This window comes from Ammodytes marinus (genome assembly GCF_949987685.1).
Source record: "Ammodytes marinus genome assembly, chromosome: 16".
Lineage (NCBI taxonomy): Eukaryota > Metazoa > Chordata > Actinopteri > Uranoscopiformes > Ammodytidae > Ammodytes > Ammodytes marinus.
Window position 1 is genome coordinate 13,846,881 of NC_137220.1, and position 144,179 is coordinate 13,991,059.

Here is a 144,179-nt window from a genome sequence, read left to right on the forward strand (position 1 = left end):
TAAGCGTTTCTTTCACCTCCACCAAAGCAAATTCCTAAATTCCTTTCTGCACTGTCACTTCATAGACTGACATGTAGTTTATTTAACGAGACAAAATACTCACCCTCCTCCTCCTTCTCTCAGTGCCTTCTCAGGGTAAACAAACACATTGTGTGTGTCCATAATGCCAGGTGTGTGTTAGTTTCCTGGTACCTTACTTGTGTCTACCCAGACACTCAATATCATCTTCCACTGAAATTGATTCAGATGGATTTCCTGGAAGCCATACTGAGCCCTGAGCACGCACACCAAGACCTTATAAAAAGCTCTTCTAAATAATTCAATTGCTATTACGTGAATGTGATATATACTGTATCTTAAGTGAAGAAGCTTCATGAGCTTTTTAGAATAACCGAAATCCATTTGCTGCCTTTCAATAACAGCTGCATGTTAAAAACACTATACCGCTTTAGTCCAAAGGGGGAGCAAGAATTAACACCCTCTGAAAGTTCGTTGGAGCACTGTTAATGAGACAAATTTTTCTTACAGATTCATTGTGTGATTCAACAAAGAAAATGTATTACAAGTAGATATGTGTGTTTATGAGTGTGCATGTGCTGCGTTAACATTAATGTGTATTTCCCTTAGAAAGGCATTGACCTTTTACTGACAATTTTTCTCTGAATGACCCCAGAGTTAAAAAACTGTTGTGGTTTAAGTGTGCTCTTTTGCCTGTTTGACAACAACAATGGTTCCTTCACTGGATATTGAGGTTGATGAAACAAAAGCAGCATAACTGCAAACACCAGGTAACCATAAGCTACAGAGAGTGTTTTCTACTCCCACCTCCAGCCATAAAAAACAGGTTGTCAGTAAACAGACATGCAATAAGGGCTTCGACAGAAAGTAAAGTGCATAGAAAAATTAGGGACAACGGCTATAGGTTAAGGAGCAGAGAGAAAAAAAACTAGCAGGTGAAAAAGAAAATAATCAGGGCAAGAAGACACTTGTGGTACAGAGGTAAAATAATTTTAATTTCACAGACTTTGATGTGTTGAAAACTAATCCTAATGATATGAGGTGTGATAAGAGAACAATTCCATATCAAAATAACAACAATGGAGTCTGTGCTTGAAGCAAGTTAAACCGAAACTACATGCCAGAATCACCCTCCTTTTGGTTCTTTTTTTTTGGAGGAGGGTCTAGCTAATTCTACATAGAGTCTCATGGCTCTCATCGTGCAATACTAATTGCAGTTTTAAACGTCCAAAGCTTTGAAAGGACATTTTTGACCTCTACTTCTACTGTATCCTTACAACAAACCTACATGATACTGCTGCAGCTAAGCAAGGACACAGTGTCTTTCTTCTGCACAGAACCAGGACTCTGGAAATACAAAGTGTAACATATTTTTCATTAGCGAAGAATGATTTCACAACAATCACGGAGATAGGTACAGATTATAATGACCAAAAACTCTTTAAACATGTATATGACATTGTACTAAGATAGAGAATCCAAATGTATCCTTAGTTCAAACAATATGCACGTCATACTGTGGTTTTGACACAGTTGCCTTTATTTAAAGTAACATAGAAAGGGTTGCTAGATTATCCATCTTGGAAAAATACTAAACTAAACTAAACCCCACCACCATTAACAACAAATAAAAGTTCCGCTCACAGGGCAACAGTGAACTGCATCCCTTCATTTTGCTGACACCAGCTTTTCAGATTCAAATTTTTTTGTGGGAAGCCATTGTTTTTAAGATGCATCACATAATACATCCAAATCTGCTTTAATGACCAGCCCTGAGAGAAAAAACCTTGCCTTTCCCTTCTGCTTTTTCAATAACACTACAAGAATCATTTACAAATGAAACTAAATTGGTTTATGTTGAGAGACATAAACATTCAAGCGTAAAGCTGCAACTATTTTCTTTCAACCGAAAATAATGATAAAGTGCCTCAGTCTGAAACATAAACCTATACCATAATAGTGATAAATCACAGCAACTTTAAATATCAACTTTTTATTAATGGGTTACATGTATACTTTCAAACGTAGTTTAATGTCAGCAGCCTTACATTGCACTGTGTGTGGGATTAATACAACAGGATTTGTTGTTTATTAATATCTCCTTTTTTATATATTTCAGCATGTCAGGAACTGATCCCATATTCAAAATGACGTATTGTTTTAAAATTCACATTGTTTCTAACACAAATAATTCCCTTGTCTCCTGTAAGGAATGTGTCCACAGGTCCATCTGACTGGATAGTTTTTGAAAGGAGCTCAAACTTACTATAAACATTGTTAACATGGTCTTGCTTTAGTCAAGTTACAACTATCGAATACTAGAGAATTACTACAGAGTTGTCCAGCAACTTCCAAATAATGTTGGCATCACATGTCAAACTTAACAGTCCAGCAGCGAATGGCGCTTTTCCACCGCACATGTAGCTCGACTCGACTCAGTTCAACTTGGTTTGGTAGCAGCACGGGTCGTTTTCCACCGCAAATAGTACCTCCTGAACGTGGGCGGGGTTGTCGTAAGGGGCTGAAAGCCTACTCCGGAGCAAAGTAGCAAAGCAGAAATTACGAGCAGTTGTTGCACTATTAACTGAACCAACCGCCAAAAACACGGATGAAAAATGTTTGCTAAAAGAAGTAGAAGAATATTGCTACGGGCCATTAAAAGGGATGGTTGTTGTCCCGATGTGTGACTCTGCCACACAGTCAGCTGTAGGCTAGGGATGCGTCACGTACATCCCTATGCACGTAAACACGGGCATGATAAAGTTGACTGTTTAGTGCTTGTTTCAGGATACGTGTTTTCAAATGCAAGCCGTGTCTCAGCCTGAATATTTTATTGAGGTAATCAGTTCAGTCCGAGGCTTGTAATGTAATCGCTCGCTATCATGTCTGTCCCAGCTGGCTACTATCTATTTAGCCTAGCTGCCCTAAATGTCTCCTCTCGTATGTTAAAAGTAACTTCCCCAACAACCAACACTGGGTGAGCTTAGCGAATATATGGAGAAAAAAAAAACGGATCTGTGATGCTAATCAAATGAAAGAGAGCCAGAGAAGGCTGCACGCTGCGTAAATACACTCAAAAGTCCCGTAGAGTTGGGGAGAATAAACAACAGAATGAAGCCGGTAGTCTCTGGCCAATCAGAAGCGCCGGCAGACGGCCGGCCACTGATTGGCCAGACAATAGTCTCTGGCCAATCAGTGGCCGGCCATCTGCCGACGTCACCTTTTAGCATCGGCTCAGCTCGCTTGGAACCTAGAGCGAGGCGATACCAAAAAAGCAGCCGCTACCAGGTACCATGAAATTGCGGTGGAAACGCCAAAAATGCGAGTTGAGTCGAGTCGAGTTGAGCTGATACCATGCGGTGGAAAAGCGCCAAAAGGGTTAGTCAAGAGGTTGTTTGGGAAATGTGGAAGAGATAAATCCAGGAGGATAGCTGTTATTTCAAGGCATTTGTCATGTAACATTGAAGTCCAATATCACAAGAAGCCAATCAAAGCGAACAAGCCAAATTAAATATAATTGTAATTTTCATTAACCATAAAACAGTGGTAACTTGTAGTTATAGCAGTAAAAATCAATCAAATACTATAGATTGATTACAAACAAACAGTTGCAGTTTACATTTTCCCTCTTAAGTGAACCTACTTTTCTGTCAATACGCATTTCTCGCGCTGAAGTGGACGTCATAGGATCTTTTGCATCGCTGTTGCGAGGTATGTGATTGGATACTGCCCTTGAGTTCAAATAGTTGATGTTTTAACGAAAATTAAAAGAGAACTATTTTGATATATACATATACAGTAATACTTAATACAGAACACAGGATTACATGGAACTCAGCCTAGTCTGTGCAGTGTCCTGGCCAGGGCTCGCAAGGTTCTTTGTTAAATCTTTTAGACATTTAAATAAGCTAATTTCCAAAAATGTGGAATGTGGACACGTTTGGCACAGATGTCTCTTAGTGCTGTAAAATATACTTTATACTGAATTCTATGAAGGGAACAGGCAAACGCTGAGTTTTCATTAATAGCAAAAAACATCAACAGCAAAGAAAACAGAAGCAGATCAGAAAACAAGGTTACTTAATAAAACATCATCAAATATAAAATAGGAATTAAGGAAAAAAATGCCAGTCTCCAGTATAAGCATGTTTAAAAAATACAAGTCTGGTTTTCTCTGCAGTTGAGAGAAATAGTTAGAGAATGTACAGCATTTAAAGTATAATTACTTTTTTTGTTAATGTACTGAGATCTTAAATCATTACATAAACTATTTGTACAACATTTGTACAACACAGCCAACCCAGTAACAGTACAAAGAAGAAAAGAACCACCACAAAAGCAGAGCTCTGTGATAAATGCAGTTAGTTTTCTCTCCTATACATTGCTTCTTTGGCCTTCTACCCAAAATGTCTCAGTCAAAGAGGGAGGGTCAGCAATGAAGACAGGCAATACTAATGAATACAAAGTCAAGACGTGAAATCATTCTATTCCCCCTGTGGTAGCGCAGTAGTACAGCAGAAAGAGTACTAGTACTTTGCAGGTCAGCTTGAATACTCATAGCAATGGCTGGCCATTTGTCACCATTTCTGCAGTTAAAGGCTCCCTGTCAAGGTCCCCAATAACTTCCACCTGGACAGGCTGCTGAAACAATACACCAAAGACACAGAGATTAGAGATACAATCAAGACAGAAAAGAACGTCAAATTAAAGACATTAGGAAGACAATACACTGAGCGTTCACGGGAACACACGCAAGGCAATTTGACACATGGACGCAGCAGATTTGGTCTGGCCCTAGGTATGATGTCCAATTATAAATTACAAAATTACAAATTACAATACTAGGTTTTATTTAGGGCAGAATAATTAGTGTCTGTCCCCTTTCAATGCACTCTTCTTAAAATAAATATTAACATTTTATGGTTGTTTCACAGAAATATCAACAATTCAATGCATGAGTGTCCGGAACGTGATGTTCCTCAAGGTGCTGATCCTGCTGCTGGGAGTCGTAAGGGTCTAAAGTATTTTATCCTGGCGCTTTCTATCTCCCCTACCCCCTCTCTCTTTTAAACCCTACAAAACTTGCTTGATAAATCCTTTGGAATATTATCTTTGTGTGTCAAGTGTACAACTGTTGGTGTGACCTCATATAGTCTCAAGCATTAAAAGTATAGTATTTCTGTTCCCTTCAGGGAAAGTAGCGATAGTTTTCGATTGACGGTCAGAAAGTAAACATAGTACGATAGCGTTGTTGGATTTGATATTACGGTAACTGTTTTTCCAAGACCTCAAATCTTCTTTAGGATTAAACTATGCCGTCCTAATATACAGAGTATATACATATATTTTACACGGATCACATGAATACCGTTGTGCTATACCTGAAGGCTCTGGGATTTCCCGTTCTGTGCTGGACTTGCGGGTGGACGAATAGGACTGTGGATTTCCTTGAGGGCCTTCAGTCTACCTCCAATCTGGTCTGTGGTGGTAGTGCTGACTGTATTGGGTGTGTGGACGCAAAGCACTTTGGCAAAACTTTGCTTAAAGTTCTCTGAGAGGAAGCCGTAGAGGATGGGGTTGGCGCAGGAGTTGACGTAGGTGAGGATGACCAGGAAGAAGTAGATGGCGGCGGTGGTCTTGTTCTCGGGGATGATGTGAATCAGGTTGACGATGTTGGTGGTGAAGAAGGGCAGCCAGCACAGCACGAAGACCAGCACGATGACCACCACCATGCGCGTCACCTTACGCTCCGACTTACGCCACTTGGTCCGGCCTGCGCGCACACCTGCCGACCTCACCTGAAAGTGTTTGAATGTTGAAACGGTTTGTATAAGATTATGAGAGCACTATAAAAACTGACAAAAGGTAGAGTACTTTAACCTCCTACAAAAGGGAAATTTTTTATGATTGTAATTTGAAAGTGTATTTAAGGATAGTCCCTTGATGAACTTTCTCGTTTTCAAGGGGGGTCCAATATGAAAAACAATACAACAGACCCAATCACATACATTCAACTTACAGTAGATACACATAAGACTCTCATATACCAACTAACCCACCCGCACACATCCCACAAACCCCCATGAATAAACTTCTGTAATAAAGGGTTTCCCATTATACCTTGATGACAATGAGCAAGTAGCAGAGGCAGATGACGACCAGAGGGCCGAAGAAGCCCAGGATGGACGTGTAGAGGATGAAGACGATGGACCAAAGTTCGTGCGGATCAGGCCAGGAAATGTTGCAGGTGTTGAACTCCTCCTGCACATGCGAGTAGATGGTGACCGGCAGCACCACCACAAAGGACACCACCCACACCATGCCGTTGAAGAACTTGGCCAGCTGCGGCTTGCGCCACTTGGCACTGCGGATGGGGTGCACCACGGCCAGGTAGCGGTCTATGCTCATCACCGTCAGGCAGAAGGTCGAGGCGAACTGGCTCATGGCGTCTGCGGTCATGCACACCTTGCAGAAGAAGTCCCCATACGGCCAGTAGGAGAGCACACTGTTGGTGCCCAGGAAGGGAATGCCCAGGATATACAGTTCGTCGGCCAGGGCCAGGTTGAGGATGTACATGTTGGTCACCGTCTTCATCTTGGCGTAGCGCACCACCACGAAGATGGCCAACGTATTGCCCAGGAGACCCACTACGAAGACCACGGTGTAGACCACGGCGGTGACCACGTCGAAGGGCATGGGCGAATTGTTATTGGTGACAGTGTTGTTGTTGGGGTAGTGAGGGGAGGCCTGGGAGGGAAAGACGCTGGCATTCTCAGAGATGCACGTCCAGTTGCAGCCATCCATGTTTATAGGAGGGGGTGTCCGTTTGGATTACAGTAGGAAAATAGCTTATGAGAGAAAAGTCAATACACACATTTCCGATTGTTATTATTATGGGACATTTAGCAGCAAAAAAAAAACCTAGTAAGGTATTGTAGGGTACTGCGTATAGGTTCTGAGGAGGATCTCACATAGGCGCTCGATGGTTGCCCGTATTTACCAGGAGAGAAACTTTCCACTAAATTGTCTGGGCAGGCAGCCAACATGCCACTTCTCTTAATGGGAAGGTGCAATTTAGCAGAAAAGGACATTAGTTAAGCAGGTTTTAAGTACTTGTCACTGCTGTTGGATTGGATGTCCATGAGACAGCAGCCAACGTTGCAAGTAGACCTAACCCTTGATGAGCTGTGGCCATGCTAACCTAAATTCTTCTAAAGTGTTTTTTTCCCCCTGGCTAGGTATTGATTTTGTAAAACAGTTGACTAGTTTGTATTAATTGTAAAGTTTTAAGGATATCCTTTGCACTTATGTTCACCCTAAAAATATGATTTTACACATGCTGAGCTGAAAATTAGCTCTTTTGAACTCCATATACTGTTTGTGTTTTTTTTAGAGCAAAGCAGCTTTCGTAATATACAAGAAAACAAAACTAATAATAAATATCATATTAAGAGTGCACACAACTATCTATACCACGATATGTTAGTTTTTGGGATCGATTGTGACTGAAATGTATCCCTCAATGCATCATGTAGGCTACAACCTCGAATGCGCAATGACCAACTGGCATTGCGAACCTAATTAATCCATGCTGGTACTGTGTGTGTGTGTGTGTGTGTGTGTGTGTGTGTGTGGGGGGGGGGGGGGGGGGGGGGGGAGGGGGGGTGCTAGTTGCTACCTTCATGTCCTCACCTTGTGCCTCGCGGACGACCTAAAATAATAAACTTGTGACTGTCAGACGATGCAACCCGAGGCTGTGAAGATGTGTTGCACAAATAAATGGTGTGACGTGAGGATTTACTGAACCGCGCTGAAAAACACGGGAGTGACGCGCAGCCCGCAGCAGGTTGTTGAGAAAACAAACACTCGTTGCCCCTGTCCCCTTAAGGCTGCGCGTGCCTTGGCATTTTCTGTGTCCACCAAACTATTAAAGTTTGTAGCCCGCAGTCACTGGAGGCATTTAAAGCGTCCACACGCCAGTTATTTAAATGTGAGTTGAATAAATACTGCTTTTAAAGCGGCAAGCCTACAATTTATTTCCACCCAAATTCAGACATAATCAACCAATCCTCTGTTTGGGAAATAAATGGCTATAATTAAACTATGGTAAGACATATTTAATATCCTCATCCTTGTCAAAAACTGAAATTAAAATCTCATTTCATCAACACATTGTTTTCTTATAAATATCGTGACAGTCACTAGATGGGATTCAGCCTACCTGTGTGCGCTCCTGTGCGCCTTTATCCTCTCCACTGTCCGATGGCGTTGTGCGCGTCTTGTAAACGTGAGCTTTCTCGGAGGTCAACAAAAGCAACTCCCTCGCTCTTTACCCTCGCACTCGGCTTTTCATTGTGAGGCATTTTCCCCTGCAATCAGCACGCTCAGAATTCCACATTCCGCCGCGCGAAAAGCAACATTGTCTGGCTTTGCTTTTCAACCCGATGTTCTCACAGGTCAGTTCGGAGATCCTGCGCGCATTGGGGGGAGGGAGGGCGGGGTGCGTTACTGAAGCTGAAGAGGAGCAACTCACAGGTCCATATAGCGCCTCGTCGCACATCGCCTATTTATGTGGAGAACGTCAGCCCGCCTTTAGGATGAGAGTCCCACCCATCACCGCATCACCACCCTGACCACTTGTTGCTGCTTACAAAACTTATAAACATTGTGGCCCTCCTCTCCAGCAGATGCTTTTATAGCTATAGCCTTCCACTCAATCCTGAAGTGATAGAAACTTTCTTCCTTCTGTGAACGTGTAAGAGACGAAAGAGAGAGAGAGGGAGAGAGAGAGAGAGAGAGAGAGAGAGAACAATGCAGGCCCGATTCTAGACAGTTAGATTAGGGTGGGCCTGTAGAAATTTTAGGTGGGCACACTGGGCAGAGCGCGCGAGCAGAACTTTTTTGCCCTTGTAAGATCTCTGCGTCTGCTTTTTGGCACATTTACTGTGAATTGTGTAGAACACAATATGCAAATACACTTTGAGTGTTGCTGTGTGGGAGATTTGATTCTTGCATGTTTTTTTCCCTAAATGTTTATGAATAACATATAATATACATTATTAGAGCTGATAGAGCTGAGCTGATTGAAGAGAAAGCTTTGGGACTGGGCAACCTGGATGGTGGTAGTCCAGAGCTATATATACACACTATATAGATATATAGTCTTTCCACTATTGCCTCCGATGTCCAGCTGGGTGAAATTAGTAGCCAGCCAAGGTCACGACCCTGCTAGGAGGGTCCGGGGGAGATTTTTTTTTACCTTTTTAAAGTGAAATGCATTAATCTGGTGCACTTTGAGAGGAAAATTAAGAGGCTAAATCTGAGGAATTGTGTGTGAACAAATAATTTGGAGACACTGGGTCGGATGAATTAGAAGCTATTGAAGAAAGACACATGGATTTTCCATAGAAATATAAATTTGAAATAAAATATTATGCAGGGTCCTCTGGGATGGGCTTGGTGCTCTTTTTCTTTTACGGAACATATTTTTCTGTAATATAATGAATTAATTTAAATGCAGTGAGAGGAACGAAGCAGAAGAACTCTGTTATCCAGTTATCTTTTTTTCCACAGGCGAGGCTGAAATAGGCTATAGACTATACACAGTGCATGGGCAACTGAGGGCAGCCCCATTTTCAAATATTTTTAAATAAACTCAATACACACTGTGCATGCCATGGACTTGAACGTGACGTGATCCGTTAACCTCGGATTACCTCCCAGATGAACTGATTCAATTATTAAGATATTAACTATCTACCAAAACATTGTATTCCTTTTATTGTATGATAATTTACATTTACATAATATGATGTTGATATCAAACACACAAACTAAAAAAAAAAATAAATAAAAAAGAAATTGGGGGGGCCCCCCTGGCAGTCGGGACCCTAAGTAACCGCTCATTTCGCTTATGCCTCGGGCCGGTGTGAGTACCAGATATGCTCGGCTGCCAGATAAATTCGGGCAGCATTCGGCTATAGTTCGGAATTTGCAAGGGATTGTGGAATACGTAATTATTGTCCCCAAGATCACGCGGCGGTACAAGATATCTCGCGAGAGCGTTCAATACAGCCCGAACATGAAACTTTTTTCTCTGTTTTATTTAATAAAAGGCGAATGCCAATCTTGTAAGCTTAATGTTGGTTTTAATACAGTAAATACATTTTCGCTTCAGGAAAAGGTAGGGAAAACTGTTTTTTTAAAAGTTTATTTGAATATAATTTACAGGAAGTGCATCATCATTGTGCAACCCGAACATATCTGGCAGCCGAACATATCTGGTACTCACACCGGCTCTGCTGACCAGTGACCACTATAAACACAGGTGACAAAGATGACAGCTATGTCGTTGTAATACATCTGAACAGTGGCGGCTCGGCTCCTGACAATAATCTCAGGGGGGCAATTGTTGCCATGATGGCTAAAATGACCCATTCAATGGGTAAATTAACCTAAAACAGATAGCTAATATGACAATGTCATATTGCATTTAACAGTTTGTTTTTTCTGTTCATCTGGCATAACCACTCTGGCAACATCAGACAAGCATTGTACATAGGCTACTGTACAGTATTTGTGGACATTAAGTTAGTTAATTTCTTGAATACAATTATTTTAGCTCTAAAATGATTTAATTATCCAGCTGTGGCCATCACAGATAAATTGTCATCTACCAGTGTGCTCCTCAGATAGTCTACCTTTAAAAGTGAAGAGACCTGCTCTACAATTAATCACAATGATCTGATTGATTTCATCTGATAACATTTTATTTTAGGCGTAGCAGTTGTGTTCTGATTAAACAAATGGATGCTGGCATAGCATATGTGCAACATAACAGTGCTAATCATCACATTGGTTTGGGTTACTACTGTTTACAGCACTTGGTAGGCGGGTTTATGACGGACGGTGATAGCAGCTGTCAGAGAAAACAGTCTATGGATCAGTTGTTGAATGGCGCTGGCTCGTCCATAAGCAAGGCAAGGCAAGGCAAGGCAAGGCAAGTTTATTTATATAGCACAATTCAGACACAAGGCCACTCAAAGTGCTTTACAGGGGCAAGATTAGAATACATAAGACACATTATAAAACATTTAAAAGCAAATAAAATGAAAACTCGATTTAAAAACATTTAAAAGCAAATAAAATGAAAATTGCATGTTAAAATGGAAACAAAAAAGTCTTCAGACTCGATTTAAAAGAACTGAGAGTTAAGCAGATTGATGTTTAATGTTTGTTTGACCCTTTCAGAGAGATGATGCATAGGGGTGACAACCAGTACTCGAGTTGTAAAAAAAAATCAAGGGGGATGGTGGATTGGCTTTAACGTTTAAGGACAGATAATTTGTGCTGAGGACAGCGCATATGATGGGAGACCAATGGTGTACCCTTTTGATTATTATTTAAGCACAGATAGAGATACTTATTATATTATATTCAGTGCTTGAAATTGGGGGGGTGCCAATACTCCCTTATTCACATATTAGTTTGCAAATCAGTAAATCATTGTAATATTCTGAATCTTTAGAGTCAAGACGCAGAGATTGAACAGCCGCTCCATTCAGGTGGTGGGCTGGTGGAAATAGGCCTAATAGGTGGACAGAGATAATGTTTTGCCCTTGCAAGATCTTTGCGTTTGCTTTTTGACACAGTTAATGTAATGTGAGCTTTTAGACACATCAATGCTGTATGGGTGCTGTCAGAAAAAACTGATATTAAGGAATGATCCAGACAAAATTTGTAAAATTGCAAGGGGGAAAAATCTTATTTATGTAAAATAAATAAAAAAATAAAACCTGTAGAACACAATGCGCATTCGAGAAGGCTTTCGGGGAGCGCTTGCTGCAGGTGCGCCGAGATCGTTTTCCGGCATGTGGATATAAGTCACAGAAAATAAGATATAACGTAAAAGGTAACAAAGTGTGCAGGTGAGAAAAAAAAGGTGTCAAGGATATCTCTCCTCAAAGGTAATTTAATGTAAAATAATGAATAACATTAAAAGCAATTTAATCCACAAGATTATACAGAGGTTAAAAAGCAAGCAAAGTGATCTCTCCTGCAATTTTAACTGTAAAGTCCGCAATATCGAGTGATCAGCTTGCTCTAAATGGCTACCATGGATATATAAAGAAAGCTAAATACATTACATATGGTGAAACCGGAAGTGCCAACCGATTTTACTTTGTAATTTATCGCTTCACTTTCTGTCTGACCGTGGAGGATGACTGAGCTCTGCTCTCTTGATTGGCGTTCCTTGTGAAAAAGAAAATATAAAACGTTCATAACTGTCACGGGAGCTGTAAGCAGGCGACTCTGTAGACGTCATCCCTCCTATGAAATAAACATGTGTTTTTTAAATGAGAGAACAACAAATTAAGCATTTACAGCAAAGAAATAATAATAATTCAAACGCTTCCTGTTTCCGGTTTAAGGCAGCGCCACGAGCGTCATAGCAACAGCATTGCAACCAGTATATCAACCTGAAACAAATGTTGTATTTCCACATTTTCTTGGCGATGTCCAGAATAATATTCGTGATAACCATCAAACTACATCGTATATATTCACTGAGTGAAGATTGTGGGAGTAAGACACACATTTCTCACTAACAATGTTATCAAAAACCCATTTAATAGCTTATACATCTTAAGAATCTGCAGAATAAAAGCTGGGGCAATGGCGGTCACAGCTTGGGTTTCGTTTCGGCAGGGAGGATTTGAAAGTCACGTGACATGTACGCTGTCCATTAGAAATTAACAGGGGGAACAAATGTAGGTAATTCACAATTTCAAGGCCTTTATTGTGAAACCTCTACATTTTGCGCTGTGGACCAACGTAGATATTTCACATTTCACTGTGAGACTGGGTTGGTCAGTCACTGTAATTGGTTCATTGCTTACTGTACGTATGACACCAACACGTTGGGGCGAGCACCAGTGGTGTAGTCAGGTAGTGGGTGTACGCAGTATACCCACTAAGAAAGCTCCAGCATTTCCGTATGCCCACTAAGAAATGCGAAATGACACGTAACAATTTCGATAGTGACATAACTCAACTGTCCTACTTTCATTCATAAATTCAACTTGTGCGCTGTGTCCCTGTGGAAGTCGCAACCGACTTATAATAGATATGCGGGACCAGGCATAACCCCACGGCCCGTTTCATTGCGGACTGTTGGGTAAAAGAAAGGGCGATGTCTAACCCGAAAATACTGGCAGCGCGACGCAACATTCAGCTCAGTAGTCCCCTCGGGCGACGCGCACGGTGCTGTCGGAGCACACCAGCGCGCAGGGACCATATTAACTTTTGCGAGCACTTCAAGATCGGATCATCAGTGCAGTTTTCATAGGCTTAGGTGGCGATTGATTCACTCCGTCAACTCATGCACTGAGTAACATGAAAGAAAACCAGAGCCGGCCCGAGGTATAAGTGAACTAAGCGGTTGCTTAGGGCCCCTGACCCCCAACATTTTTTTTTCTTTTTCTTTTTTTTTTAGTTTGTGTGTTTGATATTAACATCATATTATGCAAATGAAATGTATCATACAAAAAAAATTGGAATACAATGTTTTGGTCTAGATAGTTAATAGCCTAATAATTTAATCAGTTCATCTGGGAGGTAATCCGAGGTTAACTGATCACGTCACGTTCAAGTCCATGCACAGTGTGTATTGAGTTTATTTCTAAACAAATTGGAAATGGGGCTGCCCTCAGTTGCCCATGCACTGTGTATAGTCTACAGCCTATTTCAGCCTCGTCTGTGGAAAAAAAGATAGCTGGACAACAGAGTTCTTCTGCTTCGTTCCTCTCACTGCATTTAAATGAATTCATTATATTACAGAGAAATATGTCCCACAAAAGAAAAAAGAGCACCAAGCCCATCCCAGAGGACCCTGCATCAATAATCATAACAATCAATAGCTTCTAATTCAACCGACCCAGTGTCTCCAAAATCTTTGTTCACACAATTCTTCAGATTAAGACTCTTAATTTTCCCCTCAAAGTGCACCAGATTCATGCATTTCACTTAAAAAATGTATACCCCCGGACCCTCTTAGATCGGGATCTAGAACAGACTTACTGATTTTTGTGTTTTTCTATTTTAATATAAAAACAATCTGGGGGAGACGTCCATACACCCCCCCTCCCCCCAATTTCATTTGGGGATAGAAATCCTAAACTCTGTGTTCCTAAAGGCAGGCTAAGGTGTAAAATGTTTTGCCTTTGCTGCACCTAATGCAGAAACAACAAAATTGTAAACTAACCACGGTGTAAGCCATATGTTTAATGTGTAAATGCTATGTTGCATATTCAAGAAGAGGCTAGGAGGGAATCATCACAGTATACACACTACAAAAAAATAGACTACACCACTGGCGAGCACCCCCGGAACCCATAGAGATTGCATTGCGAGGCCTGCAGTTTGAAAAAAAAAAAAGATTTACATTGAAGTCCATGAGAGCGCTCAGGGCGATTTTCAACCAGCCCGAAATCGCCCCAGAGTGACGGTACAGAGCACAGACGCTGATTGTACAATGATATTCAGACTTAGATGCAGGTAAAAACTGTATTGAAATCATAAATAATGATTATAAATAGAAAAAAATATATATTTTTCATCATTATTATTATCATTATTATATTTTTGTTTTTTGCTGGCATGGGTCCAGGAGGGCGGCGCCCTATCGCCCTCTATGGGTGAGCCGCCGCTACATCCGAACATAACCCACTGACAATGCGATAAATATGTCATGCAGGAGGTCCTGTTCCTCCCACACACAATATATTAGGGTGTATTCACACATGCCGTGTTTAGTTCAGTTGAAACGAACTCAGATGCACTTCCGCCTTCGGTGCGCATCTTTCAGACAGGTGTGAATACAGCAATCGCACTCGGGGCGGACCAAACAAACGCTCCGAGACCCAGTTGAAGAGGTGGTCTCGATGCGCTTCAAAACGTACTCTGCTGCAGTTCGTTTGTGGTGTGAATTTGGCCGGACTCGATCCGACCCAATTGCAGGAAGCACTGTGCCTTTTCTTTTTTAATAAATCGCTGTCAGCTTCACATTATAGGAAAGTGTTGTTGTCGCCATTGTTAGGAAGATTAGTTGTGGTTTGACCGGGAGCCCCGAGCGAATATATTACATTTGATAGACAGGACGCGTAAACATGCTGATGTGTTCAGCGATCAGATGAAGGAGAGGGGAGCGTCTCCCGCACAGTGACAACAGGTTCACGCTGCGCTTTGTATGAAGTGCGTGTTTTTACTTTGCATCCCATGTTACGGTACCGTCAATACTACCCCTGTGTCAGTTTGGAGCTGAGCCGCGCCGAACTCACACCCAGCTGACACACGGCTAATTCAGCTGTGTCAGCTTGAGCCTATTCCTCGCGAGCCGCGCGTCCAGCAGCAAAAATACAGTAAATATTATGTTTCACATCGTATAGGCTACAAGCCACACATTGACACAGGCCTACATATTATAACCATATGAAACAACACTAATTTGATGTTTTTTTAAATTTTATTTATAGGCTAGATGTTGGCCTATTTATTTATTTATTTATTTATTATTTTTAACCCCATATCGTATCAGTTATATATTTCGCAGTTTTTACTTCGTTTTACCTGCTTGTCTCCACCCCAGAATGTCTGTCCAATGAATGAATGACCTCAGATCACGTGTGGTTTTGCTTCGTGATGCTGGTTCACTTGCAAAAGGGGCCATATGAAAGTGGACCACACCAAACAAAAAAAATCTAAACTCTGTTTGGTCTGGACCAAAGCAAGTGAACTAGCGGACTTTCCCAGTGTGAATACACCCTTAGATCCACCAGCTGGGCCATGTTCTTTGTACTTGGATAACTGGTTTAGCTTGATTCCATTGGAAGTTTGACATCGGCCTGTTTTTTTTGTAAAGCTTTAAAAAACCTTTACATTTATGCATCAGGGAAGGAAGAGTTAAAGGTCATCATCATTAGAAAAAAAGCTTTGTTTTATGGAGATCACAAGATAACTAACTCGTTATCATGAGATAACAGCATTAAAAAAGAATTGCAAGCATGGGCATTCTCTACTACCGTATTTTCCGCACTATAAGCCGCACTGGACTATAAGCCGCAGGTGTTATAATGTTTAATTACCATGTAAGAGTTTGTGCACAGAGGGGATTGTCGGGAAAGAGATGGCTGCTTGAGGAAGCTCCCATTTATTAACATTTCAACAAACAAGTTGCATATTTGCATAACGTAGCCTACGTAAGTGTTACCATTTAGTGCAATAGTAGCTACTAGGGATGGGCACGAGTGTTTTTGCTACTCGTGTGATCGCTTGCATTCCTCGAGGATCAATCGATTCCTCGTTAAACTTTTTTCTATATTTAGAACGCAACGCATCTGTCTACAGAACAACGGTTGACCGCAATAAAGCGCTCAATGCTTATGTCAAACAGTCACAGTTGCCATATGATATTAAGGATTTTTTTCCACAAGTTTAAAACACATTTTCCTCACTGAAAGTAATTAAAAAGACGGGCCACAATTTAGACCGATCCAGTAGGTCTGCGATGGGGAGAAAAAAAGAGAAAAAAAGCATGGGCTGTAGTTGTAACAAAAAAAAAATTCCTAAGTCACCATTTAAAATAAGAAGGGCAGCAGATAATATAAAATGATTGTCCTACAATTTAAATACATATAAATAACTCACCAAAGCAGATAGTTGTGGGCAGGGGCGTAGCACCAAATTCTGGGCCCCTATACAAAAAGTCCTGATGGGCCCCCTGAAAAGCAGTCTTACATTACGCATGGCTCTCTGAGCTAGACAACTCCACAATATTTCATCTGATGAATGACCAAATCATTACTTTTACTGGTGTTTCCCCCATAATATGTCTTAGTCAAGGTGGTCACTGGCCAGGGTCACAGGAGGCGCGGCGCCGAGTGCCGCGGCGAAAATTTTGGGGGTATTTTGCTCAAAGATGCCAATGCGCACTATAGAAATAAACAACTGTTTATTTGAATACAGTTGTGCAATTTTGTTTGCTATGTGCAGGTATAATTTTACAGACAGTACAAAACACAATTAAAGAAAACTTCTACTGTTTTGGTGCGATACTATGCAGACACACTAAATACAAATAATAGACCATACACTTGTGTAGGCACATCAAGTGCAAATTCAACTTTTTAAAGTTCCTTTATGGATGGGGGGCTGTGATTATTGTGGACAATAGGCCTACTGTGATGCGATAGCCTGTAATTCATTAATGGTTATTATTAGCCTACTCGCTTGATTTCTTTTTAAATACAGGTCGTTTTGGAACATGTCTTTGCCAAATTAAAAAATAAAAATAAAGCAGCATTGAAAATTCTGAAAATAAATCTTGTTGGCCTACACTAGCATGCTGTTCTACAAATAACTCAATAGTTGAAATAATAAATACAATGTGTTTTCCCCTTAAAATGTCTAAATGCATTTCAAAGACAGCAGTGTGGCACTTCTTTAAACTTACTGAAACTTGCAGGGGCCAGCACTCTCATGTATTCATCAGACTTTTCTTTGCGCTGTCTGAGCTGATAGATAGGTTGTGTTTCCACAGTGATGTGGAGTCTTAAACTGTCCTAGCTTTGCCAGCACTTATTTCTGTACAGCTAAATATCCCCATAGAAACATCACTGCGTTTATTTTCGCCACCAGTTCAATTCAATGTCGGCTTGCTCCTGCTTACTCTCCTGCATACATGCCTCAGTCATGCGCAGGCCCCTGATCTCCTTGCAAGGGTCAGTGGCCTATCACGAGCCAGTAAATTTTTTTTTTTTTTGGAATGGCATTGTTCAGGGCCTTCGAAGATCGGGGCCCCACATTTAGCTTGTAAAAAAAAAAAATAATAAATTATGGGCCCCCCTCTGCCTTGGGCCCCCCCACGACTGTATCACTTTTACCCCCAGTCCGTCAGCCCTGGTTGTAGGCCTATATCCAACCGCGTAATGCTCACTCCGTGTCCGTGAATAATTACCGCAACTAATTCCTCATTAACGGAACGTTACACCGGTCGGTTTTTGAATCTTATCCCCATATTCCCTATTGAAGGCTTCTTAACTGTTGTTGGCTCGGAGCGAATGTGTCTGAAGTAAGCCTTGCTTCTTCTTTTCTTTCCAAGCGGAGAGCACCTTCATGCTCACCTGGAGTCTACTCATTACTAACTGAGAGTAACAGGTGTCATCTCCCCTTTTTATAAACGTAACTTTATCATCTGCTTTGAAATAATTGGACAGTTATATTCCTGAAAATGTTCTGGAGAAGAAAGGAGAGACCGTGTTCAGCTCCGCGGTGCTGTGGAGAACACAGGCTGCTTGGCAGTTATTTGCAGTTGATGTTTGACACAACGCTCAGTTTATTGCACTTGCATCAAAATATTCAATTTTGTTAAACTTTATTTTATCCGTTTTGTGCCGTTTTGTACACGTATATAACATTTTAAAATAGGGCCGGCCTCGGCCCGCCGGCCTAAAGGCTATACAGACACAAAAACAAAAAAAAACGATTTTCCTCATCCACCAATCCAGTTCATTTGAAACGAGGAGTACTCGAGTACTCGATTACTAACGCCCATCCCTAGTAGCTACAGAACATATACTGTGCTGTGTAATAACAGGGTCGAAAACTGGGGAAAAAGTTGCGGCTTATAGTCCGAAAAGTACGGTACCATAGTGTTAAAACTGGTGTGTGGTAAAGGACTGTATAGGTAGTTCACGGACTGCTGGTGTCGCCTTGGTGTGTTGGTAAGAACACCTCTTGAGTCAGAAATGCAGTTTAGGATTTTTACTGGAGGTTTTAGGCAGCACAGATGCAAAGAATGTGGTCTACAAGGAAAGGGAAACAAATATACATTGGTATTTGTAATTAAGGAATACAAACCATACAAATCCTCATATGCAAATAACATAAAAAAATGCACTCGCCACTTAATGGTAAATCTGGACTATTCTAATAACACATACAATACAGAAAAATAATCGGCCATTAATATATTAAGAATGTAAAACATATACAAGGCCGTTACATAACGTGACCAAACAATGGCGATCCAACCGTTTCTAAATCAACGGCAATTAAACATATAACTTCTACAAACAGATGAAAATACTCACAAATCGTCATTGACACACACACTTGCATCCATACAATGGTGTTCAGCTAAAACTTAACATGAAAAGGAGTCATTGACAAGCCACGTAACGGGCAAACTTATCCACGGTCGAAATAATGTGAGCGAGTGACAGTTACGAGGGACAGTTATAGGCAAGTGACAGCATGAGCATGAGCTGTCAATCAACGCTGGTCGCACGCGTCACAGTGATCAACGGCTGCGCGCATCACGGCAGCAGAGCATGCACTCTTGAGTTCGGAACAGCCATCGGACTTTCTAACACATAGATTTCACATTATTGTGGAAAAATAGATTTTTCACTTGTCTCATCCACATTTTTGTGTGGATGACACAGTTTAGAGTCCTTTCCTGGCTTTTTTGGACTATATAATTAGGGCCTAGCCTGGCTCCGCCCGCCCGCCTACTTCCGGACAAATTTCATTTTCCCTTCAGTAGTCAGTCTGGGTGTACAGCGCATTTCCCAGATTCTCCGGAGAATCTACAATCGTCCAATCAGCGAACAGAGTGAGTGGCTGAGAACGCTCCAGTTTCAGTTGAATGTTGCGTTCCTTCATACTCGGAAGAAGGAGATTTCCGACTTGGTAGTTCCGAGTTCCGACCTGTCTGTGTTCCAGTGCATCTGCTCGCGAAAGTATGGACGCCTAAAACCTTTCTCGTCCAAATAACTAAACGTTAGGCTCTAACAAGTTACTGTTGCCAGGTACTGGTAGATTCATAGACTACAATATGTAGTGAAGTCGGAAATTTCTGAGTTCACTGTCCAACTGGAAGGCACCATCAAAACGTGATGACCAAACGTGATGCGATTGGTTGGCTAATCCAGAGTGGCACTGGGCAGATCCAATAGTTTTAAACTTCGACAGACACCCGCCTCCAAGTGAGTGAACGTTTGCCAATTACAGCACTTCCAGACCTTCTGTACAAATGAAATGAAGTACGATGGTCTGGTTGGACCAGGCTAATAAGGGCCTGCATGCTCAATGAAATATTTATATGCAGATGAAGCTACCATGGTTAATTTTCAAAACAGTTTGAATATCTGAAGTGATGTAGGGGAGAACGGGGTTATATGTCACACGTGTTATATGTCACACGGGGTTATATGTCACACAATTTGAGGAGAGAGGACTGTTTGTGTTTTTCATGTCAAATTCTAGGCTTTTACACAATGGGTTTATAACAAAACACTTGTTACCCTTTAAAAGTGTGAAGGGTAAGCTATAGTTTAGATTGTTGTTAGCAAGCTAATTAGTTATCAGATGGTTGTTGGCCTTGATGCTAGCAAGAAATGCCAGTTGGGGTTGGTCGTCACATTTTTTGGGGGGTTGGTTGTCACATGTTATCCAAAGGCTGCAGCCAGAAAAGGAACCCAATAACAAAAGAAAATGTCAAGCTGTATCCTCACTGACACCCCGGAGAAGGAGAGAATAGAGCAGGAAAAGGCAGCTAGCATGCAAAACAGAAAAAGGGCAACAAAATCAAACCGACCCAGTGCATCCCAATCTAAACCAGTTGCCAAGGCTACTGCACCCCAGTGCATTCCACACCAGCTGGGGAAGAAGAAACAGAAGATGTGTGTAGCCTAGTTGAGTAGGCTATTATTGTTAGACCTATTTGTTTTGTTCTTTATGTTGTTACATACAGTAGGCTGGTCTTAATATGAATTTCCTATTTGTTTATTCCTTGCTCATTTTGTGTTAAGATGCATTAAGTTATGTAGGCCTATTTTTCAACTTGACAATTAAATTAAACTCTCAAATTTAGTTCTGCTTTCTTGCCTTCTTTTTAAGATTTTTCCCATTAAGATAACATTGTGACTAACAACCCCATAGTGTGTGACAACCGACCCCTAGATGGGGTTGGTTGTGACAATGTGTAAGGGTGTCTTTGATGATTAATTTCTTCTTTATTACAATAAGTTAGACAAAGTGAGGGGTACACATTTCAAACCAACACCTTAAGATTTAATTTAATCTAGGAATGACTATTGAAATATGTTTAGGTGATGAGCAATTCTCACTTGAGTAAAAAGTGTGCCTACTTACCCCGTTCTCCCCTACTGCTAGCAACATAAGCAATAAGGAGGGATGACTCACTCACTCACTCACTCACTCACTCACTCACTTACTCACTCACTCACTCACTCACTCACTCACTCACTCACTCACTCACTCACTCACTCACTCACTCACACTTTTCCAGTGTAAGGTAAGCTGATTTTGCTCCCTGTCCAACTTGAAATACTGCAAACCAATTAGCAATGATTAACTTTAACGATGTCCTCCGCACAGTTAAATCAAAGGCCACTAATCTGGGGAGAAGTTCGATAGAAGATAATGAGCACGAAAAAGGAATCAAGAGGTGTGAGTCCAGATGACTGTCGCTGTCACGATTACAACTATGGTTATATGTTGTGCTCACCATAGTGGGTCACAGCATGTGGCTAGAGAAAGGTGTGGTAAGGAATTAAGATTGCAGTGGCATGTATATCATTCAACCCTGGTCTACATTACCCACAGGATCATTGCCTGCACACACATACAACAACATACATGTACAATTACGTGAAGTATACTGTATATGGAGTAGTAATTCCGGTTCTTAAATCTAGAAGAAAATTATCGATAAAGGATGACGAAACGTGTAGAAAGACCTCGCTGCCACATTCTATATCCAATGTATGTGAATACATTTTTATTTGCATGTACTGTATAGTACATTTTGGCACTGCTTAGCCTGATGGGTTGTCCTTATTCGAGGACACATTTCAAAAATACCATCATAACACATCACAAGCCCAATTTCGCCGGAACCTGTGTGGTGATGCATCTTGTCAATTTTCCCTAAGGGTATCTAAATTATTTTTGGCGGTAGAGGATGAAATTCGCACTCTTTCTTGGTGACAGAAACCTCATAGATTGTTCAGTAACAAAGAGCATTAGGTAAATTAGGTTTGGTGCTGATAACTGAAGTATTTTATCCAGGTTTCTTCTTTGCATAAGATAGGCCACAAACCAAATGAGCTGAAATGAGTTTGTTACTATTCACTTTATTGGTGATGTCCTTGAAATAACTGAAAGTAGTCTAGTTTAAGTTAAGCTTGATCAAAAAGAGCTGTGTCATCATGACTGCCACACATTAATTAGCATTATTTTTATCAGCTTAAACGTCACTGAATGACACTTACATTTTCTAGCTTCCAAAACTGATACTAGTTTAATTTCCAAACAGGGTTTTACATCTTTAGCTCGTCTGATAACAGAGCAAGAGAATGTTGGAGTTGATTAACTCTTTCCACAAACCCCATTATGGTTTTAAATAATAAATAGAAAAGTGTCAGCGAATGAAAGTCAAAGGAGCCATGGAAAAATATGATGTTTTATATTTATAATTATTTGTAATGTATGTAAAATGTATTATTCATGCATTAATAATGTAGTAGTTATTTTTCTATTTAAAATTATTTTTTATGTTACATTTTTTGATCTGAAGTGGATGAGACAACTGGAACAGAGTGCATCTACTGTTAAATGCAGTGCAATCCAAATCAAAACTTGCTTTGGTGTCTGACATGTATAGTGTATTGACTTAAATGTGGTCCTTCTTTCCGACTGACATGGGAAGAAAAGCAGAATTTCTGCGCTTCATTTGCCCCATTTTACCCTGGTCACTCACACAGATTGCTGTGCCAGGTAGCACAATAGCGGTAGGATTACAAGTAAGACCTGGAGTCTGGACATTTCCTGCTGACTCCCTCCCCCTTCTCTGTCTCTACATCTAATCTCTCTCTTTTTGGTTTTCTCTGGTGCAACCGCTTAGCTTAGTTTAGGATAGCAGGCATAATGACTGAAAACATGGGGAAGCAGGCTCTGGATGAAGGTAACAATATCTTCTAGCACCTCTAAATCTCACTTATTAACAAGTTATATTCTGCAACAGATTTCTTAAACTAAAAACATGTTGTGGTTTAACATTAGCCAAACTGCTTTTTGCCCAGGCTGTAACTTACTGTCAAACTGTTGTTTATTGTTGGAACATGAATATAGTATACATTTCTTAATCTCTGCAAGAAATAAGAGCGATACTAAAAATGTATTTAAAAATAATTTCTTATTTTAATCAACAAGCTGCCACACCTATGAATGAAACGATGACGAGCATAACTGTCAGCGCATACATAGACCAACATGAGGCATGATTTAAATACCCAGTGTTATAAACTAAAGGAGAAAGGCTTAGTAGTATCACCTGCACTGTTTGATCACTCTTTGTGTATCAGGATCCAAAGTTCTATCAGGCTATTTTTATAAGTTTACAACAGTGATACTGCAGTTTTAATCATTAGCTAACCTTTTACATTCAACATATCTGTGAGAGCACTTGATGAACAGCATTAGCGATATACATATCATTCTGTCTACAACAGTAACAATCCCTCTTAAAAAAAGGGCTCAAAGTTTAGAGAGCGGCACAGAATCTGAATTATTTCAGTTCATATTGATTCAAACTGAGGGCACACATTGTTCTCAGCTTGTTAGCTTCACTCGTTGCTGATGACGCAGAACACAAGGCGAATAGAGTAGGCCGTGTCCAGGGTGTAAATAATAAAGTTGAGGATCGTCATGAAGGTGACCACCACCAGTTTGTCCCAGGGACAGAGGTTACCACAGTAACTGGGTCTACCAGTGGCGGGGAAACCGTACAGTGGCCAGACCACCATGGCTGTCATATACATCACTGCTGACAAAACATTATAGGCTATCGCCAGCTTGTCAAAGGAGAAAGGTAAACAAGAGGTCAGCTGTCCCATGGAGAGCAGGATTATGACGATGGCAAAGACGAAGCACAAGGAGTAAACCGCCACGCACCACTGCAGTGCTGGGTGCCCGGAGTACTGCTGTGTCTCCAGGGACGTAAAGATAAGACAGGCCAGGAACGTCTCCAGCATCTTCATGATACCCGGGAGTGTGGAGAGGAAGCCGCTGTTCTGCCCGCTGGGGCGCAGGCGAGTCAGGGCCACCTCGCCTGTGTACACCCCGAAACACACCCAGGACACCACCGATGCACCGATCTGCCGGTAGCAGGCGGCGCAGGTGAAGAAGGTGGGGTAGATGACAGAGGCGGCGAGGCACATGAGGCAGGCCAGCATAGCGAAGGCAGTGGTGAAGTCGTCCCAGGGGAAAGGCAGTTTGCTGCTGACGGTGGTGAACTCCAGGACCAGGATGAGAAGCGTGAAGAAGAAGCAGAAGCACCAGGTGAACATGCACCAGGCCCAGTAGGGAGACGAGCTCAGTCCCGCCGTTGCCACCAGGATAAAAGTCATACCAGTGAGGATGGCTGCAATCAGCCGCACGATGCCCACCGGCTGGATGAGCGACCGCACGTCCACTTTAGTCATGTCCAGACCGGATAAGTCTGTTTGGACCCGACAAAAAAATGGCGTCGCTTTGTTTCCAATGTCAGTTTATTCTACTGCGTTCCCCCTTGAAACAGAGATCCTATTGAAGAAATCCATGTAGGCACACAAGCCCGAGGTGTGTTCTTTGAAACTGAAACTCAAATGTGTAGTAAAACAGAGAATCCCAGGCTTATCTGTGCAGTTTATGACCCCTGTTTCACTGCATGGTTACGACACACAATGGACTCTGGAACTCAGTGCAAGCCTTGTTCAGGAGCTAATCTCCCACAGGATGATGGGGAGTTAGTCAAAATTGCTCTCACCGTGTCCTTGAATTCACTTCCTTTATTGCTCCCTGATAGCACAAAAGGGAACGCAAGATGGGAGGGATAGCTCAATTTTTTTTGATGGAATGGTGAGCATAATACTTTTTGAATGGAGCCCTCTTTTAAATCCTGCCTTCACACAAAACAGACAGAAACAACAGCATTGCACCAAAGAGCACTACTATATTGTAAATGACAATTAAAGCATTTAATCTAAAATTACTTTGTGATTTCATTATTCCTCTCCATCCTTCTCCATCTCTTCTTTAGCTGCTCCCCTGGTAATAACTCGACACAGTTGACCACAATATATTACTAGACTGACTTGCAAACTGGGTTGGACTTTCTCGAACTGTACTAAACTGGTTTGAATCATACTTAAAGGAAACAAGACTATTATGTATCGATTGGAAATTTCACATCTGAGCGAACAAATATTGCATGCGGGCCAAGGCTCTATTCTATTCTTCTGTTTAACATATACAGGCTCCCGCTAGCTCAGATTATGAATAAAAACAAATTATGTTACCGTAAACATGCAGATGACACACAAATTTACACTATAAACTAGGGCCACAACAAACCATTTTTTTTAATTATAAATTAAACTGCCAACTATTTTTTATATTAATCATTTAATTATGTGATGTATGAATTGCCAAAATAACAACAACCACCCCAGAGCCTCAAATGATCTGCGCATAAGTCTACTTTTTTTCCACAAGTATGTGTTTGGAAAGATACTTCCTGTGTTTGTTCTCTCTCTCAGATTGAAACTAAAATGTGTGTTTCATTGCATGCACAATTCAACACACCTTTGCAAACATCCTTTGAGAGGGACAGGGTGGGTCCTGTTAACCATTAAACACATTAGTCTGTCATTCGGTCATGATTGTAATTTGTTACTGAGGTGCTGAAACAACCACAGTAACACCCATGGTGATGTACGCTTGCACAATAACGCAACACTTTTATCAGATTTTATTACATATTTTGCATGCTGAGATCCACAAGAATGGCACGGTCATATCAATACTGTTATAAAAAAAGAAGAAGAAATGAGATACTGACATTTTGTTTCATATTCTCAGAAAATATCATCATTGTAAAAGTAACCCTCATACAGATCAAATCCACAACAAGCCAGAGCATGTTCGTCATACAAAAATTAAAAAAACATGTTTAAAGAAGTCACCATTCTCATACTGTACATGTTCAGATCTGAAATATGAGGCATACAGTATAATTTGCAACCTACGTTCTGCTGACGAAGAAGACCAGCCTAAAGGAATAAACAGTGTCCACAATGTAAGCCACAAGGTTGAAACAGGTCATGAAGGTGATAACCACTAAATTATCCCATGGACACCAAATCAGTCCTGTGCAGAAGCTGGGCCTGGGATTGTTCTTGAAGCTATACAACGGCCAGATGACCACAGCGGTGATGTACATCAACACTGCCATCACGTTGCAAAAGGTCAGGACTTTGTCAAACGGTGCGGGGAACAGGGACAGCAGGCGGCAGATGGTAAAGAGGATGACAACCACTGAATAAATGAAGCACACAGAGTACACAGCGACACACCACTGGAGGCCCGGGAACAAACTGTAGAAGCTGTGGTCCAAGCAGATGAAGATGATGCAGGCAACAAAGGCCTCCAGAACCTTGAGGAGGCCCGGCACAGTGGACAGGAACCCGCTCACCTCCCCGGGTCTAGCCCGGGTCATCCCCACCTCGGTGGAGTACAGGATGAAGGCCAGAAAGGAAGTGACACACGCGCCGATCTGTCTACTGCACACAGAACACGTGAAGAAGACGGCACAGATGATAGATGCTGCCAGCACCTGTATGAGAGTCAGAGATCAAAAGTCAAATGAATCCTTTTTTTAAAAATACTTAGATGCATTTTATGGTAGTAATTAGGGGAGAACAGGGTAATGTGAGACACTTTTTACATTTGCTCCCCTCTAAGCGAGCTAAATGATTCATCAGTCAAATGTACACATTTCCCATTAATTCAGGATGTTTTCTAGAAAAGGGAATTAGCAGAATTTATTCATGACGCAGGGCAGTGAAAATATGATTGCTTTAAAAAAAGTTGTCTTGTGTCTCAGTTTACCCCAGCTGTGGGGTAAACTGAGACAGACCAGAGAGATCAACGGGGTAAACTGATCCACTTACTTTTTCCCCTCTGAAACTACCATAACAACACAAATTGTAACCTGACAGCTAGCTTGAAAACCAAATATTCCAAAACTAATGTCGGACTAGTAACAGAATCATGGGGTTTGGTCAATTAAGAAAAACATTTTCTAAATACTTGAAAGTAACTCTGATCAAATACACCATATAATTCATATTCAATAATTAACATTCAAATGACAGATAGAACGAACCAGATAGATTAAAACACAGTCTGGGGGTCAGAACACAGGACCCTTAAGGTGCGAACACACTGCACGACCAGGGCGGCGCGGCGCGGCTAGGGTGGTGCGGCCGCCGCAGAAGTTGAAGATATTGAACTTTTTGCCGCCGGCCGCGCCGCGATAGCCAATCAGCGTTGAGCTCCTCCCGACGTCACTCGCTTCGGGACGACTGACAGAGGAAATTAAGATTTATGACAACATAATAGTCACAGTTTGCTCCCATAAGTTCTGTGAATAGCCTATGTGTCTGTTGCCTGCTGTGTACAGCTATCAGTTTTGCTTTATGAACCAAGTTAGCACCGGTTAGCTTGGGTAAAGCACCATCAGCACAGCAGACTGGTGCTCTCAGCACCAGCGCCAGCATATCCCCAGAGTAGGAGAAGGCTACTCTGGTCGGGCGGCGGACCCAATATGACCCAATATGATCAAGCGGCGCGGAACCTGCGATTCGCGCGGCCGACCGCCGCGCCGCGGAGTGCAGTGTGTTCGTACCTTTAGAGGGAGCTAGTGTCTGGGGGTCAGAGCAAAGAACAATCAGAACCAGAACAGTCTGGGACTCAGAACACAGGACTAGACCCAGCTGTCATTTTCTTTTGAGTCTTTGATTAATGTTTTTCTGCATTTGTTTTATTGGGATCATTCATTGAAAAAATACATATTACTTAGTCTATTGATGTTAAAGGTCACTCTCCTGTTCCCCACATACGTGCCAAACCATGCCCTTGCTGACACCCCTTCAACCATCAACCCCCACCTCCAGCCCACATTGTCTTTTGTCTTATTCAAACTAGTCTCCTTGCTACCTCAAATATAATGGATTCATTAAAAGAGGGCACAGACACTGTCTCACTTTACCCCACAGCATTTTTCTCACTGCCACAATTTGAGAAAAAACTACCTCTCTCAGCAAATCAAGCTCATTCACATGTTGGTAGTTCATCAACATGTATGATATCATTTTTTTCTAACTGAATCAATTTGCTTTGGCACAACAATCGATTAAGTTGACAGCAAGAAAATTTACTTTGACGTGCAAAAAAGAAATTTTTCTGAAAAAAATATGCTTACAACATCACCATGAGGTCCTCTCTGTCATGACCAAGGGGAAATGAGAGGGGCTTGAAAACATATATCTCACATGACCAAAAATGTGTTCCATTGCCTAGATACAGGGGGTGTCTCACATTACCCGATTGCTCATATTCCCCCGTTCTCCCCTACTATGCTTTTGAATCCAATTATTTTTAGAGTGCAAGAGCATGAACCCAATGCAACTTTGTACAATATCTCGAATATAGACATACAACTGCCATTTTCCCTCACAGTTAATCAAAGTTCACATGCTTTTGAAGTTCAAAATGTGTTCTGGTTTATTTGAAAAGGTGTCCAATTAAAATATAGACCCTAACATCCCCTCAGATGGCAATGATCAGAAACAGTGGCTAATAGTTATTAAACCCCTTCACAAGTTTTTCCTGAAAATATATCTGTCATCTATCTACAGTATCTAAGACACAATGATAAAACAGAGCAAAAAGACGACAACAATCACCCACCATTAGAGTAGCCAACATGGAGAAGGCTGTGGTGAAGTCATCCCATGAGATGGGCAACCTGGCATTGAGGCTGGTGACTTCCAGGACGAGGATGAGCAAGGTGACGCAGAAGCAGAAGCACCAGGTGAACATGCACCATATCCAGAAGGGGTGAGTGCTGTGGCCCACCGAGGCCACCAGGCTGAAGGAAATACATGTCAGGATCACCTCCAGTATCCGCACGATCAACACTGGCAACGACATCGTCCCCAACGTCACCATGGTGATAGTGATCCTTTCAGGTCAGTTCAGTTCAGTGTGGGTTTGGTATAGATAATCTGATTCGATTGTACCTCACCTCGTCACCAGCTTGTCTCTTCTGTCCCTTTTTGATTTAATGATTTTTTCTTGTCTGTCAATAGGTCTCTGGGGTACCGTGCTCTGAGCCGCTCGTTCTGTTAGCGCTGTCTCAATATGAATAATGGACCAAGAGAATGTGCATCATCCGCCTTCATCACCTCCACCTGCTTATCAGTTGTTTGCATGAGGCTTGGTCAATAAAGGATTATTGTTAATGGCAGTTTTGACTAATAGGAACCCCACCTTATGACGAGGAACGCTGACTTTACCCTTTAGTGCCAAGCCCAGCCATTAAAAGTTCAAATCAGTTAATGTATTACAGGCTTTAACTACGGTAGGAAATGTTGGAGAAAATATTTGAATTTCAGGAAATAAAAATGATAGGCCTGAATTGGGAAAATAAAGTGAACCAGAGCCAATTTTTTTCTATTTTACAATTTCTTTAAAATAAAGACTATCTACTAGGGAAGCTGTGGCTAAGCAGGCATAGGCGGTATTGATTGCAGGGTTAGTGGTTCGATCCTGCAACATGTTTAAGTGTCCCTGGGCAAGTTACTGAACCCTAAAATGATCATGATGGCTTTTGCCACTGATGTATGAGTATGAGAATGTGGGTTAGTGAGAGGCTAAACATTTAGTTAGATCAAAAAGCCTTAGAATATCTGATGGGCAGCAGCCTCTGCCATCAGTGAGTGAATGTGTGTGTGAATGGGGTGAATGCGACGGACATGTAAAGCGCTCTGAGTGGTCAAGTACAACTAGAAAAGCAATACATGGGAAAAGTCCATTCCCATTTACTTAGGACTGTATATGCTGGTAAATTAACTAAACTGCTGGTTGGATTACAACCTGTCTACTTCCAACTTTTTACACTGAAGAGCACAAGCACCTTTAACAACACTGTCCGAAAATGTTCTTGTCAAACCTTGACTGAGCTGTTTCTAAATGTGAGATAATCCATTAGGGCAGTGCTTCTCAAATGGGGGGGAGGGGGGGGGGGGGGGCACGGGCTGCCTTGATTTCCAACTTTTTTTTTTAGTGCTAGCAAGCGCGATGTGTGCTTGTGTATGGTCATATCTGCGCAAAAGGCTGCGATTTGCAGTAAATAAATGTCCACATGTGTCTCCAAGTGTCTCTGTAGGCTATTTAAAAAGAAATCAAGCAAGTAGACTAATAATAACATTAATGAATTATTGGTTATCGCATCACAGAAGGCCTATTGGCCTATAATAATAATAAAAAAACACCACATTAACTATGTTTACAGTTTAAAAATGTTTTGAATAAAATGCAAACCTCAGTGAATCATTTGCTCTTGTTTCTCTGTCCTGAGATTCACACGGACTGAGCAGTCTTGTTTAAATGTTACAAATTGAGCTAATAAACTGAACTTTGATTTTTTTTGCTGCAGAAGATATCTCAGCTAATTTGTTATCTAATTTGATAATAAGGTTATTGTATGCAGAATGCTCGTGCCAGAAACTCATACAGTGGTTTTGTACAGATAAATAAATAAATATTAGCAGGTTCTCAATAGTATTTAAATTTAGGGGGGGCGCGAAAAAATTTCTGCCCCTGGGGGGGGGGGGGGGGGGGGGCATGACAGAAAGTAATTGAGAACCACTGCATTAGGGTGTTCTGAATCAGGTTCTGATCTAATCTCAATAATTGTCTTGGGTTCTGTAGGTATACAATGGATACTTACAGATTAAACAAGACCAACTAAATATGGAGGTAAGAGAACTCAATTTAACTTGATAAATCAGAATCAGAATCAGAATCATAAAAAAACTTAATTTATCCCAAGAAGGGCAATTTAGTTCACAGTTCCAGTTCGCAGTAAAAAAAAACATTTAAATAAATACTATAAGAAAGCAGTACGAGGTAGAAATAACATAAATCACCAGCAGTCCAACATACAAATTCAACTCACATTCATTTCAACTCAACCTTTCAGAACAACCACCCATCTACACTGGTGCTCTCCACCTACTCCTGACTCTTGTGATCATTCAGTAACCTGATGGTTGCAGGAATAAAAGAGTGTGAGTACCTCACTCTTCTTGCCCTGATTGAATGATAGCGCCGCCTGGAGGGCAATAGTGTGAATTCCTCACTGAGGACATGGTCAGGCTGACTGATAATGCATTTGGCTTTCTGGACGGCATGTTAGTTCCACAATGAACGTATGCTCTTCAGCTGAATTCCAGTGATCTTTGAAGAGATCTTTACAATGTTATTTAAACTGTTCTGGTCCTTTACTGACAGACTGTTAAACCAGCATGTAAATTAAAAAGTTAAAAGACTCTCAATGAAAGACTGATAAAAAATTTGCAAAATAGCTTTGGAGACACTGAAAGAGTTGAGCATTCTCAACAGGTGAACTCTTTGTTGTCCCTTTTTAACAATGACCTCAGTATTTGCATGAAATTTAAGGTGGTTATCAAATACTGTGCCTATATATTTGTAGGTGTCTACAAGTTGGACTTCCTCCCCATGTATAACACTCGGTTCAGGCTCTCCCTTCTCTTTCCTAAAATCAATGACTGTCTTTTCTACATTCAGATCTAAGAAGTTGTCATCACACCATTTAACAAATTATGTCAAAGCAAGGCCATGGTTGCCGTATGGACCTTGGAAAAGGGACAGCAACGCAGTGTCATCTGAAAATTTAGCTAGATAACTTCCTGGTTGAGAGGACCTACAGTTATCTGTGTAAATGATGAACAACAGGGGTGACAGTACATACCCTTTGGGTGAACCAGTATTGGAAATAATGGCCTGGGACAAATGTCCATTTACAGAGTTCTGTCTGTTAAGAAATTTAAAAGCAACAACAGAATCTGATGGGGTAGCTCAAACTCAGCAGCTAGTCTCTCAATTAAAATATGCAGCTGCATCTTATTAAAAGCAGAGGAAAAGTCTGCAAATAACAGTCTAACATGAGATCCAGGCTTTTCTAAATGTTTATACATTGTATCTAAAATAAAGAGCTTTGCATCATCTACACTTTTTTTCCAGTTTGATAAGCAAACTGTAATGGGTCAAGTTTTCCACTGACCAGAGACATGATTTAATTCTTAATAATTTTCTCAAAAATTTTCATTATCAAGGATGTTAGTGCTACAGGTCTGAAATCTTTTAGATCTTTCGGATTTTTTGATAGTGGACCTTTTCCATATCTGAGGTATCTGGCCTATCTTTGCACACATATTAAAAAGTGAAGTGAATACCACACTAAGCTGGTCAGCACAATAATGCAACGTACGTCCACAAACAGCATCAGGGCCAGCAGCTTTGCTAATATTCACTTTCCTTAACAGAGTTGTTACTAGCTCCTGGGCTATCAAAATGACATTGTGAGGGACAAGAGATTCCCTCAACATAGAAATATTCTCAGAGAAATCAGATGATTCAAAACGTGAGTAAAACACATTAAAAACATTTGGCAAATCAGAGACATCAACACCTTTACCAGTTATTAGGTGCCTGGATTCACAAGAATTCAGATTTATGGATGCCATTGACTTAATTCCCTTCCAAGCAGCTCTGAGATCCCCCCCTATACAGTTTTTCAACCTTCTCTTCATATTTAATTTTGGCCTTCCTAATCTTCTTTTTCACTTCCTTGGAGACAGCTTCTTTCTCCCATAGGTCCCCAGTGTAAAATGTCCTCTTTTTCTTATTTATCAAGGATTTCACGGACCATGGGTTCTTTAGTAACCCATGGTTTGTTATTTGGGTAATGGACAGAGCTCCTGGTTGGGATGACTGAGTCGACACAGAATGTAATGTATGATGAAACAGTGTCTACTAATTCATCAATATTATCTGTGCTATCCTGTAAACAGTCCCAGTCAGTACACTCAAAACACGCTTGGAGAGAAGAGATACTATCCTCCGACCCAGGCCTGCCAAGACAAATGACTGGGCCCCTGAAAAGGTCCAGTCATTGGGCCCCCTTTACTCATACTGAACTTTTATCAATGTGCATGATGCGCTTATTCCTAAATAAACACATACCTGTACACAGGGCCGGTTCTAGCCAGTTAGGTTAGGGTGGGCTACTGAAAGAATAGTGGGCCGAGATACCGACGATGCGAGAGCGCGTGTAGCGCGCAAGCGGAATTTTTTTTCCCTTGCAAGATCTCTGTACCTGCTTTTTGGCACATTTACTGTAACATTTACTGTAATGTAAGCTTTTAGACACACCAATGCTGTGGGGGGGGGGGGGGGGGGGGGGTCTACCATGATAGCACTGCTACCAGAAGCTTTCCGCCTCAGTATAACAACTATCTGCCACCTTCGTTTAAAGGCTAAATATGTAATTTTCAAATTTTCCTAGAAAATAATAGATCAAATATACAGAATAATTTGCAGAACACCCTCACAAAGACACCTCAAAACTTGATGAAATATCACAGTATCTCCGAATTGAAAATCCACTTCTGCTGGCAGAAATACTGATATATTAAGGAATTTTCCGGGGGTCTAAAGCCCTTGAAAGTTCCCTATTTTTTTTCCTTTCTTTTCTGGTACCCTGATTTGTGTCCAGGTCCTGGCATCACTGAGCTTGCTAGGTTAGCTTACTCATCATCAATACATAGCTAACACTTGTTTGGTTGACCTGCTGCATGCAACAGTTTTGAGGGGGGAAAAACGACCCATGATATTTTTAGTTTTTTAATATAAAATGTGATATATTTTACCCAAGTAACAATGAATAAAATGTTTTCTTTTATTATAGAAAGTTCTCTTGCGAATATAGCGTTCATAATAAAGGTTGGCTAAGTTAGTTCATCTGCAAAAAAATAAAAACATTTTTAATTTAATTTCTTTTCTGTCTGGGCCCCCCCTGGTGGCTGGGCCCTAGAAAGCTTTCCCACTTTCTACCCACTGCTCCGCCTGAAGGACGGTTTATACACTGGCATGAGGTAAACACTGTTGTGATAAGAGACCCCTAGGGCAAGCATGGGTATGGAACGATAAGCTCCACCTATTGAACCATAGCAGAGATCAATGGTGGTATTTTTCTGTGTTGTGCTGCAAGTTACATATTGTTTATATGTTCTCAAAGTTTTACCCAAGTCACATTTATTAAAATCCCCAAGAATGAATTTGGGTGCGTCGGGGCAAATTTCGTCCAGTTTGTGTGCTGTGTCGGCGATCGACGCGTTGGCTCGCGGGTGAATGTAAACAATCGTGTAGAATAGTTGTTGAAACTCCCGAGGGAGGTAGAATGGGTGGAGTGAGATCGAAAGCAATTCTACATCAGCGGTACACAGTGGCGACTGGTCATTAGGAGCACGTGGGGCGAAGCCCCACCTACTCTCACAAAAAAAAAATATATATATATATATATATCAAAAAAAAGTTTGACGCTTTTAGTTCATTTTTAGCCGACCCTAGCTTGCTTCAGATTGCGTTTGTCTGATTTGTGTCTCTGCATGTCATGTGCCATGTCCATGGTCTCTGCAGTAAGACTAAGGCAGCCGTGTGAGCCAGTCAGATTTGGGCCGAAGGGCTAACGGGCTCGTTCGCCTTTTGCCCCTAAACGCAATGCAATGTGTATTGCACGTGAACAACTGCGAATGCGCGTGCTCGTGGTATTTCTCTGTTATAGTGGACGGAGATTATTTTACCCCAACGGGCGCTGTCCCTCCGGCACTGGAAAGGACATATATGGTCATTGGGTTCGTTCCACTACTGTGACAGTAGTGCCGCGAAAAGTCATGTAGCCGGAAGAAGAGAAGGACGGAGAAAGATAACTTTGCTAACACAAAGATGTCAGAGGCACACAAAGGAAAACGAGTCGACAACATGAATGAAGTAGATAAATTTGGAGCACAGGTTTGAGACCCTTAGTCTGGAAGAGAAATTGGTAGGCTAGTAAAACCGCTTGGTACGCATGATCCACCGGACAATAGCCTATAATGTGGAGTGGTAGCTATGCTAAAGAAGGCTAACGGCTATCGATCATAAGAAGGCACTCTTCCCTCGTTTGCTGTTCGGTGGAGAAGGTATTTTGTGGAGGACGGGATACAAGGATTTTAAAAACTTTTCTGAGAGGATGAGATGAGAGCAGCTGGATGCTGTCTATGCTGGACGAGTGAACGTCGCTGTATTGACGGGGCCGCCTTTCTCTTCAAATAGCCTAATAAGTGCTTTGGTGAGTGAAATAATGCTATTCTGTTTTGCTATCGATTGAAATTGATATTGAATATGGCGTTGAGTCGGAGTGTCAGTGTTTTCATGTGTCAGTAGCATTGCATTTGAAGGTGTGTGTGCTGCTGGTTGTGCTTATGTTATGGGTGATCATCAGCAATAGTTGTTGTTGTTGCTGCAGATGCCATCGGAGTGTATGTTGTGTAGAGTGAGAGCTTTTTTATATACAGTCATATGAAAAAGTTTGGGAACCCCTCTCAGCCGGCATTATAATTGACTCTGCTTTCACAAAAAAAATATAAAAGTGGTATGTCTTTAATTTACCAGGAACAGTTAAGTACTGGGATGTTTTCCAAACAAAGATTTTTTGAAAAGCAGTATTTGGTTGTATGAAATAAAATAAAATGTGAAAAACTGGCTGTGCAAAAATATGGGTACCCTTGTGGTTTTGTTGATTTTAATGCCTGTAACAGCATGTAAAACTGATGACTTTAAACACAAAGTTGGTTGGATTATGTTGTTAAGCCTTGAACCTCATATAATTGTCTGTTTAATCATGAGAACATTTATTTTAGGTGCCTAAATGCAAGTTGCACTTCTCTTTGACTCTCTGCTGAAGTGAGACAGAATGGGATCATCAAAACAGCTCCCAAAAGATCTGAAAAACAAAGATTGTTCATTGTCATGGTTTAGGGGAAGGCTACAAGAAGCTTTCCCAAAGGTTTCAACTGTCAATTTCGACTGTAGGGAACGTTGTCAGGAAATGGAAGAACACAGGCATAGTGGCAGTTAAACCCAGGCATGGCAGATCAAGAAAAAAACAGGAGCGGCATAGGTGGAGGATTGTGAGAATGGTTGCACACAACCCACAGATCACCTCCAAAGGCCTGCAAGATCATCTGGCTGCAGATGGTGCATCTGTACATCGTTCAACAATTCAGCGCAATTTTCACCAAAACATCTGCTTTTTATAAAGACCAAATAACTTAATTTTTGTCTCATCAGTCCAAAGCATTTTCTTCAAATATGAAGCTGGCTTGTCTAAATGAGCTTTTGCATACTCCATGCAACTGTATCTGTGGCGTGGGCGCAGAAAGGGCTTCCTTCTCATCACCCGGCCATACAGATGTTTTGGTGCAAATTGCACTGAATTGTAGAACCATGTACAGATACACAATCTGCAGCCAGATGTTCTTGCAGGTCTTTGGAGGTGATCTTTGGGTTGTGTGCAACCATTCTCACAATCCACCGCATATGCCGCTCTTGTACTTTTCTTGGTCTGCTAGACCTGGGTTTAACTGCAACTGTGCCTGTGTCCTTCCATTCCCTGACAACGTTCCTTACAGTAGAAATTGACAGTTGAAACCTTTGGGAAAGCTTCTTGTAGCCTTCCGCTAAACCATGACAATGAATAATCTTTGTTTTTAAGATCTTTTGGGAGCTGTTTTGATGATCCCATTCTGTCTCACTTCAGCAGAGAGTCAAAGAGAAGTGCAACTTGCATTTAGGCACCTAAAATACATTTTCTCATGATTAAACAGACAATTCTATGAGGTTCAAGGCTTAACAACATAATCCAACCAACTTTGTGTTTAAAATCATCAGTTTTACATGCTGTTACATGCATTAAAATCAACAAAACCACAAGGGTACCCATATTTTTGCACAGCCAGTTTTTCACATTTTATTTTATTTCATACAACCAAATACTGCTTTTCAAAAAATCTTTGTTTGGAAAACATCCCAGTACTTAGCTGTTCCTGGTAAATTAAAGACATACCACTTTTATATTTTTTTTGTGAAAGCAGAGTCAATTATAATGCCGGCTGAGAGGGGTTCCCAAACTTTTTCATATGACTGTATGTAACATATATTATTACTTTGAAAACTAAAGAGTTATCTGTGATTTTATTAGCCTGCCTTTATCTAACACCGCAGCATCCTGCAGCGCGCAACCTACCTACTGGACAATCGGTCTATTTAAAATCACGGCATTAAAAGGACGAAATGACTTGCTTTAACGAATTTCGTTAGAATATAACGTGAAGAATTTTAGAATATTAGGTAACACTTTACAATAAGGTACACAAAATTGTAGTAGCTACTACATACCTACCACATAGATATGTGTTACCTACTACATAGGTTTTTTTTTGTGCTACCTACTACATACATTTGGGGCGACTGTGGCTCAGGTGGTAGAGCGGGTCGGCCGATGATCATAGGGTTGGAGGTTCGATCCCCGCCCTGCAACCTGTGTCATAGTTGTTGTGTCCTTGGGCAAGACACTTCACCCACCTTGCCTCGTGTGAATGTCGATAGTTAGCCTGCTATCGGTGTATGAATGTGTGTGAATGGTAACGTGTAAATGGGAACAGGTCTCCCTTGCAAAAGAGTCTTGGGACTCAATGGGATTTACCTGTATAAATAAAGGTTAAAAAAAACAAAAAAAAAAAAAACATAGGTAGCACAAAAAAAACCTATGTAGTAGGTAACACACACAAAAAACCCTATGTAGTAGGTAACACAAAAGAAAACCCTATGTGTTAGGTAGCACAACAAAAAAAACCCTATGTAGTAGGTAACAAAAAAAAACCCTGTTAGGTAGCACAAAAAAAAACCTTATGTGTTAGGTAGCACAAAAAAAAACCCCTATGTAGTAGGTAACATAAAAAAAACCCTATGTAGTAGGTAACACAAAAAAAACCCTATGTGTTAGGTAGCACAAAAAAAACCCTTTGTAGTTGGTAACACAAAAAAACCCTGTTAGGTAGCACACAAAAAAAACCCTATGTGTTAGGTAGCACAAAAAAACCCTATGTAGTAGGTAACACAAAAAAAAAAACCCTATGTGTTAGGTAGCACAAAAAAAACCCCTATGTAGTAGGTAACAAAAAAAAACCCTGTGTTAGGTAACACAAAAAAAACCCTGTTAGGTAGCACAAAAAAAAACCTATGTAATACATAAGGTTTTTTTTTTGTGCTACATAACACATAGGTTTTTTTTGTGCTACCTATGTGTTAGGTAGCACACAAAAACCTATGTAGTAGGTAACACACAAAAAACCCTAGGTAACACAAAAAAAACCCTATGTAGTAGGTAGCACAAAAAAAAAACCTGTGTTAGGTAGCACAAAAAAAACCCTATGTAGTAGGTAACACAAAAAAAAACCCCTATGTAGTAGGTAACACAAAAAAAACCCTGTGTTAGGTAGCACAAAAAAAAACCCTATGTAGTAGGTAACACAAAAAAAAACCTATGTAGTAGGTAACACATATCTATGTAGTAGGTATGTAGTAGCTACTACAATTTTGTGTACCTTATTGTAAAGTGTTACCGAATATTATTTCCATGAAGCTGTTTAGTCAGAAAGTGAGCGATCACGAGTGGCTCATCCTCGCTGCTGTCCAAGGCATTTGAGAGGCAGCATTTATTTTATGCTCATAGTTAATCATATAGCAGTGCTGAAACGAAAGCTTCTCTCTTAAAATCGCGATCCGATTGTTTGTCCCTAACCTTGGATACACAGAGACATGTCCCCGAACTGACTGCGCGATAGTCTGTACAGTGAAACAGCCGCCTCCCTCGTAAGTTTCAGTCCACAGCCTACAATGCTAATATAACCACCACCTGCGCATGGAAAGCGTTTAATAAAGCCTCTTATTTTTATTAGGAATTGTTGAGCTGTTTTGTCGTCAGAAAATTACTTCGAATGCACAGTGCACATCAAAGCATAACGTTAATGCGCGTTCAGAAAGAGGAAGTCACGGCACTCATGTCTGTTAGCTTTTCAAAATAAGAATTTGAAAATAAAAGTCCCGCAAAACAAATGTTATTTTGGGGATTAATTTCTCCGCGTGAGAAATTTGAGGTGTGGCGTGTGAGAGTGTGAACGGGTTGATTTGCGTGTGTCTCACGGCCAAAGAGTGAGACTTGGCAGTTGATGTTCAAGGTTCAAGGTTCAAGGTTTTTATTAATGTCCCGCGAGGGCAACTTTGTGTACAGCAGGAGAAGTTTAAAGACACGACAAACAAGACATCAATGGACACAATAACACACCAATATATACACAAGTCTGAGGAGACACAAAGTGCATACAAATAAAGTGCCAAGAAATAAAAATAAATAAAAATAAAAGTCATCAACCGTGATGTGTAGCCACATTGAGTCCACTCAGTGACCATAACGTCACAAAGGCTGCGTGAATGAGGCTTTACTAAGTTAGTCCGATGCCGTGTTGTCACTTGACTCAGTTAGTTAAGATGCAGTTTGAGGTTCACGCTGCACACAGCTGCTGCTGGAGCCACCGGGAGTTTTTGCTCCACTTGAGAAAAATTTAATATTTGCAGTTTGCATAATCTATTTGAAATTGATATAAATGTTTTGATCGTTCAAGATCCAGTCCTCATTCAAGTGTACTGCGTAGGTTATGTCACGCAAGAGAAACGATAATGGTCAGCTATCACCTCAACATGAAGGAAAACTCCACCTTGAAATTTCTGTATCTGGCTGTCGGAGGCCAAAGACTGTAGCGGCACATTGAATTTTATCCTGTCTATTTTTTACTTAACTGTTGGTAAAGATGAAGGGAGCAATCCTTTCCTTCTTTGGCTAAAATGTGAAAGAGCACAATGATGTGAACAACTCATTTTGTGTTTATAAAATCGCCAGAATGCGAGAAACAGTGTCTTTGAAGCTCAAATGTTTCACATATCCTCCCCCTTATTTTAACGGTGTTACAGTACCTCTTGTTGATGTAAAAACACACTCCTCCTCCACGGCGTTTAGATAGATTATTGTGTGCTTCCTTGCCTGGAGCATGGCTTTTTAATGCATTTTCCATTCGGTGAAAAACCAACAACTTTGCCACGCAAGGACGAAATTTTGATTTCAGAAGTGGGGGGGACACACATTTTTAATAAAACTCTAATGAAAAACCAAGAAAATCTATCTATGAGCAACTTATAATTTAATTAATTACAATACTGTAGAAAATTATTGCCAAATAAACTAGTTTATGTCACTCCCTCCCTACTGTGAGTTGCTGACCCAGCTCATGAACTCACTACTGAGTCGCTACTATTTCTTACCAATAAAATAATACATTTAGACAACTTTTTAGTACGCTGGCCTCAATATAAAACTGTACCTGTCCAGTTTGCTTCTTCCATCTGACAAAATATATAGATGCACGTGTTTGAACTTTGAAAGCTCTGATACAGATTATCGTCACCCTAACATTTGTCACAATGCTTAATCTCATGACTTACATATGTTTATTCTTTCAACCTCACCTGTGAGCCTCCAGCTTCTCCTCCTCTACCTCCTCCAGCCTCTTCTCCTCCTCCTGCCTCTTCTCCTCCAGCTTCTCCTCCTCTACCTCCTCCAGCCTCTTCTCCTCCAGCTTCTCCTCCTCTACCTCCTCCATCTTCTCCTCCAGCTTCTCCTCCTCTACCTCCTCCAGCCTCTTCTCCTCCTCCTGCCTCTTCTCCTCCATCTCCTCCAGCTTCTCCTCCTCTACCTCCTCCTGCCTCTTCTCCTCCATCTTCTCCTCCTCTACCTCCTCCACCCTCTTGTCTTCCATCTCCTCCAGCCTCTCCTGCTCTCCCTCCTCTAGCCTCTCCTCCTGTATCTCCTTCTGTCACCTGACAAAAATATGTTGATGTATAACATGAACAGTGCGACAATTTGGGGTGCAACAATCATCAATTTTGATGATATGGTTATAGAGGAAAAAACTTCTAATTTCACAATTATCATGAGTTTTGATGTATAAAATCACATTTGTAATCTATTTCATTGTAATTTCCCTAATCTTTCATTGTTGGTGTTTTTTCATTTTTGCTGCCTTTCAACATAAAAATAATACATGAACATAAGTGTATCTCTTTGGCATTAAATATAAGCTTTTTAAAATATTTGCATTGTTGGGGCTCTACAGTTAAAATAATAATAATAATGATGATAATAATGCATTTTATTTATCAGCACTTTCAATAAAACTCAAAGACACTTGACAAGGTTATTGAGATCTTTGTAGCTAATTGATGAGGAGGATCTTGAAGTGGATATGCTGCTTTATTGGGAGCCAGTGAAGGTGTTGCAGGATGGGTGTAATGCATTTATTTGAGTAACTTACACTTTGACTTCTAAAGAAGTCTCTTATATCCACTTTTCTTCTTTTAGACATGTCGGCGCCTAATTACCAAACACACATACACGCACGCACGCACGCGCACACACGCACGCACGCATGGACACGATTCAAACATTAATGTAAATGAAACCTCTGATATTCATATCATGGGGTAAGAGCTATACACTGAGAGCAGCGGAAAATACTGATAAACCTTTCGTGATACTGAAAATGCTGGCTTTAGACTCACTCAACAGACCTCGCTCAGCCCTTAATCTCGCTTCGTAGTATACCCCTCTGGACAACTAGCAGACTGGTGTACTCATCATGGATGTATTGGGTGTACTGAGTGTGCACGCAAGATGGAGTGACAGCGGGGACGGCCAATCACACAAGAAACGGCAGAGCCAATCGAGGAGCTTGTGGGCGGTCTAAACTCAGGGAAACAGGCTTCAGCTTGAGCGGCGGTTTTCCGCTTGGTCCTAGTGCTTGACATGTCTCTGTTTACTATAGCGCAACATTATTTTTGGACGGTAAAAAGTGCAGGGGACCAAAACGGCCTTTTGAAAAAGTGCAGGGGACATGTCCCCTGTGTCCCCCCCCCAAATTACGTCCGTGTTGCCACGTTAATTTTAAAGGCCAAACTCAGAAAAGTAATAATAAACGATATTGTCTTTGAAAATACTTGAGTTACACATGTTTTCAATGTTGTGAAGACTGACGTACAATATGCTTTTACTCACATTGGGGCTGTGGATAAAATATTTTTTATTTGATGATCATATCAGTTTTGACAACATTTCTTTAAAACGGGGGCAGTGGATGACCGATAAAATATCACTCCCTGGAGACTGAAATCTGCATTCCATTAATGTGAAACACTCACAATGGGAACGTGGGTATAATATTTTGATATGATCATCTCAGTTTGGACTGAATTTCTTTACAACAGGGGCAGTGTTTGACCAATATAATACACCCCTCCACTCCCACCCCCTGCCCTACAAACACTGACAAGACCAACTGCATCCAAAAGTAAAATTACTTCCCCAATCATAAACACCAGAACTTTCTCAGTTGATTGTTCCTCATTTTTCAGTACACTTTACACTTTCACTTTACATAGGTTGCTTTAATGAATTCATGACTGAACAAACCAGCTCACACACTTAGCCTACAGTTTTTAGTGTTCGTTAAAACAGTAGGCTACATTCAAGCCTACTGTATCCATTGTATAACATAGTCTTTCTCAGGCATGGCACTGCAACTATGAAGGGAAAAACAATTATTCCATTGTCATAACTGATAGATTGCTGCTTTCCTTCAACTTTACACATTGGGAAAGACTGAATAGCATGCACAGGCATGAAACTGAGACCTGACTCTGGTTCTGATTGAAACCAAATAGTTGTTACACAACCTAGATCCTAAACCCAACCCACTGTTGTTATGATGAAGCTATTCCCGTTCTCTATCGTGTCAAGACTATCTCTCCACCCTACATATTCCATATGTACGGGGACTGACCCCCACGGGGGCAGTTGACGTGGATACTCTTTAGAGAGGACCTATTATACTACTTTTCTGGTCTTAATTTCTTGTTTTACACTGCTATAGAGCAACCTGACACGAATCACATCACAAAAAAACTATGTAGATTTTCGGGAAGCTCTTTCTCTTATTTTGGCGATCCAGCACGTCCTGTCAACACTTGAGTGTGTGTGCTTCGGCAATCTCCGCTCCCTCCGCCTGTGCATCGGCAATCTCCGCTCCCCTCCCCCCCACTCCGTTGTGATTGGTTACCTTCCTTCCGGAACACTTTCAGTGGCGGGAAGCACGAGCATGGACCTATAAGGGCGCGAGGCAGACGCGAACAGGGAAGTGACAGCATTACCATACAAGGAAACATCCGCGTGGTGACTTCACAAAGTTTTATGCGACGTCACAAATTATGAAAGGGTAGACCGCTTTGAAGACGTGACTTCTCGACTGGCTAGAATAGTGTTTAGTGCTCTGCACAGACACCCCAGACGGTCAGCAGGGAATACGTCGAAATGCATGTAAGTCATTATTTGATAATTTAGTATGGTAAAGCATGACTATGAATCATCATAACAACGTTTATAGGTCATAAAAGTCAAAAAGCATCATAGGTCCTCTTTAAGACACACCACTTGTGGCAGCCACGCATGATTGGCCAGCCGTGGCTATATAAGCCACACGCATGCGTGGCCTCTTCGATTCCTTGATTTCCACGGACAAGCAGTAGACGTGTGTGAGAAAAAAAGCAAAGCAAAGCAAAGCAAAGCAAAGCAAAGCAAAGAAGGAAAAGATTGAGTTGTGTGGGTTTAGCAAGTGTGGTGACATCAGCGTTGTCCGCTTACCTAGTGAGTAGGAGAGCAGGTCTACGGGCCCCTCTCTGGATCGCTGTATTGTCTTTACTGCACAGGCTGTTGGAAGCGTGGCTTGATCGGCTTGCCGATCTGTAGCCATTGTCTCCCGTGAAATCCGACCCAGTCGGAGGAAGCGAACGGGCGTACTTTGAGCCGCAGGTAAATCAAGAAGAGCAGGCTGTTGGAAGCGTGGCTTGATCGGCTTGCCGATCTGAGGCCATTGTCTCCCGTGAAATCCGACCCAGGCGGAGGAAGCGGCGGAGTGCTTCACAGCTGATCGCTGAACCAGCGAGAGGAAAGAGTGGCCAGAGTGTGGCTGTGTGTATTAACGGGTGCCGTTTAACGCCACAGCCATAGTCCCTGGTGAAGCCCGACCTTGTCGGAGGAAGCGAACGGGCGTACTTTAAGCCGCGGGTAAATTCCAGGAAACAAAAAGTAAATTGTTTCAGAGGGCACGTCCCCGCAGACAGCGGGAGTTTCGGTGTCAGCGGGGTGATTAGTGCCACGTGCATAAGCTACATCTCCCAAAGTTACAAAGCATTCAAAATGTTGGGTCCAGAGGAAATGTCTAGCCCAAGAGGCCACGCCTGCTCGGGCTGCGGGGTAAAAATGCCAATGGAGGACGGTCACGATCAATGTGTGCATTGTCTAGGGCGGGGCCATGCGCGCATGGCCAGCCAAGACCCCGCCTCCGGCATGAATTGTTTTTCCTGCCAGCTAGGGTGAGGGAGACTACGGCGTTAGCATTTTCTCTCAAAAATCCGGCCACACTCATTGGGCAGCCGCAGTGGGCGAAGCAGCCAAGGGTAGTGGTTTGGAATGATCACATGGGGGAGGAGCCTCACTCATTAATTCATACCCCAGGTGTGGCTGCTGGAGGGTTCAAGCCCCTCCTCTACAGCAGCAATGATGGTCCCATCCACAACCCAGCCCCCCACCTCTGCACTGGCAGAGCAGGGGGGGAGTTGGGGCAGGGGTACCCTGCGTCGGATGAAGAGGAAATTGACATCCTGGGGATGGACTCGGAGGGGGAAGACCTCCCCCTCGGCCAGATGGGTGTGGAGGCACAGCAAGAGGTAGAGGAGGAGCAGGAGCGCTCGACTCCTTTCTATCAGCAAGCTATCACCGGGGCTGCTCAGGCATTGGATGTCGAATTGCCAGCGGAGCAGGGCCGGACGGCCTCCCGTTTTGATGATGAAGAGACGGGGCAGACGCGCTCTTTTTCCGTACCGCTGCTTCCCGATCTAGAGGAACTGGTGCTGAAGCAATTTGAGAAACCAGCTGAAGCCCATCGCTGGTCGGGTCTATGCAGACGGCTAGCGTGTGTGCAAGGTCGGGAGAGGATAGGCTGTGGACCACCACCTCCCATGGATCAAACCTTGGGGGCCTTAGTGTCCCCCACCAGGTCGGTTCTGGGGAAGCCAGGCTGCCCAAGCAGAAACACTAAAACGATGGATGCCATGCTCACCAGAGTGCATGGAGCTATGGCAACCCAGGGACAGCTGGTCAATACAGGGGCTATGTTAGCCTTGGGTCAGCGCCAGTTGTCCAAACGTTTGGAGCAGGAAGGCTCCGCTCTAGCTGCTGAGATACAGCAGGTGTCCTCGCTCCTAGCTAAGCTAATGAAGGAGCAAGCAGTGGCAACAGGCAGGGCTATGGCCTCTCTCGGGATGGTGAGGCGCCACCTCTGGCTGAGTCAGTCACGCCTACAAGGGGAGGACCAGGCCGGTCTGCTCAGGCTGCCTGTGGTGCCACCTGCCTTGTTTGGCCGAATGCAGGTAAAATGCTCCAGCAGGGCCAAGAGGCTCGCCGTTGTGCTCGGGAGGTGACAGTAATGCTCCGGCAGGGCCGTGAACAGCATGCCCCAACAACTCCACGGGCCGGGCCACCCCTGCGGACTTTGGGGCTCCAGATGACCTAAGGGTCCACTTGGAGGCCAGCCGGCGGGGTAGGGCTAGACGGGGTCAGCCACGGTCCTGGCAGTGTGGGAACACAGCCCCCCCCCCCCCTTGCTGCCCTTCGGGACGGCTGCGGTCCTGGGGGTCCTTGGGGGGATCCCTGGGTGGTCTCCACCATGACTCAGGGTTATCGGTTGCAGTTTCGGCACCCACCCCCGCTGATGAGGTCAGCCACATTTACAGTGGTGGAAGACCCACAGCGCAGGGAGATTTTAGCCGCTGAGATCCGCACTCTCCTCGCCAAGAAGGCCATCAGAGAGGTGGAGCAAAACATTCGGCAGGCTGGGTTCTACTCACGGTACTTCCTCATCCCGAAGAAAGATGGGAGACTCAGACCAATTTTGGACTTAAGGGGGCTCAACAAGTGTTTGAGGCCCCTACAATGCAGGATGCTGACTGTGCCGAGGGTTCGACAGGCTATCCTCCAAGGCGACGGGTTCGCCACAGTCGACCTGGATGATGCTTATTTCCAGATCCTGATATGAGAGGGAGACGTTTTCTCGGGTTTGCCTTCAACGGCCAAATCTTCGAGTTCTGCGTTCTCCCATCCGGGATATCACTGGCCCCTCGCACGTTCAAGGTGCATGGAGGCAGTCCTGGGTCCTTTGCGGCAGGAAGGTCTTCGCATCCTGAATTACCTGGACGATTGGCTGGGCTGTGCTCGCTCAGAGGAACAGTGTCGCATCAATGTGACCCGGCTTCTGCAGCACCTGGAGCACCTGGGCCTGCGCCTCAACAAGAGGAAGAGCAGGCTGCAGCCTTCACAATCGACAGAGTTCCTGGGCATGTGTTTGGATGCCAAATCAGGAACTCTTTTTGACGTCGGCGAGACAGGCCGCCCTCAGGGCTTGCTTGTCCCAGTTTCGTTTTGGGGCCAGAGTGACCTGGAGATTCTGCCTCCGACTCTTGGGGTTAATGGCAGCCACGGTGCACATCGTGCCCCTGGCACTTCTGAACATGCACCCGGTGCAGCATTGCCTCCTGAGCCTGGGACTTTGTCCACAGAGAGATCCGCATGCCAGGTGTCACGCATACTGCGCATAGCTCTCCACAGGTGGGAGGAACCAGCCTATTTGGCACAGTGGCCAATGGCACAGACCCTGGTTGACACGGCACAGCAATCAGTCGGAATTGCAGGCTATCCATTTAGCTCTTTTGCACTTCCTGCCAGAGCTGGGAAACCGCCATGTACTGGTAAGGACAGGCAGTACAGCGGCAGCGGCATACATAAACAGGCAGGGGGGCCTGGGTTCCCCGCGCCTTTGCAGATTGGCTCAGATAATATGGGAGTGGGCGTATCCGGAAGAGCACGGTCCCCTCTTTTTTCTCGCAAGAGTGAAAAGGGACGATCCTCCCTTGGGCACGGATGCCATGGCACACCAGTGGCCACTGGGCCTCCTGTATGCCTTCCCTCCCTTTACCCTCCTTCATCCACTTCTACAGAGAGTTCAGGTGGAAGAGGTGAGCCTCATCCTGGTGGCCCCCAAAGAGGCTGGCCCCAGATGATCTGGTTCTCAGCGATTGGGAAAAAAGAAGAAGAGAGGCACGGAGGCCATGGCACACCAGTGGCCACAGGGCCTCCTGTATGCCTTCCCTCCCTTCACCCTCCTTCATCCACTTCTACAGAGAGTTCAGGTGGAAGAGGTGAGCCTCATCCTGGTGGCCCCCAAGAAGGCTGGCCCCAGATGATCTGGTTCTCAGCGATTGCACCCCTCCTTCAGGGACACCCGTGGGAGTGCCCCAGTCGGTGGTTAGCGCTCTACAAGGAGCCCGGGCTCCATCAACGAGGGCGGCATACGCTTATCGTTGGGGAGTGTTTCAATCATGGTGCAATTCGAGACAGGTGGATCCCCTCGCCTGCACGGCCCATAACATTTTCCAGTTCCTCCAGGAAATGTTGGAGGTGGGCAAATCTCCCTCGACATTGAGGGGAATAGGGGCAGCCATAAGGCAGCCCGTGTTGGACCTCGGGAGCTGGCAGAAGGCTGTTGCGACCTTATTGCTCAGTTTCTTAGAGGTGCTCGTAGGGTTACTCCACATCGCAGAAGGCCAGCTGTCCCCCCATGGGATTTGGAGGTGGTGCTGTTGGCCTTGCAGAATGAGCCATTCGAGCCCCTGGATACAGCTAGGCTACAATGGTTTTCTCTCAAGACAGCGTTTTTGAGCTCGCAATTGTGTCTGAGAATGGGAGAGCGGCATGCTCTTTCAGTGCATGAGGGCTGCAGCCGCTCTTGCCAGGTGGTACTGGGGGGGTGCTGCGCCCGAATCCTGCATTCCACCCTAAAGTCTGGTCTGAGTCCCACACCGGTCGATCTATTGAGCTGCACCCCTTCCACCCTCCTCAGGGAGGTGAAGCAGGGTGGAGTAGGCGGTCACTACTGTGCCCAGACAGGGCCCTAACAGTGTATCTGCATCGGACACGTGGCCGTAGGGCAACGGACCAGCTCTTTGTCTGTTACAAGCCTAACCGTCTTGGACAGCCAGTCTCCAAGGCCAGGCTTTCCCACTGGGAAGGATGCTATCCAGCAGGCATATGAGAGGGCAGGCCAGATACATGTGTTCCCCTCTAAGCGAGCTAAAATAATTTATCAGTCAAATTTACACATTTCCCATTAATTCAGTATGTTTCCTAGAAATGGGCATGAGCAGAATGTATTCAAGACAAAGGGCAGTGAAACTATGAAAAAAAAAAATTCCACTCTGAAACTACCATAACAACACATGTTGTAACAGTAAGAATCCTGACAGCTAGCTTGAAAACCAAATATTGCAAAACTAATGTCGGACTACTAGGGGAGAACGGGGTAAGTAGGCACACTTTTTACTCTAGTGAGAATTGCTCACCAAAACATCTTTCAATAGTCATTCCTACATTAAATTGAAGCTTAAGGTGTTGGCTTGAAATGTGTACCCTTCACTCATCTTATTGTAATAAAGAAGAAATTAATCATCAAAGACACCCTTACACATTGTGACAACCAACCCCATCAAGGGGTCGGTTGTCACACACTATGGGGTTGTTTGTCACAATGTTATCTTAATGGGAATAATCATAAAAAGTAGAACTAATCAAAGAAAGTAGAACTAAATTTGAACCTTTAATTGCATTGTCAAGTTGACAAATAGGCCTACATAACTTACTGTAGCCTTAGCAACTGGTCTAGTTTGGGATGCACTGGGTTGTTTTGATTTTGTTGCCCTTTTTTCTTTTGCATGCTAGCTGCCTTTTCCTGCTCTATTCTTTCCTTCTCTGGGGTGTCAGTGAGGATACAGCTTGACAATTTATTTCATTATTGGGTTCCTTTTCTGGCTGTAGCCTTTGGATAACATGTGACAACCAACCCCCCAAAAAATGTGACGACCAACCCCAACTTGAATTTCTTGCTAGCATCAAGGCCAACAACCATCTGACAACTAATTAGCTTGCTAACCACAATTTAAACTATAGTTTACCCTTCACACTTTTTATGGGTAACAACAGTTTTGTTATGAACCCATTGTGTAAAAGCCTAGAAGAAAAATACTGAGGAGCTAAATATTTTCAATTTGATATGAAAAACACAAACAGTCCTCTCACCTCAAATTTAGCAGTCTAACTCCAAGGAAGACTATGTAGGTGACCTCTGTTCCCAATTCTGGATATTTACATACCAACATTTCACAGACAGCGCCTTCTGGTTCCGAGATATAACGATTGTGACAACCAACCCGTGTGACAAATTACCCCGTTCTCCCCTAACAGAATCATGGGGTTTGGGCAGTTAAACAAAAATTTTTTGTAAACACTTGAAAATAACTCTGATCAAATACAACATATAATGCATATTCAATAATTAACATTCAAATGACAGATAGAAACAGTAAGATTAAAACACAGTCTGAGGGTCAGAACACAGGACCCTTAGAGCCAGCTAGTGTCTGGGGGAAAAGGACAATCAGAACCAGATAGAACAGCCTGGGACTCGGAACACAGGACTAGACCCAGCTTTCATTTTCCATCTTTTCAGTCTTTGATTAATATGTTTCTGCATTTGTTTTATTGGGATCATTCATTGAATAAATACATATTACTTAGAGTCTATTGATGTTAAAGGTCACTCTCCTGTCCCCCACATACATACTTGCCAAACCATGCCCTTGCTGACACCCCCTCAACCATCAACCCCCACCTCCATCCCACATTGTCTTTTGTCTTATTCAAAGTAGTCTCCTTGCTACCTAAATTATAATGGATTCATTAAAAGAGGGCACAGACACTGTCTCACTTTACCCCACAGCATTTGTCTCACTTTACCCCACTGCCACAATTTGAGAAAAAACTACCTCTCTCAGCAATTCAGGCTAATCTTCAGTTATCATCATCACATAGTTTCATATGTTGGTAGTTCATCAACATGTATGATAGAAGTTTTTCTACCTGAATCAATTTACTTTGGCACAACAATCGATTAAGTTGACAGCAAGAAAATTTACTTTTACATGCAAAAAAGATTTTATTTTGAAAAACACATGCTTACAACATCACCATGAGGTCCTCTCTTTCATGGCCGAGTGGAAATGAGAGGGGCTTGAAAACATATATCTCACATGACCAAAAATGTGTTCCATTGCCTAGATACAGGGGGTGTCTCACGTTACCCGACGACTCACATTACCCCGTTCTCCCCTACAGTATAATTTGAAACCTACGTTCTGCTGACGAAGAAGACCAGCCTAAAGGAATAAACAGTATCCACAATGTAAGCCACGAGGTTGAAACAGGTCATGAAGGTGATAACCACTAAATTATCCCAAGGACACAAAACACCTGCTGTGCAGAAGCTGGGCCTGGGATTGTTCTTGAAGCTATACAACGGCCAGATTACGACAGCGGTGATGTGCATCAACACTGCCATCACGTTGCAGAAGGTCAGGACTTTGTCGAACGGTGCGGGGAACAGGGACAGCAGGCGGCAGATGGTAAAGAGGATGACGACCACTGAATAAATGAAGCACACGGAGTACACAGCGACACACCACTGGAGGCCCGGGAACAAACTGTAGAAGCTGTGGTCCAAGCAGATGAAGATGATGCAGGTAACAAAGGCCTCCAGAACCTTGAGGAGGCCTGGCACAGTGGACAGGAACCCGCTCATCTCCCCGGGTCTAGCCCGGGTCATCCCCACCTCGGTGGAGTACAGGATGAAGGCCAGAAAGGAAGTGACACACGCGCCGATCTGTCTACTGCACACAGAACACGTGAAGAAGACGGCACAGATGATAGACGCTGCCAGCACCTGTATGAGAGTCATAGATCAAAAGTCAAATGAATAATTTTTTTATTTTCAAATAAAATACTTGGATGCGTGTTACGGTGGTAATTACTATGCTTTTGAATCAAATTGTTTTAGGCTGCAAGAGGTAGCATGGACCCAATGAAACTTCGTACAACATCTGGAATATAGACAACTGCCATTTGTCTTCGCAGTTTATCAAAGCTCACATGCTTTTGAACTTCAAAATGTTAATTAGTTATTAAACCCCTTCACAAGTTTTTCTTTTAAAGCCACTACGAGTAAGTCGGCACGTTGGCGACACCTTTGAACAAAAGCGGTAGTATTATTACGACGCCAGCTGTCGTGAAGCTGTTTTCTAGCTCGTGCAGGCAGCGTGCAGGGCGTGCAGATTCAAATAATCAGGAAGCAATATGGTGCGTGTCCGTGTGTTGAAAGCAAAGTGTGAGGGCACCGGACTCTTTTCGGCTCCGTGAGTCTATGGGTGACACACAACTAATGCCAGTAAGTGCTAAACACACCTGATTGCAATGAGTTGATGCATTGTCACCTCTCACGGAGCTGAACGAGTCCGTGTCCCCACACAAAGCGAATGAACGAGAGATGGCAGTTAGTTGGTATCACGATGAGGTAATGTGTTTATGTTGTAAATAATGACTATTTCAGATGAATAATGGTCATCTGATGATGCTGGTGAGGCAAAGTAAACTTTGTTTTAGTAGGCTACCGCTCATTCATTTAGGAGTAAACACTGCAGTCCATGCTGCAGTCTAGGTTCGCTGCGTGAAATTGTGTATACGTTGCTTGGCAACGCCCTCCCGCCCGACTATCACTCTCCCTTTTCGCTTTTCTTCATTGCATTTTCTTTTTTTTCTTTTATGGTTCAGCCCCGTTATCAGTCATTATGACGACAAACAACTGTCTCAAACAAGGCTCCCGCTCCCCTTCCCTCACCTGGAGGGATAGGCTTCTCAAATCGCGTAACTGCGCCACACTGAAATCTGTGACCAATACGGATATGTGACCATAGAGCATGCACGCGTGAACCGAAAATCGGACTGGGTGTACGACCAGATCAAATGCAGTAATAAAAACTATATAAAAACGTCTTTCTTTGCACTGATGGTCTCGTTTGCTGTTAAAGGTAATTTATGATTATGAGAGGAAACATGAGGCTGTTTAAAAGATATTTAAAAGTTACTCGTTGCCGCTTTAAATAGATCTGTCATCTATCTATCTAAGACACGATGATGAAACAATTAGTAAAAAGACGACAACAATCACCCACCATTAGAGTAGCCAACATGGAGAAGGCTGTGGTGAAGTCATCCCATGAGATGGGCAACCTGGCATTGAGGCCGGTGACTTCCAGGACGAGGATGAGCAAGGTGACGCAGAAGCAGAAGCACCAGGTGAACATGCACCATATCCAGAAGGGGTGAGTGCTGTGGCCCACCGAGGCCACCAGGCTGAAGGAAATACACGTCAGGATCACCTCCAGTATCCGCACGATCAACAATGGCACAGACAGCGTCACCATGGTGATAGTGATCCTTCTATCAAATCACAACAATCAAATCAAATCATGCTCTTCTGTCCCTTTTTGATTTAATGATTTTTTCTTGTCTGTCAATAGGTGTCTGGGGTACCGTGGTCTGAGCCGCTCATCCTGTTAGCGCTGTCTCAATATGAATAATGGACATTAGAATGTGTATCCTCCGCCTTCTCAAGACCTTCCTCCTCTAATGACCAGTGACCAAGTTGTTAAGCCTATGACACAGGGGCAGCCTGTTTTCTATTGTTCATAACCTCCACCTGCTTATCAGTTGTTTGCACGAGGCTTGGTCAATAAAAGATTATTTTTAACGGCAGTTTTGACTAATAGGAACCCCACCTTATGACTAGGAACTCTGACTTCTCTGTGATGTTTACCCTTTAGTGCCAAGCCCAGCCATTAAAAGTTCAAATCAGTTAATGTATTACAGGCTTTTACTACGGTAGGAAATGTTAGAGAAAATATTTGAATTTCATGGGGTAAAAATGATAGGCCTGAGATGGGAAAAGAGCCAAGATTTATAATAATAATAATAATAATAATAATAATAATAATTATTATTATTATAATAATAATTATAATAATAATAATAATAATAATAATAATTATTATTATTATTATTATTATTATTATTATTATTATTATTATTATTATTATTTTTTTTTTTTTTTTTTTTTTTTTACAATTTCTTTCAAATAAAGGCTAATCTACTAGGGCAGCTGTGGCTAAGCAGGTATAGGCGGTATACTACTGATTGCAGGGTTGGTGGTTTGATCCTGCCACATGAAGTGTCCCTGGGCAAGTCACGTTGAAGTGAATGCGACGGAAGTGTGAAGCGCTTTGAGTGGTCAAGAACAACTAGAAAAGCATTACATAGGTATAAGTCCATTTCCATTTACTTCTGACTATCAATGCTGGAAAATTAACTAAATTGCTGGTTAATTACAACCTGTCTTCTGCCAACTGTTTACACACAGACACAAACAACCTTTAACAACTCTGTCTGAAAATGTTCTTGTCAAAACTTGACTGAGCTGTTTCTAAATGTGAAATAATCCATTAAAGGTGTTCTGAATCAGGTTCTTATCTCTGACAGAATAATTGGCTGGTGTTGTGTATACAATGGTGTTGGGTATACAATATATACTTTCAGATTAGACCTATCAAACAAATGTTGCCTGATTTAAGTTTCTCAACTAAATGTGGAGGCAAGAGAACTCAACTTAACTTAATACATTGTAGTTTAGATAGATTAGTGTGTACTTTGTTGCCATTCACAACTGGAGCATGGCTTTTTAATGCATTTTCCATTTTGGGGAAAAAACAACAACTTTGCCGCGTGAAATTCATAAGGCCAAACTCAGAAAAGTAATAATAAACAATATTGTCTTTGAAAACACTTGAGTAACACATGTTTTAAATGTTTTGAAGACTGACGTACAATATGCTTTCATGTGAAACTTGCCTTGCCTTAAAATAGGGTCAGTGGATGACCAATAAAATATAACTCCCTGGAGACTGCAATGTGCATTCCATTCATGTGAAACACTCACAATGGGAACTTGGGTATAATATTTTGATATGATCATCTTAGTTTGGACTTAATTTCTTTAGAACAGGGGCAGTGGTTGACCAATATAATACACCCCTCCCCTCACACCCCCCTGCCCTACAAACACTGACAAGACCAACTATATCCAAAAGCAACTACTTCCCCAATCATAAACACCAGAACTTTCTCAGTTGATAGTTCCTCCTTTTTCAGTACACTTTACACTTTCACTTTACACAGGTTGCTTTAATGAATTCATGACTGAACAAAGCCACCTCACACACTTAGCCAGTTGTTAATGTTTGTTAAAATAGAAGGCTAAATTCAAGATATTTTCTAATCTGAAAATAGTGGCTTTCTTAGGCATGGCACTGCAACTATGAAGGGAAAACAAAATGTTCCATTGTTATAACTGATAGATTGCTACTTTCCTTCAACTTTACACATTGGGAAAGACTGAATAGCATGCACAGGCATGAAACTGAGACCTGACTCTGGTTTTAATTAAAACCAACTGGTTGTTACACAACCTAGATCCCAAACCTAACCCACTGTTGTTATGATGAAGCTATTCCTGTTTTAAAGAGAACTTGTTATACTTGCATAAAGGTACTGTTTATTTTTTCACACACTGACAAGACATACAGCCATGCCTCGGTGAGAATGTACTTTTTGCTTTGAAGTGCATATGTAAAATTGACCTCTTCTAAATATTGAGGGGGACATATCCCCCTATACATACAGAACTCAAAAGCTGTGGACAGTGTGCATGTGATAAACTGCACACAATTTAACCTAAAAGCTGTACAACTATTTTGTCACAGAATGAGCACAGAGCATCTGTGTGAAAGATCATAGCTACCACAATACCACAAGTTAATTTGACCTTCAATTTAACACACGCAGGACCCATAATTGTCGGTACAAGTATGCAGCACATCACACAATATTTTATGTGAAGCTATGCAGCAAAAGGTGTCTTCTCAAAAACAGATTTTTTCTTTAAAGAAAAAGGCTTTGAAATAGCCTCTCTCTCTTTGACAGTTTTTGTATGCTTATCTTTCCTCCGCTCTTTAGCTCCCCCTCAGCTGTGTGGAGGTTGATGTTAAAACCCCAGGCTCTTTCTCTGTTGACAGATGTGGATCTTAAAAGACAGAACAAAAAGATGACCTCATATGGACTTGATAGGTGACAGATATTTCAATATAAATTATCTATGAAAATATTGTAGATTTTTACACTCATTAACCGTTAACACCATCCAGCTTCTTTGCAGAACGGAGGGCAACATGAAGGGAATTAGTATATCGAAAATAAAAGACTATCAAGCTAACAAAAACACTCCCATTTTCGACAATATATTCCACCTGTAGCTGAACCGAAGCTCTGACTGCATTAGGATTGATGGCCCTGCCGTTCAGCCCTCCTCCCTGCCTCTCTACTTCCTTTATCTCTTCTTCATGCTCACTCCCAGATTATCTTTCACACCCGTGACACCATTTGTTTAAGGAAGGCGCACTGTTAAAATAAACTGCAATGAAAGATTTAGGGCATGAAAGGCACAAACTATGGTCATCAGGGTGTGTGGACTGAAGAGAAGTGGAGGCGATGATGCCGTCAACATTTGATTGGTCAGGCTTCTAAGAGGAAAACCCACCAAGAGATCAAATAATCACTGTTTTTTCGGGTGTGACTGTACTTACTGTAGATACAAAGCAAAAGTCAGTTACAAGGCCAAAGCCAAGATTATTTAAAAATTATGAGGTCAAAAATAGCCACCCCCCTAAAATTACTGCTCTCGTCTACACATACCTGATCCATAATTGATATTATTTGACAATATGTTAGGGTCATGCTTATGAAAAAGATAATATATCCATCACAACATTAATCATCTATCGAACATAACAAAAGTTGTCAGTTTAGCCTCATTAAAAGCTAGCATCTCATTATTGTCAGCAGGCCAGTAGCCCTACTTTATCTGTAGTCTCTACCCAAATGAACCATTTTAATTTCTCACCTTCCCTCTTCCTTTTTGCCTGTGTCTCAACCTCTGCTACCTTCACACATCTGCATTTTGTTTGCTTTTGACTGTTTGCCATCTTTATTTGGAGTCAGCAGTGTTTGCCCAGCTACTGCCCCTTTCATTAATTCGAATTTCCATCCAACATAACTGTGCTCTCATCTTGTTTAGAGAAATCAGATATATCAGAAACTACGTGTCAAGTGACGCTATGTTAATGCAGGGATTATTGTCCCGTGAGCTCTATTTTCACAATAGACTGTCAATAAAATATTTTCACCTGATAAATGAAATGAAACCAGAATAAAATAATTACATAGGAGGTCATGACCTTGGTGTCCCTGTTGTAGATAGTGGCATGGTCGGTTTGCATTGATCCTGTCAGTACAGGCAGAGTGAAAGCACACACCTTATGACCAACACCTTCTTGGTTTCTTGCCAAGCGATAGAAGATTTCCACATGGAGGAGGGTTGGGTAAAGCAGGCACAAAGAAAGTAGAAAAAAACATCTGCGTCTAAGTCTTCTAAAAACCATGCAAGGCATTCACACACACACACACACACACACACACACACACACACACACACACACACACACACACACACACACACACACACACACACACACACACACACACACACACACACACACACACACACACACACACACAAACGAAAGGTTCCTGTAAATCGTCGTGAACAACATCAGACCCGTCTGCATGTCTAAATTCTTTGGGTGCCTATGGCATAGTGACACTAGTATCATCACAACCAAAGTGTCTTCATACTGACCGCATGTGTTACAACTGACCTCTAGTGGCCATATAGGAAAAATAGGCGTAGATGTTAGAGCAGCCCATGGACCTATAAAGGAGCAGCCCTTTCCCATGTCTCCCAATAATTGTCAGTGTGGCTTGTGATAGTCCTGTGACCTCTCGTCCTCAGCTCTGTCCTCCCTCATCGGGTGAGTCAAAGTCATGTGTTCAGAGGGACGGACAATTACGCTCAGTTTGTGTGTGGGAGAGAATGTCTTAGTACAAACACTAGCATGTATCATTGTGAAATCGTGCTTTACTTCTCACTCATCAAATTGCCTCTCTGTTGCAATGTAACCAGTCCCCTCAGCCTTCGACTTTCTTTACAGTCATTCTCAAATACCGGCACACACACAAAGAATGTTGTTACAATAGAGAGAATACATGTAATTTCTTGTAGACACACCTACATTCCCCTGATATTGGTATAACAAAATTATTTATGAAGTGACATAACAAGCATGCATGGCAGAACTGCTAAAAAAGCCATCTTTTGCTATTACCTGTTGATTTATTTCTCAGATGTTAGGAATCTCCTGCGTACCCTCTCATAAAAACAATCATACCAGCCGGATGTTTACATGGTATTTTACAGCAAAGTAAGAGCTGGAAAACAAGGTTGTGAATAGGAAGAGGGATTTTTTTTCCTAACCTCACATGGTTTTCATTATGTGAGTCAGTCTGAGAGTTAAAAGGAAACCAGTGTGCAAGGCAGGCTGACAGGAAAACACATAAATAGCTGTGGGAACCATAGTGATTGGTCAGTGTTGTAAATCTAGAAAACAAAATGCTAACCAGAAAAACAGAATTTCTTTCAGTTTATCTTGAAAAATAGATTTTCAAAGTCACTTAACTTAAAGTGGTGTGCAATTAAATAAGAGCACTATAGTACCAGCTACAGCCCGAAAACAAACAACAAAAGCTGCAAGTGTTTACAAATCTGAATATGGCTTTAGAAATCCGAGTTTGAAAAAAGGCCAGCAGGGACCACTTGGTTCCCACAAAGCAAACTCTCCTCTCTTTTTTCTGCATTCGTCATATAAAAAATAAACTATGAAACACGTCTCCGCTTATTCCCTTCAGACCCACCCACTTACACACAAGAAGGAAGGGGGATGGGCATGATAACATTTTAGAGCTATACAGTCACTCCACTTCCTCCTCTCAAGAAAAAAAAACTTTCCTCTATTAGTCTTACAGTCATCCCCTTGGACTAGGCAGCTACAAGAGAAAGGAGAACCTAACTTTCTCTCTCTTTTTTATGGAAATTCACAGGTAGGTGAATTTGATTTGACACATTTGTAGTTAAAAATGTATCAGATGATGTCACCATTATACCAAATGTGATCAGTTTTGTGTTTTTGGATGATGTGAATATATGCCTGATTTAGCTGAGAGTCGTCCACCTCTGCATTGAAGAGCTGCTTTAAAGGTGGAGTCAGAGATTCTGGAGAACGCTTGTTGTCAAAATCACCTGTTAGTACTATGTGTTCGTACTGAAAAGAAAATCCAGTGTTAATACACAGTCTAGGCTCTCTAAACTGGTATGTAAACAAAGGAAACCCCAATATCAAGCAACATGCATGTTTATAGAGTCTAGAGAGCACAGTTTTTTTTGTATCTGTATACACACAGTAGGGACAAGTAGCAGATTGGGAGGAGAGATTCACGGATTTTGACAAAAAGCGATTTTAACAACAGGCATTCTTCAGAATTGCTGACTCTACCTGTTCTCTATGAACATATAGGGGAGAACGGGGTAATCTGAGCCACTTTTTACATTTGCTCCCCTCTAAGCGAGCTAAAATGATTTATCACTCAAATTTACACATTTCCCATTAATTCAGGATGTTTCCTAGAAATGGGCATTAGCAGAATTTTTTCAAGACAAAGGGCAGTGAAAATATGATTGTTAAAAAAAAAGTTGTCATGTGGCTCACTTTACCCCAGCTGTGGGGTAAACTGATCCACTTACTTTTTCCACTCTGAAACTACCATAACAACACATATTGTAACAGTAAGAATCCTGAAAGCTAGCCACACATTCCAGAACTAATGTCGGACTAGTAAAAGAATGATGGGGTTTGGTCAATTAAGCAAAGCAAATTTTCTAAACACTTGAAAGTAACTCTGAACAAAAAAATAGAACCAGTTAGATTAGAACACAGTCTGGGGGTCAGAACACAGGACACTTAGAGCCAGCTAGTGTCTGGGGGTCAAAGCATAGGAAAATCAGAACCAGCGAGAACAGCCTGGGACTCAGAACACAGGAGAAGACCCAACTGGATTATAACATCAGCCTGTCATACTCTACAACTAGGCCTACTCTACATTCCAGGGAAAGATGAGAAGGTGCTCTTTCCGTGTGGTTGCCCCAGGTCGTCTTCCTGGTGTATTTCCTTGGCATGATGGCTTTCCTACAATGTGTATGACATTAAAATAAAACGTATGTCATGTAATATTACATTAAAATATGTTTAAGACTAAACTTAACTTGTGCCTCATGGTGGGGGAAAGTGAGACAGTGGCTCACTTTCCCCCACAGCATTTGGCTCACTTTCCCCCACCACCACAATTTGAGAAAAAACTCTTAGCATTTCAGGCTAATCTTCAGTTATCAGCATCACATGGTTTCATATGTTGGTAGTTCATCAACACGTATGATAAAAGTTTTTCTACGTGAATGCATTTGCTTTGGCACAACCGTTGATTAAGTTGACAGCAAGAAAATTTACTTTTACATGCAAAATACCTATTTTGGTGAAAATAACATGCTTACCACAGCACCATGAGGTCCTCTCTTTCAGGGCCATGGGGAAATGAGAGGGGCTTGAAAACATATATCTCACATGACCACAAATGTTTTCCGTTGCCTAGATACAGGGGGTGGCTCACATTACCCAATGCCTCAGATTCCCCCGTTCTGCCCCATATTTGTTGCTGTCAGAAAAGTGCACTCAAATATTTATGGTGTTGTAGGCCTCTTAGCCAGCCACACTGACCAAACAAAACAGGGTGAGGCACACAAGCAGCACTGGTAAACTAAAGTGCCTCATCCGTATGAGGCTCATGTTGCTCTAATTGATTTAGGATGGATTTATGATGAAAAAACAGGAAGGCTAGCTGGAACTGACGGGGCCTGTTCACTATGACAGTGGCCAGCACTACCTTCTTCTACAGTATATATATATATATATATATATATATATATATATATATATATTATCCAAACACAGCAGTTTAGTCCACTGATACTGATTTAGTGCATGACAAAACGTCATGGCACGGGGCTATATGGTCAGAGCAAAGCGATTAGCATGTGCTTTATCTCCCAACGCATGACACACCTGATAATAAGCAATGACCACGAGTTACTGCGGTCATACTACAGTTTGAAATTTCAGTTCCCTCTGTAGGGAAAAGGGAAGAAACACAATTGTTCATGGGTTCAGTTAAGGTATTTTTAATGAATTTTAGTATTTCCATTTCATGTCATTTTATACTTCAGTGCTTTTACTAAAGTATACTTTTCAATCTAGGCCTTATAATGTAGCACCAATGGCAAACAGTCACTCACTGGTAGTGAGTAGCTGGTGAACACACTGGAGCATTTAGCGGCTAAAGAGCAAGATATTTCCCTCAGGAGTTTGTATAGACCAAAAACAGAGCTAATGGTGAGTGAATGTTGGATTCAGATTTGCTGGGAAAGTTGCATTGTAGATGCAAATGTAAATAAGCAGCATCTTGGTTGCATGGTTTGAAGAACTTGTTTAAGCTTGCCCCAGAGAGGTTTAAGTAAAGGATCTTTAGCAATTCCACTAACTTTGTTTCTATGAAAATCCTGACCAAGCGAGCAAAGAGTCATGTTTGGGCATGTTGGCAATCACATAAATCTTGAGATTTTACACATGCTGATTAATGTAGGCGAGCCACTGTCATTAGTGTCAGCAATTTGTCTGTCACATTACATTATCTATACCTAACAATAGCTTACTGTTGTGTGGATTGCAAAAGCAAAGTGAAATGTCAGTTGGGTAACACTACAATAAGGTACACAAAATTGTAGTACCTAATACTGTAGATACGGCTGTGTTACCTATAGGCTTTTTTTTGTTACCTACTACATAGGTTTCTTTTCTGTGTTACCTACCACATATTTTTTTTGTGTGCTACCTAACATATTTGTTTTTTTGTGTTACCTACTAACAAAAAAAAAACAACCTATGTAGTAGGTAACACATATGTAGTAGGAACTACAATTTTGTGTACCTTATTGTAAAGTGTTAATGTCAGTTGTTTACAATATAGGAGTCAGACTGTACAACTCTCCACCTACTGCTATTGTTGATGACTTATCCATTACATTGAGGAAATAGGGTTAATTGGTATGCACACAACCAGCATTTAAAGGTAATCAGGCTGGATGGAGGGGTCTTTGTGCTGTCAATGGGGATGTTGGCGGACGTTTCAGATTAAAAACGACATATTCTCAATCTATTAGATTGTATCAAACATAGTGTATAGTGTCACTTGGCTTAGGACAGTGTTTTTGATAGCTCTACAAAAAAGAGCTTTTTCTGTTACGACAGACAATAAAGTTTTCTGAATCTGAATCTGAAAAGGTCAACAAATGCATATGTGTTGATTGACACCCATGCATTGATTGACATTGAGCATGGCTTGTAATCCCGTTGATAAAACAGGTATAGCAATGCCCGCAGCAGGAAAATTGACCATATGTTACTTGCACATTTCTCATGTTCAGTGAACATTTCTGAAGATGGAAAAAGGATACCCACCACAGGAATCTGCCCCACCATACCCGGGGCCACCTATGGGCTATGGGGGTGCCATGCCTCAGCCCGGGATGTACCCTCAGCCAGGCTTCTCCCCTATGGCACCTCCACCGGCTGCATACCAAGGAGGTCTGTGTCTGCTTGGCTCAAAAGACCATACTGTTACTTTGACATGTCATCGTTATTGTTGGGACTTTGGAGTCATTCTTGCCTTTCTCATACAACTTTACTTCACACCATTTTCTATGACAAAAAACTGACCTTCGATTTCAGGCAGAAATACGATCCACAGGGTTGATTATGAAATAACACTGGATTTATTGACGTGAACTCAGCCATCCTTCCTGGCGTTGGTAAACTCTGTGTTTCATTCGCCAGGTGTTCCTTATCCTGCTGTGGGCGTCGCTGTACCTGCCACAACTGGTGAGGCAATACACCTGACCCGAGACCATGCTGTTCCACGTGAAACACACACACACGCACACACACACACACACACACACACACACACACACACACACACACACACACACACACACACACACACACACACACACACACACACACACACACACACACACACACACACCTGGCACATACAGTTAACACATATGGGCAGATGCAGTGTTTCCGTTTCAAATGGTCCAGTGTCTCACAAAGTCAGTGGGTGAAGTCTTCAGTCTCCCACAAAAGAAATCTGATGAATAACCTAATGTGTAGCCTTTGCACGGAACAAAAAAGCGATTGTTCACGGCTTCTCCTACAACCACAGTAAAAGTATTGAGTATTGCTCGTAATCCAGTTCCTATATGATGAAAATGAATCACTTCTTCATTTAAACAATAGCCTACATGTAAAAAAAAAAAAAAAAGAAAAAAAGTACATATCATAATACCACTACAGCTCATTTGACTGTGGATGTCTTTCACATGAAGGATGAGTCTTAATTCTCGAAATCACATTGATATCAATTTTGCAGTATTCTTTGTGTTAATTTCAGACAGTTTCACACAACACAATAACATTCTGAGCTGTTCCTTAAAACCCTCTAAAACTTAAATGACAGGACAGGGACGGACGGACAGCGCACTTATTGCAAAACAGAGCACTATCTCCTAGTCAGATTGTCTTATATTTGGCATCCCCTACTGGACTTGCTGAGTCAGTGCAGTCAGTACATTTTATCCACACATCTGGTTATGGCTATGGGTTATGGTGTCTCAAAGTGAAAATCTACAGTAACAGAAGGGTCTAGCTAGCTAGCTGGCCTCAAAAGTTACATATATTATTTATACATTATTATATACTATATTATCAGAAAGAAAACAATGTAATACCTATAAAGGTGCATGCAGCTTTTTTTCTTAATACAATGCACAATATAATTGAACCATTAACATGTTTTGTTATGATGAAAATTAGTTACCTCTGCGGAGAAAAAATCCATTACTTTACTAGAGTTTGTGCTGTGCGTTTCTCTCCACAGTGACTCACATGATAGTAACCCCTGCCCTACATGACGTCCCTGGACAAACTGTGTGTCCCCACTGCCAGCAGTCAGTGGTCACCAAGACAGAACACACAGCAGGCCTGATGACCTGGCTCATATGTGCTGGCCTCGGCATCTTTGGGTAAAAAAAACCTTAGTTTCTATCTTGTGGAAATAAAAAGTACAAAACAGTCATGTCTTACGAACTGTATTCGCTCAAGGAACAACATGGGAAATATATAATTCACTTTGCTTCCTCCTGTAGATGTTTTCTTTGCTGTTGTATCCCGTTCTGTGTTGATTCCTGCCAGGATGTAGAGCATCGCTGTCCCTCCTGCCACCGAGTCGTCTACATATACAAGCGAATGTAAAACTACCCTGACTGTGAATGGGGCAAAAGATCCCCATGCTCATCTGTATCCTAGCTATGCTCCTATTTGCTCTACAACATTCTTTTGATACTAGGGATGTAACGATGCATGGCGAGGCAGTTCAAAATCCATTTATATTGTGAAGAGTTAAATTGATGAAATGAGAAATCAATCTTGATATTCTTTTTAAACAGCAAAAGGCGTGTTCTGCTTTTCTTTTTTTAACGTCCTGTCACCTGTGAGCGCTGACTACCTGCAGAGAGGAGATCAGAGGATATCAAGTTACAACAGGGGAGGGAGGATGCAGCGCATGGCCAAGGCCAATGTTTGTGTAGCGGTAGCATGTAGCCAGGGCTGCCTTTACCTGCCACTAGGCCCTGGGGCTGAGAGGTTTCGTAGGCCCCCCCCGGGCGGCGGTCTTACAATACAGATGCGTTAAAGCCATGTTTGTCTACACCACAATATCTCTATTGATGAAATACAAAATCACTTAAGGTAACATGTACTTAAACTCCTTCCTGGTCTAATGAGTTTTAATAACGAAACACACATGGTTGGTTACAGTGTTTTTCCAAGTTATTGTGGAGACAGCGGTGGGGACCCAGGACCTTCTAGGGGGGTCCGGGGGCATGCCCCCCCGGAAGAAAAAATGTAACCTTTTAAAGTAAAATGCATCAAACAAAAATATACAGGTTTAAAAAATCCAGTCAGTCAGCATTCCATTTTTTTTAAAATAATCCCTTATCCCAAAGCTACTTCTGTCTTTGAACTCTTTGTTTTGTTTTTAATGGCTCAACTCAATATAGGCCCTTGATCTGCGTTGCCCTGAACAATGTTATTTAAACAAAAATAACAAATTTACTGGTGAATGATAGGCCCCTTGATCTTCATAGGCCAAAAATAATGTGATTTTTTTTTTCCTTTTTCTTTAATGGTTCATGATGGGCCCCTGATCTACGTACGCCCCCCCCCCCCCCCCCCCCCCCCCCCCCACGAAGATTAGGGGCCTATCATGAGCCAGACAATAATCTATTGTTTTAAATGACAATGTTTGGGGCTTCAGCCCAGGTAAGCCCGTGCATTAAGGCGGCCCTGCATGTAGCCTAGGCACAGGTTCTTCATCTTCTCCAACACAACTTAAAAAAAGTAGGCGCCTCCTAGTAGATCCCTGTTTAACAGACTGACTGTTACGTGTTTACATTTCCGGTGTTTTGGGCTCTGGGGTGAAGAGGAGACATATGGCAGAGTTCTTAATTAAATAGTAATTAATTCACTTAATTAGATATGCAATTGATATTAATGCATAGATTGTCTTTTGTACTTGAAATAATTAAGAAATTGAAAATTTTATTGTGAACCCAGAAGCGTGAATCATATTGAATTGTGAGTTAAGTGAATCGTTACATCCCTATTAGATAGTAGATACTGGTCAAAAATTATGTGAAATGGACCAATTCCAATCTTAGTACAGTGCAGTGGGGACCATATATTCAGCTATCAGTGGAAAAGTTGTAAATCATTTAAAGAAACAAATGTAAAACAAGAAATACACCAATAAAGATATATTAAAATGCTTTTTTTCAGCTGTGCTGCAGTTATGGATTGTTTCTTTAAGGCGGTTGGCCGCGCGAATCGCAGGTTCCGCACCGCGTGATCATATTGGGTCATATTGTGTCCGCCGCCCGCCGCCCGACCAGAGTAGCCTTCTCCTACTCTGGGGATATGCTGGCGCTGGTGCTAACCGGTGCTGAGAGCACCAGTCTGCTGTGCTGATGGTGCTTTACCCAAGCTAACCGGTGCTAACTTGGTTCATAAAGCAAAACTGATAGCTGTACACAGCAGGCAACAGACTCATAGGCTATTCACAGAACTTATGGGAGCAAACTGTGACTATTATGTTTTCATCCATCTTAATTTCCTCTGTCCGACGTCCCGAAGCGAGTGACGTCGGGAGGAGCTCAACGCTGATTGGCTATCGCGGCGCAGCCGGCGGCAAAAAGTTCAATATTTTCAACTTCTGCGGCGGCCGCGCGAAATACATTGACTTTCTATGTAAACTCGCCGCGCGGCGGTGTGCAGTGTGTTCGAACCTTTAGTCCATTGGTGAATACAGTTGGTTACTACATTTTTTGCTGCAAATCTTTATGTCTCCTTTCTTACAGTTTGCCTTAAATTTTCTTCTTGTCTTCTCTCAATTCGTAACATTGTTTGTAATTTTATATTGTTTGACATATTGTGTGTATCATATTCTTCAGTCTTTTAACTAACTTTTATTTTTTTACTTTTTGAAGAAATGCATTTTAGGTGCAGCCTAAGCCTTAGTGCAGGTGTTTGATCAGAAACCAAAGTATTGGGCAACATATAAAGATTGACATGATGATTTTCCTAAATGAAAGGTCACCGAACAGAAGCTCAAAGTATATGGCCTTCTTGGAGACCTTGAACATAGTAGCTAAACACAAAACTTGGACCAGGAGTGACAAAATATACTATTGACTAATGTTTCGTCAAAACCTGCTTCACGGTGGAAAGAGCCACAACACTGACACTCCAAACCTGCAGGGGGCAAACAACCCCAGGCAAGAGGAAGGAAGTGCCTGAGGGAGCACAATCACCGGTGCACCCATGCAGGAAGCATGGTGATAAATGTTTGGAGCTAGCTCCATACATAGGTTGCGTTCCGAATCGCATACTTTCTACTATATAGTATGTAGAAAAAAGATTTAGGATGTCCCGATTCTTATGGCCAGATTTAGGATGGTTAGAAGTACCCGGATGTCCTACTCAGGGTTCGTACAGATGCTTGAAAGTCTGGAAAATGCTTGATTTTCAATCGAGTGTTTTCAAGGTTTGAAATGTGCTTGAAATCTGAACACTATGCTGGAAAATGCTGGATTTTCTCTTTATTGACCAGTGTCGTAATTCAACTAATTTTTTTATTATGCAAATAAAAAAAAAATCTGTCGCAATGTTTTCTTCGCCAACGTCTTGTATGCACGAGTGCAGTTGCTCCCCGTGTTTTCTTTCCTGGCGCACGCGCCACACCTGGCGATCGCTCCAAGAATTATCCAGAACCACGAGTCGCTGCTCATGGACCTATTGTTTGCTCCCGATTACCATACCAGATATCCGTTTCCATTTGGTTATGACGAGGCCCTAATAACCGGCAGGCATAGGCTACTGTACGGCTGCAAAAAGTACCTCCAGCTGTAGCAGGCTACACAATGGGGGAATCGGCACTTAGAAGTCATGCCAAAGGTAAATCAGTTTAGATTTTTTTTTCGTTAAAATTTATCGGACAATGTCACTCTGGATGACAGTTCATTCGTGTTCTTTTTTGTAAGTTGCACCAAATCCCGAGTTTGTATGTGTTATTGACTTGTTGATACAAATAAATAGCATGCTAAATTGATGCTCAACACCGTTAGCAATTAGCTGACCAGCTAGTTCTCAATAGTGTATTGCTCCAAATCCATGTTGTTAGCTAGATAACGTAAGCTTGGGGGTTACTTCATTGTAACGTGATGTTACACTCAGCGGGGTTAGCTCGATGCAGCTCCCATAACAAGTTGTAGGCCTATAACCTAATCCATTAGTCACACTGTAGTGAGATTAGTTACAGAACCAAGATCCAACATTTTAATTTTGTGAAGTTGTCGAAGTCGAGAACGGTCTTTGCTGTCAAGTGATTTCAGTCCACAGTCTCAGCATGTTAACGCTATGTCGCCATATTTGTACTGATGCTTTATTGGACCAGAGCCCACTTAGTCCCATTTACGTTCTGAAATCATGGACATATATTGGCTTAAATACCTTTTTTTATTTGACTGAAAGCCCTTTTTGGGAGGATCACTTTTTGGCAACACACCATACACAAACTGTAATCTGGAAACCTAGCAATATTGAAAATGTCTGGTCATACACAAGCTCAAGAATGTATTTAAATATATAATATCTAGGCATACATTTATACATATTGTTATAATTCAGCCCGGGGAAAAAAAGGGGTGCAAAGGCTGTATTTGCCCTTTGTTATTCTTACATGTAGTGTGTGTGTGTGTGTGTGCAGGGCCGCCCATAAGGGGTAGAAAGTGGGAAAGCTTTCTAGGGCCCAGCCCTTGGGGGGCCCATGGTCTTCAGAGGCCAAGAACCTAACTGAGCCTAACATTATTTTTAACAGAAATATTCACTATAACCATTTAAAACTTGCACAACCATAACAAAACAAACATTTTAAATATTGTAACTTGGGTAAAATGCCAATATCTCCTCCTCTGCTACCCTCCGCTTCATGTCCGTCCTGTGTGCACGGCACGCTGAAAAAAAGTCGCTAACACCAATTTTAAAAAGCCTGGCTCAGAGCCATTAGCTGTTTATATTTACGATTTTGACATTTCGGGGAACGGGCTAGGCGGGGCACTGGCTCTGAGAGACAAATATTAACGTGGTTAGTAAACATAAACAAACATTCGCCAAGTGTTCGCTAAAGATTAGCTTTGCCTTTTAGACATCATAACATACTCCCCCACCCTTACCCAGGGCAGGTGGACTGGGTACCACAAAACTGAGCTGAGGGGGAATGGAGGCTGGCCAGGGAACTTTTATAATTTGACCCCTTATACAGTAAGCCTTGCTGGCTTCCCACCTAGTTGTAGTAATGTGTTAATCAAAAAATAAATATCAATTTGTTCTCCCAGGAATTTTAGAATCTTTCAGCCCAGCCTCCATTTAATTTGAACTCTCAAAAAATAATCTAGTCTTGAAGAGCTTTTTAAGTTTGAGTTACAGTAAAATTATTTCCTTGATTAATTCAGGTGTCTCCATATCAGATAAATGTAGTTCTTTAATGTATTCATTTCCTTTACTTTTTTGTGCCATATGGTTACAAAATTTGGTTTTGATATATTGTTGTACAGTTTTGGCTGGATTATTTTACCTGAGTCGTCCTGCTACTTGTGTCTGGGTGTTATTCTATGAATTGTGAAAAGTATTTGGACCCCTCCAGGTAAAACAGAAAACATTCTTATAAAGTTGACAAGGTAATTACTCTGTTGTTTTCATGTGTCTACAAACAGGTTTAAATTTCTTAACGTACATTTTTGTGTTAAAGAATTTCCCTTTGGGGACAATAAGGTCCAAAGTCTTTGATCTATGTCTTCAGGTTGACACCAGCAGCCAGGTACAATTTGAAAAATGTTCCATGAGTTTCATGTCACATACTGAACATACTGCATAGACAACCAGACCCAGGTGTCACACCATAAGGATGTCTGACCAGTTCTTTACTGCACCTCAGGGGCGACCCGCAGCATAGGCAATGTCTGTAATAGTGTCCTTTGTTGTTGCCTGCTCCTGTGATAAACCTAGTGAATACTCAAGAAAACCAATGTTATTTTGTAAAAATCTGTTGAATATTAAGCAATTGCGTGAGTTTTAGGGTATTACAATAAATTGGTAAGTAAGTCAGAAATGTGCTACTATTTTTAAAAACATATACAGTATAATAATCACAAAAGAAAGAGTCCTTTTTCTCACTTGAGCTCCTGTTCCCCAAACTCTCTCTGCATGTCCCTGGTTGATAAGATAGTTAGTCTATCTACAAATACATGTATGTGTTTATTTAGGGATGAGCGCACACACACACACACACACACACACACACACACACACACACACACACACACACACACACACACACACACACACATTGATACAAGTGAAGTATGAGTAAGGGGGGCCCATTGACAGGAGGTTTTCAGGGGCCCAGCCATTTGTGTCGGCGGGCCTGTGTGTGTGTGTGTGTGTGTGTGTGTGTGTGAAATAAGTTATTAATTAGTAACCATTTCCTACATATAGACCTATTGATTATCATTATGGCATTTTCAACTGAATCACAGCAGCACTGATATAGTGACAATATGCTCCATCTCATGTGATATTGCTCAAGTAGGCCTACAGATGAAACTCGAAAAATTAGAATATCGTGCAAAAGTTAATTTATTTCAGTAATTCAACTTAAAAGGTGAAACTAAAATATTATATACTCATTACATGTAAAGTGAGATATTTCAAGCCTTCATTTGTTATACTTGTATCTATTATGGTTTACAGCTTATGAAAACCCCAAGTTCAAAATCTCTGAACATTTTAATATTACATAAAAATCAATAAAAAAGGGATTTTAAATACAGAAATGTCGGCCCTATATAAAGTATAATCATCGATATGTACTCAGTACGTGGTTTGGGCCCCTTTTGAATGAATTCTGGCCTCAATTCCAATTCATTTTCCATGATATTCTAATAATATGAGTATCACCTGTATAGTCATGTTGTTATTAACCTGATTGATGGTCATTTTGGGCATATGAACTAAACTGATAAAGGTCTCCTTAGGGCCATACTGCAAATTGGTGATTGTCCATATACATTATATGAACACTCCCATTTTACAGATAAGGCAATGTATGAAATCATAAGCATTTATTTATATACTGTATATTTAAAGCTTCGTCTTCCTTGAAAAAGTTGACATCTTGATAGTGCTGGAAAAGTGCTTGAATTTTACTCTTAAAAAGCTGTACGAACCCTGCCTACTTCATGCGGCCAAGATTGTTAGTGTTGAAAAGTGCATCCTATTTGGGCGATTCTGACCCACAATCCAGTGCGCACGTGAAGTGACGTAACATCGACGAAGCCTCCATATGAAAACAAACGGGGATGCGACGGATATAAAAACAAGAGGCAAGATCAAGGCGCAATGTTATGATGAAATAAGAGAGTAAAGTATGTCCCAATAGTATGCCTACTGCATCCTAACTAGATTCTTTTTATCGTCGGATGTAGTATGTAGAATAGAAAAAAGAAAGAGTATGAGATTCGGAACGCAACCATAGACATTATAAAGGATAGACGCCGCATTGGACGTTGAGCGCGAGAAATGCGGGCGCCATCTTGGACCGGTCACACGTTCCACTCGGTGTAGTCTGTTTGGCAGGTGGAATGAACTGTCAGCGCATGTAATTAATCATATCTCATTAAATACCAAACTGATTTTCACGCGGTTTTCTTTGCTGCAAAGATCATACATGTAGCTAAGATACAGGGCACAAGTTTCGACGTGTTTTAATATTCATAGTGGGCTTAACAGTCATAGAAGATTCTGATATGATATAAGTAACCAGACGTCCGAGTCACACACTTCGTCCGGGAGGAGATTGAAACGGAGGATGTGTTTCTGCTTGGGGAACATATTGAGGAGACACAGTTTGGCATCGACAACCACCATTCCGACTTGTTGTCATTGGTTGTGTCTGTCTTTCACAAATTAAGGCTGCACCACATTGCCAAACTTGCCTCGCTTGAATTTCTCTTCGGAGTAAAATGCGATTGTAAGGATGGTTAACTTTATTTTATGCATTTGAGTATTATTGTTTGCTGTTGTTGTTTGATTTTCCCTTAATTTAATACTTTTGATTGCTGTGGTTTTGTATTGAATGTGTTTTTAAATGTACCGCGCTGCAAGGCACGCATTGATTTCCTGTCTGTGTCTGAGGAACCAACTCGAGACTAGACTGAACTTGGTATTCCCCCCCTAGTATAGCACATTGGACAACCAAGAAGACTTTGATTTTAAATAATCCCGTCCTCTTTTAAGAGGCAATTGCCTAACAAGCTTGTGTTTTAAATTAGAGAAATAAAACATATTTTTACATGAACACTCATGTTGTCCTTCTCTTTTAATGAGATATCACCCTCATACTATATACACTGGTTTTTATTTATATTTAATGCCTTCATGGGAAACAACCACCCTTCATATGTACCATGCTCGACTAGCCTACTCCTCCTAAATTGCCCCGAGCTAACTCCAGTTTAGGAATAACTGCCTTTTCATGCAGTGCCCCTAATTCATGGAATGCTCTGCAGAGCAATTTAAAAATGACTGCTCTTCCTACTCTTGGTTTATTTGAATCTATGATTTCTGAATTTTACACATCTGACTGTAACTGTTTTAGCTGAATTCATTGTTCATTTAGTATTTTATTTTTGCTCTTGTTTTGTATTTTGTATAGGCCTACTTTATTTAAATTAATATATTTTATCCTATTTTATTTCTGTTCTCTGTTTATGTTATCCCTGTGATTGTCTTTATTGTGTATGCTCGTCACTGTAAATGAATAAATATATTTATATATAGCCTAATCATATATTGTTAACTTATTAAAATAGCTGACTTTACTGCCCCTATCTGTTTCTGCTTCCCTTTTCGGGGGATGTTCCTCGTTTTGATCTCGGACGTCTGGTTACTTATATCATATCAGAATCTTCTATGACTGTTAAGCCCACTATGAATATTAAAACACGTCGAAACTTGTGCCCTGTATCTTAGCTACATGTATGATCTTTGCAGCAAAGAAAACCGCGTGAAAATCAGTTTGGTATTTAATGAGATATGATTAATTACATGCGCTGACAGTTCTCTATCGTGTCAAGACTATCTCTCCACCCTACATATTCCATATGTACGGGGACTGACCCCCACGGGGGCAGTTGACGTGGATACTCTTTAAGACACACCACTTGTGGCGGCCACGCATGATTGGCCAGCCTGGCTATATAAGCCACGCGCATGCGTGGCCTCTTCGATTCCTTGATTTCCACGGACAAGCAGTAGACGTGTGTGAGAAAAGAAGCAAAGCAAAGCAAAGCAAAGCAAAACAAAGCAAAGCAAAGCAAAGCAAAGCAAAGAAGGAAAAGATTGAGTTGTGTGGGTTTAGCAAGTGTGGTGACATCAGCGTTGTCCGCTTACCTAGTGAGTAGGAGAGCAGGTCTACGGGCCCCTCTCTGGATCGCTGTATTGTCTTCACTGCACAGGCTGTTGGAAGCGTGGCTTGATCGGCTTGCCGATCTGTAGCCATTGTCTCCCGTGAAATCCGACCCAGTCGGAGGAAGCGGCGGAGTGCTTCACAGCTGATCGCTGAACCACCGTGAGAAAAGAGTGGCCATAGTGTGGCTGTGTGTATTAACGGACGCCGTTTAACGCCACAGCTGTAGTCCCTCGTGAAACCCGACCTATCGGAGGAAGCGAACGGGCGTACTTTGAGCCGCAGGTAAATTAAGAAGAGCAGGCTGTTGGAAGCGTGGCTTGATCGGCTTGCCGATCTGTAGCCATTGTCTCCCGTGAAATCCGACCCAGTCGGAGGAAGCGGCGGAGTGCTTCACAGCTGATCGCTGAACCAGCGAGAGGAAAGAGTGGCCAGAGTGTGGCTGTGTGTATTAACGGGTGCCGTTTAACGCCACAGCCATAGTCCCTCATGAAGCCCGACCTTGTCGGAGGAAGCGAACGGGCGTACATTAAGCCGCGGGTAAATTCCAGGAAACAGAAAGTAAATTCTTTCAGAGGGCACGTCCCCGCAGACAGCGGGAGTTTCGGTGTCAGCGGGGTGATTAGTGCCACGTGCATAAGCTACATCTCCCAAAGTTCACAAAGCATTCAAAATGTTGGGTCCAGAGGAAATGTCTAGCCCAAGAGGCCACGCCTGCTCGGGCTGCGGGGTAAAAATGCCAATGGAGGACGGTCACGGTGTGTGAGTGCATTGTCTAGGGCGGGGCCATGCGCGCATGGCCAGCCAAGACCCCGCCTCCGGCATGAATTGTTTTTCCTGCCAGCTAGGGTGAGGGAGGCTGCGGCGTTAGCATTTTCTCTCAAAAATCCGGCCACACTCATTGGGCAGCCGCAGTGGGCGAAGCAGCCAAGGGTAGTGGTTTGGAATGATCACATGGGGGAGGAGCCTCACTCATTAATTCATACCCCAGGTGGGGCTGCTGGAGGGTTCAAGCCCCTCCTCTACAGCAGCAATGATGGTCCCATCCACAACCCAGCCCCCCACCTCTGCACTGGCAGAGCAGGGGGGGGTTGGGGCAGGGGTACCCTGCGTCGGATGAAGAGGAAATTGACATCCTGGGGATGGACTCGGAGGGGGAAGACCTCCCCCTCGGCCAGATGGGTGTGGAGGCACAGCAAGAGGTAGAGGAGGAGCAGGAACGCTCGACTCCTTTCTATCAGCAAGCTATCACCGGGGCCTCCCGTTTTGAGGATGAAGAGACGGGGCAGACGCGCTCTTTTTTCGTACCGCTGCTTCCCGATCTAGAGGAACTGGTGCTGAAGCAATTTGAGAAACCAGCTGAAGCCCATCGCTGGTCGGGTCTATGCAGACGGCTAGCGTGTGTGCAAGGTCGGGAGAGGATAGGCTGTGGACCACCACCTCCCATGGATCAAACCTTGGGGGCCTTAGTGTCCCCCACCAGGTCGGTTCTGGGGAAGCCAGGCTGCCCAAGCAGAAACACTAAAACGAGGGATGCCATACTCACCAGAGTGCACGGAGCTATGGCAACCCAGGGACAGCTGGTCAATACAGGGGCTATGTTAGCCTTTTGTCAGCGCCAGTTGTCCAAACGTTTGGAGCAGGAAGGCTCCGCTCTAGCTGCTGAGATACAGCAGGTGTCCTCGCTCCTAGCTAAGCTAATGAAGGAGCAAGCAGTGGCAACAGGCAGGGCTATGGCCTCTCTCGGGATGGTGAGGTGACACCTCTGGCTGAGTCAGTCACGCCTACAAGGGGAGGACCAGGCCGGTCTGCTCAGGCTGCCTGTGGTGCCACCTGCCTTGTTTGGCCGAATGCAGGTAAAATGCTCCAGCAGGGCCAAGAGGCTCGCCGTTGTGCTCGGGAGGCGACGGTAATGCTCCGGCAGGGCCGTGAACAGCATGCCCCAACAACTCCACGGGCCGGGCCACCCCTGCGGTCTGGGGCTCCAGATGACCTAAGGGTCCACTTGGAGGCCAGCCGGCGGGGTAGGGCTAGACGGGGTCAGCCACGGTCCTGGCAGCCCCCCCTCCCCCCTTGCCGCCCTTCGGGACGGCTGCGGTCCGGGGAGACCATTGGGGGGGATCCCTGGGTGGTCTCCACCGTGACTCAGGGTTATCGGTGGCACCCACCCCCGCTGATGAGGTCAGCCACTTTTACAGTGGTGGAAGACCCACAGCGCAGGGAGATTTTGACCGCTGAGATCCGCACTCTCCTCGCCAAGAAGGCCATCAGAGAGGTGGAGCAAAACATTCGGCAGGCTGGGTTCTACTCACAGTACTTCCTCATCCCGAAGAAAGATGGGAGACTCAGACCAATTTTGGACTTAAGGGGGCTCAACAAGTGTTTGAGGCCCCTACAATGCAGGATGCTGACTGTGCCGAGGGTTTGACAGGCTATCCTCCAAGGCGACGGGTTCGCCACAGTCGACCTGGATGATGCTTATTTCCAGATCCAGATATGAGAGGGAGACGTTTTCTCGGGTTTGCCTTCAACGGCCAAATCTTCGGGTTCTGCGTCCTCCCATCCGGGATATCACTGGCCCCTCGCACGTTCAAGGTGCATGGAGGCAGTCCTGGGTCCTTTGCGGCAGGAAGGTCTTCGCATCCTGAATTACCTGGACGATTGGCTGGGCTGTGCTCGCTCAGAGGAACAGTGTCGCATCAATGTGACCCGGCTTCTGCAGCACCTGGAGCACCTGGGCCTGCGCCTCAACAAGAGGAAGAGCAGGCTGCAGCCTTCACAATCGACAGAGTTCCTGGGCATAGGTTTGGATGCCAAATCAGGAACTCTTTTTGACGTCGGCGAGACAGGCCGCCCTCAGGGCTTGCTTGTCCGCTTGTTTCGTTTGGGGGCCAGAGTGACCTGGAGATTCTGCCTCCGACTCTTGGGGTTAATGGCAGCCACGGTGCACATCGTGCCCCTGGCCCTTCTGAACAGGCACCCGGTGCAGCGTTGCCTCCTGAGCCTGGGACTTTGTCCACAGAGAGATCTGCATGCCAGGTGTCACGCATACTGCGCATAGCTCTCCACAGGCGGGAGGAACCAGCCTATTTGGCACAGTGGCCAATGGCACGGACCCTGGTTGACACGGCACAGCAATCAGTCGGAATTGCAGGCTATCCATTTAGCTCTTTTGCACTTCCTGCCAGAGCTGGGAAACCGCCATGTACTGGTAAGGACAGACAGTACAGCGGCAGCGGCATACATAAGCAGGCAGGGGGGCCTGGGTTCCCCGCGCCTTTGCAGATTGGCTCAGATAATAGAGGAAGAGCACGGTCCCCTCTTTTTCTCGCAACAGTGAAAAGGGACGATCCTCCCTTGGGCACGGATGCCATGGCACACCAGTGGCCACTGGGCCTCCTGTATGCCTTCCCTCCCTTCACCCTCCTTCATCCACTCCTACAGAGAGTTCAGGTGGAAGAGGTGAGCCTCATCCTGGTGGCCCCCAAAGAGGCTGGCCCCAGATGATCTGGTTCTCAGCGATTGGGAAAAAGAAGAAGAGAGGCACGGATGCCATGGCACACCAGTGGCCACAGGGCCTCCTGTATGCCTTCCCTCCCTTCACCCTCCTTCATCCACTTCTACAGAGAGTTCAGGTGGAAGAGGTGAGCCTCATCCTGGTGGCCCCCAAGAAGGCTGGCCCCAGATGATCTGGTTCTCAGCGAATGCACCCCTCCTTCAGGGACACCCGTGGGAGTGCCCCAGTCGGGGGTTAGCGCTCTACAAGAAGCCCGGGCTCCATCAACGAGGGCGGCATACGCTTATCGTTGGGGAGTGTTTCAATCATGGTGCAATTCGAGACAGGTGGATCCCCTCGCCTGCACGGCCCATAACATTTTCCAGTTCCTCCAGGAAATGTTGGAGGTGGGCAAATCTCCCTCGACATTGAGGGGAATAGGGGCAGCCATAAGGCAGCCCGTGTTGGACCTCGGGAGCTGGCAGAAAGCTGTTGCTACCTTATTGCTCAGTTTCTTAGAGGTGCTCGTAGGGTTACTCCACATCGCAGAAGGCCAGCTGTCCCCCCATGGGTTTTGGAGGTGGTGCTGTTGGCCTTGCAGAATGAGCCATTCGAGCCCCTGGATACAGCTAGGCTACAATGGTTTTCTCTCAAGACAGCGTTTTTGAGCTCGCAATTGTGTCTGAGAATGGGAGAGCGGCATGCTCTTTCAGTGCATGAGGGCTGCAGCCGCTCTTGCCAGGTGGTACTGGGGGGGGGGGTGTTGCGCCCGAACCCTGCATTCCACCCTAAAGTCTGGTCTGAGTCCCACACCGGTCGATCTATTGAGCTGCACCCCTTCCACCCTCCTCAGGGAGGTGAAGCAGGGTGGAGTAGGCGGTCACTACTGTGCCCAGACAGGGCCCTAACAGTGTATCTGCATCGGACACGTGGCCGTAGGGCAACGGACCAGCTCTTTGTCTGTTACAAGCCTAACCGTCTTGGACAGCCAGTCTCCAAGGCCAGGCTTTCCCACTGGGAAGGATGCTATCCAGCAGGCATATGAGAGGGCAGGCAAGCCAACCCTAGTAGGGGTGCGGGCGCACTCCACACAGGCATGGCTACGTCATGGGCCCTATGGCGAGGTGCCCCTCTATCGGAGATTTGTACGGCGGCCTCTTGGTCGATCCCGTCCATTTTTATCCGGTTCTACTGCATGAATGTGGCAGCCAGCACCCCATTCTCGGAGCGAGTGCGGGGCTCAATGCAGCAGGACGGTGCGCGTTTGGGCTAGGCCATCTACCCATTCAGGGCTGGCCTTGGCATCTTGCAGGGCCAGCTTAGCCTTGGTAGCGTCTGGCGCCTGGCGATAAGTGTGTACATAATGTATAATTGTAAATAGTTCCTTTATACTGGGCACATGGGTGAACACTCTGGTGGTGGTGACGTTTCATTCGAACTCAACTGCCTTTTTTTATTTAGGCTCCCGCAGGAGCAGCTACGTCTGCTTGGTTTCCTCGCGGTGTGTCTTACAGAAGTCCCCGTACATATGGAATATGTAGGGTGGAGAGATAGTCTTGACACGATAGAGAACGGTTGGTTACGTTGTAACCTAGGTTCTCTGAGTGGAGAGACTATCTCTCCAGCCAAGATGCCGCTCAGAAACGCGTTCCAATCAAGGTTAACCGAAGAGGCCACGCATGCGCGTGGCTTATATAGCCAGGCTGGCCAATCATGCGTGGCCGCCACAAGTGGTGTGTCTTAAAGAGTATCCACGTCAACTGCCCCCGTGGGGGTCAGTCCCCGTACATATGGAATATGTAGGGTGGAGAGATAGTCTCTCCACTCAGAGAACCTAGGTTACAACGTAACCAACCGTTCATTGCACCTGCCAAACAGACTACACTGAGTGGAACGTGTGACCGGTTCAAGATGGCGGCCGCATTTCTCGTCAGCGCCAATAGGCAGTAGCGGCCAACGCGGCGTCTATCCTTTATAATGTCTATGGCTCCATAGACTATCCCTGCATTCCAATAGTAGTTGCACTTCCCCTTGTTCATTTACCCTTAGCCCTTGGCATGACGTAACAGCATACGTTGCACGGAGGGAACTTGGAGAGCGGAGGGAGACTGGGCGGGGGAGGAGCGGAGGATTTAAATGGAACCCACTTGCCCACGTAGTCGCAATGGACCGTCAGTTACATAGGTAAATCTGAATGCAAATAATACAGAATTATAACATTCTGCTAAGGTAGCCTATGTTGCAGAAAGCCATTTCCATAGCATAACAAACATTGAATTTCGACACGGTAACTCAGATTATCAAGATATTGTTACTTACACATGTAAATAGTTTGCTCCGACATATTTTCTTATTTATACTTTCAACCAAAAACATTTGTTTTAAATAGTCCTCTAATTGGCAGCCATCGGTGTTATAGCAGCAATGTGTAAACTGCAATACATTCACTGGATTGTTCGTATGGAAATAGGATAGCCTAATTGAGGCGTTTTGGAATATATTTATATATATATATTTGTCCTGCGGGTGGCCGCGATGTCCCTAAAAGCATACAGTCTACCGGAAAATAAAAGGAGAAGAAGAAGAAGACGAACTGCAATGCACTGTGGGTGATATCCACCTCGGAGTGACCATCCATGTTGACTTGATCACTCAGCCCTCCGAGGGTCTATCTCACGAAGTTCACTTCAGTTTCCAGACTATTGGAACGACACTTAAGATGGCAGCGGGGATTCCCCCGAGGGCAAGTGCCTAGGGCAAGTGAACGAGGGCCTGTTGAACGGGTATTGGAACGTACCCATAATAAAGGATAGACGCCGCATTGGCCGCTACTGCCTATACATCAGGTCGGCAATACGTCATCTGGACGGAACTCTCGTGACCACGCCCCCTTTGGGGGGAAAACAATACACAGCGCTCCATTCACTTTGTATTGAATGACACCCGTATTCGGCAAACAAACTTAATAAAAACGTAATACGACATGCCTTTCACAAATACACGTTACTTTCTTTAAAGCCACGGCTCTTGTCTGTCTATACGGGCTGTTTTGGTGAAAAAGTATTGAGTAATTTTCAATATCGAGACAAAACTCTTAACTAATGTATGCTGAATGCTAGGCTAATGTTAGCCTTCTGCTGTAGGCTAACCATAGGCTAACCCTCACGGACGGGAAAAAACACCTCAATATTGAAAATTACTCAATAATTTTTCACAAAAACAGCTCGTATGGGCAGACAAGAGTCGTGGCTTTAAAGAAAGTAACGTTTTCTTGTTAAATGGATGTTCGATTACGTTTTAATTAAGTTTGTTTGCAGAAGACAGGTCTTTTCAATACAAAGTGAATGGAACGGTTTTCAACGGTTTCCCCCACGATGGGTCCGACCCGGTCCGACCGGACAAAAACACCTCAATATTGAAAACTACTCAATTATTTTTCACAAAAACAGCTCATATAGACAAACAAGAGTCGTGGCTTTTAAGAAAGTAACGTTTTTTTCTTAAATGGATGTTTGATTAAATTTTAATTAAGTTTGTTTGCAGAAGACAGGTCTCCTTCAATACAAAGTGGATGGAGCGCTGTTCAATGTTTTCCCCCCAAAGGGGGCGTGGCCTGATTGCCGACCTGATGTATTGGCGCTGACGAGAAATGCGGCCGCCATCTTCAACCGGTCACACGTTCCACTCAGTGTAGTCTGTTTGGCAGGTGCAATGAACTGTCAGCGCATGTAATTAATCATATCTCATTAAATACCAAACTGATTTTCACGCGGTTTTCTTTGCTGCAAAGATCAGACATGTAGCTAAGATACAGGGCACAAGTTTCGACGTCTTTTAATATTCATAGTGGGCTTAACAGTCATAGAAGATTCTGATATGATATAAGTAACCAGACGTCCGAGATCAAAACGAGGAACATCCCCCGAAAAGGGGGAAAACGAAGACATTTCCAGTTTGACTAGCAATCTGATTGAAAAACCTAATGAGGTGTCAACAAAACGGGAACAGGTAGTTGTTTCTGTTTAGCCAGGGACAGGCAACCAACAATGGGGACGTCTGGTCACCTTTATGATATGTGATGTAGGCTATGATAGGTATTTTGCAAATCACACACTTTAGACTAAATATGATAGAGAAGCAGAAACAGTGGCAGTAAAGTCAGCTATTTTAATAAGTTAACAATATATGATTAGGCTATATATAAATATATTCATTTAAATTTTACAGTGACGAGCATACACAATAAAGACAATCACAGGGATAACATAAACAGAGAACAGAAATAAAATAGGATAAAATATATTAATTTAAATAAAGTAGGCCTATACAAAATACAAAACAAGAGCAAAAATAAAATACTAAATGAACAATGAATTCAGCTAAAACAGTTACAGTCAGATGTGTAAAATTCAGAAATCATAGATTCAAATAAACCAAGAGTAGGAAGAGCAGTCATTTTTAAATTGCTCTGCAGAGCATTCCATGAATTAGGGGCACTGCATGAAAAGGCAGTTATTCCTAAACTGGAGTTAGCTCGGGGCAATTTAGGAGGAGTAGGCTAGTCGAGCATGGTACATATGAAGGGTGGTTGTTTCCCATGAAGGCATTAAATATAAATAAAAACCAGTGTATATAGTATGAGGGTGATATCTCATTAAAAGAGAAGGACAACATGAGTGTTCATGTAAAAATATGTTTTATTTCTCTAATTTAAAACACAAGCTTGTTAGGCAATTGCCTCTTAAAAGAGGACGGGATTATTTAAAAGCAAAGTCTTCTTGGTTGTCCAATGTTCTATACTAGGGGGGGAATACCAAATTCAGTCTAGTCTCGAGTTGGTTCCTCAGACACAGACAGGAAATCAATGCGTGCCTTGCAGCGCGGTACATTTAAAAACACATTAAATACAAAACCACAGCAATCAAAAGGGAAATTAAGGGAAAATCAAACAACAACAGCAAACAATAATACTCAAATGCATAAAATAAAGTTAACCATCCTTACAATCGCATTTTACTCCGAAGAGAAATTCAAGCGAGGCAAGTTTGGCAATGTGGTGCAGCCTTAATTTGTGAAAGACAGACACAACCAATGACAACAAGTCGGAATGGTGGTTGTCGATGCCAAACTGTGTCTCCTCAATATGTTCCCCAAGCAGAAACACATCCTCCGTTTCAATCTCCTCCCGGACGAAGTGTGTGACTCGGATGTCTGGTTACTTATATCATATCAGAATCTTCTATGACTGTTAAGCCCACTATGAATATTAAAAGACGTCGAAACTTGTGCCCTGTATCTTAGCTACATGTATGATCCTTTATAATGTCTATGGCTAGCTCAGTCAGCCCTCTTGCCTGCTCCTGTAGACACCTCACAGCCACAGCTCATGAACAATGACTGAAGACACCACTGGTAAAGTAGAAGTTTCCACCATATCATGGACTTGACAGCTAAATAACCAGTTTGGAAGCCATGCTTCCCAAATGTTTGATTGTGTGTAGTTGGAGATGCAATGTTGGAATATTATTATTATATATATATATTATTTGATATAAGTAGCCTACTTGGTACTCATGTTTTGTTAATGGCACTCTATCATAATGATGATGATGAGAATGATGATAACATGACCCTTGGTGTAACTTTGTTTAATTATTAACCCTTTTGGGTTGATTTGAGTTACATTAATCTGAATAAGTTTATTTATCAAGTAAAATTAACAGTATTATTATAATTTATTCTTTACATTAAGACATGTGTACTGGAATGATCTGTAATTAATACTTTGTTTTCTGTGTACCCTAGGTTAATAACCTATTCGGTCACTATTCTGTCACCTATTGGGTCACCTATTCGGTCAGACCCCATTCATCTCCATTTGCCTAAAATAAAATAAACTGAAGATGAAGAGAATTGAGTTGTCCATCGTGTCCTTCAAGAGTTGTTCAGCCCTTGTCAAGTTTGGGCACAGCTGTGGTCTACACTAACACAGCGCATAACTTGACAACTAACTTATTATACTGTATATATTCTAAGTAAAAAGTTATAATGATTAACTTTTAATGATAAATATAAAGATTGACATGATAATTTCCCTGGATAAAAGGTCACCGAACAGAAGCTCAGAGTATTGGAGTGAAAAGTACAAAAACAAGTTCCTCCCTGACAACAGGGTCACTCTGTCCTGCGCCACACAAGTAACGTTAAGGACTATGTCTCTCCCCAGATGTTTATTTGACATGTATCTAAGTGTAGTGTGCTCTGACATTCCTAAACTGTAATTCTTTGTAGAAAAACACTTCTACAACACGGAAATGCTTAGTATAAATATTATAGGGGAGAGTGGCCTAAGTTGTGCAACTTTTCACTCAAAGTGACTTTAAAGTATGGCCTTGACAGTAAAGTCTCCAACTCAAATATGTACATATATTTCAGGGTGTTGTGCATCCCTGGCAATAAAAACTTTGGATCTGGAATAAACTGTTGAAGAAATATAGCTTTTGGAAAAAAAGATGTCTTGTTGCACAACTTGCCCCCGGTGTGGTGTAAATTGTGCGGTTGGAGAGAATACCATGGGGTAAGTTGTGCTATTGCTATATATCTCATAAACTGATATGCAAGACAAATCCATTAGACAATCACTTATTTAAGGTGTATTTAAAGTAAATAAAGTAAATAGTTGACAAAGATTGAAGGACAATTTTCTTAAACAAGACCTAGCAGATCTAATGGTTTTACCTGCAAAGTTCACAATGACAAGTCACCATCATCATCTTTCTGGCCATCTGAACTCTCATCAGTGGTGTCGTTAAGTGGAATTGAGATGTCACTCTCTTCTGAGCTACTGTAGACAATCACTTTCTTTTGGTGACCAGTGTATACAGCCATGCCACAGGCACAACTCTCAGAAATGTACTTTGCACTAGTTGCTCCGTGCTTGTGGAAACAACTGCCACCTGACAGATGTGATTCCCCCTACATTTCTGCCTTTAAATCAAGGCTCAAAACCCATATGTACACCCTGGTGTTTCCTCCCCATTAACTATCTTACCTCTGCACTACTATCTGTGTTTATGTGGATGTATGGGCTTTACGTCTTTTATTTTGGTTATTGTTATTTTACCTTCATTGTTTATCTACTGAATGCACTATGTACAGCACTTTGGACAGTGCAAACTGTCATAAATGTGCTTTTAAAAATACATTTTACTTACTTACTTACTTATAACTCACCTAGGCCCTTTGGCACAAATCACCCCAATCCCAGAAATTTGGATAATAAGCATGATGCAGCAATTTAGGGCTGACATCGTGCTAACTGTATAGACTCAAAATGTAGCATACCAAAGCACTAAAACATGTGTCAAATGTTTTCAAACTTGTCTATAATTGTTCAGACACAATAATCTAAAAACCTTGATCATGGAAATTTTACTTTTAGTTTTTTGAGCTTAAATGTGCTTATATCTTATTCCTTGTGTCTCCCTTCTTTACAGGATGAGTCAAATGGATGGTTCTTCTTAAATATGTGGTCACATTTCCAATTTCTTCCACGGTTTTCTAGAAACAAGAGGTGGCACAACTTCCAAAATGCACAACTTAGGCCACTCTCCCCTACTGTTAGTCACGCGATCAATTTTTTTTCTGAAGCACAAGGACTTTCACCCACATAAAGTCATCTCAATTTAACGAAAGCAAATCTCTGGCAGATACCTGCTTGCACTTTTTCTTTTAGGTTTTTAGTTTTCTTACGGATATTAGAAAAGCCACATTACAAAACATACTCTCCAGTCAAATCAGTGTTTTTATTTTGAATAAACATAACTAATATCATATTTTTTTCCACAATACTATATGTAGATTTTTCTGATGACAATCCTGTACTTCAGTAATATTATGATAGAACCCTTCCCTGTAATGGAGGATTGTTATATTGTTGTATATAGGTATGGAACTCAAATACTTCCACTTCCACCTCTGAAGTAAATGTCTCTTACTTTACAGCTATGGGAGGAGGTACGTTACACTTTCACCTTAATGTAAGATCTCACAAATATTCTTTGAGAATAAATGCAATATGCCGATGATGTTGTTTAGAAATACAGCTTAGACATTTCTATTATGTTATTGTTAATATATGTGATTTGCCCTTCAGTGCTTTTGAGCAGGCCATGGAGGACTATGCCATTGTGAGTATGAGTAAACTTAAAGTCAGTGTGGTGTTAGTGTGTCTTTAGTCATAGATTCTGCTCCTTAACAGACAAGTCAAATGGTTGGTTATGTTCAGAGCCGGCCCAAGCCTTCAGGGGGCCCTAAGCGAAATATGATGGTAATGGTAAATGGACTTGTATAGCGCTATATCTCCATTTATCACAGACACAAAGCGCTTTATATTGTTTTTGTACACATTCACCCAGTCACACACATTCATACACCGATAGCAGCAGCTACCACGCAGGGTAAGCTTAGCTAACTAGCTAACTAAGCTAACTATCGGGAGCAATTCGGGGTTCAGTGTCTTGCCCAGGGACACTTCGACATGTGGCGGGGAGACGGGGGATCGAACCTCCGACCCTGCACACCAGAGGCGAACTCCCTACCCACTTCGCCACTGCCGCCCCACCAACTTAGGGGGCCCCTCTCCAATCTTAGCGCTGCTGAAACTATAGATCTTAGTTAAATATCATTCACACACCCAGTGTTTTCCGCTAGTGCCTCCACTGTGCAGCTGTGCGAAAATATTAGACAGCCGAGATTCAGACCCTCTTAGGGGGGTCCGGGAGATTTTTTTAACCTTTTTAAAGTGAAATGCATGAATCTGATGCACTTGGAGAGGAAAATTAAGAGGCTAAATCTGAGAAATTTTGTGTGAACAAATAATTTGGCGACACTGGGTCAGATTAATTAGAAGATATTGTAGAAGGATACATGGATTTTCCATAAAAATATTAATATAAAATAAAATATTATGGAGGGTCCTCTGGGCTTGGGGCTCTTTTTCTTTTAGGGGACATATTTCTCTGTAATATAATGAATGCATTTGAATGCAGTGATAGGAACGAAGCAGCAGAACTCTGTTGTCCAGCTACTGTATCTTTTTTTCCACAGACAAGGCTGAAATAGGCTATAGACTATACACAGTGCATGGGCAACTGAGGGCAGCCCCATTTCCAATTGTTTTTAAATAAACTCAATACACACTGTGCATGGATGTGAACGTGACATGATCAGATAATTTCGGGTTACCTCTCAGATGAACTGATTAAATTTTTAGGCTATTAATTATCTAGACCAAAACATTTGATTCCTTTTTTTGTATAACTCACATTTGCATAATATGATGTTAATATCAAACACACAAACTAAAAAAAATAAATAAATAAAAAAAATCTTTCGGTCGGGGGCCCTAAGCGACCGCTTAGTTCGCTTATGCCTCGGGCTGGCTCTGGTTATGTTGGATGGGGTTGGTGTTTACAACAACAGAGCAGCATGTATTTTTCTTTGATTAAAAGCATAGAGGAAAATCTGGATTTTGTGAAATCTTACAAAACCCAAACCAAAGACACTGAACATCTCAGAATCCTGCTTCATGGACCGGTCGGTGCTGGCAAGTCCAGTTTCATCAACTCTGTGGACTGTGTCCTTCAAGGCAGATTGGCTGGCCTGGCTTTGCCAGATGCAACCTCTGGGAGCAGCTTTAACACATGTAGTGGAAACAATGTGATCATTACCGTGGCCGAGTGGCCCCATTGCTCCACGACATTTGATATTACTAGAGAGAAAGGAGACATCTCGACAAGCTTCAAGGTAGACACGGAGGAGTAGGAGATCGGTCTAACAGGATTCTTTATTCAAGGGTTTACATCAATTAACAAGCTAGTAGACAGCTTCTACTTATTCAACACAAATGTACTTATTCATTACAAAGGTACTTATTCATTACAACAATCCAGATCTTATCTCACCCTATCCCAGGGATCTAGTCTCAACTTTGGGGGTACGGAGTTCCCCTCAGCAGTCTCCATTCCTCGGGCATAGAAGCCCCGATTCTAGTGAAAGGCCTCGGCTTTATACTATCTGTGTGTGTGTGTGTGTGTGTGTCTGTGTGTGTGTGTGTGTGTGTGTGTATGTGTGTGTGTGTGTGTGTGTGTGTGTGTAAGAGTGTATGTGGGTGTGTGCGTGTGTGTGTGTGTGTGTGGGGGTGTGTGTGTGTGAGTGTGTGGGTGTGTGTGTGTGAGTGGGTGGGTGTGTGTGTGTGTGTGGGTGGGTGTGTGTGTGCATGTTCTTTCTAAATGTCAGATCTGTGGCTATTCGTGGCACGATGTGGCAAGATATTGCAATATGGTGTTCAGTGTCTGTTTACTGCTCTGTTTGCAACTTGCAAGCTGTGTGCTTGTGGCCTAAAAGCAGTCTGACCTGTATGTGTTGTCAACAAGGTTAAACCTAAAGGTTGCCCTGTTTTCTGATCAACTCAAACCTTACTAACTTATTTTAATATAACATAAATATGTTGCAAATTCCTACACTGCCCTCCTTCGTTGCTTCATAGCAACGCTCAAAAGAGAATTTCAACATTCAAACCTAGGGCATGGTAAATGCAAAACCTTCAAACTCAACAAAAATCAATAATAAAAAACTTTGACAAAACAAAACTACAGTGGCCACTGTTAACTATATAGTATGAAACTTAATAAATCCTATTAGACCCTTTTAAAATTCAACAACAATAACAATAATTGAACAGCATATAATGACTTTCACAATTGTCTTTCATTCTTCGTTCTTCGGACTGATTTGGCCAGTCCCGCAAAACACCCGCGCCTTTGCGAGAAACGACACGAGCATATTTTTAGAATTGCTCCAACAGGCAATTCTTTCCGTGCGGAAAGGCACAAACGCAACAGCCCCCCCCCATTTCAACTATGGGGAGGCCGTGGGGAAGCCCAGAGGTGCACCCAGGCCTTGGTGCATATGGGCATTGATGACTTTGCAACTGGATCCGTTGAGTTGGGGAGACGAGAGCGACCCCCTCTCGATTTCCAGATGACGACATTGACGACTGCAACTCGATTCTCTGTTGTTGGCGACGCTGCCGGCGGTGGAAAGGACTTCTCGTCGACCGGTTTCAGGTGGCACCCTCCTGCTGGCTGTGTAGCTGTCTGGGTAGAGTTGGGCTGTATGGAGACGATAGCCGACCCTCGGTTCTGGCTGTCTAGCTGTCTGGGTGGTGTTGGGTTGGGCTGGGCTGACGAAAGACGACCCTCGGTTCTGGCTGTCAGCTGTCCTGTGACATCACGACTTGGACATGTCAGTGACATCACACTGATAGCTCGAGTTGAGAGCGTAGCTTAGCATCAGATTTCAGCACGATATTTCCCCAATCGTCCACAGCAGGAATCAGGTTCTGCACCTTGTTCTTTATCGAGGCCATCGGAGAAATAGATATAGACAGAGAAAAGACAGATAGGGAAAGAATCCTACCTGACACAAACTTCTAAATAACTTCTTAGTTCTGGGGAGTTTGTGTTTGTCTTACTTAATTTTGTAACCTAGGTTTACTGTATCAATACACATACGTGTAATCTAATCACACTTGATGTAAAGCTTTTTTTGGAAAAGCTAACTGTAACCTCAACAACAAACAATAGTTTCTGTTCTTACTCTATTTAATAAGATTGATGAACCCTAAATAAATCACTTATAACTCATTATCTTTTTCAATGAATATTAAGTCTTTTGATCATTTTACTTTTTAACATTGCTTTGCTTGTAGTGCTTTCTCTATGTGGCATTATCATTAATATTGTACTTATTACCTTTCTTTAACATGTACTTATATTATTTCTAATTAATGTGCTTTCTTAAAACTACTCCTCCCCTCCTTTTCAAATTCTTTATTTGAAACACAAAGAAGGAGCATATTTAATTAAAAATTCAGCTAAAAATAGGATACTCACTTTGTGTGAGCAATTGTACTTAAACAGGAACAAACAAACGTGGCTTTCTCCCAGCCCTCTTATCAACAAAACCCAAAGCGGTTTATAAATTTAGAACACTAAACCCTTTTTCAAAAAATCCAATTCCCTTGAATCAGTAATTTGTAAAGAGCAACCCCTTAAAAAAACAAACAGGTATTCTGGAAGTGTGAGAATGTGATTGGTTCAAAATCCTACTAAATCAACAATTATATCTCAATATTTTTAATACCTCTTCACATGGGAATATCTATTCTTTATTAACCTTATTATCTTTACACTTCCGTAGGCTACTTGGGAATATTTAAAACACTAATCTCTTTCTGAACAAAAACATTAAAGTGTTAAACCTCTGGTCATGCTTTCTTTCTTTTTGGCTGAGAAAGCAACAACACAATCTTTTATTGATTTGAAAACGGTAAACACTAGTTGTATTTTTTATTTGGAAACAACCCTAAACATGCTTTTCTTTAATGCCTAAAAGGGGAAAACTATTAGTTATCAAAACGTTCCTACATACTTTTAAATCCTACATCTCTTTTCTTTACAAAATCTTATGTTGTCTTAAAGGCATAACTAGATTAGTTTATGTCCAAAACAGACCTATCCATTTGCTTGCTTGCACACAATTCCTAAATTTAGGGGAAAACACCCGAATCTGAAAATTGTCACAATTTAAGTACTTGCACTTTTTTAAGTGGAGCAGTTGATTCCACCCTCCTTTTACAGATGGAATGTCCACTTTTTCAGTTCAGAAGCAAAGGAGCCCATCTCATCGGCTCCTTCAGTGTCTCTTTTTCTTTCCTAGAACACAAGTCAGAGTCAGGAAATGTCATTACGGCACATGTTACTTGCCATCCTTGTAGTTCTTCCATCCTGTAGTCCACACACAGGGCATTGAATGTCACTTTTGGCACGGTGTTACTTAGCCACGTGCATACACGCCTCCATCTTTGTAGTTTACTCTGGCATTGGCAGAGCGATCCCTGCCGGTATGCGTTGGCTCCAGTCAGACTGTTGGCTCCAGGACCATACTGCAACTGGAAACTGTTCTGAGCCGAGCAGGCTTCAGGCTAAGTGTCTTTTTTCATCTCAGTCCATTTGTTTTTATTATATATTTTTTGTAAATTGTCTTTTCCAGGCAATTCGTTTTCTTCTTTTTATACTTTTTTTCTTTTTTTCTTGATATTATATACATTTTTATTTTATTTTCTTCTTTGGTCAGAGAAAAAGTACTTTAAACCCTGTGACAACATCCAATTTTTAGTGCCCCAAAACCAATTGCAAGCATAATAATTTCTCTTAGAATAGACTTTAGATAATCTTTAGATAGTGAATACTTTCTAAAAAGGGGATTTATTTGTTTATCTAACTCTTCAACCCAAATGCTAAACCTTTACTTTCAGTGCACTGTAGTCGTTTCTTCCAGTGCACTCTCAGTTAAACAGCTTCTGGAAGAGAAAAAAGAAAATGTCACACATTTAAAATAGAACCAAGGGATTCTCAAACCTTCAAAATGTTGCTCACAAAATCTCTTACTCTTAAATTAATCACGATGTTATTCAAAAGATTTTATTACTTACCCCTAAAACCACAGGATTTACTGTTTTTTACTGTAATTGAGAGCATACTTTCTAGCCTACTCAGATGTAAAACTTAATTAAAATCACTTATTAACTTAATTCTTTTTAGTTAATCTCAACAGGTCTAACCCTTTTCTAACAACATCAACCTAGCTCTTCATTAGACCTTCAAAATCAATGATTCTGTTTTGGTTTCTTTTAGAAATAAATGTGGCCAATCACACTTCAATGATTTTTACTAGAATTAAGAGATACTTTTTACTTAAACACTGAACATTTTTACAAACAAAACAGACATTTTCATCCTCTTTCAATCACATGAACAACGTACACTCACGTTTCCACACATGTTTCAGAGAACTATGTTTCAAATATCAGGTGACAATGCAATTTAACGCTTCTATACAGCTTTCAAATCCCAATTGAGAAACAAATAGTTACACATTAGTGGAAAGAACTTCACTGTTGCTTCTTCTGTCTAAAAACTGAAAAACCTCTGTAAGGTTTTTTTTTTAACATAGTTTCAAGAATACTTATGCATACTTAGTCTAAATAATGCATGTCCTCACAGCTTAATAAACCCATATTCTTACTTAGTTTAATTCTTACTAAACACACATGTCACCTTTTCTCCATTTTATCATAACTTTAGTGTCTTATAGGGCACAGACAATCTAACTTAGATGTTTCATTTTATCATATCTCCAGTGTCTTAACAGCACAGGCAATTTAACTTAGATGCTTTATTTTCAGTACAACCCAATTCTTATGTTACGCCAAATCAACAGAATGTACCCTTACATTTTACTTCCTAATCAATTTATTTACTTTAATGCTCTGTTACAGATTTTAAGATGAAAATCAGAGCAAAAACTGTTCAGTCTCTCCCCCAGGTTGCAGACGGCTATTATTAGCCTGCCTGCACTGTGAATTTGACACTCAGGCTTAGAGCAAGGGGGGAGGGGGGGATTCTTTAACGAGGAGAAGACTGGAGGCGGCCTCGGTTTCCTACAACAACCTAGACGTAAACAACCTTTTTGACTGCTCTTTCCTTTAATCTGGCAACCAGCCACAGAAATAAACAGGCCTGCACACAACTTCAGAAACCACTTCTTGCTCAACAATATAGCAACACAAACAGCTGTATCATGATACACAACGCAACAAACAACATTAGTTTTACTTGTTTTTTCTTTCTTTAATTATCCAATTCTCTTTCTTTAATTATCATATTCTCTTTCTTTATTTATCTTTAAACATCCTGTCGGGAAAACTACGTCATTGACCCTGTTCCCCGTCGTACTTTCATTAAGCATAAAATTTGATCAGTTTTAAACGCTATTTCGGACGGGGCAGGTTTTCATGCTTATATGAAAGAAAATCTCCCAAGGAGTCTTTTTCCATACAACGCCGTCATTTTGAGCAATGAATGTCCTTCTCCAAATTATTTGTTAAACTCAGCCAGCTGGGAATAAAATATCTGACGTACTATGAAACACCGTGGGAACATGAAATGTTTCCAGCCACCGCATGTGTGCGCGTGTTCAACCCGGGCAAAACATCCGACAGGGAAACTCATTTTTTCTTTTTTTTCAACAAATATGGAATGTCAAAACAGGAAAAAAAAAAACAGCAAGAGTGGCCAACCAACTAAAACAACACAACCATTTTTTTCAACAAAACAAGTTTCTTAACAACTCATGGAAAGACAATTTCAGTTAATAACGACTTGGCAGACATTTTTATACATACCAGTCTGCTGATTCTGCTTTCCGTCGTGAACTATGCGCTCACGCAACACCATTCAGGCTTTTTCTTAACACAAGCACGCAAGGTTTTAACAGATTTCGAGGAAAACAAAACAGACAGGTACAGTATTTATGGGCAAGGCAATACATTACCCAGGCTGCCGTCTGTCCGCTGCTTTCTTCTTGAAATCTTCCGTTACGACAACGCCATTTATGTAGTGGAAACAATGCGATATTACTGTGGCCGAGGGGCCCATTGTTCCACGACATTTGATACTACCAAAGGAAGGAGACATCTCGACAAGCTTCAAGGTAGACACGGAGGAGTAGGAGATCGGTCTAACAGGATTCTTTATTCAAGGGTTTACATCAATTATAAGCTAGTAGACAGCTTCTACTTATTCAACACAAATGTACTTATTCATTACAAAGGTACTTATTCATTACAACAATCCAGATCTTATCTCACCCTATCCCAGGGATCTAGTCTCAACTTTGGGGGTACGGAGTTCCCCTCAGCAGTCTCCATTCCTCGGGCATAGAAGCCCCGATTCTAGTGAAAGGCCTCGGCTTTATACTACCTGTGTGTGTGTGTGTCTGTGTGTCTGTGTGTGTGTGTGTGTGTGTGTGTGTGTGTGTGTGTGTGTGTGTAAGAGTGTATGTGGGTGTGTGCGTGTGTGTGTGTGAGTGTGTGGGTGTGTGTGTGTGAGTGGGTGGGTGTGTGTGTGTGTGTGGGTGGGTGTGTGTGTGCATGTTCTTTCTAAATGTCAGATCTGTGGCTATTCGTGGCACGATGTGGCAAGATATTGCAATATGGTGTTCAGTGTCTGTTTACTGCTCTGTTTGCAACTTGCAAGCTGTGTGCTTGTGGCCTAAAAGCAGTCTGACCTGTATGTGTTGTCAACAAGGTTAAACCTAAAGGTTGCCCTGTTTTCTGATCAACTCAAACCTTACTAACTTATTTTAATATAACATAAATATGTTGCAAATTCCTACACACACAAGTAAGATCAACTGTTGATTGTGGAGATTCTAAGCAAAGAACATTGATAAGTCTATCATGATTAAATGTAGTTTAAAAAATGTCAAACACGTTATGGAGGTAGCTAAAGTAGTCTACAGTCTACTATATTCACATCAAATTGTTGCACATTTGTCCATTGATCCTCTGATCACTTTTGTTTTAATTTTTTTTTAACAATTATACATCCAATAGAATATTAAGTTATTGTGTAGACAGAAAGCATCCCATACCATCATGGATGTCTTAAAAGAACTGGATACCAGACTCGATAGATTGATAGAAAATTGCAGGCTCAGGAAGGGGAACTTATTCTTTAGCTGGAAGCAGTGTCAGTCGAATCACAGGCGAAAAAACCTTGATGGTAATGGAAGAGGAGGTTACATTTGACAGGTTTTGGAGTAAGATACAGTACATATTGGACGGAAACTGCTGAGTCCGTTCTTAATATGCAAATCATCGCAGATGTGCTTGTCAGTAGGTCAACAATATGTATTGTATTTGTCCTAACAGGCACACAGGATCATTTAGTGATGTTCTAAAGTTTGTCTCCTGACTGTTGGTGTAGGCAGGCTAATATTTCCCATTGACTACCAGTATTTACGAACGTCCGTTGACCATTTCTTCTTCATAGATGCATGCACAGTTAAAGGAATGGCTTGTGTTGCCTTGCCTTGAACCCAGGCAACACGCTAAAATGAAAATTGTTGAACTGTTCCTTTAGAATTGCACATTGATTTGGGACGTTCTAAAATTGTGTGAGTAATTGCACATTCTGTTTTACAGTACAAAACGTACAAAATCCACAAAGATTCGGGGAGCTTCTACTCTTTCCTTTTCAATGACATCATGGGCTTTGAGCCAAAGACTTACGGCCCCTGCACACATCCTGCGTCTACCTCTGGAGCGCGTCGCCTTACCTTACTGCTGCGTCTCTCGGACTTTTCTCGGACACACATGGAACGTCTCAGCAGCTGCTGCAGCGCTGCTTCTAAAAGCCCTATCTTTCTACATAGAGTTTTCATAGATAATTCCCATTAAAAATGAAGTACTTTCCTGTCATTTATGATGCATATGATTTATACTGAGTCTAATATTGAGTCTGGACAGTAATCCGTGCGCCCCATTTCCTTTTTTTATTTTTTATTTTTTTGTCACATTTTCGCTTGTTGGAAGTTTTATTTTGAAAGGGACACACCAGGAAATGGTGAAACTACAGCGAAAGCTGCCGTTATGAAGTCAATATGACTCTGAGCAGAGTATTTCTCTATCAGTTAAAGCAGAGAGACCCGAGAGAGACGCGCGGCTCTCAGAAAAAAATAGGCGAGCCTCCTGAGGTAAAGGGGAGCGTCGCTGCAGACGTGCCTCCGACGCACATCAGCAGTGCGTCTGAGGTTGGATGTGTGCCCGCTCTAGGTTGATTACACGGTCAGTGACAAAAAGTCAGACGCAGACGCGAGGTAGAGGCGCAGTAGAGGTAGGATGTGTGCAGAGGCCGTAATACTGGAGTTCAAGTGGAAGACATCAAACTGGCCCTGGGAGGACATGTGACAGAAGGTTACGAGGTACAACCCTTTGAACTCTGACCTTCTTTTGAAGGGAGCCTGTGGAGTTTTCCTGCAAACAAACATGTGATAAAGGCTTTTCCTTACTCATAAAACACTATCCACTTTTCATCAAAGTTTGAGTCATTTGTTGTTTACATCCATCATGTTAACGACTTATGCAAGCTGTCTTCTCCTTTCCCCTGAATTTGCATTGCTGCGTAATTGGGATATTACAGACTCCGGTAGGTCAATGGAATATTGTAATACTATTGGCAGGAGTATTGGTCACCTGCGTGCATGTGCACGCCCACATGCATCCTTTTATAAGTTCAGAACTCAAAAGCTGCTCTTCAGCACTACTCAAGTTAAACAACTCCACAGGGAAACTTTAATGTATCAACTTCTGACTAAAAATTTATTTTCACCGGGTAAACATTATTATTATTATTATTATTTTAAGCTATAATTGATTGTTTTTCTAGTTCAAACCTGAACACACACTGAAAGGGTGTGATGAAACATACATCTCATATCCCAATCTGGATGACAGAGTTCATGTTCTGGTTTCTGTCATTCCCGTCGACTCAGTGTCTTTAATCAGTGAAGAAGTTTGGAAAAAGATGAGAGAAGTCAGAGTATTTGCCAGTAAGATGGATAAGAGCAGACATCACTATGTGTATTAACCCTGTGTGGATTTATGATTCAGTTTCCGTATTGTGACAGCTCCTGGCACCTCCGGATTGGCAGGCTTCCAGGAGCTGATTGCTAATTACTAACACCCATGCTGGCTGATCTCCTGAGCTATAAAAGCTGCAGGAATCAGCCACTTGGGGCTCCCTCCCATGATGTATGGTTTGTTTTGGTTTGGGTTTGGGTTTGGGTTTGGGTTTGGGTTTGGGTTTGGGTTTGGGTTTGGGTTTGGGTTGGTTTGGTTTGGTTTAGTTAGTGCTGTTTTACACATACCATACACTCTTGACAGACACCGCACCCATTACTGATTACTGACATTCACGCACCATTTATTAGATTACTTCTAACTTTGTTTAAATAAATTATTATTTGGTTAAACTAATTCTCTTGTGTGGTTTCCTCTTTGTCCTTCCCTTGAGCCGGGATGGGACATGGGGGCTCGTCAATAAGTGGTTGGATTGAGTAGTTGAACAGTTTGGAGGAATATCACATAGGACAGGTTAGTAATTGGTTTGGGAGCAGGTTCCTTTCATAGTGGGTAATCGGCTGAGGCTAGGCTAACAGAGTTGATTGTCTGGTGAGCACATGTCTGAATTTGAACTTTCCCTGTTAGGCTTCAGTTGTGCTTCCCCTTTGGGTTGCGTGATTTTTTTTTCTTTTGTTGTTTTTCCCTTTTGGTAGTGCTGTGGGGCGTGGTTAGTGTCAATTGTTCAATGCCAATTGTCTCGGGGGCACATCCGAAGGCTATTGGGGGTTGTCTGCTTGCAGGTTGCCTTTCAAACCAGCTGGTTTACAGTGCATAAATGCCCACCGCAAGCTGCATGAACACTAGGGTCAAGATTATTCAGGTTTGGATAGGCAGTTAGGGGGGAAGTTCTAATTCTATTTGCATCCCAGTGATCAAAGCTGTTTTGGCATGGCTTCTTTAGTAGAAGCGTTTATTCAGTCTCCTTCTGAAACCTTGCTGGACAGCTGTACAAAGGACCAACTGTTGAATTGCTGATCATTTCAAAGTTGAAATTGCAGCCACACGTCTGAAGGACACAATCAAACGCAGTGGCGGCTCCTGACAATAATCTCGGGGGGGGGCAATTGTTGCCATGATGGGTAAAATGACCCAAAATGAACCTAAATCAGATAGCTAATATGACAATGTCATATTGCATTTAAGAGTTCGTTTTTCCTGTTCATCTGGCATAACCACTCTGGCAACATTAGACAAGCATTGTACTGTACAGTATTTTTGTACATTAAGTTAGTTAATTTCTTGAATAACATTATTTTAGCTCTAAAATGAATTAATTATCCGGCTGTGGCCATCACAGATAACTCGTCATCTACCAGTGTGCTCCTCAGATAGGCTTCCTTTAAAAGTGAAGAGACCAGGGGCCGGTTTCCCAAAGCCTTCGTAGAGCCTTCTTAACGCTACGTCATTCGTAACCCCTACGTAGAGTTCCTACTTAACATTTCGCCTGTTTCCCGAAACGTTCTTTGCTACGAATCTCTTTCGTACGTCCTACGTTGGTAAGGTTGGTCTGGAGCGCCCGCAGAGCCTTCTTAGCTCTACCGTAGGGATGTTTCAGCTCTCATTTGTGTCATTTAACTAATAAATCTGACTGTATTTCATATCAAACGGACACAGCGATGACTGTATTAAATAACAAACTGTTAAAAACGATAACTGTATATAGCGTACATATCACATTTAAAGTAAGCTATATATGTTAGCAGAATACTATTCACTCTGATTCACAAAGTGTTCAAACTATAGCCTACATAGTCATCTAACTGACTTGACAATCAGCATTAACTGATTGGATGCGATGTCCGTCAATATGAAAATAGGCTACTTTATACTTGATACACTACAGCCTACAGTCGGATCGTTTTTATCAGTTTGATATTTAATACAGTCATCGCTGTGTCCCTTTGATATGAAATACAGTCAGATTTATAAGTTTAATGACAAGTGAAGTCCCTGCGATCGCTGTGGCATCGCCAGAGATAGGCTTGGCTACTACAGACCCCCACATTTCCTTCCGTAAGCACCATGCGTAAAACGGACACGAGTGACATCCCTGTTGCGCATGGAACTGCCACAAGTCATTCATGAAGAAAATAATTGCTGGAAACAATCTTAATCTCCTCCGCTGTTTCTATATTTTTCTATAGCCTAGGCTACCTTTTTAAAATCAGTAGGCCTATAGGCTATGGTAATACGTTCGACCAAGGTTAACACTAGAACCATCGCATTGTGTTCCACACACTGCGGAGCTGTCAGCTGAGCCGGAGCTGTCAGCTGAGCCGGCTCAGCTGACAGCTCCGCAGTGTGCGTCGGATTCTCCGCCTCAAAACATGTAAACGTGTGAAAAAATTAATGAATAATCAATTAAAGCTTACCTTAAAATAAGTGTGCCATGTTACTGTTTATTGTATTTAGGATTTTAGCTCATTTGGACGCTGTTTGGGCCGTCTGTTTTTATTGATAGGCCATTGGCGATATTCTACTTTCAGTTTCCTTACTGAACCCACCACGAAACGTGATTATTGTTCTTAAAGATACTTAGATTATAAAGCAAGAGGTGTTAAATAAATGTTTCGGCTTAGAAGGATTTCTAGTAATCTTTTATTCGCAAAGACTTGTCATGCAGCTTCGCATGAAATAAGCAGGAAATGGAAAATCGAACTCTGAGCCATCGATTTCAGCACTGGACAGCGCCGTGTACGAGCCACGTAGGGACTGCTTCTTAAGAAGACTCCTAAGAGACCGTTCGGGAACCACGACTACAGAGGTAAACAACTTTGGTAAGTCATAACGTAGGAGTCTTCGTAGCGCGCTAAGAGATGATGTTATCGGGAAACCGGCCCCTGCTCTACAATTAATCACAATAATCTGATTGACTTGACAGTTGTGTTCTGATTAAACAAAAATGGATGCTGGCATAGCATATGTGCAATCATCACATTGGTTTGCGTTACTACTGTCTACCTTTCTTTATATGTCCATGCTGTCTACAGCACCGTAACTTGGTAGGCGGGTTTATGCCGCGGATGGACAGCAGCTGTCAGAGTAAACAAACAGTCTATGGATCAGCTGTTGAACGGCGCAGGCTCGTCCATATGCAGATTGATGTTTAATGTTTGTTTTACCTTTTCTGAGAGATGATACATAGGGGCTGTGCTGCCATCAGGATGGATTAAAAGCCAGTATACAGTCCATAATCATCATGCAGCGGCAGCAGGACATAGCGTTAGCTCCTTAGCATCCTGCTAGCCTCGTTAGCCGTTCAAACGAGCCCTGTGAAAATCCGCGTTTATACGATCCCCCAATCCATCTTGGTAGATACTTGCTTGATGGTTACAGTTTGTCTGGAAAGGACCTAGTCCTTTTAATGACATGATCAAGTAGCTTGCCAGCCTAGCCTGAGTTGATATTAGTTATGTTGGTCTTGAATCTGACCGCTTTGGGAAGCAGACCGAACATGTGACTGTATCAGTCACTGTAATTGGTTCATTGTTTACTGTACGTATGACGACAACACGTTAGGGCGAGCACCCCCGGAACCCATAGAGATTGCATTGCGAAGCCTGCAGTTTGAAAAAAATAAGTTTTACATTGAAGTCTATGAGAGCGCTCAGGGCGATTTTCAGCCAGCCCGAAATCGCCCCAGAGTGAAGGTACAGAACACAGACGCTGATTGTACAATGATATTCAGACTTGGATTCAGGTACAAAATGTATTGAAATAATAATTTATGATTATAAGTACAAAAAATATATATTTTTTTCCTCATTATTATTATCCTTATTATATTTTAGTTTTTTGCTGGTCTGGCTCAAGGAGGGCGTCACCCTATCGCCCTCTATGGGCGAGCCGCCGCTGATCAAACGTATCCTGAAGGCGACTTTGATGGAAGAAGGGGTTTTGGCTTCTGATGAAGGTAAGGGTTTACCAAGTACGATGGTTTCACCAGGGGGGAGTCTCACCTTTGATCAACAAAAGGAACTGATGTTAATACAAATGGAACATGAAAAAATGAGGATAAAGAATTGGCTCTTGAAAAAACAAATGTAGATAAAGAATTGGCTCTTGAACATACAAAAATGGATAAGGAGTTAGCGCTTGAAGCAATGAAACAAAAAACAGAGCAGGCAAAACTGGACATTGAACAATGTAAACTGGATCTAGTTAGAGAAGGTAAAATGGCAGTAACTGATATAACTAGGTTTGCTGGTTCACCTAGGGTAGATTGTACTAAGAATCTCAGATTGCTGCCTAAATTTGATGAGGAAGACCCAGATACGTTTTTTCCTTGTTTGAACGTCTCGCTGATTCACAGGAGTGGCCTGATAGTGAACGTACGTTGTCTTCAATGCGTGTTTAGAGGTAAAGCCCAAAAGGCATATGCAGCATTAACAGCAGAACAGTGCAAAGAGTATAATATACTGGTATAAGAAGCCGTTTTAAAAGCTTATGAATTAGTTCCTGAAGCCTACAGGCAGCTCTTCAGAAATTGGAAAAAAGGGGAAAAGCAAACGCATGTGGATTTTGAAAGGGAGTTGGATATACATTTTGATCGGTGGTGTTCTGCGTCCAGTGTTGGGTCATTTGAAAAACTGCATAACCTGGTTGTGCTGGAACAATTTAAGCAGTCTGTGCCTGACTTCATATCTACTTATATCAATGAGCGAAAAGTTAAAACTCCAAAAGAAGCCGCTGTACTCGCTGACGAATACGGTTTAACACACAAACCTATCTTTGGGGAGCAAAGTCAACAACAGTTTGGACTTAAAGACAGCGGAGAGAAAGGTGGTTCAGATTTCAGTCGGGGCTCTTTAAAGGGAGGGCGAAGCACTAGTGATGGGTAGATGAGGCCTCGTGAAGCGTTGCGACACATTACCAAACTGTATTAACTGTGTCGGTACTGTGTCACTGTGCTGCTCAATACTGACACCTGCTGGATCTTAAAAATCATTACCGGCAACCCAATGACAGACTCAACTGACATACTGATTTAAGACTTGCTATACAATAATATAATTTAACTTATTGTATTTTATATTGTAATATTTCATATCTTAATCAAAGTTTGAATATCTTTGATATTGTAGTGAAAGTTGGGGTGTTGAGTTCTGATAGATCAAGTGGGAACTGGGAAGAACCATATGAGATTACAAGGAAATAAAAACAAATACCTTATTTGCGGATATAAGATCAAAATGGTCCCACACGGCAGAAACTTTTCTTTTTCTCTCTGGCTCCATTATGGCAGTGATTTTCAACCAGTGTGCCTTGAGAGATCGTCAGGTGTGCCGTGGGAAATTATCTAATATCAGCTAATTAACCATTGTCGGGTGTCTGTGCTGTAATAAAGTGGCAGATAATGTAATAGGCTACTCTTCTATCCGAATATAAGAGGGTTTTTTTCCCCTGGAAATAGGTCGTAAAAAGTCAGGTCGTCTTATATTCGGGGTCTAGTATTCGTCGTCCAGTAATGGACTGCCCGTTACCAGAGCGACCATTCAGCTTAATAATAATAATAATAGGCTATATTTAATATATACGGCGCATTTCTCGCAGTCAAAGTGTTTTACATAGCTTCAGGGCCTGTGTCCAAGTTGTTTATTTTATTTTTTAACGGTTGGAACCAACACTGTCTGTGCTCTCGGAAGCGGCTGGGGCATGTGTGTGTGCAATGGGAGAGAGAATGCTTTGTGTGGAGAGAAAACAAGAGGCACGGGAAATCGCCAATGCAAAGCCTCAAATCATTATGTTGCGAGTCAACGTGTCGAGTAGGAATCGGCTGTGCGATCGACCTTTACTGTGGCTTTTTAGCCACAGCAGTTGCAGTGCTAAGGAGAGATTGCCAACTGCGCTTTCCTTTTTTACGCACACCAAAGCCGCCGTAATGTTTAGATTTTATCATTTGCATCAAAGCCCTAATGATAATAAGAATAAGAGGCTTTATTTAAACGCTGTCCATGCGGTCGTTGTGATTGTAACTTCATCAGCTGTAAACTGAAACTAACGGAGATCTGTAACGTGCCCCGGTTATCATTTCAGCCTTAAACCACAGCGTTGATAGCTTTCGTTTCAGCACTAGATTATGTGATTAACTATGAGCATTAAATAAATGTTGCGTCTCAGATGCCGAGGACAGCAGCGAGGATGACCCGCTATGCCACGACCGAACCAGAGCATAGAGAGATGACAGCGAGAGCCATCACAGCGGGGCAGAGGAATAAAGTCTGTGGTAAACACATCGGTTCGGCCTATTTGCACTACTGTTCATTTGCAATGAAGGAAAGTGTTTTATTCAATGCATTTTTATTTTCGTATATTATTTTAATAAATAAAATTAATTTCCTTTTAAAAACAAGATCTGGTCTTCAAATCTTTTTTCCAAATATGAGTTTTGAAAAACGGGGTCTTATAATCGGGGTCGTCTTATATTCGGACCAATACGGTATATGTATATGTACTGTGTTAGAGTGTCATTTTGGTTGGTGGTGTGCCCCAGGATTTTGTAAATGTAAAAAATGTGCCGCAGCTCAAAAAAGGTTGAAAATCACTGCATTATGGCTTGCAGATAAGATTTTTGTTTGAAATGATGAGTGATTGTTTTGGCAGAGAAGCATCCCGTTTACAGATGCACTTCCTTTTTAAACACAGTTTGGCGCGCCCGCCGAGCCGCATCGACAGGCGATACTGCAGCTGTATCGGTCACGTGACTTTCTTAAAGCGATACGCGCACCGACACGGGGCTTCGCTCTATGAGCTCGACACATGTGCCGACGCATCGGTGTTGCCCGACCCATCACTACTAGGCACAGTTGGGAACAATGATCCTAATACAACTTGTAATTATTGTCAGCGACAAGGGCACTGGAAGAAGGAGTGCCCTTTGCTAAAATCAAAAAAGGGTTTTAGTACAGGGCCTGTTCAGTCTGTTGGGTTAGCTGTTCCGCATAGTAGCTCAGAGCTAAGTATTGACAAAATTGTCCCTCCTTTTCAGATGCAACCTAGAGTGTTGAGTGCAGCTGATATTGCTTTAAGATATGCTCCATTTATATCAGAAGGTTTTGTATCCTTAGTTGACAATAGCAAGAAGGTGCCTGTCAAAATTTTTAGAGATTCTGGGGCTCTAACTAGCTTCATTAGGGAGTCAGCCTTACATTTTTCACCAGACTCTGACACAGGAAGGTGTGTTCGAATCAGAGGAATGGGTTTAAACACCATTGTGGTGCCTGTCCATACTGTGCATTTGTCTTGGGGCATGATACAGGGGGATGTAGAGGTGGGTGTGCGTCCAGATTTGTCAATGAAAGGGGTTGACATAATTCTGGGCAATGATTTGGCAGGAGCGTGTATGTGGCCTGATGTGTCCACCTCTGATGGGTGGTGTGTATTGTCTCCTGCTAAAGCGAGATCTGAGGTCCCTGAATGCAGCATCAGAGGGAGGAGGAGGAGGCGCCGAGCTCGCTGTTGTTGCATGAACACACCGCTCACACCCTGTCGCCAGAGAGAGCTACTCGGTGTGAACGGGCGCAAGATAAACATGTCGGGGAAGAGTTTTCGAGTCAGCGACGGGGACTGGATTTGTCCTGATAAAAAGTGCGGAAACGTGAACTTTGCCAGAAGAACAAGTTGTAACAGATGTAACGGGGACAAAACCACAGAGTCAAAGATGATGAAAGCTGGAGGAACCGAAATCGGGAAAACGCTGGCCGAGAAGAGTCGAGGTCTCTTCAGTGCAAATGATTGGCAATGCAAAATGTATTAACTATTGTTGTCTTGCAGGTTACGTGGTGAACCTCGTTTATATGGAGGGGGGTGTGACAGCTCCTGGCACCTCCGGATTGGCAGGCTTCCAGGAGCTGATTGCTAATTACTAACACCCATGCTGGCTGATCTTCTGAGCTATAAAAGCTGCAGGAATCAGCCACTTGGGGCTCCCTCCCATGATGTATGGTTTGTTTTGCTTTGGTTTGGTTTGGGTTTGGGTTTGGTTTAGGTTTACTTAGTGCTGTTTTACACATACCATACACTCTTCACTCACACAGACACCGCACCCATTACTGATATTCACGCACCATTTATTAGATTACTTCTAACTTTGTTTAAATAAATTATTATTAGGTTAAACTAATACTCTTGTGTGGTTTCCTCTTTGTCCTTCCCTTGAGCCGGGATGTGACAGTATCGACAGGGATTCCCCAGCTGGCAATTCTCACCAAAGTGGATGAAGCCTGTCCTGAGGTGAACAAAGATGTAAAGGTCATCTACAGGAGCAACTATCTGAAAGAACAGGTACGTTTCAATGGGTGATTATTTAAAAATAAGAAAATTACATTTGTAATCTTGTAATGTAATTTAAGTTACATTTTTTTTAGAATTTCAAGAACAAATATCTCCTTTGGCCACCACTTGGCATATAACTGATCAAATACAATGCTGTTACTCCGAAACTTAGGTTCAGCAATTCCACTTGATGCTGGGTATTCCACTGAACTGCATCTTTCTGGTGAAGAACTATGATTAAGAACTCAACACGAGTGATGCCATTAATGCGCCAATTCTGAGTGCACTGAGACAGATGCTTACCTTTGGAGAATACTTTCTCAACAACCTGTAGACCTACATGGATGTGCACAGAGTATGCTTGTTTGTACGAACAATTTAATTGTAAAATGGCAAGTGAGTGCATACGTATGTATTTATTTGCTTTCTTATTTTTTATTTTCCTAAGAAGAAGAGCAAATGTGCAGTTTCTTAAGTCATCCTTCATGCTTACATACTGTATACAATAAAACAAAACACAATGCCATGATCTACACACAACATTTTCCCCTCTACTTTACTTGTTTATGTATTCTATGCTATGGTAGTGATGTTTTGGTAACTGGCAATATCTTCTCTGAACATTTTGTTTTATTATTTTGGTAAACTCTGTAAACATGCCTTATGTTAATTAATTGCATTGTACAATATGCAGCCTATGCGGATATTGTTAAGTCAGTGCAATCAGTAGCCTAAATTTTACAATGTAATTAGATATAACTGTGTTTATCAATACCTAAAGGCTATTGTTTTTATTGAACGTGCCTTCTTTTTCTACAATACACAGTAGTTGAGAGAAGCGCTTACAAATAATCAGATCAGATTGATTTGTGTAAACATAAATGATACAGTGCAACATGGTTTGCCTGTTCTTCATAAATGTGTCAGCACTTACCCACAAGAGGTCAGCATATGTCCCTCTGCTGGAATCAAATGTTTGAACGATAACTGTATTCAATTTGTTATCATCGTTTGTTAATACACTGTGTTGATACACTGATGTTATGGTGCAGGATGATATGTTGACCACTGCCATGTGTGTAGTCTAGTATGGTTTTATAATAATGTAATGATTTCTGTAAAGACGCAGAGCACTGTGGCCCCTCATGCCAAAATGATATGAAACCATCCTGACTGAGGGAGGTGACTAGGCCTAAAACTAGACTGCCAAAGCATTTAGTTTTACATAATTCCTTTGATAATCAAAATGTTTTGGGTTTTATTTAGCAAAAATGCAGCTTTTACTCGTTCAGTTCATTCAGTGACTTGGTATTCTTTTTGCCATTCGTCTCGAAAGTATAATTTAAATTTTGCAATAATGCTGTAATATGAATTGAAGCCACTAACTACTTTATTGGAAATATCTTTGATAATACTATCCTGTCTATGTTGTCTTGTTTGACTGTGTGTTTTTATTTCATTTATTGGTTAATCCTCTCTCAGGAGAAGATATCCCACAGATATCCCACAGGATACTCACTGGTGGCATGTTTTCCCATGCTCAGTTATACAAAGGGTTAAGTTGTCTAGGAAAGGAGAGAACATGCTATATGTTCAGATGGGGATTTGCTGGCCTGGTACTGCTGAAGGTATAACAAAAAACCTGCACAATTGATGGTGCCCTCTGCATCACCAATGCAGGTGTTCTTTGTGAGGAGCTATAAAATAACTGTTTATGAGGGGGAAGAAGATAACAGTTTAAGGCCCAGTTTACTGGAAACCGAAACCGTGCATCGGCAAAAATACTTTTGCAAATGCAACCTATCATTCACATGACAACAGAAAATGCAGTCTTGAAAACACAAACTTTTGAAACCATCTCCCTGGGTGGAATCTTTTGAAAGAGCAACTGTGTTGGAACCTTGTAAACTGGCGAAACCGGTTTCTCTGGTAACGCTGAAGTCACTGCTCCAATCCGCACATGCGTAGTCTTTTACATTTCACTCTCATATCTAAGAAAAAATACCACGTACTACCGCACACTTAGTCCAGGCATTATATGACCTGACCTTAAAACAATTGCAACAGAAACCATTCCAACTGTTTTTGACTCATGAATATGTAATAAATAACATACTAAAAGTCTTAAGGAATCCATGTGGTGGAAAGTTATTTTCTAAGGGTTTTCTTAACCATACCTTTATGCCAATTTTCGGCATCCTAAAGTACTGTTTTATTGTGCCAAATTGTTAACCTTTTCAGAAAAGCATGAAACTTGGTACACTTAAACAGTTTGGGGCCCTGAACATTTTCAGATATTTAGCCATTGCAAAATGTAATCATGGTTGCCGTGGCGACCATTTTACTTTCCACCATAGCCACATTATTCATTTTTCATCATAACTCCTGAACCAAACATAATAACACATAACTAGTGATGTCTACCCCTATGTTTTCATCGTCAGGGATTGCAATTATACAACATCAGAAACAGTTAAGGTCAATAGTTAAGGGTGAATCTAATGTGTTTACGAAAATGAAAGCCCATATCCGAAAACATCGCTGTGACTTTATAATGTGGGCCTATGTTGCATAAACATTGTGTAGTTTTAATTTTGTTTTCTAACAAAGACATAGGATTAAATGTTTGTAAAATACTATAACAATATAAAAAAACACAAATATTTGTGAATGCTAAACTGGCACAAATTGATACATTTTTGAACTGATGAACATATATTTTATTATGAAAATATTTTTGGTGCACAATTCAAAGTGCAGCCAGAGCAGTACTAATGCAATGTGAAAGGGCTACATCAATGCATACCATGAGTATGCATTACCCTATGACCCCCTCTGGGGTTTGGTAACTTGAGAGGGGAGATGAGAAAAGACAAATTTCAAAGTAGGCTTGTGTAATTGACTAATAAAAAAAAAACTCAACTTAGTATTCAGATCGACTTTTACGTTTATTTAATAGTTGTATGAAGCATTGGAGCGAGTTCTCTTAAACATAGTGTGGTTTTCCTCATCGTCTTCCTCATCATCATCTCCAACCTGAGATGATTTTGCACCCCCAGATTATTTTCAGGTACCACATGCAACAGAGCACTCAATGGCATGCTTCTTGCATGTGCACTTTCAGTTGTTACAGTCCGTCTTGCATGTGCATCAGAGACCCATAAGAGTATCTGTGGAGCTGTTGGTAAGGCAGTTTTGATATGGACAAGCACCCCATCATCACTCTTTCGATCCCCATTTGTGAGGCGGCATGGTACGTCTGACAGTTCCTTTTCTGTTGGTGACCACTGATTATGTTGATGAACTCTGCTTTATGTTGTTTGAATGGAACTTGTTTTTCTTCAAGGCAACCAGCATGTTCTCACCTATGACGGCGGCTGCTTTGGTCCTCCCACCTGCTCACCTACATTGTGCCATGTCTTTGGTCGATCTGCCCTGTTGAACATGAAAACTTCCTAGCCATACTTCCTTTTGACATTTTCGCTGTACAGTTTACTAATGTCTTCGTATGTATACGTGTCCGATCGATGCGCTGAACAAGTTCCACCATCCAGCACATATTAAATATGACCTGTCCCTTCCGGAAGGTCAGGTGTGTGGAGCGTCAAAATGGCATCTGTTAATACTTGCTTATGTGGCTGTCGAAGCAGCAAGAAGGTCTCAAACAGAGCTGGAGGCAGACTGCACAGTTCATACTTAACATGGACCCCAGTTCGTGTGAACCTTTTGCAGCAATTATGTGTCACTTGAAAAGTAGATGAGGATTCACCTGCACTGCTTCACAATCGATCTTCACTGAGGATCTTTGTACTGATGGTGATCACTCGATCCCTCTTCTTGAATGTGTTCTCAGCAGTAGTTTGTCCATCCATGCTAACCAAAATGGTGTTTCCGATGGCCTTTGATCTAGCAACATTTGAGGATAGGTGCGAGACACTGCACAAGCTTGGATCCAAGCAGTAATTGTGTCTAAGATTTTTTCCATTAGATTTGGAGAGACAGAGTAGAAATGGGGCAAATAGGGGAAAGACATGCAGAGAACTGAACCAGGCCGTATTCTAACCTGGGTCCTCTGTGGGGCCTGCGCCTCTAGGGGGACACTCTAACCACTGTGCCACGAGCGCCCCCTGTAATTGTGTCTTTCTTGGAGATTGTTCAGAACTGTGCACGTTGTTAACTTCAGCACAAGCTGACATGGAGTGAAGCCATGTCAGATGTTGCAGCTATGTCATCCCCTGCACTCTTGTGAGGCCACCAATGGTTTTCATACTGTCATTACATCTCTGCATCACAATACTTTGTATCTCCTTGCAGCTGAAGGGGAGTCGCAACAAGTGCATCACACAGAATCAGGCCATTGAGGACTCCATCAATGCTAGTCAATCTTGTCCTCTTCCCTGTCATAATGTGCACAACAACATTGGCTGCATAGAAAATCTCCATCACTTCCTCTTCCCAGCAATAACATGCCCAATGGACCCCTAAAGACTAACATCAGTGTGGAAGTCCCAAAGTCACTAACATAACCTCTGGCTCAGCTTCTTTCATAAGAAAGGCCTTCCACCAGTGGTTGATTAAATGTGATGATTGGGGTGGAATTGTGGCAGTGGGCATGTTCACATAGGCACTTACATGTAGAGTAGATGCACTTGGTGTCACTATGTCTCATATCGACCAATGGGGTAAACACAAAGGTTGTTTTCCCTGAGTGATTGCCATGCTGTGCATCATACTAAACCATGCTGGCCTTTGTGAGACAAACAGGATGGCTGTTTTCCATATGAGTTCCAGGTCTGCTGTCGGGTCATGTGGTTCTGATATCTCTCTCTAACCAATAAAGGCAAAAATTACCAAAAAACAACTTGACATTGTTGTTTAGGAACTGGAAAACGTTTCATAAAGTGATGGCAAGAAAATTAAATCAAATTAATATAATGACCTAATAGTTAATCATTTATTATATGCACTGCATCTAACACCATATATCTTGTTAAACAAAGTTGCCGGTTGATTTGGACAGTACTGAACTATTTGTGTGGACATCAGAAAGGAATGTACAGTGGCTTGAAAATAGAGCCAAATACAGGGCACACAACCTGTTAGAGTCTGCAACAGACTTGAGACCTGTGTGGAGTTTCACCTTCAAGGAGGACAACTACCCTAAACATACAGCCATATTTACAATGGAATGGTTTAGATCAAAGCATAGTCATGTGTTAGAATAGCCCAGTCAAAGTCCAGACCTAAACACAATTGAGAATATCTGGAAAGACTTGAAAATTGCTGTTCACAGACGCTTTCCATCCAATCTGACGCTGAATCTGAAGCTCAAGCTATTTTGCAAAGAAGAATGGGCAAAAATGTCAGTCTGTAGATGTACAAAGCTTGTAGAGACATACCCAAATAGCGTGTTGGTCTATCACATGAAATCCCAATCAAATAAATGTACGTGTGTGGTTTTAACGTGACAAAATGTGGAAAAGTTCAAGGGGGCTGAATACTTTTTCAAGCCACTGTATATATAAATACATTTTTTTAACACGGCCCCAACTGGAAATGTTATAGTTTTTTTTACAAACATTTAAGCCTATGTCTTTGTTAGAAAACAAAATTAAAACTACACTATGTTTATGCAACATAGGCCCACATTATAAAGTCACAGCGATGTTTTCGGATATGGGCTTTCATTTTCGAAAACACATTAGATTCACCCTTAACTATTGACCTTAACTGTTTCTGATGTTGTATGTGGTATAATTGCAATCCCTGACGATGAAAACATAGGGGTAGACATCACTAGTTATGTGGTATTATGTTTGGTTCAGGAGTTATGATGAAAAATGAATAATGTGGCTATGGTGGAAAGTAAAATGGTCGCCACGGCAACCATGATTACATTTTGCAATGGCTAATGCTGCGTTCCTTTGTACTCGGAACTCGGAAAATTCCGACTTGGTAGTTCCGAGTTCCGACCTGTCGGTGTTCCAGTGCATCTGCTCGGGAAAGTATGGACCTCCTTTCTCATCCAAATAATTAAACGTTAGGCTACATCAAGTAACAGTTGCCAGGTACCGGTAGTAGATCCAATAGACTACAATTCAGCCGTGACTCAACATATGGACTTCAAAATCACTCTTTTTAGCCAGTTTAACGGTTCAGATTGTTGTTGTGACGTAATCTGCGTCATCTCAGTGAAGTCGGGAGAGGCAGACGTTGCCCGAGTTCCGACTCGGAATTCCCAGTTGAGCAACCGTTTTATTGCACTTTTCCATGTCGGAAGTCCGAAATTTCCGAGTTCCGAGGAACGCACCATAAATATCTGAAAATGTTCAGGGCCCCAAACTGTATAAGTGTACCAAGTTTCATGCTTTTCTGAAAAGGTTAACAATTTGGCCCATATCCCCTCTACAATAAAACAGTACTTTAGGAAGCCGAAAATTGGCATAAAGGTATGGTTAAGAAAACCCTTAGAAAATAACTTTCCACCACATGGATTCCTTAAGACTTTTAGTATGGTATTTATTACATATTCATGAATCAAAAACAGTTGGAATGGTTTCTGTTGCAATTTTTTAAAGGTCCAGCCCTATTTTCTCACAAAATGCCTGTACTAACTGAGGAACTTGCATATATCATTCTATTATACTATGTATATACAGGATTTGTTTTCTTTTGAACATTAAACAATCCATCTTCTGATAATGGTCTACAACTAGGCTATTTATTGAAACTATTTTGCTGTTTGCGGTATCCCATGCAGAAAAAATAAAATATATATTTTTTGTATTTTGGTTCCAGTTTATCCTGGGTCTTACACTAAATAATACTTGGTCACATACATGAGGAAGTGAAAATTCATTTTCTTTTTTATTACAAGTTGCATTGTAATTCAACATTTGACATACCTTGCCAAAGAAGATACAATGATATGACGTGGTTTATTTGTGGCACAGTGAGGGCAGCAAACATAAATCAGATAAAGGCATAATAAAATAAGTTAAGGGTATCAAAATGGTAGTACAATGAAAAAAAAAAAAGCTTGGGCAGCATCCTAGGATAGAGCTGGCCATATTTACCAGTCTGTGAATACTTGGACTATAGAGTCAGGTTGGGTCATTTGGATAGGACTGCACGCACACACACATTTTGCGTAAGTACAAGGGGAAGGGAATTATTCAGGGAATCTGGCACGGAGACACGGGCAATGAGGATGAGTCTATAAAGAGGTGCAGAAGCTCTCCAGGCCATTTTGCTTTGCATGGACACACCTGATAGTGAGAGCAACTGCGGTCATCAAGAGCGTGGAGTGATTACAAAATAGCGACATCAGCCACGAAGCAAGGTACGATTAAGCAGAACAGAGGTGTTTTTTTTTTTTTTTACAAGTTCTTTAGTTCCTTAAATATATATTAACATGTTTTTCTATAGATTTCAATCAACTCCATTTTTCAAACAGGGGATTGTCTTTCTGTCGAGCAAAGTTTTGCTTACTTTAAAAAAAAAATTTCATGTAAGGTTTTCTTGTGAATATACTTACATTTGCATTTGTTTTTAAACAAGGACCGCTAAAGGAGCCAACCACTGTTTTCCCCATGCTTATTACATTTTAGTGTTCTGTGTTAAGGAAGAGGAAGTAAAGTAGAGTAGCCATCTTGCATGTGTGTTTCATATTGCGGCTTAAGTCACCTAAGCTTACTGTGAAATGGGAGCATTTGAGTGTTTTAGAACAATTTTGATTTGGTTTGTGTGTAGTGGTGGTTTATTTTACCTATGTAGCTTATGTTTTGTGACAATTTCATTTTCTAGCATAATAACTCGACACTAACCTCCCCTATCATGCAGTTGAGCCCATTACTCAATCCATTCTTTTATAATGGTCTACAACTAGGCTAAGTATTAAAACTATTTTGCCGTTTGCAGTTTTATCCCATGCAGAAAAAAATAAATCTGTGTTTTTTGTATAAGCGGTCTGGTTCAAGTTTATCCTGGGTCTTAGACTGAATAATACTTGGTCGCATACACGATGAAGTGAAAATGACAAATCATCCTTTGACAAACCTTTTCACAGACGATAAAACAATATAAATTGCCTTATTGGTGCCACAGCGAGGTCAGCGGCCAGTGCAGCACAGTTCAAGGCATAATAAAATACGTTTGGGTATATCAAAATGGTAATACAATTAAATAAAGCTTGGCCAGCATTCTAGGAGTGAGCTGGCCTTCTTTATCAGTCTGTGAATACTTGGACTATAGACTCAGGTTAGGTCATTTAAATAGGACTGCAAGCACACACATATTACAGTTTTTTTCAATTGCTAAAGCACAGTGGGCACAACTAAAACCACACGTGCAAAATTCTTAACACAGTGTGCACCACAAAAGTCCATGGGTTCCAAACTGTGTTTCCTTTTTCATTCATTTCACACAAAATGCAGTCAGAAACCTCATTGACCAAAACTCAAGAGCTCTTCTCCCATTCATAAACAACAACCTGCAAAACACTGTGTATTTCTGGCAAAATGTTCAATTGCTAAGGCACAGTTTTCAAAACTCTTAGGAACACATTCAAAACTAAATATTTGATTCTACATTTACCTTATTGAAATTGTGGAAGAATATTACCAAGAATATGACTAATATGTAAAATAAATTGCTCATTGAATTTCAGCTAAAAGCACAAAACTTGAAAATAAAATATTATAATTATTTTTTTTACAGCCAGGATAGATATCGAAGGGAAGGAAACTCTCCTGTTTTTGTAGTTATCGGGGATAATGTGGTGTTCCACTGAATCTCAGAACGGTTTGCTGCCCTAAACATACCTCCATACAGAGAAAAAGAAAATACACAAAAGATACAATGTTTATCACTGTAAAATGTGAGGCTCAATGCTGAAGATAGGGAGGGTCTGGGTACTATCATATAATTCCTTTTTTCATTGATATCAAAAATTAAAAAACGGAAAACTTCTGTTGGTTTCAAATCCGTGTACCTTCCGTTCAATCCATATCCGTTTGGAAATCAAAACACGAAAAACGAAAAAAACTGTTTGATTTCATTTTTTAATTATTTGTTTCATTTAAAAAAAATAAAAAACGGACTGTTTTATTCAAAATATGCCTGTAAAACATGAATTGATTGCCATTTCTTATTTTTTATTTTCCATGTCGCCCTTTACATACAAAATGGGAAAGGAGACAAACAGAAAATGTAGAAAATGTGCATTTTCATTTTTGAAGTTCCAAATAATAATTTATATTAATCAGCGGGTTAAACTGTGTCCCGCTGCCACAATGCCACACGCTATGCGCGGCCAGAGCCGTGATGGCTCTGACCCATAGACTGTTTTCTGACCGTGGCTATCTCTGTCTTTTAACTAGGCTAAAGCCTCTTGTCGGTAGTGGAAACACATGGCAGATCTAGTAGGATAACCCTGCCGAACCGTGCCGAACCGTGCTGCTCAGAGGAAACGAGGCATGATCTAAACAGCGACAGACATACAGCTGTTGATCCAGATCAAAACGGGACAAACCACCAAATGTTTAATCTTTATTGAGAGGGGAAACATATTTTGGCTGGCTGTCAAAGGCTGCTATGTCATAGTCTGTCATAGGCTACCATCAAAAGCCTCGACTCACACACACACACACACACACACACACACACACACACACACACACACACACACACACACACACACACACACACACACACACACACACACACACACTTTGACTCGGCAAGTGAAGTGAAGACAGGGAAAAAAGAGAGACAGAGACGACAATCGTCTCAGACGCAATCTTCACTCGTGGACCTAACCAATAAAAATGTTTTCATATGCAGCTGTCTGCACTGGGGCTCATGCCTCAGCTGATCACGAGTATCAATAACATTATCAATAATGTAGGGTGTGTCCCTCAGTTCCCAGTGCGATGCTGACGTCCGCACGTATTGGTGATTAATGAATGAAGAGTAAAACAAACATTTATTAGATGATTAGGCTATGAGACCCAAGGTAATTGCCTACCTTTGCGCAATGGTTAAGTTCGCCTCTGGGCGCGCGCGCTAAATTGAAACATGTATTTTTCAAAATCAACATTTAGGCCATTATTCTCATATTTGATATCCTGGTCATGAATTGTGATTAAAAATGGATAAAAACGTGTTTTAGTATAATATATAATGTAGATGAGAGGATGATTATTAAAAAAACAGGTCACTTTTAGTTTTTCGTGTTTTGATTTCCAAACGGATATGGATTGAATGGAAGGTACACGGATTGTTTCAAACCAATAACGGACTGAATTGTTTTTTTTGTCTGAATCGAAAAACGGAACAGAACTGCCCAATGTGCTCCGTTTTTCATTTTCGCCGATACCTTTGATCCATTTTCGATTTGAATTGAAGAAGGAAATTACTGCCAGCTGATTCCTTTTTTGATTTTGTGCTCAAAACGAAAAACCAAGTCACGTGGTGTCAAACAGGAAGGAGGTCCAGTGTCGATACCGTGGTCAAATTGTGTCCGTCAAAATAAAAGTCTTTGCAACGCTAGCTGATGTCGGAAAAGTTATTGTTTAAAATAAAATTAAGCATAACTAAAAATACAGTTTTATATATAAATATTTTGATATAGATAGGCTTCTGTTATAAATAGTTATAAAATGTTATTTTGTTGGCTTTAGTCTATTCATTTTAATTGTTAAAAAAAATAAAAAAATTAGAGAGGAGAGGATTTTTTTTTAAATTATAGGCCTACTGCAGTGCTTACCTTTGTGCATATAGGCTATATGTTGACCCTGGCAGACAGAAAAATATTCAATTGAACACACACACAAACACAATTATGCCTAAACATTTATTTGCGTTTATTTTCGATACAATAGGCTACTTGAACAAACTGGTAACGCAAAGCTCTGGTAATAAGCAATTATTAGGTCACTGCATATGAGGTCACTTAGGCCAGCCAAGTCCGACCAAACCATACATAGTAAATAATAGACCAAACCCAGCACTGTGTGTCCATCCTGAGGTGTGGCTTTCAGCCTGAAGCACAGGAAAATTGTCTCACCATCTCTGGTCAGACAAACTTCATGCCGTTTCATAGTTCATATAAGATCTAGCCAGGTCCGTGATAGTCATATTACCCTACTATTATTTTTTATGCCATCTGAGCCCAATTTGAACATCTAACCACACACGTCGCTGTACCTATATGTTATTAGTCTGACAAACCTATGCTTATATAACGAGAATTAAAATCGCCTACTGTATTTGTAGAGTAATTTTACATGCAGTTATAAGTGCTTTGTGTATAGTATAGTGATGGAAAGAGTTCAAAAGGCTATTCAGTTATTAATTCCCCTTCTAGTTCACCACTTAAACAGGTAAAATCAAGAATGAACGGGACAAGAGGTTGATGGCTCCAAAAACATAAACATTTCATCTAATATTTGTAAAGAATCCCATGTCAAGGGACAACAATAAAATTAGCTAACAGCTCACCAGCCAAAATCAACATAGAGCTGTGCAACAAGCAATGTTGGCTTGTAGATCTTTTTTTCCACAATTAGAATACAAGCCTTGAGGTACAAAGTATATTAAGTTCATCTCGTTTCAGAGTATTCAGCATGTATCCACAAATAGGCTATTGCTTTTCAATCATACACTTGTTGGTCTAGTTAAATGCATCAATCTGGTGCACTTTGAGAGGTGAAATCTGTTTAATTCTGTGCTCTGTAAACAACTGTCATATGTCCTGCCTATAATTTTCTGTAATAATTTGGACACAAGCCATGTAAACTATTGAAGAAAAACATGTGGATTTCAATTAAAAACAATAAACACTAAGATCTAATATAGACAGGTCCTGTCTAGTACTCATTTCTGGAATAATCTGAATCACCTCACCTTGAAGCTAGCCTATTGAAAATGTTTCTTTATTTTTTTTAATGCAAATATCCTTGTTGAAAATAAATGAATTAACTACACATCATGATTAGCCTATCAACATGTGTGCTACATAAGGCAAATTCCCTATTCCGACCATTATATTTCATCTAGCCTATTTCTCAATTTAAAACATAAAAATAAAGTAGGCTAGGCCTAGCATTGAAAATACAAAAAAATAAAGCTTGTAGGCCTACTATGGCCTGCTGTTTTCAAGATAACTTAACAGTTAAAACAATAAATAAATTAATATGTCCCCTGAAAATAAATGAATGCTTTTCTGAGAATGTCAAAGGCAGTAGCAGTGTGGCACTTCTGTAAACTTACTGAAACGAGTCCATGCCGTTTTTTTCTGCGCTGTCTCTGCTGTTGATACAGATAAGTTTTGCTCAGCACTCTTTCCTGTTCAAGGTCCCTGTTACTGAGTCCTTAATATCTCCATAGAGCAGGCGCTGGTTTTATTTTCGCCACTAGTTCAATGTTTGCTTGCTAGTCAGGCTCCTGCTCATTGGCTTCCGTGTCTAACAAGTGCGCACCGAATGCACACGCGCATCGCGCCGCGCGCAGGACACATACACACTAGGGCTGGCCCGAATGCCATTTTTCAGGCTTCGAATATTCGTTGGTTTTTCCGAGTGAATATTCGAATATTCGTTCCATCAAAAACAACATAAAAAAAAAAAAAAACTTTAATAATCCCTATATACTCCCTGGAACCGATTTTGACAGTATCTGCATATTTTGTTGAAGATTTACGCGCTCGGAGGTGAAGTAATGGATGCGCTATGACACTTAGTGATGTAATATCCTCCTAAATGAGCAATACTACTACTACTACTACTACAATATTACTAACTTTTATATCCAAATATAAAATTATTTTATGACATTATATTGCAGTACTAGCTTCTTGCAAAAAAAAAATTATAAAAAAAAAACGAAGCTCCGAATACTAATTTAAGCTCCGAATACCAATTTTCCGAACGAGTATTTGAATATTAGAATAATTCGGGCTAGCCCTAATACACACACGCAGACACACAGATCAGCTGAAGGGATGATCAAACGAGAGGTTGTAAAGACAGGCGCACACGAGGGGTAGACCGACAGTGCTGCGCAGACGCTCGCAAATGATTATTACGGAATCAATGAAAAAAAATTAAAATAAAAATAAAAATAATTTTAATGAAAAAAAATCAGGCTGCTGTTGGCCTGGCGGGGGGTCCCGTTGGCCTGGGGCCCCGTTGGCCGGGCAACAGTCCGTCATCCCTCCCATGCCCCAAACATACATAGCTAGGAATAGTTATTACACTCGTCTTGGCCCCACACAGGACGTGCCTAGCTTAATAATTAGCCGTGTCATTGCTATCGGCGCCCGCGATCGTAAATAATGGCGAATACACATACATAACACACGGTCAAATTCAATGTTTCCTATTAATGCCACAAGGAAAAGTCTATGCTCTAATACAACACTTCACTAGTTAGGGTATCATATCTAACCAGCTTACCTGTTAATGGAAACATAAACACAGTTCATATTAATGATCGCTCTCTTGTTGGCGTATTCATTCATTGGCTTGGCTCGTCATGACCTGACTACCGGGCGCGATCCAGTCAAGTGTAATGCCTAGAGCGCCCTCTGCTGGTGAAGACAAATTTATTATTGAAGTTATTGCTTCTCATAATTAAAATGATTATGCCGTCTTACTTGAAGTTTAAAAACATTAGAAAACCAGACTTCCTGGTACAGACTTACCAGACTTGAGTCTCTGACTAGGTCTGTGTCTGTGACCTAAAGTCCGGGCTCCAGCCACGGCTCCGGATCAGCTCCGCTGCACTGCAAACTGTGACCCATCAGAATGTGTGACCCTAGAGGGCGCTGTTCTCTAATTTATCAACTGATTTCAATAGATCATATGTTTCAACCATAGATAATTTATAAGTTTATATATATAGGCCTATAAGGTTTTATAAGGTCTCACAGTGAAGTGTTTACTAATGTGGTGGCCCACAGCTCAATCAATAATAGTTTCACAAAAACAGCCCTGTATTTTTCTTAGCCTACAATTTAAATGAATGTGCTGTGGGCCAACGTAGTTAGAACACATTTCACTGTTAGACTGGGTTGATTATTCACCTTGAAAAATAACAATCCTACCAACCAGACTCAAGCTGTCCCTCTAGTAGGCCTACACACCATCATATTCTGTACCATCAATACCACACTGTCACTGAGTCTGACAAACATTCCGAGTGGCTGCGATGTGTATAAGGGAATGTAAGCTAGATTGCAAAGCAGGACAGAGTTGTGGACTTAATAGTAAAGGACAATTCACAACCCACTGCTCTTTCTGCTCATTCTTGTTACCAGAGCTTTGCTTCTACCAGGGCCGCCCATAAGGGGTAGAAAGTGGGAAAGCTTTCTAGAGCCCAGCCCTTGGGGGGCCCATGGTCTTCAGAGGCCAAGAACCTAACTAAGCTTAACATTATTTTTAACAGAAATATTCACTATAACCATTTAAAACTTGCCAATATCTACTCCTCCGCTACCCTCCGCTTTATGTCCGTCCTGTGTGCACGGCACGCTGAAAAAAAGTCGCTAACCAATTTTAAAAAGCCTGGCTCAGAGCCAATAGCTGTTTACAGTCATATGAAAAAGTTTGGAACCCCTCTCAGCCGGCATCATAATTGACTCTGCTTTCACAAAAAAAAGATAAAAGTGGTATGTCTTTAATTTACCAGGAACAGCTAACTACTGGGATGTTTTCCAAAGAAAGATTTTTTGAAAAGCAGTATTTGGTTGTATGAAATAAAATAAAATTTGAAAAACTGGCTGTGCAAAAATATAGGAACCCTTGTGGTTTTGTTGATTTTAATGCCTGTAACAGCATGTAAAACTGATGACTTTAAACAAAATTGGTTGGATTATGTTGTTAAGCCTTGAACCTCATAGCAATTTCTGTTTAATCATGAGAAAAGGTATTGTAGGTGCCTAAATGCAAGTTGCGCTTTTCTTTGACTCTCTGCTGAAGTGAGACAGAATGGGGTCATCAAAGCAGCTCCCAAAAGATCTGAAAAACAAAGATTATTCATTGTCATGGTTTAGGGGAAGGCTACAAGAAGCTTTCCCAAAGGTTTCAATGGTCAATTTCGACTGTAGGGAACGTTGTAAGGACACAGTGGCAGTTAAACCCAGGCATAGCACACCAAGAAAAAAACAGGAGCGGCATAGGTGGAGGATTGTGAGAATGGTTGCACACAACCCACAGATCACCTCCAAAGACCTGCAAGAACATCTGGCTGCAGATGGTGTATCTGTACATCGTTCAACAATTCAGCGCAATTTGCACCAAACATCTGTAAGGCCGGGTGATGAGAAGGAAGCCCTTTCTGCGCCCACGCCACAGATACAGTTGCATGGAGTATGCAAAAGCTCATTTAGACAAGCCAGATTCATATTGGAAGAAAATGCTTTGGACTGATGAGACAAAAATTAAGTTATTTGGTCTTTATAAAAAGCACTTTGCATGGAGAAAGAAGAAAACTGCATTCCAAGAAAAATACCTGCTACCTACTGTCAAATTTGGTGGAGGTTCCATCATGCTGTGGCCACTTCAGGGACTGGGGCCCTGGTTAAAGTCGATAGTCGGATGAATTCAACCCAGTTTCAACAGATTATTCAGGATAATGTTCAAGCATCAGTCACAAAGTTGAAGTTGCGCAGGGGTTGGATATTCCAACAAGACAATGACCCTTAACACAGTTCAAATTCCTGCAGAGGGAAAAGTACAATGTTCTGATATGGCCTTTGCAGTCCAATGACTTGAATATCATCGAAAATCTATGGGATGATTTGAAGCGGGCTTTCCATGCTCGGCAGCCATCACATTTAACTGAACTGGATCGCTTTAGTATGTAAGAATGTTAAAAATACCTACATCCAGGATCCAGACACTCATCACAGGCTACCGAAGGCGTCTAGAGGCTGTTATTTTTGCAAAAGGAGGCTCAACTAAGTACTGATGTCATTTTTCTTTTGGGGTGCCCAAATTTATGCACCAGTCAAATTTTGTTATGATGCCTATTGCATATTTTCTATTATTCCAATAAACAAAATGACACTGCTGAATTGCTTCTGTTTCCCTAAGGTATGTCATATATGAAAAGGAATTTGCTTCTTTGAAATCCCAGCTAATGATGAACAAAAATCCCCAAAATTAGAAGGGGGTCATATGACTGTATATTTACGATTTTGACGTTTCGGGGAATGAGCTAGACGGGGCACTGGCTCTGACAGACACATATTAACGTGGTTAGTATAAACATAAACAGACATTCGCCAAGTGTTCGCTAGAGATTACTCTCAAAAAATAATCTAGTCTTGAAGAGTTTTTTTTTAAGTTTGAGTTACAGTAAAATTATTTCCTTGATGAATTCAGGTGTCTCCACATCAGATAAATGTAGTTCTTCAATACAATTATGCATTACTTTCCTTTACTTTTTTGGGTAACGCTTTATACTAAGGTTCTTGTAGTAAGCCTTAGTTAATAGGTAATAAGGACCTTTTTAGATGCTTATTAACATTAATTTGTGTTAATAAGACCATATATAAGTGTTAATAATAACATAATAAACACGTTGACAGTGTGATTATAAGACTTGTATAAGCACTTATAAGAAACTTCTTAACTATTTATTGATTGCTTAATAGCATTATTTTTTTAATTTTATTATTTCAGGACAATGCACATTGATAAACATAGTCATTTCAACATGTAAATGTGCCAGATTGTAGCCCAGGGGCTAATTTCCATCTGTTGTCCATAGGCAGGTGGATGTTACAGTAAAAGCAATACAAAAGATATACAATAAATACATAACATGAAAAGGTTCTATAAAATGCAAGGACAAACATAAGTATTGGTTAAAAAGGAAATACAATTCAATAGAAAGTGGGCCAATACAGTGCAGTGTTATATGTGGTTACATGTTTGGTTATCAGTAAGCCATGTCTTTATTTTGCGCTTAAAAGAGGCCAGTGTGGGACATGCCCTTATAGTTGGAGGTAGTGTGTTCCATAATGCAGTACCGGTAACGGAAAGGGTGTTATGGCTAAAAGCAGTTTTCCTGAAAGGAATCTCACAGTCCCTGTTTGCAACAGCTCTGGTGATCCGAGTCTGTTTGTACCTAATAAACTCTAGCAGTGGTGGTGGCGCCAGGCCATGTAGTACTTTGTAAATTAAGCATACACAGGAGAATTTACAGAAATTATCGAAACTCAGTAAATTATATTTCTCTAAGATGTTACAATGATGGTAAGAGAAAGATTTTTTATCTAGAGTTTTAAGTGCCTTTTTGTACAGAAGCTTAACTGGTTTTAAGATAGTAGAACCCGACATGGACCAGCTGGTGATGCAGTAGTTCTGGTGAGAAAGTATCATGGAATGCAGAAACATCATAGCAGCTGCATCTGACAGACATCCTCTGATTTGCTTGAAATTACAAAGATTGAATTACATTTTTTGGGATATCATTTTAACATGTTTTTTGAAAGTAAGTCTGGAGTCTATAATCACGCCTAAGTATTTAAACTCATTGACAACTTCCAACTCTTCTGTGCCCAGGAATATGGGGGCATTATTGTAGCTAAACGTTTGCAAATGCGTATTTGTGTATTTGCGATTTGTATTTGCGTTTGCAAATGCGTATTTGTGTATTTGCGATTTGTATTTGCGATTTGCGATTTGTATTTGCGATTTGCAATTTGTATTTGCAATTTGTGTATCTGCAAATGGTTTTGTGCGTGTGGGCACAGATTTGTGTGTCTGCAAATGGATTTGCGATTTGTATTTGCGATTTGTATTTGCGATTTGTGTATCTGCAAATGGTTTTGTGCATGCACACAAAGATTTGTGTGTGTGTACACGGTTCTGTGTGTAGACACATCTGTAAATTATATTAATTGTGGTTCTAAAAGCTCAAATAGACTAAGTCTTTTTACAAATCTCTTTTTACAAAGCCATGGAAGAAGTGTAGCAAAAGTCACGTGGTGTAGAAAAAGTCACGTGTGAAAAGACGGACACGTTGATTGGTCAATGTGTTACAGTGGCAGGACTCTTATTTTGAAAATCCCTGAACCGGATGTAAACAGAGCTTTGGCTATGAACCCAAGGTGTCGTGGAGACAGAAGGCGAAGAGTGCTAACGGACACTGCAGTTGACAAAGCACTTCAACTTCAAGTAGTTAAAAAGTAAGTATTGATTAACAATTTTCCTTTTTTTTCTTTTCAAGAATCATTTGTTCCTATGTAAATTTCAGTGATATCGGATACTGTACAAAAGGCTCTGCTGATCACGTGCAGCGCAGCTTGTCTGCATGCAGTGTCTCCCCATTGCTAAGCAACCGTTTGGGCTCGCGCTCCGTTTATGTGAAGTTCCGAGCCGTTTGTCAGTTCATGTGTGTCTCGCCAAAGTTCGGCTGTGTTTTATGTGTGGCGGCCCGTGTGCTTCGCTGAGAGAAAGTAAGTAGTGTAGAGAGGACACTGATGTTAGTTTATTTAGATCATGTTTATTGTTAAAGCTGTGTGCTTGCATGTTAACAGCTGACAGTTATTCATTGTCTGTGTAATAGTGTGCCGTGCGTCAGTTGAGTTTCACTCGTCTTTAAGCTAGTGCTGATATTATGTGGGCAGTTAGTGCATTTGACTGTATTATAAATATTAGCCATTTTATATAGCAGCCTGTTCATTTATGTTATTAATGCAGTGACAGTGTAGCTTAACCTGTACACTGTAGCTTACTATTACCTTTTAGACCACACACTCCCACGCCCACACACACACACACAAACGCCAACACACCATATGCCAATGTAATGCCAACAGAAGAAGTCACTAAACTGGACCACTGCTTCATGTGTCTTATGGGGTTCTAACCGACGCCACCTATACAACACAATCCCCTTAACCCAACCTATACAGTCCACTACAGTCCACTGGTCCTCACCAACAGATACGTTTGCAAAAAGGAATCCCCTCGTGAATGCGTGCCGTGGAAGGACCATTAGCTTGATGTGAAACATCGTCACAATAATTATTTTAATAACGCGAGTGAGAGTTTCAACACCGGCAATCGCTTCATCTTCGTCAGTTTTGTCCATCCAGTTGTAAGCCTTGGGTAGCTTCTCTTTTAAATATGTGAACAACAAGACCGCACAATGAGCTCCGACACCAACACACACACACACACACACAATTACTTTTATTGTTCGCAACCGCAAGTCTCCGTCTCAAGTGTGTGTGTGTGTGTGTGTGTGTGTTGGTGTCGGAGCTCGTTGTGCGATAACTATTATCCGTCATGTGTTTACTATAACATCACTAATGGGATCTAACAATTGTTTCCGTCCCCAGTGTATGCATTGCTGAGGGAAGGACACGCCAGATAACTCAAGACTTCACTGCTCCTGCTGCCTTGAGAAGATCTCCGAAGATGGAGCAGCGTGGAACTCACCTGGCAGTCACAGCACATCAGTCTGACTCTACACTCTACAAACAATTTGTTTTCAGTATTTAGATTGTGATTATTATAAATCTAGACAAAGTCAGATCATACTCAATTCATAATCATATTGATTGCAGTAAATGAGGTGACATACTCTGTCATGTTTATTTGTTAGACATATTAAAAAGCTAGGGGAGATTTTGATTAAATATGGTAAACAGTTGGGCTACAGACCAAGGACTAAGTTACTAGTTTTATGTTTTGTTTTATAAAGTCTTGTTCCGGCACATGCCAGAGCATTTTGGGTATTTTGTTCATTTTCTCTTAATAAAATAACGCCATACAAAACTTTACTTGGAGGTATGCAATTGTGAGTGCATTCTAGTTTTAAACTGGTTGATTAGTATTTTTCATTTTGACCGTATGTATATGTTTAGTAAATCCACAAATATTTTAAAAAGTCCAAATCTTGTGATTTGTTTGTGGGGTAAGCTCTTACTATACATTTGTACTGATTGTGCTTTGATGTGATAACTGCAAATCATAAATATAATTGATATAGGACATTTATTAGTCTTGCTTTAGCAGCATGCAGACCTACTTATTAATGCAGCACGTGATCTGAATTAACATGTTCTAAACTGCATAAAATGTTATGGTGTGACACTTTGTGATTGTGATGAATTAAAGTAATCACTGAAATGAGGTTATATGAAGCTTTGTACCCTGTTCTTCTGGACACGTCACATGAGGTAAGGTGTATAGCAGAACTGTCTGGGGATAGGCACACTAGTTAAACCTGATCATCTAATTATCAGTTTGTGATACAAGTAGTGATAATTTCACATGGAAAATGTGAGATAGAGAAACAATTATTCCAATTCAGTTTTAATGTGTCATCTATACTTTTCTATTGCCTTGTAGAGTAGGTTACTTATTAACTTCACTATTCACACGTTTAAATTAATTAAGCTTACTACATTTAGAAGACTAAGTGTATGATTTATAAGCATATTTCTGGATTGCAGCAAGATATGTAGGCCTACTTTATTCTTTATTTACTTTGGTTCTCAATGCCTGCAACGTCCTCCTCACCCCCTGCGTGTGGTGTGTTTTAACCATAGATAGTTTTAACAGCCAGGAGCCTTGACAGCGGCATCCGGTTTAGGGAATTTCAAAATAAGAGTCCTGCCACTGTAACACATTGACCAATCAACGTGTCTGTCTTTTCACACGTGACTTTTGCTACACCACGTGACTTTTGCTACACTTCTTCCATGGCTTTGTAAAAAGAGATTTGTAAAAAGACTTAGTCTATTTGAGCTTTTAGAACCACAATTAATATAATTTACAGATGTGTCTACACACAGAACCGTGTACACACACAAATCTTTGTGTGCATGCACAAAACCATTTGCAGATACACAAATCGCAAATACAAATCGCAAATCCATTTGCAGACACACAAATCTGTGCCCACATGCACAAAACCATTTGCAGATACACAAATCGCAAATACAAATTGCAAATCGCAAATACAAATCGCAAATACAAATACACAAATACGCATTTGCAAACGCAAATACAAATCGCAAATACACAAATACGCATTTGCAAACGTTTAGCTACAATAATGCCCCCATACAGGAACACCCCAGAATGAGAACGCATAGTAGACTGTTGCTTCGACAGGTATAAACACACAGTTTTTTTTGCATTTAAGATGAGACATGATCTGTTGAGCCATGTTTGTATATGTGTAAGGGCTGATGAGAGAACACGTGCTGCCTCCTCAGGATTTTTTGCTTTAGTGAAAATTACAGTGTCGTCGGCATAAAGCTGGACATCAACATCCAAACAGTATTCAGGTAAATCATTAAAGGGGACATATTATGCAAAAACTCGGGTTTAAATGTGTATTTCCGATGTCTACTAGAAAAGGTTTTAATGGTCTATTGTACAAAAAGCCCATTAGTTTTCTACCAATGCCCATTTCTTCATTGCCTTTTCAGGCCTTTTTTGGCCTCTCCCTAAAAAATTTGGTTTTGACATCTACCCCCCTCCTATCTACATGGGCGTGCATGCACCGCCCTGCTCATTTACTCTATACCTACCTATATGGGCATGGCACACGCCCAGCTGTCAGTTTTGTTTACTTTTGGCCAATGCAGCATGGAGATCGATGTTACCATGTTTACCTTCATTTCTACAGCAAATATCAGCACACTTATCACTTCTAAACCAAAAGCTTTACAACTGAACCTGGTCAGGCAGGAGTCTGAGCTGAAAACTGTGAAAATTGCATCAAGATTTCTGGTTTCCCTGACATTATCCTCAGGTAAATACAGTTTAAATATGTCACAGTCAGTAACAGAATATGAGCTAAGTATTTATGAATAAACTCTCTAAACTTGTAACATACAACGTTTTATGTATGTCTCTACAGGTTAAACTGGGGAATGATCTACAACCCAGTGGAGTGAAAAAGCTTTGGTTGTGAAGCCATGCTGAGGTAACATGTAAACATGTACAGTAATGAGGCAGGAAAGGAATGTATCATGTCAAGATCCACTGGAAAGACATTATCTTTTGTAAAAAAAAATATATATAGAAAAAATTACAGTCAGAGCTGCAAATTATCTGACACCCTTTCAATATCTAGTAGGTAATGTATCATTTGTATTGTGATCACTCATTTATAATAAAGTTTTACTGTTAAAACATGTATTGTGTTGCTTACTGTCACTGTTTGCTTCGTGTAGTAAAGGATTACTTGAAACTCACATTTTCATAGTCAGGATGTTGGACTAGTTTTCAGACCGATCTACATGCATTGACTTATACGTTTTTTAATTCAACCCTTTATCTCTCTGAAGATTTTTTCTTTGAAACAGTATCATTACATTTTAAAATGACCAAAACCATACTTAAAAATAAAGCAGTTTATTCATAGCCAGTGAAATGGAAATATAAAGTGTACATAATTCAAACAGAAGCAAAGCCATATTGTATGTAACTGTCCAGTTGTTGCTGGTGGGCCCTGAAGAAGACCACCTGTTCCACCCAGTGAACAGTCCTCTGATGGAACAGATAGTGTGATGGTCCTTGTGGGTCAACGCTCCGTCAGGTCACCCAGATAGCTGTAAAACATGGCACATTCAATGTTACATCATGTGTAGCCTACATACATGATACATCTGTAGTTATGGCAAAGCTACAAACTAATGAAAATATTTTTTTTCTTCCATTATTAAATAAGATGGGCCACTAATAAGTTCAGTATAGCCCTTGCTCAAGAAGAAACGAGTTCTGAGTGATACTGTGTGCTTTTTGAAATATAATGGACAGGAAACAAACAGCAGCAGAGGCAACTTACAGTAGGCTATTCCTGTCTATTATATGACACTGGAGATGTAATAGGCCTACTGCTGCATGTACCACGACTGCTTGCATAACTACACACTGTCAACAACAAACAAATACTCTTCAGTTTCCAACACACCATACAGTTTCACCGTGTTTTCACACAGGGGCTGTCACGGACAGACTCACAGATCTAACCGTTAGCATAAAAGCTAACGGGCGCTAACGCTAACTACTTAACCCAGAGACATTCTCTCGTTTCAGTCGGCGTTGGTTATTATAGGAGGGATACATTAAAGCACATTACACACATTGAACTCATAAACGGACAGATTTGTTTTTAAATAGGACTACTTACATTTCCAGAGGAGAGATGGTGTCTCTCTGTCTTCCAGGCACAATCTCCTCCACACTCCAGTATAACAGCAGATCACACTAGATTGCCAACCTTTGCTGGGCATAGCCAAACAAAAAATCCATTCAGCCCCGGTCTGCTTCGAGGCTGGGGTGTGATGGTAGCTTGAGGATGAGCTAACACTGCAGCTTGCTTCTCCTCTGTTGCTGCATGAGCGAGTGGAGGCTCAGCTGTGTGTGATTACCAACGGGGCGTCTTGATTTGCCAATCAACTACCGAGTTTCTGGTAAGCTTTCCCGTGGGAGTATTTATGGTAATGAAAACCGACCGGTTTCGTCACCAGTCTGTGTTTTTTGGAAGAAACCTTCAAATCCCCCTTTTTTCTAAAAAAGCATCCCTGAAGAAACTGACACATTTGTTTTTTTGAAGCTTGTATGTGCTGGTAGAGACCACAATAACCTAAAAGGGTGCCCAAACACCTGCAATGTTTTGTTTTTCATAATATGTCCCCTTTAATATACAGTGAAAATAGAATGGGCCCCAGTATGGACCCTTGGGGGACTCCTACTGGACAACTCATGTAAGCAGAACTGGCCCCGCCCACCACAGTGCATTGTTCTCTGTGGGACAAGTATGACTGGAACCAGTTAATAGTTTGAGCAGAAAAATTGAAACGAGACAATTTAGATAGGAGCACCTTGTGATTGACGGTGTCGAAGGCTCTTTTTAAATCTAAGAATACGGCACCAACACATCCATTTTTATCAAGCTGACATTTAATTTTTTCCATAAACATGGCCAATGCAGTCTCGGTAGAGTGGTGTGGCCGAAACCCGAACTGCATGGGATGTAGAGGTGTTTGACTAGTACTGAGAAATTCAATGATCTGTTTAGTAACCCATTTTTCAATTATTTTGGAAGTTATAGGTAGAATACTGATTGGTCTATAATTATTCATGTCAGATTTGTCCCCCGCTTTAAATACAGGGGTAACCGAGGCCAATTTCCACGCCTTAGGGACAATGGATTTTTTTATAGATAAATTAACCAGATGCATGATCGGAGCTGCTAAAGTCACCTTATGTGATTTAATAAAGCTACTATCAAGCCCATATATCCTTGGCTTTAGAGTTGTTCAGGGTTGTAATGATTTCAATAACTTCTGGCTCTGTGATTTCTTGGATATCAAATTTGGGATGAGCATTGTCAGTTAAAGTGGGAAGCTGCTGATCAGAACCCTCAGAAAATGTGAATTGTTTCACCAAGTCATGTATGGATTTAATGAAAAAGGAATTAAACTCTTGTGCCAGAGCCACAGGATCACTCACCAATTGATTATTAATTTTTAATTCCAAGCCTGTAATGTCCTGCTTGTTTTGTTTCCCTGTTAATTTATTTATGTTCTGCCATATTTTTTTACTGTTACCTCTAGTGTTTTCGATAATTTGGATAAAAAAATTTGCTTTAGCCTTGCGTAATTCAGACGTTACTTTATTTCTGGCTCCTGTGAAGTTGAGTCTGTCTATGTAAAGTCCAGATTTAATTGATTTTCTGAGCAACTGATCCCTATGCTTCATTAGTTTTAAACAGGCAGAGTTAAGCCAGGGGAGAGATTTAGACTTGTTTCTCCCATGGCGCCCTCTCCTGGAGAAAGAGAGGATTACTTCTTTGACTTTTAAGAGAAATAAGTCACTGCCAGCCTCTGCATCATCACATTCCACAGGGCTAACCCAGTCAATATCTTTCAAAGCTCTATCCACATTTTCTAATTGGTTCATAGGTATTTTCATATTAATAGTACGGTTGGTAGAGCTATGACACGGATTTTCTGAGCGTTTGACTTTTCTAGAAAAAAAGATTACATTATGGTCTGAGAGACCTGTTAACAGGGTGTGGGTTTTTGTAATCCTTTCCGGTTTATTTGTGAAAACCAAATCAATTCTGGAGTGAGTACGGTGCGTAATTCTAGTGGGTTGTTCTATTAGTTGAGTGAGGTTGAAATATTCTGTTATGAGCTTAAGTTTTTTTCTGTCTTTTTTGCTATCCCAATTGATGTTGAAATCACCAAAGAGTAGAATTTATTTTTTATGGTCACATAAGGTAAGGAGTGCTTTGAGTTGGTCGTAAAAATCCAGATTAGCAGTAGGTTTGCGATAGATGCAGATGACTGTCAGCGACATCTCTCTCGAAAGGAAGATATTCACACCAATGCACTCAAGAGTGATGTTGCTGGGCCATTTAATTTGATTGCATTTTAAATGTTTTTTTACATACATAAGAACCCCCCCACCCTTCCCCTGTAATAAAAGTCTTATGAGTTTCTGATAGCTGTTAATAAAAGCATTACAAACCTATTTATTGAGTCTTACTAACTTGCCTATTATGTCATTGTTAAACCTTTACTAAGCATTGTTTGTTGCTTTATGAAGGTAAACACATCTTTATGAATCAATTATTAGCAGTTAACTATGCTCTATGAGCAATGCTTATTAAGGTAATACGTCCTTTATTAAACAGGTAATTATGCATTTTGAAGGTACTGGATCTAAAGCGAGAACATTGCTTATTAAGGTTAATAAGGCCTTTATTAAACAGGTAATAATGCATTTTGAAGGTACTGGATCTAAAGCGAGAACATAGCTTATTAAGGTTAATAAATCCTTTAATACACTTAGAATTAGAAAAACTACATGTAAATTAGAGGTGGGCATAGATTAATTTTTTTAATCTAGATTAATCTAGATTAATTTTGAAATTAATCTAGATTAATCTAGATTAAAATGGCTCATTTGAATTCATTCATAATATGCGTGTGCTCCCTAAATAATGACTCAAAGTAAGTCTTTGAGAACGTGTTTCTCAAGCCAGGTGGCGCATCAGACCAGGGGCTCATCTCCTGTTTCCAACATGCATCACAAACTGCTTGAGGAAGCTGTTCTACTATGATAATTGGTGATGAAAATAAATAATGTTCAACAAGATGTACTTGTGTTTACAAACTGTTTATTCAGTTAAACATGAACTTTGAACTGTAGGCCATAAGAGGTAACGATGAATTGTTTAGGGCTGCAACTAACGATTATTTCAATAATCGATTAATCGGTCGATTATTTTTTCGATTAATCGATGAATCGGATAAAAAAAATAAACATTTGTAAATGCTGCATCTTTATTCAAAAACTGAACATTACTTCAAATTCACAGTGCACACTGAAGTGTCAAAACACCAGGTTATTGCTCCAACGTCCCGGAACTATTAAAAGTAATATTAAATGATAAAAAATTAATAATAAACTTAACTGGGATAACACAAAAAAAAACATACAATGTATGATATACATTTATACAGTATAAGGGATGTCCATGGTAAACCAGTCAACCGATAATATTTTTAACCGGTAAATACTAACGGTTAAAAAAATTAAATCATCTTAATTTCTCTCAGATGACAGGAGAGTTAATTTGTATTGATACCATTTTCAAGACTCCTTAACGATCCAAGTCTTTATTGATATCAAAATTGATAATTTTCTATTATTTTGTTGAAATAGAACTTGTATTATTGCTTTAATTGCTGATATGATCATAGCTCTAGATAGGACATTAAACAGGTCATAATTCCATTCCATCTTTACTATCTATTTTATCTTGCTGGGAAAACAAGTTTCGCCAAAATGTCAAATTTCTTTTTTTTTGTGTTGCATTTGAACACATCAATCATATTACTGAGCCGGCCTGAACACATCACAGTTGACATGTTTGCTACTTTTTTTAAGCTAACTAGCTTTATATCCTTCCGATTTTAACATGGATTTAAAATCTGGATCACTATTTTTAACTGACGGGACTTTCTACACCGTTCGGTTGTATGATTACTGCCGCTGCATTGAATGACTGTTGATGCGCCGATGCCGATTCTCCGAGCACGTCTGCACACCGTCTGCAGCAGCAGCTGACAGAGTTTTTTTGGACTAGACGGATACTGAGTTGATGGAGTTTTTTTTAACCCAAAGAAAGCAAAGGTACAACACTTTTATATAGGCCTGCAGTCCAGTGTTAGATATGACCAAAATACAAGCTGTGGCCGCTCACACTATAGCTTTCCCGCACGTGAAGCGAGCCTTCACGTGCGGAAGGGGGTTCACCCCGACGGCGAACAGCATCTCCCCTGAGCCGAACAGGAGGTGGAATTAAGAGATTAACGGCGATATTTTTTTTATCGCCCGATAAGAGTTTGGCGTTAACGCAGCCGTTAACGCCGTTATCGGCCCACCACTAATGTAAATACAATGTTAGAGCGCTTAAGCACAAAAACACACTTTAAGACAGCTCTTTTGAAAAATATATTTTTATTTTCCTTTAAAATCTTCAGAACTTCAATGAAAAATATTCTTGAAAATCAATAATTACGGAAAAAAATCACATAACTGTGCATTTGTAAAAATCAGATTTTTTCCAGAACTTTCAGAAACAACATTTTACTAAGTGTAAAAAAAAAAAACTTTTGTAAAATAAAAATGCTGCCTGACATCGATTCAAGTGTCCAATGATTAAGACTGGACTATTAATTTAAAATATTAAATGAATAAGAACAACAAAACAATTAAACAAGTAGAGCAAAAAAAACTTCCATCAAACAATAATTAAAAAAAAAATGTTGTAGGGAAAACAATATAAAACGACGTGGGGTTGTACGAGTTTCTTCTGCATATTGAATCTGTAACCTTATGGAGATGGCAATCATCACTATAAGACTTTGGGCGAGACGTTGCTGTATCAGAAGTCAGCATTATACTGTTGCAGATAGGACAAGCAGAAAAGTGCCTTTTCACCACATATATATATAATTGCTAACCTAACAAATACAAGTCCATTCAATTGTTCTCTAAATGTATGATTTTGTCAGTTTGGTTCGGCCATGTATTACTCAGGCCCCCAGGATGCTGCCTTCTCCGAGCAGCCAGCATGGACATGTGGCCAACCCATTGGTATTGCATGGTAAGGGGTGGAGCTTATTTTCATACGGCCCGTAGGCAGATGTCCCTGTCCACACAGTACAAGCAGCGAACAAGATTGTGTCTCTGCACATTTTTTCTGGATATCAATCATAGGCTCATACTTATCTTTAGACCATATACTATTAAAATGTAAGTTTTCTCATTTCAAAACGCCACCTCAAGCGTTTTATTAGCCCAACGGCTTTTAACGGCTTTCAGTTTGTTTTCGCCAGGCTAGATGCTACAGAACGAGACACCCGCCTCCAGTCCGCTACGCTTGCCGCCCTCTTTCTTGATAGGTCCATAATGCCGCTACGTCCATGCTACGTAATGCTTTGGGCCGCATGGAATTTCCGGATTATACTTCCTTGTTGCTTCTCTGCGCCTATGAGCAGCTTTCATAGGAATGAATGGGCGCCATGTTTCAATACGGTGTCCATTTCTTTATATGTCCATGCCTAATATACAGGTCCTTCTCATATAATTAGCATATTGTGATAAAGTTCAATATTTTCTGTAATGTACTGATAAACATTATACTTTCATATATTTTAGATGCATTACACACAACTGAAGTAGTTCAAGCCTTTTATTGTTTTAATATTGATGATTTTGGCAAAAAAATAAAGAAAAACCAAAAATCCCTATCTGAAAAAATTAGCATATTTCATCCGACCAATAAAAGAAAAGTGTTTTTAATACAAAAAAGTCAACCTTCAAATAATTATGTTCAGCTATGCACTCAATACTTGGTCGGGAATCCTTTCACAGAAATGACTGCTTTAATGCGGCTTGGCATGGAGGCAATCAGCCTGTGGCACTGCTGAGGTGTTATGGAGGCCCAGGATGCTTCGATAGCGGCCTTACGCGCCCCACACACATCCTGCGTCTACCTCTGGAGCGCGTCGCGTTACCTTACTGCTGCCTCTCTCGGACTTTTCTCGGACACACATGCAACGTCTCAGCAGCTGCTGCTGCAGCGCTGCTTCTAAAAGCCCTATCTTTCTACATAGAGTTTTCATAGATAATTCCCATTAAAAATGAAGTTCTTTCATGTCATCTATGATGCATATGATTTATATTGAGTCTGGACAGTAATCCGTGCGCCCCATTGTCATTTTTTTTCTTTTTTTTTGCCATATTTTCGCTTGTTGGAAGTTTTATTTTGAAGGGGACACACCAGGAAATGGTGAAACTACAGCGAAAGATGCCAGTATGAAGTCAATGCGACTCTCAGCATAGTATTTCAAAAATCACTTTACTGATTTATACGGGAGAGAGAGAGGGGGGGTGTGGTCGGGGAAGAAGAAGGCCGTAGACACGGAAAACTGTTGCGCTCATCATGATCTTTTTTATTTCTTCACTATATTGGATCTCTATATGTGTCATTTATCCAAAAATGAAATGCCAGAACTAATTGAAAATTAGGTTTTAAATCCCTCGGATTTTGATTGCACAATTAAATCGTGAAATAAAGGGATTATTCGCGTATACGACTGAGGGATGTTTTATTTTGAAATAAACACACCGGGTAAACGTGTAACTAGAGTGAATGCTGCTGGTATGACTGTCAGCATGTATTTCTCTATCAGTTAAAGCACAGAGACGCGAGAGAGACGCGCTGCTCTCAGAAAAAAATAGGCGAGCCTCCTGAGGTGAAGGGGAGCGTCGCTGCAGACGTGCCTCCGACGCGCCTCAGCAGTGCGTCTGAGGTTGGATGTGTGCCCGCTCTACGTTGATTTCACAGTCTGTGACCAAAAGTCAGACGCAGACGCGAGGTAGACGCGCAGTAGAGGTAGGATGTGTGTGGGGCGCGTTAAGCTCATCCACAGTGTTGGGTCTGGTGTCTCTCAACTTCCTCTTCACAATATCCCACAGATTCTCTATGGGGTTCAGGTCAGGAGAGTTGGCAGGCCAATTGAGCACAGTATTACCATGGTCAGTAAACCATTTACCAGTGTTTTGGCACTGTGTGCAGGTGCCAGGTCTTGTTGAAAAATGAAATCTTCATCTCCATAAAGCTTTTCAGCAGATGGAAGCATGAAGTGCTCCAAAATCTCCTGATAGCTAGCTGCATTGACCCTGCCTTTGATAAAACACAGTGGACCAACACCAGCAGCTGACATGGCACCCCAGACCATCACTGACTGTGGGTACTTGACACTGGACTTCAGGCATTTTGGCATTTCCTTCTCCCCAGTCTTCCTCCAGACTCTGGCACCTTGATTTCCGAATGACATGCAAAATTTGCTTTCATCCGAAAAAAGTACTTTGGACCACTGAGCAACAGTCCAGTGCTGCTTCTCTGTAGCCCAGGTCAGGCGCTTCTGCCGCTGTTTCTGGTTCAAAAGTGGCTTGACCTGGGGAATGCGGCACCTGTAGCCCATTTCCTGCACACGCCTGTGCACGGTGGCTCTGGATGTTTCTACTCCAGACTCAGTCCACTGCTTCCGCAGGTCCCCCAAGGTCTGGAATCGGCCCTTCTCCACAATCCTCCTCAGGGTCCGGTCACCTCTTCTGGTTGTGCAGCGTTTTCTGCCACACTTTTTCCTTCCCACAGACTTCCCACTGAGGTGCCTTGATACAGCACTCTGGGAACAGCCTATTCGCTCAGAAATTTCTTTGTGTGTCTTACCCTCTTGCTTGAGGGTGTCAATGATGGCCTTCTGGACAGCAGTCAGGTCGGCAGTCTTACCCATGATTGCGGTTTTGAGTAATGAACCAGGCTGGGAGTTTTTAAAAGCCTCAGGAATCTTTTGCAGGTGTTTAGAGTTAATTAGTTGATTCAGATGATTAGGTTAAGAGCTCGTTTAGAGTACCTTTTCATGATATGCTAATTTTTTGAGATAGGAATTTGGGGTTTTCATGAGCTGTATGCCAAAATCATCAGTATTAAAACAACAAAAGACCTGAAATATTTCAGTTGGTGTGCAATGAATCTAAAATATATGAAAGTTCAATTATTATCATTACATTATGGAAAATAATCAACTTTATCACAATATGCTAATTATATGAGAAGGACCTGTATATGTAGACCCAGTTTGGCAGTTGGGGCCATTTGGGCAGCACCTGGGGTCAGCACAGAAATAATTCAGGATTATTTTGAATCTGTATCATGGACTACTAGACCGATTTTGGAGCATTACCAGGGTTCAACATAACTTTTTTTTCCTACTGGCCCGCCGGGCCAGTGGATCCGAGTTTTACTGGCCCCTTGTATATTTTCACTGGCCCTGCACACACTTTTTTTTTCTTCATAATTTAGTGTCAATAATTATAATACCTGTATTAGAAAATAAAGAAAGATAACCAGATCTAAAGGGAATATCTATACTGTAACAGTATAGATATTCCCTTTAGATTTGGTTATTTTTCTTTTAGTTAATTATATGAAATATTGATATTGCTCATACACATAATATAAAACCAGGCAAACATATTGAAATAGAAGCCTACAACTGAAAGTATGTTGAAAGAGTCGGCCAGTATTTTAAAGTCCAGTAGTTTGATGGTTGTTTTTATTCTTGAATTTGGGCAGTTTAATGAATAGTTCACCTGCAGAAGTCATGTTCAAACATAAAAAAAAGAGATGAAGGTCTGATCATTCTTTGTGGTGTGGTAGGCTGTTTTTATTACTTTCTCTATATGCATTAGGGATGTGAATGTGTTGACCGAATGACCGGTTTTCCACTTGCACTCAAGTTGACTTTAAAAATAGAATAGAAATCCGAAAATCAGTGGGTTATGCCGTTTTTTTAATGGGAGATTTCACCGTGTATGTGAGTTCACGTCTGGTCGTGAGCGCGCTGCAGGAGTGTCACTTCTCCATGAAGTGTCAGCTTCACATAAGAGTCCGGTGTGGGACCATTTTTTCAAACTATTGATAAAAAACAATGCAGTGCAAAATATGCAGCATAAGTTAAACGCTCGTCTAAGACTATGACGTTAAATCACCTAGAAACACACAATGCCTTCGTCCGATCACAGCAGCGTTTCACCGTGTGATCTCGCCAGCGAGTGAGCCGCCGCGCAGATGAACTGTGGTTTGTGGCTAAACTAATAACCGGGGATATTCTCCCCGTTAGCGATTTCAATGGGAAAGACTTCCGCGATCTGATTGAATGTCTCGAGCCTGAAAACACAGTGCCAAACTGCGCGACTATAGGAACTGTACAGTGAGCGGAGTCCCTCCGTTCGTTTCTGTCTACAATCACCGGAGACGCATTCACAGCGTTTAAATAACGCCTCTCATTTGTATTACCATTGGGGCTTGGATGCAAATACTGTAACATTACGGCGGCAGATAAAGGAAAAGCGCAGTTATCATTTTCTGCACCTCAACCTCTGCTGTGGGAAGAAAGAAAGGGGGCAAAGCAAGTCGATTAATTTGACGACTCGCAGGCGGACGGTAGGCAGCTCTGCCAACGGAGCGAGAGTGCACCCGCTTGTTGCTCCGCCTGTCAAAACGCCCACGCATCGGTTGTCCACTGGCCTTTCATTAAAAAATATATTTTATATTAGGTTTATTATATTGAGTCTTAAATAAACACTGCTTTCATTCCGACTCTCAACGCGCATTTCAATGGACCATGATGTAGTCTACAAAAAGATACTGAACTGTGATTGGCCAGTCACTGGCCCGGGCGGGACAGTGACTGGCCAATCAACTTGCCCTGCATATGATTTTACTGGCCCCGGGCCATCGGGCTATACGTTATGTCGAACCCTGATTACTTGGCCCCTTCCTGACAAGCTAGCATGACAAAACTGTTAGTAATAGATACTATTCTGCTCTTGCTCTCGGTTAGCTTAGCCGAATTTAAGTTAAAATTAAACACTCAGAAATTAAACAAACATAGTTGCTATGCCACACAAGTGATTAAGAAGCTTTAAACATAAATACTCACAGACTGAGACTTTCTCAGGACAACAAAGCTGAGAATTAACTGACATGCTGTGCTCTCTTGCTGGTTGCATCAAACTGAACTAAGGTTTTGATTTGATTTGATTTGATTCAATTTATTTCAGACATATCAAACATACAAAACAAAACAAAACAAAACAAACAAGGTAAACCAGGAGGGTCAAAAAAAAACAAATCACACATGCAATGCCGTTTTTAACCACCAGTTGTCTAAAGCAAAAACAAATTGTGGGGGCAGAACAGATACGTTTGGTTTTATATGATAGCGTAAGCTAAACTTAGCTCAAAAAGGAAGCTCACCAAAGCTTCTAAAGAAAGTAATGTAAGCCAGGCAAACAACTAGCTAGCTAGAACCAGCTAACGTTACTATAGCATTACATTCTTAAACTTACCAGAAGAGCCATCCTCCAGGACCTCACCCTCTTATTTTTCAGAGACCTGGTTTGGGGTGCTGACGACTCCGACATGTTCTCCTTATGTTCGTCGTGAAACACTTTGTCAAGCATGGGCGTCAAGCTGGCGTTAAGCTGGCGTCAAGCATGGGCGTCAAGTATTATTTACTATCTATGGCGTCAAGCCATCAGCGACTTGCATAAACGGAACTTCCGGTTTTACAACTACTTTCAAAATAAAAGCCTTTAATGATCTGATATGAGGCACACAACCGATCATACGAGTCATATTCATCATAGCTTGTGAAAAATATACAACGTTATCGGGGCATCTAATTTTAACACTCACTCAACATGTGTGCGCACACAAAGAGGTGAAAGAATCACTTCAGAGCAAAAACAAATATATTATGCTCATTATGCTAGATGCCAAAAGACAACATTTTGGAAAGAGGGATCAAAATCGGTGACTTTACTAAGATATGGCGCTGCAAACCATACTCAGAAAACTAATTTTTGAAGGTACTTCAACTAGAAAAACATTAAAGCTAATCAAATACCTTCACCGCTCTAAAGGTGCCAACACACTGCACAGCGCGGCGCGGCGGTTGGCCGCGCGAATCGCAGGTTCCGCGCCGCGTGATCATTTTGGCTCATTTGTGTCTCATTTGTGTCCGCTGCCGGCCGCCGCCCGATGACTCATTGAATGTGCACGCCCAGTTTCTTCCCGCTATTTACATCTCTCTCATCATCGTCGTCATCCTCACTGATTTGTTTTTGTTGGGAGCGTCTCTTAAGTATTCTGCCTTCATCATCTCTGCCATCGGCCCTTGTATTGGTCTCACTGCACCTCTCACACATTTCTCCCCGCCACCTGCCACCTAAGCTTCGTAAACACACACACCCACACATACACACGCACGTATCCATGGCCGTGCATACACACTCACGCCATATCAACATGTAGAGAAAACCCAAACAGATTTTCAGATGTTTAGGGAAATGTTTGGAAGTGTCAGTTGTCGTATTTAGTTTGCATTGTCTCTGCATATTCACTCATCTGCAGTACATCTTCCCTGGCTTTCTCTCCTTCTCTCTTCTATAATGTGAGTCTATTCCTTGCTCCTTTTACTAAAAGGTGTCTCATTAAACTGCTGTCATACATTTTATCGATGTGTTGGAACTTTCTCTCTCTCTCTCTCTCTCTGTCTTTTCCTCCTTTACCGACTGCACCGCCAGCCAGGTTTCACGTGTCTTGTAGCTCAGCAGACTCACCCGAGTGACGTCGGGAGGAGCTCAACGGTGATAGGCTAGCGCGGCGCGGCCGGCGGCGAAAAGTTCAATATTTTCAACTTCTGCGGCGGCCGCGCCGCCCCATTCGCGCCGCGCCGCCCCTGGCCGCGCCGCGTGATCCGCTCTCCGCCGGCCGCCGGTTCGCGCGGCGGCGCTCGAAATACATTGACTTTCTATTGAAACTCGCCGCGCGGCGATGTGCAGTGTGTTCGTACCTTAACATTGTATGTCGTTTTTCTAATTCTCATTGTATCCACCTTGACAAGATATAGTACTTAGTAGGCTAACTGTTAAAAAGGACTTATTACCTTAATAAGCATTGTTCATAGAGCATAGTTAACTGCTAATAATTGATTAATAAAGATGTGTTTACCTTCATAAAGCAACAAACAATGCTTAGTAAAGGTTTAACAATGACATAATAGGCAAGTTAGTAAGACTCAATAAATAGGTTTGTAATGATTTTATTAACAGCTATCAGAAACTCATAAGACTTTTATTAATGCTATTAAGCAATCAATAAATAGTTAAGAAGTTTCTTATAAGTGCTTATAAAAGTCTTATAAACATGTCAACGTGTTTATTATGTTATTATTAACACTTATATATGGTCTTATGAACACAAATTAATGTTCACGGGCGGCAGTGGCGAAGTGGGTAGGAAGATTGCCTCTGGAGTGCAGGGTCGGAGGTTCGATTCCCCGCCTACCCGCCACATGTCGAAGTGTCCCTGGGCAAGACACTGAACCCCAAATTGCTCCCGATGGTTCAGAAAGCGCCTTGCATGGCAGCTACTGCCATCGGTGTATGAGTGTGTGTATGAATGGGTGAATGTGGTAAGATATGTAAAGCGCTTTGGGGCTGAGAAAATCGGCTAGAAAAGCGCTATATAAGTCAAGTCCATTTACCATTTACCATTTAATAAGCATCTAATAAGGTCCTTATTACCTATTAACTAAGGCTTACTACAAGAACCTTAGTATAAAGCGTTACCCTTTTTTGTGTGCCATATGGTTACAAAATTTGGTTTTTATATATTGTTCTTGTTGTACAGTTTTGGCATATGGATTATTTTACCTGAGTCATTCTGCTACTTGTGTCTGGGTGTTATTCAATGAATTGTGAAAAGTATTTGGACCCTTCAGGTAAAACAGAAAACAGGTGTACCTTTTGTTGTTATTCTTCATTCTTATAAAGTGGACAGGGTTATTACTCTGTTATTTTCCTGAGTCTACAAAGAGGTTTAAATTCGTAACTTACATTTTTGTGTTAAAGAACTTCCCTTTGGGGACAATAACGTCCAACGTCTTTGACCTATGTCTTCAGGTTGACACGAGCAGCCAGGTACAATTTGAAAAATGTTCCATGAGTTTCATGTCACATACTGAACATACTGCATAGACCAGACCCAGGTGTCACACCATAAGGATGTCTGACCAGTTCTTTACTGCACCTCAGGGCATAGGCGATATCTGTGACAGTGTCCTTTGTTGTTGCCTGCTCCTGTGATAAACCTAGTGAATACTCAAGAAAACCAATGTTATTTTGTAAAAATCTGTTGAATATTAAGCAATTGCTTGAGTTTTAGGGTAAAACAATAAATGTGTAAGTAAGTCAGAAATGTGCTACTATTTTTGAAAATATATACAGTATAATAATCACAAAATAGTCCTTTATCAGGGGCCCAGCCATTTGTGTGGGCGGGCCTGGCTTCTACCAGTAGGCCTGTATGTGTTCAAGAATTGTGTTGTTGAAATGTTAACACAAATAAAGATATTAGGCCTATTTGTGTGTGTGTTCAATTAAATAATTTTCCGTCTGTTTGGGTCAACAAATATAGTTGAAGAGAGGTGAGCAGCATCAATAAAAAAAAAAAATCCTCTCATGACTGCTGTTTATCTGTTTGAAGTATTTTTTTCTTTTAAATTACACAATGGGTTAGCAATTGGTTATACTGCATCATATAGCTAACAATGAATAACTATTTGACAATAGCCTATCTATATATTAAACTGTTTGTAAATAAAGCTCTGTATTCTTCATTATTAAAAAATGTTTAAATGTTACAAATTGAGCTAATAAACTGAACTTCGAAAGTTGCTGAAGAAGTTATCTCAGCTAATTTTTTTAATCTAATTTGATAATAAGGTGATTGTATGTAGAATGCTCATGCTAGAAATTCATACAGGGGTTTTGTACAGATAAATAAATAAATATTAGCAGGTTCTCAATAATATTTCAATTTAGGGGGGTCGCAAAAAATACACACTGTCATGGGGGGGGGGCATGACAGAAAATAATTGAGAACCACTGGTTTATTGTAAGGGACTTTGGTGTGATTAAGTTGAGGCTCCATGTTATTATTGATGCCTGTTTTTGCTCACTCGTTTTCTAAAAATGTTTTTATCAACAAGCTGGTTTTTGCCATTTCACAATTTTCTGAGCAGTTTATTACCATTTTTCTTGGTAAATAACCACACACTTTTTATGGCTGACTAACTTGTTTTGCTCATTTTAGTACTCATCTGAACTGAAATAAATGTTGTCTTTTCCTTTAGTCTCTTCACAAAAAATACACCAAAATGGCTTCTAATACATGTTCAAATCACAAAAAAAATCTTCTGAGGGAGATAACCCCAGACCCCCCTACAGGAGTTTAGTTAACAGATGTCATGTCACCTTTTTCATGGCTTATGACTTTGCACCCCTCCTCACAATAATTGTAATTTTCAAGTGCAAAATGTATTTGTATTAAGGGATATTTGTTCAATTGGTTTTAATGTATTGGGCAGCTGGATTAGATACGAAGACAAAGAGTTTATTATAAATACAAATTAAGGCGAAAAGTCACACATGCACGAGGGAGTACTTTTAACATTGCAACCAGCTTTAGGGGGTACAAAAGTCAAAAAGGTTGGGAACCACTGCCTTAATAAACACGTGTGTGTGTGTGTGTGGGGGGGCATTGCTGGCAATCTCCTTCATGAATACAGAGGTTCCCAGACGTTGCGCAAAACGTATCAAGAGACAAAATGTGATTCAACCAGATTTGTAGCTGTAAGGCTTCGGGGGGGAGTTTGGGACACAGGTGCGGACCAAGGGGTTTCTAAAAGTTATCCCCGGAGGGATAACCACTAAATCGCAACGCGACACTGGGAGGGGGGAGAAAACAAAAAGCACAAAGTTGTGCAGGGCCACACAGGCTACCTTTTAATATTGAAAACTAAAACACGAACAAAACCACCACTGCCAAGCAGCTGAATGGACACACACACAAAACAGAAGACTTAGACACACAGGGAGCACACAGGGAGCACTCAGAGACAACCTCTCACTACCTCTTAAGGTGAGATAATGAGCAGCACAAAGCACTAGGATCTCAGGGCATATATCATCTCCTCACACCTGGGTCCAATCAGCCAATCAGTGCCACACACCAGATTGCAGTGAGGGAATCAGTCACCATTCTCACGGAGAACCTTCCGTTTCCTCACAGTAGCTAAACAGGTTAAACAGGTTGCTTACTCATTGTTCACTGGTATGCGTGTGCGTCACCTCTTTGTATTTGCAGCGAGACTGAACTTTTCTTAACAACCAGGGAGGTGCAGTGACAGTATAGGGTGCACAGGCTCAGGTGAGAAAAAATGCTTTCATTATTATTATAATATTTATATATATTTTTTAACAGTAGCACATTTCTGACTTACTTACCAATTTATTTGAATACCCTTATACTCAGGCAGATGTATAATACTCAACAGATCTCTAAATTATCAGTTCACACAGAGACAATGGTTTTCTTTAGTATTCACTAGTGGAGCAGGCAACAACAAAGGAAATATATTGCACATTTTCTATGCTACTAGTTTTGGTAGTGGTAGTATGGTTCATAGGATGTGATGATGTTTGAAACAGTTACACACCGCTGTGCTCAATCTAAAATATTTTGAACATTTCTACTTTTCTAATAATATCATCTGGGTTTAATGCTTCCACAGATATTGTCCGAGTACAGTAAAGGAAAGTAATGCATTTCATGTCAACCAGGAAACATAGGCCCCACCCCTTTCTTGCAAAATTCAGACAAAAGACTGTGTGTGTGTGTGCGTGGGTGCGTGTGTGTGTATAAAAAGAGATTAATACACTTCTACTTCAAACGGGAAAAAACAACAGCGGTGCGCCTACCTTCAAAATACTAGTCAGATACGAGTCCAGACACGCCATTTGAATAGGGTAAGACTTTACCTCATAGATTTCATCATGAAACTTTGCCACTGATATTAAAACTTTTATTTTTTGTATTTAAAGTTTGTTCAGAAATGTTTGAATAAATATGCAAGTTTGCCAATTTCCAACTAATTATGTGTAAATATGCATCTCTTTAAAAGAAAGAAAAAAAATCTAGATGTTGGATGAAGTCAGAGTTGAAATATTTATTTCATTTTTACAATATCATTCTAGCACATTTTCACACACATTTTTTTTTACACTTTGAGATGGATTTTCCATAAAAATATTAATATAAAATAAAATATTATGGAGGGTCCTCTGGGTTGGGCTTGGGGCTCTTTTTCTTTTACGGGACATATTTCTCTGTACTATAATGAATGCATTTAAATGCAGTGATAGGAACGAAGCAGAATAACTTTGTTGTCCAGCTACTGTATCTTTTTTTCCACAGACAAGGCTGAAATAGGCTATAGACTATACACAGTGCATGGGCAACTGAGGGCAGCCCCATTTCCAATTGTTTTTAAATAAACTCAATACACACTGTGCATGGATGTGAACGTGACATGATCAGATAATTTCAATATGTTGTTAATATCAAACACACAAACTAAAAAACAAAAAAAACAAAAAAAAAATCTTTTAGTTTTTTTTAGGGGGCCCTCCTGGCGGTCGGGGGCCCTAAGCGACCGCTTAGTTCGCTTATGCCTCGGGCCGGCTCTGATAGACAACAACCTGCAAAACACTGTGTATTTCTGGCAAAATGTTCAATTGCTAATACACTGTTTTCAAAACTCTTATGAACTCATTCAAAACAAAATATTGGATTCTACATTTACCTTATTGAAATTGTGGAAGAATTTTACCAATAATATGACTACTATATAAAATAAATTGCTTATTATTATTTTTTCAAGTGAATGAGAGAGAAAAGGCAATAAATAAGACAAAAAAACTTAAAGCCACCAATCTATCGCACCAAATTCCCTTACAATAAACTATTATATACTCTCTCTCTCTCTCTCTCTCTCTCCTGTAATACTGTATGTGTAACTTACACACTATTCAAACCGATCCTGAATTGTAATGCTTTGGGGGATTCTGAGTTGTGGTGCTTTGTGGTGCCCCCCCCCCCCCCTTCCTTAGCCTTGTACATCATACTTAGCATTGCACAACATACTTCAAACACTATACATGTACATAAGCCCTGCAGCTCACCCGCAGAAAACATTTCCTCAGAAACATGTTAGTGCTTCATCAATCGCACAGAAAGACAATCGTGGAACTTCCTTGGATTCAGTATCGAGTATTACATTTCTGTTGGTATGTCAGTTTCCGTGTCAGAGCCATCAAGACGCTGGCCGCACATAGCTTGTGTCATTGTGGCAGCGGGACACGTTAGCCCGCTGATTACTGTAATATTAATAATTATTTGGAACTTCAAAAATTAAAATGCTAATTTTTTATATTTTCTGTTTGTCTCCTTTCCCATTTTCTTATGTAAAGGGTGACATGGAAAATAAAATATAAGAAATGGCAATCAATTCATGTTTTACAGGCATATTTTGAATAAAACAGTCAGTTTTTAATTTTTTTAAATTCTGTCTGTCATGTTAGTGCGTCATCAATCACACAGAAAGACAATCGTGGAACTTCCTTGTCAAATAGGTCAACCAGGAAACATAGGCCCCACCCCTTTCTCACAAAATTCAGACAAAAGACTCTCTCTGTGTGTGTGTGTGTGTGTGTGTGTGTGTGTGTGTGTGTGTGTGTGCGTGTGTGTGTGTGTGTGTGTGTATCTCTTTATCATTCATCCAAGCGAATCCATCATCTTGTTCAGTGAATTGGAAACAGAAACTAAGACAAACTGTGTGTGAGTGTGTGTGTGTGAGTGAGTGAGTGTGAGAGAGAGAGAGAGAGAGAGAAAAAGTGAGTGAGTGAGAGAGAGAGAGAGAGGGAGTAAGGTCTCCTTACAGAGGCAATGTGCCTGACTCACAATTTCAGTTGATTAAAATGTATAAATAACTAAACATGAAAAGACTTTGCCTCTGTAAGGAGACCTCTCTCTCTCTCTCACACACAACTCAGTTGTGCGCTGGAATGGTGCAAAATATGATAACAGCGGGAAACAGGTGAGTGTGTTGTTTTGGCGCTGACCTGCTATAGGCTAATCACTACACTACCATTCAAAAACTGTGGAAACAGATATAGTCAAAAACTTGAGGT

At 41.3% G+C, this 144,179-nt stretch overlaps 5 protein-coding genes across 6 annotated transcripts; 1 reads left to right on the forward strand and 4 right to left on the reverse strand.

Moving 5' to 3' along the window:
- Window positions 1–3,148: 3,148 nt before the first annotated feature.
- LOC307262861 (somatostatin receptor type 5-like) lies at window positions 3,149–8,478 on the reverse strand. 2 transcript variants are annotated; one of them, XM_080043867.1, is made up of 4 exons: window positions 8,240–8,478; window positions 6,139–6,866; window positions 5,400–5,816; window positions 3,149–4,656 (listed from the first exon to the last, which is right to left on the reverse strand). In XM_080043867.1, the coding sequence occupies exons 2-4, from the start codon at window positions 6,820–6,822 to the stop codon at window positions 4,573–4,575; spliced, it is 1,185 nt and encodes a 394-aa protein (XP_079899993.1). In that variant the 5' UTR covers window positions 6,823–6,866; window positions 8,240–8,478; the 3' UTR covers window positions 3,149–4,572. The 2 variants fall into 2 exon arrangements, with proteins under 2 accessions (XP_079899993.1, XP_079899992.1); XM_080043866.1 differs by having other exon boundaries at window positions 3,149–4,659.
- Window positions 8,479–23,726: 15,248 nt separating this feature from the next.
- Window positions 23,727–24,584, reverse strand: LOC307262781 (myeloid-associated differentiation marker homolog; the record flags this gene model as incomplete). Its single annotated transcript, XM_080043758.1, has 1 exon — window positions 23,727–24,584. The coding sequence occupies one exon, from the start codon at window positions 24,582–24,584 to the stop codon at window positions 23,727–23,729; it is 858 nt and encodes a 285-aa protein (XP_079899884.1).
- A 1,580-nt stretch (window positions 24,585–26,164) lies between these two features.
- Window positions 26,165–29,154, reverse strand: LOC307262782 (myeloid-associated differentiation marker homolog; the record flags this gene model as incomplete). The annotated part of the gene is made up of 2 exons (XM_080043759.1): window positions 26,165–26,755; window positions 28,894–29,154. 2 exons carry the CDS (start codon window positions 29,152–29,154, stop codon window positions 26,165–26,167), a joined length of 852 nt encoding a protein of 283 aa, XP_079899885.1.
- Window positions 29,155–50,570: 21,416 nt separating this feature from the next.
- LOC307263047 (myeloid-associated differentiation marker homolog) lies at window positions 50,571–52,698 on the reverse strand (the record flags this gene model as incomplete). The annotated part of the gene is made up of 2 exons (XM_080044068.1): window positions 50,571–51,161; window positions 52,447–52,698. The coding sequence occupies 2 exons, from the start codon at window positions 52,696–52,698 to the stop codon at window positions 50,571–50,573; spliced, it is 843 nt and encodes a 280-aa protein (XP_079900194.1).
- Window positions 52,699–58,238: 5,540 nt separating this feature from the next.
- LOC307263103 (lipopolysaccharide-induced tumor necrosis factor-alpha factor homolog) lies at window positions 58,239–65,344 on the forward strand. Its single transcript, XM_080044157.1, has 5 exons — window positions 58,239–58,378; window positions 61,869–62,028; window positions 62,278–62,322; window positions 63,386–63,530; window positions 63,654–65,344. Exons 2-5 carry the CDS (start codon window positions 61,884–61,886, stop codon window positions 63,757–63,759), a joined length of 441 nt encoding a protein of 146 aa, XP_079900283.1. The 5' UTR covers window positions 58,239–58,378; window positions 61,869–61,883; the 3' UTR covers window positions 63,760–65,344.
- The last annotated feature ends 78,835 nt before the right edge of the window (window positions 65,345–144,179 follow it).

What these genes read in the sequence shown, in the direction of transcription:
- LOC307262861 (XM_080043866.1), bottom strand. Translation starts at nt 6,822, where the DNA reads ATGGATGGCTGCAACTGGACGTGCATCTCTGAGAATGCCAGCGTCTTT. An exon ending in ACTTGCTCATTGTCATCAAG is followed by an intron (nt 5,817 to 6,138) that starts GTATAATGGGAA and finishes AAACACTTTCAG; the next exon opens with GTGAGGTCGGCAGGTGTGCG. An exon ending in GGAAATCCCAGAGCCTTCAG is followed by an intron (nt 4,660 to 5,399) that starts GTATAGCACAAC and finishes GTATTGTTTCAG; the next exon opens with CAGCCTGTCCAGGTGGAAGT.
- LOC307263103 (XM_080044157.1), top strand. Translation starts at nt 61,884, where the DNA reads ATGGAAAAAGGATACCCACCACAGGAATCTGCCCCACCATACCCGGGG. An exon ending in ACCGGCTGCATACCAAGGAG is followed by an intron (nt 62,029 to 62,277) that starts GTCTGTGTCTGC and finishes TTCATTCGCCAG; the next exon opens with GTGTTCCTTATCCTGCTGTG. An exon ending in GCTGGCCTCGGCATCTTTGG is followed by an intron (nt 63,531 to 63,653) that starts GTAAAAAAAACC and finishes TTCCTCCTGTAG; the next exon opens with ATGTTTTCTTTGCTGTTGTA.